This window comes from Schistocerca americana, chromosome 8 (assembly GCF_021461395.2).
Source record: "Schistocerca americana isolate TAMUIC-IGC-003095 chromosome 8, iqSchAmer2.1, whole genome shotgun sequence".
Classification (NCBI taxonomy): Eukaryota; Metazoa; Arthropoda; class Insecta; order Orthoptera; family Acrididae; genus Schistocerca; species Schistocerca americana.
The window spans coordinates 32,873,668-33,017,846 of record NC_060126.1 but is presented as its reverse complement, the minus strand read 5'-3'; positions in this window follow the sequence as shown (position 1 = coordinate 33,017,846).

Here is a 144,179-nt window from a genome sequence, read left to right as displayed (position 1 = left end):
CGAAAATAAGAAACGCAAGGCTGTAACAGGATCGCTCTTGTTCTATTTACACATACAAAAACTGACGTATAGGTTGAACAGCAGTCTGCGTCTGTCTACTGATGACGCAGCATAAAACGGGAAACTATCATCATTCAGTGACGGTAGCAAGACACTCGATGACTTAGTAATTCTATTTGCTGTGATGAATAGAAACTTGTTCTAAATATGTAAAAACGATAGTTAACACCAGGGCCGGGGGCTGGAAAAATTATGTGGCCCCTGCTTGCTTCATGTAATCATAATACATTTCTGTGAAGGTATAATAGGGAAGGTAATAAACGTATTATTATGACTTCAACCGCGACATGCATTAGATGATAGTATACCTAATGGAAATTTCCAATAAAACGCCAACGGCGTCATCGCAAAGGGTAACACAGGTTCCCGTCAGATCACATTAAGTTCAGCAGTGTCGGGCTTGGCTCGCACTTGGATGGGTCACCGTCCAGGTATGCCTAGTGCTGTTTGCAAGCTGGGTGCACTCAGCCCTTAGGAGGCCAGCTGAGGACCTACCTGACTGAGAAGTAGCGACACTAAACGAAAACGGACAACGGCCAGGAGGGCAGTGTGCCGACCACATGTCCCTCCGTATCCGCCTCCAGTGATTGCTACAAGCTGAGAAACTTATCACAAATTTCCAAATTTGGGGCAATTGCCATGAAAGTGTTTATAAAAAAATTATGAGTTCAAATTGCGACAGTTATGAAAATTTCGAAGCAGAGTACTCAAATTTTTCGAGACTGTGATATATTCTCGTAACAAGTGGCTACAAAAGCTCCTGTTTTTCCTTGCTATCGCAGCAATAATTCCCAAAGTTCTGGCTGAGTAAGAGAGAGTCAGCTGGAAGCTGATGAGGTTAGGCTACCATCATGTAACTACATCTCAACATTCTGTGAGTTAGTTTAAATGTTAAGAAAACATCTATTAATGTGTTCAAATCGTAACAAGCACTTATAACATTTCTACTATTGTTCTAGATTAGAGTGGCAGCAGTTGGATGGTGAAACACAACAGCAGCAGCAAACTGAAGAGGTTATGCTACCATCATGTAACTACATCTCCGAATTGTGTGTGGCAGTTTGAACGTTCAGAAAATAGCTCTTGCTGTATTCAAATCGTAACAAGAGTCTATAAAATTTGTGACCCTACTGTTGCAGCATTAGAGTGGCACCTAACTGACATTGAGCGACAGTTGGAGGCTGAAATGGAGCAATAACCTAAGTTCAATTGTAATATATTGCTATTCGACATTGTTTATTGTATATAGTTGTGTGAGTCGTATATTCTTTACTGATATAGACTGCTATGGAGCATGAGGAGGATGAGAATCTAGCAGGAGTATGTGTTTCGACAATGATGAGCAGGAGTCATCACTTCCATCTGGTGAAAACCACCGTGACTGCATCGCCTCCCGAGATCCCTAAGGAGAATGTCCCACTACGTCCTGTATTGAACACCACAAATTTTCCGACGTGTGGTGTAGCCAAGCACCTGGCACAGCCGTTAAAGCCACTCGTGGGTCACTGCCCTCACCTTGTCAACAGCTCGACCGAATTCGTTAAGTTATTCCAAGGGTTACGCCTGGACGAGAAGGATCTACTAGTCAGCTTCGATGTCACGTCTCTTTTCACCCGGGTGCCGCTGGATGATTCCTTAGCTCTACTCGAAGATCACGTCAATGAGGACACACCCAGACTCTTTCGTCACGTACTTCAAATGTGGTGGGAAATTCTATGAACAAACAGATGGTCCTCCCCATGGACCTTGCCGTTGGTGGGGAGTCTTGCGTGCTTCAACGATACAGATGGCTGTACCGTAGGTGCAACCACAACGGAGGGGTATCTGTTGAGAGGCCATACAAAGTGTGGTTCCTGAAGAGGGGCAGCAGCCTTTTCAGTAGTTGCAGGGGCAACAGTCTGGATGACTGACTGATCTGGTCTTGTAACACTATCCAAAACGGCGTTGCTGTTGTGGTACTCCGAACGGCTGAAAGCAAGGGGAAACTACAGCCGTAATTTTTTTCGAGGTCATGCAGCTTTACTGTATGATTAAATGATGATAGCGTCCTCTTGGGTAAAATATTCCGGAGGTAAAATAGTCTCCCATTCGTATCTCCGGGCGGGGACTACCCAAGAGGACGTCATTATCAGGAGAAAGAAAACTGGCGTTCTACGGATCGGAGCGTGGAATGTCAGATCACTTAATCGGGCAGGTAGATTAGAAAATTTAAAAAGGGAAATGGATAGGTTAAAGTTAGATATAGTGGGAATTAGTGAAGTTCGGTGGCAAGAGGAACAAGACTTTTGGTCAGGTGAATACAGGGTTGTAAAATCCAAATTAAATAGGGTAATGCAGGAGTAGGGTTAATAATGAATAAAAAAATAGGAGTGCGGGTAAGCTACTACCAACAGCATAGTGAACGCATTATTGTGATCAAGATAGACACGAAGCCCACCCCTACTACAATAGTACAAGTGTATATGCCAACTAGCTCTGCAGATGATGAAGAAATTGATGAAATGTATGACGAGATAAAAGAAATTATTCAGGTAGTGAAGGGAGATGAAAATTTAATAGTCATGGGTGACTGGAATTCGGTAGTAGGAAAAGGGAGAGAAGGAGACGTAGTGGGTTAATATGGATTGGGGGAGAGAAATGAAAGAGGAAGCCGTCTGGTAGAATTTTGCACAGAACATAACTTAATCATAGCTAACACTTGGTTCAAGAATCATGGAAGAAGGTTGTGTACATGGAAGAATCCTGGAGATACTAGAAGGTTTCAGATAGATTATATAATGGTAAGACAGAGATTTAGGAACCAGGTTTTAAATTGTAAGACATTTCCAGGAGCAGATGTGGACTCTGACCACAATCTATTGGTTATAAACTGTACATTGAAACTGAAGAAACTGCAGAAAGGTGGGAATTTAAGGAGATGGGACCTGGATAAACTGAAAGAACCAGATGTTGTACAGAGTTTCAGGGAGACCATAAGGGACCAATTGACAGGAATGGGGGAAAGAAATACAGTAGAAGAAGAATGGGTAGCTTTGAGGAATGAAATGTAACTCACATGAAGTATTATCATATGCAACAGGAGAAATTTTACTGTTACACGAAATACCCTTCCCCACACACAGTAAATTTGCTTGTGAAGAGTAAAACGATTATTATTCGTTACTGTACACTCTGATGTCCATTTCTTTCAAAAATTTTGACAAGCAAAGGTTAGTGGCTCCAAACGGGATAGTGCTGTTGAGCTGCTAACAACTATCACAAGTTTATAATTCCAGAATATGGTACTGCTTTCAATTACCTAACACAAAATCCACGTCCACGTTGCGCGATTTTTCATTTTCGGAGCCGATTCCCTCAGCGATAATGGATGCGACCGTTGCTACGCGCCGCAGAGGCATTAAAACTTTATAAAACCTGCAACACGGCAATAGCGACGGCAATTCAGCCCCACCGTGCAGGCCAGGAATCGACCAGCAAACTGCTACCTTCTGAATGGGCGACTCGACGCACCGGCTCGATTCATGCTGGACTCGACTTGGTTGATAACTGCGCTTAACACGTAATGGCACTGTGGCACATACTAGATGTAAAATGGAGAGAAACGCTGTCATTTTTTTCTTTAAAGACATTAATATTCTGCTAAGTGAGGTCACCTATTTCACCACAAACAAGCTGCAAAGCGATGACTGTTTAGAGGTCTGCCTTATTCCGGAGCCCACAAGTTTTTATGACATTAACGTCCGGTAATAAAGCGGAAGACACGTTCATAGGATTTGTCGACCTGGAAAAAGCGTTCGACAATATAAAATGGTGCAAGCTGTTCGAGATTCTGAAAAATTAGGGGTAAGCTATAGGGAGAGACGGGTCATATACAATATGTACAACAACCAAGAGGGAATAATAAGCGTGGACGATCAAGAACGAAGTGCTCGTATTAAGAAGGGTGTAAGACAAGGCTGTAGCCTTTCGCCCCTACTCTTCAATCTGTACATCGAGGAAGCAATGATGGAAATAAAAGAAAGGTTCAGGAGTGGAATTAAAATACAAGGTGAAAGGATATCAATCATACGATTCGCTGATGACATTGCTATCCTGAGTGAAAGTGAAGAAGAGTTAAATGATCTGCTGAACGGAATGAACAGTCTAATGAGTACACAGTATGGTTTGACAGTAAATCGGAGAAAGACGAAGGTAATGAGAAGTAGTAGGAATAAGAACAGAGAGAAACTTAACATCAGGATTGATGGTCACGAAGTCAATGAAGTTAAGGAATTCTGCTACCTAGGCAGTAAAATAACCAATGACGGACGGAGCAAGGAGGACATCAAAAGCAGACTCGCTATGGCAAAAAAGGCATTTCTGGCCAAGAGAAGTCTACTAATATCAAATACCGGCCTTAATTTGATGAAGACATTTCTGAGGATGTGCGTCTGGAGTACAGCATTGTATGGTAGTGAAACATGGACTGTGGGAAAACCGGAACAGAAGAGAATCGAAGCATTTGAGATGTGGTGCTATAGACGGATGTTGAAAATTAGGTGGACTGATAAGGTAAGGAATGAGGAGGTTCTACGCAGAATCGGAGAGGAAAGGAATATGTGGAAAACACTGATAAGGAGAAGGGACAGGATGATAGGACATCTGCTAAGACATGAGGGAATGACTTCCATGGTACTAGAGGGAGCTGTAGAGGGCAAAGACTGTAGAGGAAGACAGAGATTGGAATACTTCAAGCAAATAATTGAGGACGTAGGTTGTAAGTGCTACTCTGAGATGAAGAGGTTAGCACAGGAAAGGAATTCGTGGCGGGCCGCACCAAACCAGTCAGTAGACTGATGGGAAAAAAAAGCGCAATAATACTCTGTTGTTGTTATTGTTGTTGTGGTCTTCAGTCCAAAGACTGGTTTGCTGCAGCCCTCCATTGACTGTTATCGTCAGTTTAAAAAAGGATATTTGGACGTGTTGTGACAACTGAAAATTACTACGAGAACGCGAGTCAACACCCAGATTTAGCACAGACCGAGCTCCAGGTTCGGTTCCATGGCAACAATTAAGTTGGCGAAGCCAAAGAATGTCAGTGCGAAATACAGGGTGGCGCACGAAATGTGTTACCATTTTGTTTTTGAATATAAACTTTATTGTCAATACAATCTGAAAGGAACATATACTACAATGAAGAGCCGTCCATGGAGATTTGTTTTAACTCAGCACATGCTCAATATGTCCACCATTTCGTTTCCTACCTTCCTTAAAACGAACACTGAAGTTAGTGATTGCCCTACGGCACATGTCTTCCGTAATTTAACTGCAAGCTTGAAGAATATGTCTTCTGCGCTCCATTAAACCACGTGGACGTTTCGGGAAAATTTTTTTCCTTTAGGTACCCTCAAAGAAAACAATCAGATGGATTGAGGTCTGGACTATTAGGGGGCCAATTTTGTCCGTCATTGAAGCCACCTGGAAACGAGAGTGAAATGATCCGCATGTCGAAATGCTCGTGTAAAAGCTCCAACACAGTGTTTGGAGTATGTGGCCTTGCTCCATCTTGCATGAACCGCTGAGTGTTGAAGGACAAGGCAGTAGCAAGATGCTGTGGAATTTAATGGAGCTCAGAAGACTTATTCTTCAAGCTTGCAGTGAAATTGCGGAAAACATGTGCCATAGGGTAATCACTAACTTCAGTGTTCGTTTGAAGGAAGTTAGGAAACGAAATGGTGGACATATTGAGCATGTGCTGAGTTAGAACAAATCTCCATGGACGGCTCTTCATCGTAGTATATGTTCCTTTCAGATTGTATTGACAATAAAGTTTATATTCAAAAACAAAATGGTAACACATTTCGTGCGCCACCCTGTATGTGGCAGGCAGATCTGCAGCTCAGCAGAGAGCGTTGCTCCGTATGTAATACCCGTTATTATGACAACATCTGAACAGGGGGCTGGACTACCGCAACTCTGACCCTGCAAAACTGAGTCATAGTGGCCGTGTGAGCAATGTCGTCCCCATGCTTCCATTTCTTTACCGCAGCTGAAACTTTATCTTCGATGACAAGCATTGTAACATTTAGGACCCCATTCTCCAGAGCAGCAACAGGTCGTAAAAGTGGCAGATATGCTTCATCTCGGCAAACCCAATGTCGCATTCGTTGCACTGCGCTAGCGACTGTCTGGTGCGCCTGATTCGTGGAAGTGATGCGAGAAACAAATCCCCTTACCAGACGACAAAATCACACAAGAAACTTATTCTCCATCAGGCATTATAAGCTGTACTATCTGAATAAACGAGGTGTGTGTGGGTTGGGGGGGGGGGGGGGGAGAGGAGGACACAGGAATTTTTGTTTTTGGCAAGATCTTTGTTATTCGTCTACGTAGATGTTGTCCGCCTCATGCAGACACGTCAGATCCTCATATCGTGTCGCACCTTCTTTTGCCCGGGCTAGTGCAGCAACACGACGTGGCGTGGACTCAAGAAGTCGTTACATAACTGTGAAAGTGTTGCCGGTGCCAGGATCTTGTGCACGATCTGACCTCTCGATATTTCCTTTGAGTCATCCGTCTTCTAACTGGTTTGATGCGGCCCGCCACAGATTCATCTGCTGTGCCAACCTCTTCGTCTCAGAGTAGCTGGACGTATTCCAATCTGTCTCCCTATGCTGTTTTGAGCCTCTACAGCTCCCTCTAGTACCGTGTAAATTATACAATGATGTCTTAACAGATGTCCCGTCATCCTGTCCCTTCTTCTTGTCAGCGTTTTCTATATAGCGGGTGATCAAAAAGTCAGTATAAATTTGAAAACTTAACAAACGACGGAATAATGTAGATAGAGAGGTAAAAATTGACACACATGCATGGAATGACATGTGGTTTTATCAGAACAAAAAGAAAAAAACACCCCATATTGCTAGACGCGTGAAAGATCTCTTGCGCGCGTCGTTTGGTGATGATCGTATGCTCAGCCGCCACTTTCGTCATGCTTGGCCACCCAGGTCGAAAGACCTCAGTCCGTGCGATTATTGGCTCTGGGGTTACGTGAAGTCGCAAGTGTATCGTGATCGACCGACATCTCTAGGGATGCTGAAAGACAACATCCGACGCCAATGCCTGATCATAACTCCGGACATGCTTTACAGTGCTGTTCACAACATTATTCCTCGACTACAGCTATTGTTGAGGAATGATGGTGGACATATTGAGCACTTCCTGTAAAGAACATAATCTTTGCTTTGTCTTACTATGTAATCCTAATCATTGCTATTCTGATCTAATGAAGCGCCATCTGTCGGACATTTTTTTGAGCGTTTGAATTTTTTTGGTTCTAATAAAACCCCATGTCATTCCAAGCATGTGTGTCAATTTGTACCTCTCTATCTACATTATTCCGTGATTTATTCAGTTTTCAAATTCATACTGACTTTTTGATCACCCGGTATATCTTTCCTCGCAGATTCTGTGGAAAACCATCTGATACCTTACCAGTCCACCTAATTTTCGAGATTTCTCTTGTAAATTATTTATATTATTTTAATTGTTGTTGAACTGAATTGAGATGGATGGAAATATTTAAAAATCTGTGAATATATTTAAACCATGATAAGGTGGCATCGGACATATACTTTGAGAATTTTGTCGCCGTAAGAAGGACGTTCGTGGGCCACGTTATTTCTGAGCTAAAATGAGATAAATACCGAAAATACAGTTTACATATAATGTTGAAATTTTAGGATCATGGATTAAACAAATAATGAAATCACAATAGCGTTGATCATAACTATAATTACTGAAGTGCACTATGCTACTTACATTGGGAATACAATATTAATCACTTGTGATATGTTGATTATCCTCACGCCGGTATCTCGTCCGTGCGCAGCGGAAATTTCCTTACACAATTACTAGTAGCCAGCCGGAGTGGCTGTGCGGTTCTAGGTGCTTCAGTCTGAAACCGCGCGACCGCTACGGTCGCAGGTTCGAATCCTGCCTCGGGCATGGATGTGTGTGATCCCCTTAGGTTGGTTAGGTTTAAGTAGTTCTAAGCTCTAGGGGACTGATGACCCCAGCAGTTAAGTCCCATAGTGCTCAGAGACATTTAGAATTACTAGTATGCGCGAGTATGCGTCCTGCAGTACGCAGTGACTTTTTATAAAATTAAAGAGTTTAATTTAGAGCGGCCAGTCTAACGCACGAGGCTCTCCCTCGACTTCATTCCATAATTAACAAAAGACTAGACATCCTTTCTGTCTCTCACCAGCGATCACATGCGGCCGCGCACAAGATAACTTGCATTGGCTTTCATGCTTTATTAAACAGGGTTCTCTGATAAAAAAAAAAGAAAAATAGATTTACATGCTATGGCTAAAATTGTGCCTTTAAAGTCTGTAGCATCACTGCTCAAACGCTTCGATTCTCTTCTGTTCCGGTTTTCCTACGATCTTCTACCATACAATGCTGTGCTCCAAAAGTATACTGTCAGAAATTTCTTCTTCAAATTAAGACCTATATTTGATACTAATAGATTTCTTTAGGTCACGAATTCCCTTTTTGCCAGTGCTAGTCTGCTTTTTATGTCATCCTTGCTCTGTCCGTCATGGGTTATTTTGCTGCCCAGACTCCAGAATTCCTTAAGTTCATATACTTCGTGATCACCTGATGTAAAGTTTCTCGCTGTTCTCATTTCTGCTACTTCTCATTACTTTCACCTTTCTTCGATTTACTCTAAATCCATTTTCTATATTAATCAGACTCTTCATTCCATTCAGCAGATCACGTAATTCTTCTTCACTTTCGCTCAGGACAGCAATGTCATCAACGAATCTTATCATTGATATCCTTTCCCCTTGAATTTGAATTTCACTCTTGAACCTTTCTTTTATTTGCACCATTGCTTCTTCGACGTACAGATTGTACAGTAGAGGTAAAAGACTACATCCCTATCTTAAACCCTTTCCAACCCGAGTCTTGGTCGTCCACTGTTACTGTTCCCTAATGGCTCTTCTACAATTGTATATTGGCCGTCTTTCCATACAGCTTACTCCTATTTTTCTCGGAATTTAGAATATGCTTGCACCATTCTACATTGTCGATCGCTTTTTCGAAGTCGCCAAATCCTATGAACGTGTCTTGATTTTTCTTTACACCTGCTTCTCTTACCAACCGCAACGTCAGAACTGGCTGCCGGCCGCGGTGGTCTCGCGGTTCTAGGCGCTCAGTCCGGAACCGCGCGACTGCTACGGTCGCAGGTTCGAATCCTGCCTCGGGCATGGATGTGTGTGTTGTCCTTAGGTTAGTTAGGTTTACGTAGTTCTAAGTTCTAGGGGACTGATGACCTAAGATGTTAAGTCCCATAGTGCCCAGAGCCGTCAGAACTGGCTCTCTTGTACCTTTACCTTTCCTAAAGTCAAACTCATCCTGATCTAGCACATCCTCAATTTTCTTTTCCATTTGTCTGTGTATTTTTCTTGTCAGCAACTTGGATGCATCAATTGTTAAGCTGACTGTGCGATAATTCTCGCACTTGTCAGTTCCTACAATCTTCGGAAATTTGTGGATAATGTTTTTCCGAAGGTCCGATGGTATATCATCAGTCTCATACATTCTACGCACCAACGTGAATCGTCGTTTTGTTGCCACTTCCCCCAATGAGTTTAGAAATTCTGATGGAATGTTAGCTATCCGTTTTGCCTTATTCAGTCTTAAGTCTTCCAAAGCTCTTCTAAATTCTGATTCTAATACGGGAACCCCTATCTCTTCTATATCGACTCTTTTATTACGTCGACAAATCTTTCCCTCTTAGAGGCCTTCAGTGGGCTCTGTCCACCTATCAACTCTCTCCTCTGCATTTAACAATGGAATTCCCGTTACACTCTTAGTGTTACCACTCTTGCTTTTAATTTCACCGAAGGTTGTTTTCATTTTTCTATATGGTGAGTCAATCCTTCCGACCATCATTTCTTTTTCCATTTCTTCGCGTTTTTCATCCAGCCATTTCTCCTTACCTTCCACGCACTTCCGATTTATTTCATTCCTAAGTGAATTGTATTTCTGTATTCCTGAATTTCCCTGAACATTATTGAACTACCTTCTTTCTTCGATCAAGTATTTCTTCTACTACATATAATTTCTTCGCAGCTACCTTCTTCGTACCTATGTTTTTCTTTCCAACTTCTCTGACTGCCCTTTTCAGAGATATCCATTTCTCTTCATCTGAGTTGCCTACTGAGCTATTCATTATCGCAGTATCTATAGCCCTAGAGCGCTTCAAGAGAATCTCTTAACTCCTTAGTACTTCCGTAACGCACTTCTTGGCTCACTGATTCTTCCTGAATCGTCTCTTAAATTTCAGCCTACTCTTCATCACTACGAAATTGTAATCTGAGTCTATATCTGCTCCTGTGTATGTCTTGCAATGCAGTATCTGATTTCCGAACCCCTGCCGGACCATAAAGTAATCTAACTGAAATCGTCCCGTATGACCGAGCCTTTTCAAAGTATACCTCCTCCTCTTGTGATTCTTAACAGAGTATTCGCTACTCCTACCTGAAATTTATCGCAGAACTCAATTAGTCTTTCTCCTCTCTGATTCCTCCTACCTCTCGACTGTGACCACAAATGTTCGAAGGGATTCATTTTGGGCAGTCCGGGTGGCCACACCATTCGCTTTAATTGTCTAAAATGGTCTTCGAACCAATCGCGAACAGTTGTGGTCCTGTGACATGGCACACTGTCATCCACGTAAGTTCACACTGGAACATGACATCCATAATGGCTGCAAATGATCTGCAAGTAGCCGAACAAAACCCTTTCCAGTCAATGATTAGTTCAGTTGAACCACAGGACGGAGTCAATTTCATGCAAACCCAGCCCACACCGTTATGGAGCCACCACCGACTCGCACAGTGCCTTGTTGACAACTTGGGTCCTCGCGAAACTCCAACGATACCATCGCCCCCTACCAGCTGAAGTCAGGACTCAGCTGACCAGGCCACGGTTTCCAGTCGTCACCCCAGGACAGGCGCTGTAGACGATGCCGTGCTGTTAACACAGGCTATGGCCCATTAATGCCATATTTCGCCGGACTGTGTTAAGGGACAAGTTTGTTGTACGCCCCTCATTGATATCTGCGGTTATGTCACGCAGTGCTGCTTGACTGTTAGCACAGACAATTCTACATAAATGCCGCTGCTCTCTGCTGTGGTGTGAGAGAATGCCTGCAATTTGGTATTCTCGCCAAACTCTTAACACCGTGGGTCTCAGAATACTCAATTCAGTAACGATTTCCGAAATGGAAAGTCCAGCGCACCTAGCACAAACTGTCATTCCGCATTCTGTTAATTTTCCTCATGCGGCCGTTATCGCGTCGGAAACCTTTTCGCGTGAGTCACCTGACAAGGGAACCTCCCCATCGCACCCCCCTCAGATTCAGTTACAAGTTGGCACAGTGGATAGGCCTTGAAAAACTGAACACAGATCAATCGAGAAAACAGGAAGAAGTTGCGTGGAACTATGAAAAAAATAAGCAAAATATACAAACTGAGTAGTCCATGCGCAAGATAGGCAACATCAAGGAGAGTCTGAGCTCGAGCGCGCCGTAGTCCCGTGGTTAGCGTGAGTAGCTGTGGAACGAGAGGTCCTTGGTTCAAGTCTTCCCTTGTATGAAAAATTTTTCTTTCTTTATTTTCGCAAAGTTATGATCTGTCCGTTCGTTCATTGAAGTCTTTGTTCACTGTAATAAGTTTAGTGTCTGTGTTTTGCGACCGCACCGCAAAACCGTGCGATTAGTAGACGAAAGGACGTGCCTCTTCAATGGGAACCGAAAACATTTGACCGCAGGATCATAGGTCAACCGATTCCTCCACAGGAAAACACGTCTGATATATTCTATACGACACTGGTGACGGCATGACAGGAATATGTTGTCGACCCACCGAACCTACACTTGGCGGATGGGTAAAAAGATTCTTCTACCTTGCCCGATTTAGGTTTTCTTGTGGATGTGATAATCACTCCCATAAAATTGATGAAATCACAAGAATTTGTCACATAAACTGCAACAAATGAATGCAACCGTTTCACAGTCGCACACTTTTACCTGTGCTCTGTCAAAACATATGTTTTTAACGTTTTCAAATTTTTCCGTGCGTAGACCGTCAAATGCTGCATATGTCCAAGCAAATCTGAACATGTACTGGAATTTTGGAGAGCGAAGTTGATTATGTGTGAGTGCCTGATCTTTGATAATTGTTTGAAAATAAATAACTAAAATATTCGCTCGAGGGAAGTCTTCAACCAAGGACCTCTGGTTCCGCAGGTGCCCACACTAACCACAAGACCACGACGCTCTCGATCTCAGATACTCCTTGACGTTGCTTATGCCGCACATGGACTACTCAGTTTGTATATTTTGCTTATTTTTTTCATAGTTCCACACATCTTCTTCCTGTTTTCTCGATTGATCTGTGTTCAGTTTTTCAAGGCCTATCCACTGTGCCAACGTATAACTAAATCTGAGGAGGGTGTGATGGGGAGGTTCCCTTGTGAGTACAAATGACAGCTCCGCCAACGCACTGCCCTTTTGTACCTCGTGTGCGCGATATTACCGCCATCTGTACATGTGTATACCGCCATCCCGTGACTTTCGTCACCTCAGTGCAGTACAGACTCACGCCAGCGCTTTTTCCAATCCTCGAAATTATTCGATCTTCGGGATAGCTTTAAGCTCTCCGTACGATGCATTTTGAATCTCATCTGTGCTCGTAAAATAACGGGTCTTTGAAATTTTGTTTACGTTTGGAAACAGAAAAAAGCTGGACAGGGCCACAACCGCCGAATATGGTGTCTGGGGCATCAAGTCAGTGTTGCTTTTGGCCAAAAATTCACGAACAAGCAACGAAGTATGAGCAGGTGCAACTCATAATTTTCAAAAGGAAAGGGATCACGTGACATATCAAATAGGTAGTGAGTTTCACGAGTAAAACAATGATGTCTTCGATTTGAGCATACCTTTATTCACTCTCGAGTTGTGTCAGATTTTCTACGCAACATGGCAAATCTGGTGGTAACACATCCAAGGAAGGGAGACAGAAAGGTAGATTAGGGTGTAACCTCTTGTTTACGTCGAAGTCGGCAGAGACGGAGGACAACCTCGGACTGTGTGAAGGGTGGAAAAGGAAATCGGGCATGTCCATTCGAAGAAGTCGTTCCGGCATTTGACTGGAGTTTCAAATGGTTCAGATGGCTCTGAGCACTAAGGGACTTAACTTCTGAGGTCATAAGTCCCCTAGAACTGAGAACTACTAAAACCTAACTAACCGAAGGACATCACACACATCCATGCCCAAGGCAGGATTCGAACCTGCGACCGTAGCGGTCGCGCTTGACTGGAGGGATTTAGGAAAATAACTGAGAACGTCAATCTGGATGGGCGGACGCGGATCTGAACCGTCGTCCTCCCGAATGGGACTCGTTTGCTAACCACTGCACCGCCTCGCTGATGTCACTAAAGCCTACAGGCTGCGCTCTGCGTGTTGTCCAGCCCACTGCAAGACAGTTGCTATCCGTTTCACTCATAGCTCATTGATTTTAGCCAAGGCGTGTACCAAAATCATCGTTATTGACAGACGGCTGCTCCCAGTTCCCTATGACGTGCGGCAGGTACATCGCTCTGAAAGCTTACTGAATATCGTCGGAACAGCGGTTGATACTACTCCATCCGTAGCCGTTTTCGCTCGTCCCGTTTCCAGTCTGTCTGCGACGGAGCCAGATTCATGGAATTTCGCGAGAAACTTCACCACCACCGCGTGACCGCTACGGTCGCAGGTTCGAATTCTGCCTCTGGCATGGATGTGTGTGCTGTCCTTAGGTTAGTTAGGTTTAAGTAGTTCTAAGTTCTAGGGGACTGATGACCTTAGAAGTTAAGTCCCTGCTCAGAACCATTTGAACCTAGTATCAGGACAATGTCAGTAAGTTGGGCTTGTGCTGACAGCATCAGGTTTCATGTAACTGACAATCAATAGGCGATGCTCAAATGGAACACACCACTGCTTTTCTCGCGTAATTATCTGTCTGTCTGATAAGGCACATGAGCACTTTCAACTTGAAAATCACAAGTTGTATCTAGTCTGGTGGCTTCCACAATGAGGGGCATGTTAGTAACACAGCGTCACAGTATCTTTCTCTCTACTATCTCATACTACTTGACTTAAAATTTCCGTTTGAGCGCCTGTTTTTTTTCTTTAGAAGGATGGTTCCACACGTATGGGCCACGCTGTATTCCGTCACTGACCGCCTAACTAACACGAGCCCTCCTCCACCCTCCCCCAACCCTACTCACAAATGTTCAAATGTGTGTGAATTCCTAAGGGACCAAACTGCTTAGGTCATGCTGTTCAGGTGTTCTAAAAATTCTCCCAGTTTTTCACGACCATGGAGCCAGATGATAAAAGTGTCATCGACGTAACGATAAAAGCAACTTGGCTTAGCTGGAGCCGTGTCCAAGGCGACGTCTTAAAATTTTTAGAACACCTGAACAGCATTCACGGCCACATCAAGTTTACGACGAAAGTCGAGACAGATAGTGCATTGCCCTTCCTTGAGGTCCTCGTTCGACGGAAAACCAAGGGTACCTCAGCCACAGTATCTACAGGAAACCGACACACACAGATCGGTATCTGCACGCTCTCAGCCACCACCATCCGGCACAAAAACGTGGCGTTCTGAATCCCCTCGTCCATCGTGCTGAAGTCGTCTCAGACGCTGAAAGTCTGCCACTAGAACTGAGCCAGTCTTCCGGGAAAACGGGTACAGCCACGGACAGGTGTCACAGGCTATATCTGGTGTGACACGCAAGAGACACCAACAGAGAAGAGAACACCACCGAAGAAGAAAGCAAGAAACTTGTGTTTTTGCCTTTCTGTGGTGCAGCGTCGGCAAAGATTAGCCGGCTCCTGAAGAGATATAACATTTCATCGGTGTTCAGGCCCCCAGCAAAAATTTGTCAGCTCATGAGACCCGTGAAGGACGATCTAGGGCTTAGAACGCCTGGAGTGTACAAGATACCACGTCAGTGTGGCTGTTAGTATGTCGGCCAAACAGTACGCACGGTGGAGCAACGCCGGACGGAACACGAGAGGTGCTTACGGCTACGCTATCCAGAAAAATCAACCGGGGCAGAACACGCCTTAGAAAATGGACACCGAATTCTATTCGACGAAACATCCGTCGTTATGAAGACGAAGGGATTTTGGGATAGCGTCATGTTGTTTGTTGTTGTTGTGGTCTTCATTCCTGAGACTGGTTTGATGTAGCTCTCCATGTTACTCTATCCTGTGCAAGCTTCTTCCAGTACCTACTGCAACCTACATCCTTCTGTATCTGCTTAGTGTATCTCTTGGTCTCCCTCTACAATTTTTACCCTCCACGGTTCCCTCCAATACTAAATTGGTGATCCCTCGATGTCTCAGAACATTTCCTACCAACCGATCCCTTCATCTAGTCAAGTTGTGCCACAAGCTCCTCTTCTCCCCAATTCTATTCAATACCTCCTCATTAGTTATCTGATCTACCCATCTAATCTTCAGCATTCTTCTGTAGCACCACATTTCGAAAGCTTCTATTCCCTTCTTGTCTAAGCTACTTATCGTCCATGTTTCACTTCCATATATGGCTACACTCGATACAAATACTTTCAGAAACGACATCCTGTCCCTCAAATCTATACTCGATTTTAACAAATTTCTCTTCTTCAGAAACGCTTTCCTTGCCATTGCCAATCTACATTTTATATCCTCTCTACTTCGACCATCATCAGTTATTTTGCTCCCCCAAATAGCAAAACTCATTTACGACTTTAAGCATCTCATTTCCTAATCTACCTCCCTGAGCATCACCTGATTTAACTCGACTACATTCCATTATCCTCGTTTTGCTTTTGTTGATGTTCATCTTATATCCTCCCTCCATTCCGTTCAACTGCTCTTCCAAGTCCTTTGCTGTCTCTGACAGAATTACAATGTCATCGGCGAACCTTAAAGTTTTTATTTCTTCAAATGGTTCAAATGGCTCTGAGCACTACGGGACTTAACATCTATGGTCATCAGTACCCTAGAAGTTAGAACTACTTAAACCTAACTAAGACAACACACACATCCATGCCCTAGGCAGGATTCGAACCTGCGACCGTAGCACTCGCGCGGTTCCGGACTGAGCGCCTAGAACCGCTAGACCACCGCGGCCGGCTTAATTTCTTCTCCATGGATTTTAATACCTACTCAGAATTTTTCTTTTGTTTCCTTTACTGCTTGCTCAATATACAGATTGAATAGTATCGGGGAGAGGTTACAACCCTGTCTCACTCCCTTCCCAAACACTGCTTCCCTTTCATACCCCTTGACTCTTATAATTGCCATCTGCTTTCTGTACAAATTGTAAACAGCCTTTCGCTCCCTGTATTTTACCCCTGCCACCTTCAGAATTTGAAAGAGAGTATTCCAGTCAACATTGTCAAAAGTTTTCTCTAAGTCTACAAATGCTAGAAACGTAGGTTTGCCTTTCCTTAATCTTTCTTCTAAGATAAGTCGTAAGGTCAGTATTGCCTCACGTGTTCCAGTATTTCCACGGAATCCAAACTGATCTTCCCCGAGGTCGGCTTCTACTAGTTTTTCCATTCGTCTGTAAAGAATTCGTGTTAGTATTTTGCAGCTGTGACTTATTAAGCTGATAGTTCGGTAATTTTCACATCTGTCAACACCTGCTTTCTTTGGGATTGGAATTATTATTTTCTTCTTGAAATCTGAGGGAATTTCGCCTGTCTCATACATCTTGCTCACCAGATGGTAGAGTTTTGTCAGGACTGGCTCTACTAAGGCCATCAGTAGTTCTAATGGAATGTTGTCTACTCCGGGGGCCTTGTTTCGACTCAGGTCTTTCAGTGCTCTGTCAAACTCTTCACACAATATCATATTTCCCATTTCATCTTCATCTACATCCGCTTCCATTTCCAGCGTCATAAAAGAAGCTATTGAAATAAAAACCTCTGATAACACCGTCAACAAGGACGGAAGTTTGCAGCTCAGCACGGTCTGGGACCCGGCTATCGCGAGGTTAAAACGGGCGCGACGGACGCGCACTGAAAACATTACCATATATGGCGAGGAACAGAGAACCAGTGACGTCACAGACAGCAGTGTGGCCACGCCGACACAGCAATCAGTCCTACCATTTGACAATGACCGGGGAGAGCTCGGTCGAAAGCTCGTGGGATTTTAACCACCTGACGCGCCTGGAAGCCCGAGAAAATTTTATTAACTTAAACTAACTTACGCTAAGAACAACACACACACCCATGCCCGAGGGAGGACTCGAACGGCCGGCAGGAGGGGCCGCGCAGTCCGTGACATGACGCCTCAAACCCTGCTCACATCTTGACGACGCTCTTGTTCAAAGAGGCCCTGATTTATGGGAAGACGTGAACGCGAGTGGAGAGACAGCGGGATTGCAACAAGACGGACTGAAAAACGCTCTCGACTCGGATGTAGGGCGGCAGCTGCCTTGCGCAAACTGGCGGGCGCTATGCCCGAGCTGCGAGCTCGCTGCCAGAAGCGCAGCACACGTCGCTCGGCACTCCACAAGAACTGCCCGTGGCGCTCCACTGCCGGCCGCCCATTCCCACGGCTCGCGGTGAGGCTTCGCATGCGCGGCGCTAAGCAGTCGGCGGCTTAGCGAGTGCCTTCTAAACGCCCTCGTCTTGCCCTTCCACGCTTTCGCACAAGTCGAGGGCAGCCGGGGATACGGAACTTCGGCACGACCACAGAGCTGCCTGGGCAATCCTCTGGTGCACCAGCACGGACAATATGTCCGTAAACACCATCCTTAGACGACGCAGCACGGTATACGTTCAACAGGCCGGCCGGTGTGTCCGAGCGGTTCTAGGCGCTACAGTCGGAAACCGCGCGACCGCTACGGTCGCAGGTTCGAATCCTGCCTCGGGCATGGATGTGTGTGATGTCCTTAGGTTAGTTAGGTTTAAGTAGTTCTAAGTTGTAGGGGACCGATGACCTTAGAAGTTAAGCCCCATAGTGCTGAGAGCCATTTGAACCATTTTTTAAAGTTCCAGGTACCTAGCGCATATTGCACGGTGCTTCCAACAATCCTCAACGCGCTGTCCCTCCATGCCACTGGCCGACACATTCTCCAGCGGCGGACTTGTCGAACAGGTAGAGCAGTCTACATCATTTCCCGTGCCTGTCGAAGCTTTCGGCTGAAACCACGGCGTCGTTCTGTTTCCAGTCACCTACTGCGCGGCGCCTGTCTCTAGGTCCCCGTGACCTGCTGCGACTTTCAGACACCGTACGACAATGAGTTCTGTTGAACAATCGGGTATTCTGCCATACTGACTACAGGGCACTTATTTTACATATCGAACTTTTATTCACCCTCGATTCTGGTGTTGAAGGCCGTTCAGTATCTAGGAACAATCACAAAGTACACGGAATCGGCACCATCACATATTCTTGCGGAAGCTCTTTTCGATGATATTCCGTGTTTCCGATTTAAAATTGGGTTGTTTTTAAATTCAGCCTCATGCAAACACAATTGAATTATTATTATTTTTTTGATATTTTCCCAGACATGTTTCGATACCTATGTGTCATTTTCTGTGGGTCAAATTTTTACTTCCGTAAAGTACAATATCAAATTTATAATAATTTATCTGTTGTAGGGCTAAGGATTACAATATGTGCATTTTGCTTCGTTTTGTTTAGACGCTCGACTTAAAATTATATCGCTTAATGAACTGCATTATTACACATCGGTTCTTGCGCCCTTTTTTCTTCGTTTTGACAGCGTGTCACCTGCAAAGTAGCCACAAAGAAAATTACTGTGTATTTGTGAAGAACTCTTTCGTGGGTAGAGGTTATGTGCATTTCTGTACTTACATTTTTCGTCGTGTTGCATGTCTCTGGTTGATGTGTCGATCACCTGGTACTCAGTGCACTGTTTCCACACAGTTTTTCAGAAACTTGTAGCTCACTACTCTACCTCACACGTACTTTCACTAGTGCGGTGTGGCTGCTGGGAGAGGGCAGATATATATATCATAGGCCGAACTGTCTAAAGCCGAACAGTTTTACCGTCGCTTTCATTACCTCTGCGGACGCCAACTCGACTGCATCGCACTCTACGCCAGCTGCCCAATGTCCTACGACTGATGTTCTATGTTCCAAATGAGGTCCATTCACTTTTCTAAACTCGTGACTGGCCGATTTCGTAATACGATGCCCACTTAATGGTACTAAATTGTACTTACTATCGATTTACAGCATGTCCATAAAACACGGTCACCGCTTATTACTACTGAATTGTATTTGTTATGTATTTGCAGTGCGTCCATAACTAAAGTTCCCATTTCAAAACTGTGTAGACAGAGAACCACTACTCAGAATGAGGTCAAATTTGAACAGTGTATTATTGACAGAGGGGGAAGCATCGCGGAACAAAAAAATTTAACCAAAAGCTGAGCAATGCACGGCGCTGTAACGTCAGGACACGCACACCAACAGACGCGCGGGTGTTCCTCAGTTCGCGCCCGAGAGCCCGACACCACTGTCTCCACGAAGCACCGCGCGCTGCTGGAAAAGCTGTTTCACAAGAACGGTGACTGTGCGCCAGCAGCCCCGCACAAGTTCCGGGCGTTCGAGAGTATGGAAAAAGACACTGGTCCGATGTGTACTGAGGGTCTGGAGAACATGATTACGAAATTCGAAAACAACAGGTTCTTTTGAAGTGCAACGTGCAGCCGGAGGAAAGCAGTCTGGCCACAGTTCGCAGGAGGGGTCTCAAGCGGTGGTGCGCAAGCATGCAGGGCACCGAAAATTGCCCGAACATTGGGCATGCTTGCGACTACGATGTATAAAATCCTACCAAACGTCTTGCATTGATATCCTCACAAAATCACCCATGTTCAGGAGTTGCTTCCTGCTGACCGGCCAACAAGAACTTCTCGAACTTCTTGCTCGAGCGAAAGCCGGCAATGAATAGCCCTGAAACATTTTGTGGACAGACGAATCCCTTTTCCACCTCGAAGGAGAAGTCAATGTGCGGAATTGCAGAATACAGGCAACATAAAATCCGCACGCACACCAACCGGTCCCACGTCATTCTGCAAAGATGACAGTGTGGTGCGGGTTGGAGGCATCGTTTCTCGTAGGGTCTTACTTTCTCGGTGGGTCCTGCGAGTCTTGTTTGTTACCTACACCGTCACTGGTAAACGCTACGAGAGTCTCTGCGCACCGGCATCATTCCACAGTGGATGTGCGGGTGTGATCAGCTTATGCGGTCCACAGCCAGTGAAGCGACCGCTGCAGAGGCATTTCGAAAGTGATGGAATTATCAGCAATCACTTCCCTTCAGTCTGGCTGTGCAGGTCACCGGATCTTAATCCGTGTAACTTCGGGTCGTGGGGTTATCTCAGAATTGTTCTGTTCAGTGCTCCAATTACGAACGTAGCTGAATTGAAGGAAAGCATTGCGTAATGCGTTCTGAACGTGACCTCGCAAGACACTCCGATATGTTGTGGAATATGCCGTTTCTCGCTTTCAACTTGTGGTAGAAAACGGTGGACAGCAAATGTATGATCATGTTTTGCGCCAGTCTCAGAATTAAAAATTGATGTCATTTTCCTTTTTATGCGGTTTTTGGCTCGAGAACAATTAAAAATCGATATCGCTTTGCCTTTTATGCGCCTTTGCTCTCGGGACAATTAAAAACCGATTTTTCCACTCCGTTGTGGTACCGCCTTGCCCTGGTGCATGAGCGTACTTAACTGACACTGACACAACTGTTGACTGACGAACTTGTGCAGTCAATCACTTTGAACAGGACGGATGGTGAAACGTGCAACTCAAATGTTCAAATATGTGTGAAATCTTATGGAACTTACCTGCTAAGGTCATCAAGTCCCTAACTTTAGACACTACTTAACCTAAATTATCCCAAGGACAAACACAAACGTGCAACTCAAACGGTAGCCGACGTATTGAAACTGATCTATCATTTGCAGCCGATCGCATATACGTTGAGACGCTTTCAGTGTCATCTATTGATAAAATTTTCGTTAATTCTGCCTACTCCCTAGCTCGTCTTCAGCGCAATTTTCGAGTGACTCGGGTCCTTGCATTGCTCGCTACTTGCCTCAGTGCAACAATTTTTAATGAAAAGGCTCGGGAAGGAGCGGGTCTTCTCTGATGGAAATGCCACAGAACATTATGATGTTCTCTCGGATGTCCAATAAGTCAAGAAAACTTACACTTGTTTTCATTAGAGAGGTAATAATGAACTTGTCACACAATATGTACAGGCCTTTATATCACTGATGACTGGTTTTGGAGTTCCAGCTCGCCCTGAAAATTCCCTGCTTCTGTATCTCCGTTTGTATTGTTTTGGTGCTGACAACATTCACTTCTGCAGTGACTTTTGCAGCTGTCGTCCCCTTATTTTTCGTCAAAATCTTCTGTAATGACTGTCTGTCCGATCACTCGATAAAAACGTCGTATGACTAGGGCCTCCCGTCGGGTAGACCGTTCGCCGGGTGCAAGTCTTTCGATTTGACGCGCCACTTCAGCGACTTGCGCGTCGATGGGGATGAAATGACGATGATTAGGACAACACCCAGTCCCTAGGAATCGAACCCAGGCCCACAGGACTGACATTCTGTAGCGCTGACCACTCAGCTACGGGGGCGGACGATCACTCGATACACAAATTCGTCGGCCTAGGCCCACGAGAAAGACAGGCCGCGGCGCCCGGTCGACTGAGCAGACAAACTACGTTTCTACCCCGCTTAACTCGTAACTAGGAGTGTACGTACAAACGATAATTTCATCTTCTACTGCGATCGGTTATTATGGAGTCTTACTGTTACTAGTCCTACAATTATCGGAAGTCGACAGGCCTACTTATAATTTCTTACGGCTGTACTGGGGTACAAAATAATTAAAATCATGCCAAAATGATTATCAGTTGCGTAAGACACCACTTGTGTTTATGCTGAAGAGCCTAAATGCTATAAACAAGTCGTTATACCATTTATATGGATCTTAAATTAAATTTTATTGTAGTACTGTTAATCAGTAAGACTTCATAATAGCAGATTACAGTAGAAGATGGAATTCTCTGTAGTACGTACACGCCCAGCTGCGAGTTAAAGGTTTAGAAACGCTTTTTGTCTGCTTAGCTGAGCGAGAGAGCGAGTTCAGGCCTATCTTCGTGACGTACGCGCCGCGGCCTGTCTTTCTCGTGGGCCTCGTTCGTCGGCGTTGTGACGTAGCGGATGACCTTCCGCTTTCCCTGTACGCGGCATCTTCGATATGGTGACTGTTGAACAGCAGACATTTCGGCCACCATGGTTACCACCACACATAACTAACAATTTGCGCACGTTAGCTCCGACATAAAATTCACACGCAACTGCGGAGAGCACTGTTCTGACCGCCGCTGTCCCTTACAACTTAGTGAGGGCACTCACTGTACAGTCTCTAAGTAGGCTGTTTATGGAAAATCACTGACTGTGCTGTGTGAAGTCCGTGGCTGGTTCGCATTGTTTGAATATTTGCTATTGTAGTGTTGGGCAGTTGGATGTGAACAGCGCGTAGCGTTGCGCATTTGGAGGTGAGCCGCCAGCAGTGCTGGATGTGGGAGAGAGATGGCAGAATTTTGAGAGCCGACGATCTGGTCGTGGGTCCATCGGGAAGAGTAAATTTGTAATACTATCACGAACTGATATATACGTATATATGATGACTTATTAAGGTAAATACATTGTTTGTTCTCTATCAAAATCTTCCATTTGCTAACTATGCCTATCAGTAGTTAGTGCCTTTTACTTAGCTGGCAGTATTGGCGCTCGCTGTATTGCAGTAGTTCGAGTAACGAAGATTTTTGTGAGGTAAGTCATTCATGAAACGTATAGGTTATTGTTAGTCAGGGCCATTCTTTTGTAGGGATTATTGTAAGTCACACTGCGTTGCGCTAAAAATATTGTGTGTCAGTTTAGAGTTGATCAGAATAAGTAAAGAGAGAAATGTCTGAGTACGTTCAGTTCTGCTCAGTTGTTAGAAAATCAAATAACGTTATAGGTTTACCAGTACTGTAATTCATATATTTTTCAAAGGGGATGTTTCATAAGGTGTCGTTCGTGGCAAGATACAACAGCGCGAAGGGCGGACTTCGCTAGCACCTGCGTTTACTGTACGTTCAAGCACGCATTACTGGTGGTGTTTCCATATTTTTGTGCAACTCGTGTATTTTCAGCAATACTGAGAAGACCCATGGGGTTTTGATTGCGGGCTTTCTCGATTAACCGGGCAGTTTCAGACAGGTAATACGATGTCAAGGCCGAAGTGCTACCGTCTCAGACTGAGCGATAGTGTGGAGACGGACAGCGCTGAAGGGTGGGGTACTGGGCTACCTCGGGCAGGCTGGCCGTGTAGGGCGCGCTCCGCCTGGCCACGTGGATTTCCGCGCTGCACACGTGTCGCCGCCGCCGCCCGCCCCCACGCAGCTGTCGCTGTCGCCGCGGCCGCACGCGCTCGTATTTATAGGAGCGACTTCCGGTGTCCGTGTCACCAGGTACCACTTCTAATACGGCGCTTCGGATGACCCGTGCAGTCTGCTGGCTTCATTTCAAATCGGCGCAGGATGTCTTACACGTTATCGCTGTCCACAGAAAGTCCGTCGTGTCCCTGCTCTTCGTTCCCCGATTCACTGTGTTCCAGATCCAAAACCAACTACTATATGTAGATGCGACTCACACGCATAACTCACGGGGTCTCCACTTTATTTTCTACGCTGGTTGTCTCAGTTGTTTCAAGATGAGTAAACTACAACTTATATGTAACGAGTGCTGCCGTTTTAAGTTTTTGAAAAAACGATTTTTTTCTTTCCCAAATCGATGCCCCGTGGAGAATATTACTGATAAGGATCGGGAAGTTTGTTTCTGAGACACACGTATCATACGGGATATCGAGGAATGCAATACATTTGATTTAGCACTAACATTTAGCTGCGAAAAAGATGTGGTACCCAATGCATAACCAACGAACCTGAAAAACAGGGTCGTCTTAATTGGTGTAAGGAAATTCTCACATAAAATCGATAGACTATCCGCAAAATCTATACACTACATGATAATAGGAGGGCGAAACTTTGATGTATTCGTGGGAGCCGGAAACCAAGGATCAAGGATCAATCATCATTCTGGCTGCTCCACGACGAACCGAAAATGGCAAAAGCGGAACAGTTCTAAAAACATCCTCTCTAGTTGTGTCTCCCCCCCCCCCCCCCCCCCTGCTTTTGAGAATCGAAGGAAAACTAATACTCAGTGATATGCTAGAATTTCTTTGCCACTTGTATTCGCTGAAGTCCTGAGAACGAACTAAACGTCATGAAAGTCTTCATCACGACAATGTCAGTTGTCCCCACAACACAGCATCATAAGTTGATTATTTCCGGCGGCGAGGGATTAGCCGAGCGGTCTGGGGCGCTGCAGTCATGGACTGTGCGGCTGGTCCCGGCGGAGGTTCGAGTCCTCCCTCGGGCATGGGTGTGTGTGTTTGTCCTTAGGATAATTTAGGTCAAGTAGTGTGTAAGCTTAGGGACTGATGGCCTTAGCAGTTAAGTCCCATAAGATTTCACACACACTTGAACATTTTTATTATTTCCGGAAGAGAAAGATAGAATTACTGCCTGATTGTGCGGATTCACCTCATCCATTGCCTAACGACTTCTTTACGTTACCTTAAGACAAACAAAAACAAGTGTGAACAGCGATTATCATCACCTAAAAAAGTTGAGAACACTCCGAAAACTGTGTACTTGGGATACCGACAACAAAGTGGAAAAGGAATGTCTCCAATACTGCTTCGAATGCATGTAAACGTATATAAATTTTAAAGTAGAATATTTTGATAAACGGTAAGTCTTAAAAGGAGGTCATCGTTCTTTTATATCAGCGTCACTGTTACTCTGAGTAGCTGTTATGAAGACTGGACTGGTGCAGCTCTCCGCGCTACCCTATCCTGTGCAAGTCCCTTCATCTCCGATTAACAACTGCAGTCGACACCCATTCGAAAACCTGCTTACTGTATTCATCTCTTGGCCTCCCTGTACAAGTTTTCGCCCCTCACATTTACATCGATTACCAAATCGATTATTCATTTAAGCCTCAGGATGAATCCCATCAACCGATACCGCCTTTTAATTAGCTGTGGTTATAAATTACTTTTCTCCCTAAATCTATTCAGTACCCGTTCATCAGTTATCCGACATACCCATTTGATCTTCAACAAGCTTCAATAGCATCACATTTCTAAACTTCTTTTCTTGTCTCATCTGTTTGAAGTCCACGCCTCACCTCGTTACTACGCTACACTCGAAACAAATATTTAAAAAAAATCTCTTAACATTCAATTTATATTCGCTTTGAACAAATTTCTCTTTTCCATATATGCCTTTCTTGTTAATGCAAATCTGCACTTTATGTGCTCTCTGCTTCGGACGCAGTCAGTTATTTTGCTGACGAAACAGCTACTACTATCAACTTCTACTCTCTCATTTCCTAACCTAATTCCTTCGGCATCGCCTGATTTAATTTGACTACATTGCGTTACATTGTTTTGCTGTTGTTGATGTTCACTTTGTATTCTCCTTTCAAGACACTGCACATTCCGTTCAACTGCTTGCTCTTCCAACTCTTTTGGCGTCTCTGATAGAATCACAAAGGTATTGGCGAACGTAAAAGTTTTTATTTTTTCTCCCTGAACTTTAACTCCATTCCCAATTTTCTCCTCGGTACCACTCACACCCTACTCAGTGTGCAAACCTAATAGTATTGGGGATAAGCTAGGTCCGTGTTTCACTGTCTCAACTGCTGCTTCCTTTTAATGTCCTTGTACTCTCAAGTTGTACATTTCCGTTCCTGTGATTTATCCCTGCCACCTTGCGAGTTTCTCAAAGTACACCAAAAGCATTCTTGAATCTATAAATGCTACAAACGTAGGTCTGCGAGCAACTTATCTTCTAAAGTAAGTTGTAATGTCAGTATCTCTTCGCGAATTCCTAAATTTTTGCAGAATCCGAACTGATGCTTGTCGAGGTCGGCTACTGTAAGTTATGCTATTCTTCTGTAAATAATTTGTATGAGTATTTTGCAACTGTGAGTTATGAAACTGATTGTTCAATAGCATTTTCATATGTTAGCACCTACCTTTTTTGGCTAAGAAATTATTACATTTCTCTTGAAGTATGAGGGTATTTCGCGTGTGTCATGTATGTTGCATACGAGGTTGAATACTTTTGTCACGATTGGCGCTGCCATTTTGGCAAAGTCTGTTGTTCCTGAGAGGGGAGGGAAGTTAATTAAGCATTCAAAATTAATGCAACTGAGAACATTACATACCGGGTGTCTCCAAAAAATTTTCGGGAATTGAATGCTTTGTAGCATTTATTACATTCAACTTACAAATATAAACAATACATCAAATGAATGAACAACTGAAATAGTTTCTTATGATAAATACTGAATGTGAGCACCATTCCTCACATGTCTCACACTGAGTCGATAGGCGAGTTCTTCCTAAACATGGATCAGTGGTACCTGGAGTAATTGTTGCAACAACTGCTTTATCCTGTTTCTTACGTCGGGCACATCAGCTGATAGCGGAGGCACAAACGCAAGGGCCTTTAGGAACCCCCAGAGGTAAATATCGCATGGTATCGCATTGGATGAACGTGAAGGCCAAGGGAAACAAGATCGTTCATCCGGTCCTTTGCGGCGAATCCAGTGGTCGGGTACAACGCAGTTTAACCGATCGTGTACTGGGTTATGGCAGTGAGGCGGCGCATCATCTTGCTGCCAGTAAAGTTCTGTCGCTCAGATTCTTCCAGTTGAGGAAAGAGCGAAATCAGTTCAGTGGAGTCTAATTGCATCTGCACCATCTCGTGGGGATTTGATGACCCCCAGAGACGCAAATTATGTGTGAAGATATTTCCACTTTGGTGAAATGTCGCTGCATCACTGAAGACGACACGATCCAGAAAATCTTCATCGTCATGCAGCAACATTTCGGTTGAAGGCTTAAGAGCTCGTAACAGTCTGAAACGTCAAGGACGTCCTCGTAAGCGTCTCCTTGAGAGCCTCTGCACAGGTGTCACTGGAAATGCTGCTTCAGGACTTGCCTTCCGGACTCATTTGCTGTGGCTAAGCGTGAGAGACTTTCCTCACTCGATCGACACGTCCTTCGGTCACTCTCGCTGTCCCGCACTCTTCCCTTCAAACAGACAGCCGATGTCGTCTGCGGCTGATACACCTACACGATACTCTGCAGTTCATACACTGCTGGCCATTAAAATTGCTACACCACGAAGATGACGTGCTACAGACGCGAAATTTAACCGACAAGAAGAAGATGCTGTGATATGCAAATGATTAGCTTTTCAGAGCATTCACACAAGGTTGGCGCCGGTGGCGACACCTACAACGTGCTGACATGAAGAAAGTTTCCAACCGATTTCTCATGCACAAACAGCAGTTGACCGGCGTTGCCTGGTGAAATGTTGTTTTGATGCCTCGTGTAAGGAGGAGAAATGCGTACCATCACGTTTCCGACTTTGATAAAGGTCGGATTGTAGCCTATCGCGATTGCGGTTTATCGTATCGCGACATTGCTGCTCGCGTTGGTCGAGATCCAATGGCTGTTAGCAGAATATGGAATCAGTGCGTTCAGGAGGGTAATACGGAACGCCGTGCAGGATCCCAACGGCCTCGTATCACTAGCAGTCGAGATGACAGGCATCTTATCCGCATGGCTGTAACGGATCGTGCAGCCACGTCTCGATCCCTGAGTCAACAGATGGGGACGTTTGCAGGACAACAACCATCTGCACAAACAGGTCGACGACGTTTGCAGCAGTATGGACTATTAGCTTGGAGACCACGGCTGCGGTTACCCTTGACGCTGTATCACAGACAGGAGCCCGTGCGATAGTGTACTCAACGACGAACCTGGGTGCACGAATGGCGAAAGGTCATTTTTTCGGATGAATCCAGGTTCTGTTTACAGCATCATGATGGTCGCATCCGTGTTTGGCGACTTCGCGGTGAACGCACATTGGAAGCGTGTATTCGTCATCGCCATACTGGCGTATCACCCGGCGTGATGGTTACACGTCTCGGTCACCTCTCGTTCGTATTGACGGCAGTCTGAATAGTGGACGTTACATTTGAGATGTGTTACGACCCGTGGCTCTACCCTTCATTCGGTCCCTGCGAAACCCTACTTTTCAGCAGGATAATGCACGACCGCATGTTGCAGGTCCTGTACGGGCCTTTCTCGATACAGAAAATGTTCGACTGCTACCCTGGCCAGCTCATTCTCCAGATCTCTCACCAATTGAAAACGTCTGGTCAATGGTAGCGGAGCAACTGGCTCGTCACAATACGCCAGTCACTACTCTTGATGAACTGTGGTATCGTGTTGAAGCTGCATGGGCAGCTGTATATGTACACGCCATCCAAGCTCTGTTTGACTCAATGCCCAGGCGTATCAAGGCCGTTATTGCGGCTAGAGGTGATTGTTCTGCGTACTGATTTCTCAGGATCTATGCACCCAAATTGCGAGAAAATGTAATTATACGCCAGTTCTAGTATAATATTTTAATGGCCAGTGGCGTGATTAAGTGCCTGGTAGCGGGTTCATCCAACTACCTTTAAGTTATTTCTCCACCGTTCCACTCTTCAACAGCGCTGCGGGGGAAATGAGCACACCTACATCTTTCCGTGCGAGCTCTGATTTCTCTTATTTTATTACGATGATCACTCCTGGCTAGGTCGGTGGGCGCCAACAAAATATTTTTGTACGCGCAGGGGAAAGCTGGTGATTGAAATTTCGCGAGAATATCACGCGGCGACCTAAAACGTCTTGGTTCTAGCGACTGCCACCCCATCAGATCCGCGGCACTCACACTCTCCCCTGCTCCGCTATAATTCAAAGCTAGCTGCCCTCCTCTGAAATGTTTCGATGTCGTTCGTCAAACCTCTCTGATGCGAATCCGATACCTCACAGCAAATACCCCAGTAGTGTAGGCAGTCTCTTTAGTAGAACTGTTCCATTTTCTAAATGTTCTGCCAATGAATCGCAGTCTTTGGTATGCTTTCCCCACAACATTATCTATGTGTACGTTGAAATTTAGGATCTTACCAATTTTAAACACTATGTATTTAGTTGAATTTACAGGCTTCAGATTTTTGTGATTTTCGTGTAACCTAAATTTAGCGGATTCCTTTTGTCATTCATTATGTACTGTCCAAGTGCCACTTTCCTCGCCATACGGATATATTATCTAAATCGTTTTGCGATTAGTTTTGGTCATGTGATGACTTCACAAATGACAGCATGATCTGCAAACAACTTAAGAGGGCTGCTCGGATTGCCTCTTCCGTCGTTTAAAATGGTTCAAAATGGCTCTGAGCACTATGGGACTTAACATCTGTGGTCATCAGTCCCCTAGAACTTAGAACTACTTAAACCTAACTAACCTAAGGACATCACACACATCCATGCCCGAGGCAGGATTCGAACCTGCGACCGTAGCAGTCCCGCGGTTCCGGACTGAGCGCCTGAACCGCTAGACCACCGCGGCCGGCTCCGTCGTTTATGTAGATCAGATAAAGAAGAGCGCCTTTAATACTTCGTTGGGGAACGCCAGATATTACTTCTGTTTTACTCGTTGGCTTTCCGTCAATTGCTAGGATCTGTGATCTTTCTGACACGTAATGACGAATCCAGTCGCACAACTGATTCTATACGCCATGGAGAAGTGCCGATACCACCTACAGATGTTACCATCACTTGGACGATAACAATGGAACTTAATACGGAACGCACGGTGCACTGTGACAACAGATTTAGTTCTTGCAAACTGTAGAACACCAAAAGCTTTTCATTCACTAGTCGTCATGTTTTCTGCCAGCGCTTTCTAACGGAAGACATACGAACCAGTGCGTCTAGCTGCGCACAGGTATACAAACAAAATTGTCTGACAAGTTTGTTTGTGTGGCCATCCTCCGCAGCAAGCAAAGAAATACTCGTTTTGTAAATAAAAAAGCCTTTTCTTGCTGCAACTTAATTTATTTTTCCCAGACGCGTTTCGCCTTTTTCTTACTCTGAGGCATCTTCAGTGGGATAGTTTGCTGTGATCTGCGTTTCCTCTCATCTGGGCTGGAGGTGGCCCTACCACTTCATTTTCGAAACATAAGCACAATTCTGTATTAAGAACTTTTTCACACTCTTCAACATGTTTCTCTTTCTTTTTTGTGGTGTACTATTGATCTTTTGCCACTAAATACAGCTATTTGTTCGAACACTGTGCTTTTAACAACGAAAAACGATAGCAGAAAAAAGGAGAAACATGGTGGACAGTGTGAAAAAGTTCGTAATACAAAATTGTGCTTATGTTTCGGAAATAAAGAGGTAGCGCGACCTCAAGACCATATGAAAGGAAACCTAAACTATTGCAATGCTGGTGCCTTAGAGCAAGAAAAAGGCGAAACGCGTCTGGGAAAAAATAAATTAAGTTGCAGTAAGAGAAGGCGGTTTTATTTACAAAACAAGTAAAACTGTCTGAGTTGCTGTTTGTTGTGATGTATTATTTATAATTGTGAGTTGAAGGTGATGATGACTCCGAGGCATTAAAACCCCGATATTGAAACATCCGGTATATGCTGCAGTACTGCGATTTCGGAGCACTGAATTAACAGACGATCTAACAGTAGCTGCACCATGTAGGACATTTATCACTAAGAGACGTGATACATGGCGTCCGTCCACTGCTGAAGGCTGCGGCCTTACCTGTGCTGACTCTATCCGCAGAAGCAGGCGTCACGCGTCTCATCCGGCATCCGGCAGCGCACGGCTCGAGAAAGGCCTACCGCCGCACCAGGCCTGTGAACACAAGAAAAAAGCGTGCTGACAGATTCGCGTGGAACACAAGTAATTCTCACTCGCTTAGCGTTCCCTAGCCCGTCTCCGCAGTACGAACGCGAAATGCTGGACTCGCCAGTGACAGCGAAGAAATTACACTGCTGGCTTAGCATCACGTGTGCACACAAGTGTGGGATTATGAGCACGGCTTGGCACATCTCTACTCCTTCCTCTGAAAGTGTACACAGAGAAGTCGCGCCGTAAGCATAGCGAGCACGAGAGAACGGGAATACGAAAGCAGGCGTCGTAAAATGACAGTAACATTCGTATTTAAACACGAGTGCGCCCAATCTCAAAAACCAGTTTTATATTTCCACGCGCTACTAAAAGCACTTCCGACCATTCCGACTGCGCGTTCGGAATTCTTTATGACAGGTTACTGCCGTGAATACGCCTTTCCTCTATCGCAGCACCATCTACTTGATTTTCCATTTTGTTGCTTTTGCGCGCAGCTATTTTCTTATTCGAGCTCCTTAAATCAGAGCAATGTTGTCAGAGAAGCAATTCTGAGGTGCATGTTACGCAGGCGACAATATCGGAACACCTACAGCGAATTGTCCGTCCCTTATTTAAAGGTACACAGACTGAGTTTTCAGTTGCTCTCTACTGTTTCACTTGAATTGTTTGTCGTGGATCATCCAGACGGTAGACAAAAATAAGGAAGCACCAAAGTACAACATGCCTAATACGATTTAGGAAAACTGTCGGCATTCAAAACAGCTTTCAGTCGTCTCGGAATGGATAAATACAGTGCCTGTATGGTTTTCGAGGCAATCGTATACCTCCAAAATAATGACAAGGTCCGGTAACGGTGGTAGAGTGGATAGCTCTCCCCAGCCCGAAGGGTCAGTAACACTGAAATGTGGTTACTGACGGCCAGGGGAGGTGCGAAAATTCATCCTCGTGTTCACAAAACCAATTCTGCACGATGCGAGCTGTGTGAACTTTGCTTCTGCAGTTTTGCGTCACCACTGGAGAGCAAAGACCACTCCATGGGACGCGCCTGATCAGTCAAACAGATCACATAACCGTTCGCAGTTACGTGCACTTGCAGAGTAACCATGGGGCCCATGGAATACCTGGAATGCCTGCTCACATAATCACCGAACCCCCCACCATTTTTTACTATTGGGTACGTATACTCGGCCAGACGATTGAAACACTGTGAAACAAAGGACTCGTCCGAGCAAATGAGTTTCTTCCATTGCTCCAATCTCCAGTTTTTATGACTTAGGTACCATGTTTTCCTCTTATGCGCACAATTGTGCGCCAGCTCCCGTCGAAGGTTCGAGTCCTCCCTCGGACATGGGTGTCCTTAGTAGACTAGGGACCGATGATGGTTCAAATGGCTCTGAGAACTATGGGACATAACATCTTAGGTCATCAGTCCCATAGAACTTAGAACTACTTAAACTTAACTAACCTAAGGACATCATACATATCCATGCCCGAGGCAGGATTCGAACCTGCGACCGTAGCAGTTGCGCGGTTCCGGACTGAAGCGCCTAGAACCGCTCTGCCACCGCGGCCGGCTAGGGACCGATGACTTCAGCAGTTTCGTCCTTTAAGAATTCACGCACATTACAACATTTCTTATGCACATTCGCATCACTGATGCGCGATTAGTGCGATTTTGGAATTACAGCTCGGTCTGCATTTTCCAGGTTTTGGAGCTCCCTTCGTGTTGTTTTTGTGCCGACATGGGTCGCGGGAACGACGTTCTGCAATGACTTCCGCAGGAGTCGTCCTCTGTATCTTTCGTCACAATCCTCTGCAATGAGCCGTCACGATCTCTCAAAACATACTTTCGTCCGTGTTCCGACTTAGCGGATGATGTTTTACCGCTCTCCCTGTAGGCGGTATAGACCTTTGACTTGCACCTGTTAAAGCACCAAACACTTCGGATACGTTGGATACGGAAGTACCAGCGAAGTGCGCACATCCGACTCCACCTAGCTCCGACTCTGCGCAACTCTCTTCTGATGACAACACCTTGAGGGCGTGGCGCAGGTGCCGCTCGTCGTCAAACACAACAGCGCCACCTGCACGCCTGGCTAACGTCTGCATGCACTTGCCGCGGCGTTTCCATATTTTTGTCCAAACCCTGTACTTCTGCTGCCGAGCATAATCAGGGCAGATTTCATTGCTGCAACTCCTCTAGAAGTACAGGGTGATTCAAAAAGAATACCACAACTTTAAAAATGTGTATTTAATGAAAGAAACATAATATAACCTTCTGTTATATATCATTACAAAGAGTATTTAAAAAGGTTTTTTTTTCACTCAAAAACAAGTTCAGAGATGTTCAATATGGCCCCCTCCAGACACACGAGCAATATCAACCCGATACTCCAACTCGTTCCACACTCTCTGTAGCATATCAGGCGTAACAGTTTGGATAGCTGCTGTTATTTCTCGTTTCAAATCATCAATGCTGGCTGGGAGAGGTGGCCGAAACACCATATCCTTAACATACCCCCATAAGAAAAAATCGCAGGGGGAAAGATCAGGGCTTCTTGGAGGCCAGTGATGAAGTGCTCTGTCACGGGCTGCCTGGCGGCCGATCCATCGCCTCGGGTAGTTGACGTTCAGGTAGTTACGGACAGATAAGTGCCAATGTGGTGCCGCTCCATCCTGCTGAAATATGAATTGTTGTGCTTCTTGTTCGAGCTGAGCGAACAGCCAATTCTCTAACATCTCCAGATACTGTAGTCCAGTTACAGTAGCACCTTCGTAGAAAAAGGGACCAAAAACTTTATTGGCTGAAATGGCACAGAAAACGTTCACCTTAGGCGAGTCACGTTCATACTGAGTTGTTTCCCGCGGATTCTCAGTGCCCCATATACAGACATTGTGACGGTTGACTTTCCCGTTAGTGTGGAAAGTTGCTTCATCACTAAGCACAATCTTTGAAACGAAAGATTCATCTGTTTCCATTTGAGCAAGGATAAAATCACAGAAATCGATTCTTTTAATCTTATCAGCTGCAGACAGTGCTTGAACCAATTTCAGACGATAAGGTTTCATAACTAACCTTTTTCGTAGGACTCTCCATACAGTTGATTGTGGAGTTCGCAGCTCTCTGCTAGCTCTGCGAGTCGATTTTCCTGGGCTGCGAACAAATGCTTGCTGGATGCGTGCTACATTTTCATCACTCATTCTCGGCCGTCCAGAACTTTTCCCTTTGCACAAACACCCATTCTCTGTAAACTGTTTATACCAACATTTAGTACACCACCTATCAGGAGGTTTAACACCATACTTCGTTCGAAATGCACGCTGAACAACCGTCGTCGATTCACTTCTGCCGTACTCAATAACACAAAAAGCTTTCTGTTGAGCGGTCGCCATCTTAGCATCAACTGACGCTGACGCCTAGTCAACAGCGCCTCGAGCGAACAAATGTACAACTAAATGAAACTTTATAGCTCCCTTAATTCGCCGACAGATAGTGCTTAGCTCTGCCTTTTGTCGTTGCAGAGTTTTAAATTCCTAAAGTTGTGGTATTCTTTTTGAATCACCCTGTATAATTCATTATTACAGATCTTCGTCGTCATAACAAACAATATTTCAGATATGAAATGTCAGCGACAAAATAATCTGTACCTGTACTCTGTTTGGGTTTACTCTGACTAGGAGAGACATTTCAGGTAATAATCTTATCTCCTGTCCTATCTTCGAAAGCAATAGTGGTATGATCAGACCTGTCGCCTCCATTATTTGGTGGGCCAACTGCACAGCCGTCCGAAACACGCCTCTTTTATTCGAAAACGACATCTCGTCAAAGGCACGGAATGTGAACAGACAAGAGTCCGTCTTCCTCGATTTCCGAAAAGCATTCGACTCAGCACCACACCGCAGAATGTTAACGTAGATACGATCGTAGTGATGTCTTCACACAGATGACACGTGACTCCTACAATTCGTGACTAACAGAACCACACGACATCATATTTACCATCGACTTCACTATTTGTCAAAATTTCCACTATTTCAGTTTCGACTGTTGAGTCATTTTCAAGTGATTAAAATGCTGAGAACACAGGAGTTTGGAAAAAATGTTTTGTCAATGGCGTGAATGATTGATTATTTTGTAAAAATTTTTTGTTTATTTATACATGCAATCACATTGTTATGACTAGTCACAACCGGTTTCGGCCATACAATGACCATCTTCAAATTCTAAAGGCGGCGTATACTAAACACAGGTTCATGCATTGTCAAACTAGATAGTCTGACAACGCATGTTGCGTATGCCGCCTTTAGAATTTGAAGATGGTCATTGTATGGCTGAAACCGGTTATGACTGTGTCATAACAATGTGATTGTGTCTATAAATAAACAAAAAAAATTTTACAACACAGGAGTTATCAGCACTGGTAAAATAAGTAAGACGTTTGTGAGCACACAAGGCGGCTGACAAGAGCCATATACGCTCACATTCGTTCCGCTAACTGCTCTTTGTTTGTCTGGCCATATTGTCCATCATTGCTTTACAATTATTAAAGGTATTTTAAATCCGTTTGTGCAACTACAAGACCGTGCGTACTTTGTCACCAATCGTGTTTCGTTTTATACACGTGAAACATTATCGCCGGCCGGAGTGGCCGTGCGGTTCTAGGCACTGCAGTCTGGAACCGAGCAACCGCTCCGGTCGCAGGTTCGAATCCTGCCTCGGGCACGGATGTGTGCGATGTCCTTAGGTTAGTTAGGTTTCATTAGTTCTAAGTTCTAGGTGACTGATGACCTCAGAAGTTAAGCCGCATAGTGCTCAGAGCCATTTTTTTGAAACATTATCAGTGGTCTGAAATGAAGAATAGATTGATAGATTGGTCTGGAATGAAACGTATTAAACTGCAAGGTCATCAGTCCCTTCATCCAATAAGTGGCAAACCAGGAGTAATCGTCAAAGGAAGGAGGCGAAAGGCAAATTCTTGAAATCCTAAGTGTAACAAACACAATAAAAAAACAGAGATAAGAGCCCAGTAAAAAGACATCATAGACAAGTTGTTAAAAGGTCAGTCAAGACATTAAAACAGAGGAATGAAAAAGAATAAAGAGAACAAAAATGTGGAAGGATGGAGGCTAGGATGGGCCACCAAGCAAGGGCCGCCAAGGGACCTCTTGGCGGGGGGTGGGGTGGGGGTGGGGGTGGGGTGGTCAGGAGAGGTGTGGCCCACCAACCCCTCAGGTGGTGAATGAGGACAAACAGCCATACCTTACAGAGATGAATATAAACCACCTTTGCAGGCAAAACGTTAACAGCAGACCAGCCGCTATGGTGTCATCTGCTAGCACCAGAGGTAGCGTGTCACGAAGATTACAATGCCACCTCAAAGCAGCCACATTAGGGCAATCTATGAGTAGGCGGGCCACCTTCACTTGGCCTCGGCATCAGTCGTGAGGGGTGTCCTCTCGTAGGAAAATGTGGCCGTTGGTCAGTCAAGTGTGACCAATGGAGAATCGACACAGAACAATGGATTACATGCGAAAAGCACGCAGGGAAGACTGCCACATGGTCGTGGTCTCCTAAATTGTCCTCTGTTTATTTCAGGAGATCAGGGAAGACCATTCTGAGTTCCAAACTGCCAGCAAACTATGGTGTATAAACGATCTAAGGTCCAGTTCTGGGACCCCCATTTCCAGAATTGGCATTCTGGTGCCCACACAGGCCAACTCGCTCATTTCCCGAAATCTCAACATGACCAAGGGTCCAAACGAAAACGACTAGCTGTCCTGCTTGATGGAATTCAGAGACAAGATCCTGGTTAGCCATCAATAGTGGGTGGGAAGAGTAGCACTGGTCTCTAGCCCTAAGGCTGCTAAGGGAGTCAATACAGATTAGGATGCAGCTGTCAGTAGGCTAGTTTAATGGCCATCAATTCAGCAGTGAAGACACTGCAGCCATCTGGCAGAGAGTGGAGTTTACTGCACCGTGGATGTGTGTGTGTGTGTGTGTGTGTGTTTGTGTGTGTGTGTGTGCAAAGCCTGTTCATCAGTCGACTGTTCAGCAATTGGTGAATACCACTTCTGAACCTGGATACGTCTCACGGAGAGCCAAGAATAGGTGGCGAAAAATCGTGGGGTCAACGGAATCTTTTGGACAAATCTGAGGTTGGGGCCTATGCTGTGGGCGCAGATGCGATGTCTCCTGGACAGAAGTGACAATGAAGGAAGTTCAGATCCGAACAGAGACACTGTAGGCGTGCAGCAATTGTAAACCCAGTTCTGGGTCACTGTTGTGAGATGTGGAGCACCCTTCCAGGGAAAAGGACATGGTAGTTGGGATGTTCAGGGAAGTTACGAATGCATATAGCGTAACTCACCAGCTGTTGTAGGTACCTCAAAGGTAATGGACTGCAGCCTCAGGTGTGAGGCTGTTCACCGGGCTAGTTCAGAAGCCTCCTGTCGCAAGTTGGAGCCCACAATGATGAATGGGGTCCAGTATCTGCACTGCTGAGGGTGACGCTGAAGCATCTGCAAGACCCCCATAATCAAGATAGGACAGAAATAGGGCTATGTAGAGCGGTCTCCACGCCAGCTAGTGTTACTGACGCAGTGAAATGTGTTGAGTTGTTTCCAACACTTTCGCTTAAGCTGGCGGAGGTGGGGAAGCCATGTCAGCTGGGAAATGAAGACCTGTCCCAAAAAACACTGCATCTCAACTACAAGTAGTTGATCACCTAGGTAAAGCTCTGCATGTGGATGGGCAGTACCATGGCGACAAAAGTGCATGACAACTCTTGGTGACGAAAAACCAAAAACCATGGGTGAGAGACCATAATCTCGCCTTCTGTATGGCGATGCGCAGCGACGCTCATACTAGGAGCAATAATAAAAGCAAAAATCTTCGGCATATAAGGAGGGTGATATCGAAGACTTCAGAACTACTGCTAGCCCACTGATGGCCTCTAGAAAGAGGGGGGCACTCAGTACACACCGCCTTGTGGAACCCCATTGTCTTGCACTGGGTGAAGCACCCTTTTAAACCCAGAATGTACCGTGCAACAAGAAGTTCTTGACAAAAATCGAGAGTGGACCAAGGAGACCCCACTCATATAATGTAGTATGGATGTGGGGATTCTACATCTACATCTACATCCATACTCCGCAAGCCACCTGACGGTGTGTGGCGGAGGGTACCTTGAGTACCTCTATCGGTTGTCCCTTCTATTCCAGTCTCATATTGTTCGTGGAAAGAAGGATTGTCGGTATGCCTCTGTGTGGGCTCTAATCTCTCTGATTTTATCCTCATGGTCTCTTCGCGAGATATACGTAGGACGGAGCAATATACTGCTTGACTCTTCGGTGAAGGTATGTTCTCGAAACTTTGACAAAAGCCCGTACTGAGCTACTGAGCGTCTCTCCTGCAGAGTCTTCCACTGGAGTTTATCTATCATCTCCGTAACGCTTTCGCGATTACTAAATGATCCTGTAACGAAGCGCGCTGCTCTCCGTTGGATCTTCTCTATATCTTCTATCAACCCTATCTGGTACGGATCCCACACTGCTGAGCAGTATTCAAGCAGTGGGCGAACAAGCGTACTGTAACCTACTTCCTTTGTTTTCGGATTGCATTTCCTTAGGATTCTTCCAATGAATCTCAGTCTGGCATCTGCTTTACCGACGATCAACATTATATGATCATTCCATTTTAAATCACTCCTAATGCGTACTCCCAGATAATTTATGGTATTAACTGCTTCCAGTTGCTGACCTGCTATTTTGTAGCTAAATGATAAAGGATCTATCTTTCTGTGTATTCGCAGCACATTACACTTGTCTACATTGAGATTCAATTGCCATTCCCTGCACCATGCGTCAATTCGCTGCAGATCCTCCTGCATTTCAGTACAATTTTCCATTGTTACAACCTCTCGATACACCACAGCTTCATCCGCAAAAAGCCTCAGTGAACTTCCGATGTCATCCACAAGGTCATTTATGTATATTGTGAATAGCAACGGTTCTATGACACTCCCCTGCGGCACACCTGAAATCACTCTTACTTCGGAAGACTTCTCTCCATCGAGAATGACATGCTGCGTCCTGTTATCTAGGAACTTCTCCATCCAATCACACAATTGGTCTGATAGTCCATATGCTCTTACTTTGTTCATTAAACGACTGTGGGGAACTGTATCGAACGCCTTGCGGAAGTCAAGAAACACGGCATCTACCTGTGAACCCGTGTCTATGGCCCTCTGAGTCTCGTGGACGAATAGCGCGAGCTGGGTTTCACATGACCGTCTTTTTCGAAACCCATGCTGATTCCTACAGAGTAGATTTCTTGTCTCCAGAAAAGTCATTATACTCGAACACAATACGCGTTCCAAAATTCTACAACTGATCGACGTTAGAGATATAGGTCTATAGTTCCATGTCATGTCATAAATCTTCTGCACATAGAAAAAGACAGCGATGAGGTGCTGACGATATGCAAATGATGGACTCCAGCTAAACCAAATTATCAGCAGTGGAGCAGCCTTTGCGAAAACTGCCTTGAGATGCAGCAAAAAGGCCCCGGGACTTGAGGAGCCAACACAGCCGCTTCTTTCTCACCATGGGTCCAAGCAACTTAGAGAATGTCGGTAAGACTGATTGGGTGATAACTTTCCATCTCTATGGGGTTCTTATCCAGTTTCAGTACCGGAACTATCGCGCCTTCTCGTCACTGGGATGGGAACTAACCTTTGTTCCAGCTCCAATTAAAGAGGGCAAGGATGTGACACTGACAATCCGTTGAGCGATGTTTCAGCATTTGATTGTCGATGCAGTACGGCCATGGGGCTGTGTCAAGGCAATGGGCAAGGCACTGGAGGCTTCCAATTCTCTGAATGTAACATTATGTGGCTTCAAGCAGCATGTAGTAACAGATAAGCACATTCGCTGCTCCCTCCGTTTTATGAGCCACAAGGCAGGGTGGCAGTTCTCAGACACAGAATTGCGAACTTAATGCTCGGCAAATTGTGTGGCGCCATTGACTGGATCAGCATATCAGCATAAACGGCATCATCGAAGGAAATACTTGGTATACCAGCATGGGACTGGAAGCTGTAGAGGTGTCTGATCTTTGCCCGTACCTGTAATGGACAGGTACGCGATTCAATGGTAGAAATGTACTGTTCCCAGGATTCCTGCTTTCATCGCTTTTTGAGGTATCAGACATGAGTATGGAGCTGTTTAAAGCCAATGAGGTGCTCCAGTGAAGTGTGCTTGTGGTATTGAAGAACCCGCCTACGATCTCTAATCGCCCAAGTGATCTCTAGGTTCCATCAGATGTCTTGGTTCGCTGCCAAACGGATGGCTACCGTTGTATGCTGAACAGCTGCATCGATATTGCCTTGTGATGGGGATCTAAGGATGACAGCAGAAGTGAAACCATCCCAGTCAACATTATGGAGATCCCATCTGGGCAGCCGTCCAGGGGAGCAACATTGAGGGAGGGGCAGGAAGATCAGGAAGTGGTCACCATCACACAGCTCATCGTGGACTCTCCAGCCGATAGATGGCACAAAACCTGGCCTGTAAAAGGAGAGATCAATGGCCGAATAAGTTCTGTGTGCCACACTGAAGTGTGTGGGGGCATCAGAGTTCAAGAGGCAAAGACTGAACTGTGCTAGAAAAGTTTTGATGTCTGGGGCGCCTCTGCCTGGGGAATGGAGTCTGGTGTCCCCAGCAGATGGCGAGTGAATGCTCCTGAAGTGGATGCAATGGAAGCACCAAAAGGGCCACCAATTGCCTGGGGGGGGGGGGGGAGTCCGAGGCCCACTGTAAGAGGCGCAACAGACGAAAGCACCATCGACAGAGAAGGAGACGATATTGTGGCTGTAGTGTAAGATTGGGTCATTTTTGTTCTCACACTTAAGAATGAAGCAAGCTGGTGAGCACACAGAGTGGAGCTCGCTGCAGTTTACACAGACGGGTGTAGGAGCAGAAGGAACAATCGTGTGCAATGGACATCCACAATCCCTGCAGACAGGGGTAGTGGTGCAGTGGGAAGACATTATGTCTGAATTTCATACCTCTGAAGCATCTCATAGGAGGAAGAACATAGGGTTTGATGTCACATCAATCGACCATCACCTCGACCTTCCAAGGCAATGTATCACCCTCAAAAGCCAAGATAAGGGCCCCAGTAGCAAGTAGCAACTCTCCTTGATCCACTACAGACATTACAGATGAACTCCACACCCCATTGCTTTAAGATTGCCTGAAGCCCATTGTCAGATTGCAAAAGAAGATCACAGTGGAAGATTACTCCATGGACCAACTGAGACTCTTGTGGGAAGTGACAGTCATAGGAACGTCACCCACCTTTTCAAAACAGAGTAGCACCTGTGAATGGGCTGGAGATGACTTTTAGATCAAGAGGGAACTGCTCTTCATGTTAGAGATGGCTTCATCTTCCCCATGTTTGTCTTCAATGTGTTCGACGAAAAATAAAGACTTTCTGGCCAGAAAGGGTCCCTGTTGGTCGTGGTACAGACCTAGTCTTGTGGAGGCGGACTTTTCTTCTTGTCATCTCGTCCTGCATTCCTCCCATGGCACGGCCAGGAAATGGAATGCGTTGGGAACATACTTCATTGCATCACACGAGGTCTCCCCATTCGAAGATACTGCTATGGCCATGTGACCACCAGCAGGAAAGTTTAAGTCGCTTCAGATACAAACACATGATGGGCACATATTCCATGGCATACACGGAGAATGTGCAATGCAGGCACCAATAGTGCAATCCCTGTGTGGTCAAGGGCCTACCACCGTACAGGTACTTGATGACCCCCCCCCCCCCCCACAACGGGATGGCTACTGTGCTGGGTTTTGGACATACTACGACAAAAGAAAGGAAGGGTGCCAGGGTACAAGGGCACACAGACGGAGCATACATGACAGTGGGCGACCTTCCCTGCACGATACACACGTCTGTAAAATTTGGAAAAGATAGCAGGCCAAAACCAATAATGAGAATGACATAATCGTTAATGGAAGGGGAAGATAACACCCGGAGTGAAAATGGAAATCAAGACCAAAACCTTGAACCATATTCAGGCAGGGTCTGCACCAAAAGCACCATCCAATGGAAAGTCAGAGGAAGTAAGAGATAGTCGAAGTGTAGTTCTGCAGCACAGAAAAAGGAAGTAGTGTTGCAAAGGCTGGGGCCACATGGCAGCCTAGCACCTACTGACTAAGGGCTGGTGAGCCCCCTGGGGGGAAGCCTAGACTAATGCGCAAAGCCTAAGGATGAAAGTAACTTTCACATGATGTGTCACTGCGAACTAACATGGATCCATCAAACTTGGACCATACATTGAAAGAACTGTTGCAGTATAGTACAGAAGGTAACTGGAAGAACTGCATGATGCGACATATAAAAATTACATTTTAATTGAAAGACAACAACTACACTGAGGTGGCCACGATGTATGATGGTGCCCTGGACACGATTGATAATAGGGTGTGCCACCATGGATGGCAGTGCATGCTGTGCAACGTATTCCAATACTGGCCACATTATTGGTAAGGAGTTCTTGTGGTGGGACGTTCCACTCCATCAGCGCAGTTGACAACAGTGGATGGTCGTTGGTGGATGCGGATGTGCTGCAGCAAGTCCCCCAACGCATCCCACATGTGGTCGATGGGATTTAAGTTGGAGGAAAAGTCAAGCCAGTCCATTTGCTAAATGCTCTCTCATTCCGAGAGCTGCTCTACATGCGCTGTTAGATATGGTCGTCAACTGTTGTCCAAGTCACAGCCGAGTGCGGCCCACAAAAGACTAACATGCGAAGGAGTAAGGCGTCATAATGACGTTGACCAATAAGTGTACCGTGTTCAGCAAAGATTTGGAGATAAGTACACCCATGCAACATGAGATGATTCCGTCGCAAAGAAAAACGCCTTTCTCTTAATGATCTCCAGCCCAAATCCTGTATCATTTCTGTGACACTCTCTCCCATATTTCGCGATAATACAAAACGTGCTGCCTTTCTTTGAACTTTTTCGATGTACTCCGTCAGTCCTATCTGGTAAGGATCCCACACCGCGCAGAAGTATTCTTAAAGAGGACGGACAAGCGTAGTGTAGGCGGTCTCCCTCTTTTAAATAATACCGTTATTCTTGCTGCAACATTTTCATACGTTTTACAATAACACGTACACACCACCAAAAAATGGTTCAAATGGCTCTGAGCACTATGGGACTTAACTTCTGAGGTCATGAGTCCCCTAGAACTTAGAACTACTTATACCTAACTAACCTAAGGGCATCGCACACATCCATGCCCGAGGCAGGATTCCAACCTGCGACCGTATCGGTCGCGCGGTTCCAGCCAGACTGTAGCGCCTAGAACAGCTCGGACATCCCGGCCGAATGTACACAACATCACAACAACTTTAAACAAACAAAACAAAACCCATCACACAATGCGCTACAGTCTGGAGCTGCGGGACCGCTACGGTCGCAGGTTCGAATCCTGCCTCGGGCATGGATGTGTGTGACGTCCTTAGGTTAGCTAGGTTTAAGTAGTTCTAAGTTCTAGGGGATTGATGGCCTCAGAAGTTAAGTCCCATAGTGCTCAGAGCGATTTGAACCCTCACACAATGGATGTAAATATTGATGCTACCCTTCAACTTTTGCCCAGAAAATACACTACTGGCCACTAAAATTGGTACACCAAGAAGAAATGCGGATGATAAACGGGTATTCATTGGACAAATATATTATACTAGAACTGACATGTGATTACATTTTCACGCAATTTGGGTGCATAGATCCTGAGAAATCAGTACCCAGAACAGCCACCTCTGGCCGTAATAACGGCCTTGATACGCCTGGGCATTGAGTCAAACAGAGCTTGAATGGCGTGTACAGGTACAGCTGCCCATGCAGCTTCAACACGATACCACAGTTCATCATGAGTAGTGACTGGCGTATTGTGACGAGCTAGTTGCTCTGCCACCATTGACCAGACGTTTCCAATTGGTGAAAGATCTGGAGAATGTGCTGGCCAGGGTAGCAGTCGAACATTTCCTGTATCCAGAAAGGCCGGTACAGGCCTTGCAACATGCGGTCGTGTATTATCCTGCTGAAATGTACGGTTTCGCAGGGATCGAATGAAGGGTAGAGCCACAGGTCGTAACACATCTGACATGTAACGTCCACTCTTCAAAGTGCCGTCAATGCGAACAAGAGGTGACAGAGACGAGTAACCAATGGCACCCCATACCACCACGCCGGGTGATACGCCAGTATGGCGATGACGAATGCAAGCTTCCAATGTGCGTTCACCGCGATGTCGCCAAACACGGATGCGACAGAACCTGGATTCATTCGAAAAAATTACGTTTTGCCATTCGTGCGCCCAGGTTCGTCGTTGAGTACACCATCGCAGGCGCTCCTGTCTGTGATGCAGCGTCAAAGGTAACCGCAGCCATTTTCTCCGCGCTGATAGTCCATGCTCACGCAAACGTCGTCGAACTGTTCGTGCAGATGGTTGTCTTGCAAACGTCCGCATCTGTTGACTCAGGGATCGAGACGTGGCTGCACGATCCGTTACAGCCATGCGGATAAGATGCCTGTCATCTCTACTGCTACTAATACGAGGCCGTTGGGATCCAGCACGGCGTTGCGTATTACCGTCCTGAACTCACCGATTCCATATTCTGCTAACAGTCATTGGATCTCGACCAACGCGAGCAGCAATGTCGCGATACGATAATCCGCAATGGCGATAGGCTACAATCCGACCTTTATAAAAGTCGGAAACGTGATGGTACGCATATCTCCTCCTTACAGGAGGCGTCACAATAACGTTTCACCAGACAACGCCGGTCAACTGCTGTTTGTGTATGAGAAATCGGTTGGAAACTTTTCTCGTGTCAGCACGTTGTAGGTGTCGCCACCAGCGCCAATCTTGTGTGAATCCTCTGAAAAGGTAATCATTTGCATGTCACAGCATCTTCTACCTGTCGTTTAAATTTCGCGTCTGTAGCACGTCATCTACGTGGTGTAGCAATTTTAATGGCCAGTAGTGTAACTATTTTCACGGGTATAGATATACTCTGGGATATCCACATCGGCGCAAGCCCTTTCCGCAAAGCTGTCGGTACTGCAAATATCTGACGACATATCCGGCGATATCGGTACCGGCGCAGCCCTCCAGTCGTGGTCCTGGCTGTGCGGCTGCCGCTGCTCGCTGCTCGCCTCGCACAGGCGCCTCTCCGCCTCTCCACCTCTCCACCTCTGCTGCCTCGCTGGCCCCACACACCACACCACACCACACCACACCACGCCGCAGCCCAGCCACCAGCAGTTGCTCGCTTTGTCGCCAGCGACGCGGCTATTTGCAAGCGTTGCGTCACGAGCACGTCTTAATTACTCTCAACTTGTGCCTCTCCTCGAGCGCGCTCCCCAGAAACTTGCCATCCACTTTCGGATGTCGCCGAGTGGCGTGGCGCGGCGCGGTGCAAGAACGCGCCGGTTCTTTTCGGCGCAAACTTGCCGGAAGGCGCGCCACGGCGCGGCGCGGAGCTCAAATTTCGCGCAAATAACGCGACGCGTGCGGAGAATGCGGTGGGGGCCGGCTTTGGCGCCTGGGCGCCTCCGGCGGCGGCGGTGGTGGCGAACTACTTTGCGCGGCGGAGGTGTGGGCTGTGCGCGGCGAGGAGCACCCCGCCCACGCTGCGGGGGCGGCCCAGTCACCTCTCACTGCACGTACGAGGGGAGGAAATCATCTACGAGGGTCACTCCAAAAGAAATGCACACTATTTTTGTGAAAATACAGTTTTCGTACTGCATGTGTGAAAGTTTTACAGTGTGTAGATACCGGGTGATCAAAAAGTCAGTATAAATTTGAAAACTGGATAAATCACGGAATAATGTAGATAGAGAGGTACAAATTGACACACATGCTTGGAATGACATGGGGTTTTATTAGAACCAAAAAAATACAAACGTTCAAAAAATGGCCGACAGATGGCGCTTCATCTGATCAGAATAGCAATAATTGGCATAACAAAGTAAGACAAAGCAAAAATGATGTTCTTTACAGGAAATGCTCAATATGTCCACCATCATTCCTCAATAATAGCTGTAATCGAGGAATAATGTTGTGAACAGCACTGTAAAGCATGTCCGGAGTTATGGTGAGGCATTGGCGTCGGATGTTGTCTTTCAGCATCCCTAGATATGTCGGTCGATCACGATACAGTTGCGACTTCAGGTGACCCCAAAGCCAATAATCGCACGGACTGAGGTCTGGGGACCTGGGAGGCCAAGCATCACCAAACGACGCGCGCAAGAGATCTTTCACGCGTCTAGCAATATGGGGTGGTTTTTTTTTTTTTTTTTGCTCAAATAAAACATCATGCCATTCCAAGCAAGCGTGTCAATTTTTACCTCTCTATCTACATTATTCCATGGTTTATTAAGCATTCAAATTTAAATTGCCTTTTTGATCACCCGGTACATCCCTCCCGCTTGTTTTCAAACTTAGTTCAACCTATTCCCGTGAGTGGCGTCGTCACAACATGTCTTCAAGATGGCTGCTACACTTGACGTTCGTCAGAAGCAACGTGCTGCCATAGAATCCCTGTACTGTCAAAACGAGACAGTGGGAAACATCCACAAGAGGTTGAAAAAGGTATATGGAGATGCTGCTGTCGATCGCAGTACAGTTAGTCAGTGGGCATGCAGGTTACCTGATGAAAGCTGGCACGGCAATATTGAGGATTGTCCTCGCAGCGGCTAGCTTCTTACTGCACACACACCAGACAATGTGCAGAGAATTGGTGACTGCTGACAGACGCGTCACATTGAACGAATTGTCACGCTACGTTGGGATAGGGGAAGGTATACTGAAAGTGTTGGCGTTAAAAAAGGTTTGTGCCAGGTGGGTTCCCAGGATGTTGACAGTGGCTCACAAAGAAACAAGGAAAACGGTATGCAGCGAACTTTTGGAACAGTACGAGAATGGTGGAGATGAATTTCTTGGAAGAACTGTGACAGGTGATGAAACATGGCTCCACCATTTTTGACCAGAACGAAGAGGCAATCGATGGAGTGGCATCATGCAAATTCACCGAAGAAAAAAAACTCAAAACCACACCTTCTGCTGGAAAATTTATGGCTACGGTGTTTTTCGATTAGGAACGACTCTTGCTTGTGGACATCATGCCAAGTGGAAACATCATAAATTGTGATGCATATGTGACGACACTGAAGAAACTTCAAGCTCGACTGAGTCGTGTTCGAACACATCGGCAAAAGCAGGATGTTTTGCTGTTGCAAGACAATGCACGGCCACATGTCATACAACAAACCATGGAAGCGGACACAAAACTCGGATGGACAACACCGAAACACCCGCCTTACAGCCCTGACCTGGCTCCATGTGACTATCATCTCTTTAGGAAACTGAAAGACACTCTTCGTGGAACAAGGTTTGAAGATGATGACTCCCTTGTGCACGCTGCCAAACAGTGGCTCCAACAGGTTGGTCCAGAATTTTACCGTGCGGGTATGCAGGCGCTGGATCCAAGATGGCGTAAGGCAGTTGAGAGGGGTGGAAATTATGTGGAGAAACGAAAATATTAATAACAATTTGTCCATTATATTTGGACTGTTGAGCTCCGTGGCCGTGGATAATGATATTTCATTGTAAAAATACAGCAACCAGCCACTTTTTAATGCGTTTTATTTATGCCAATATGCATTTCGGGTTTGCACCCTGCACCCATCCATGTAATTTGACAGCTGAAGATGGGTGCAAACCCGAAATGCATATTGGCATAAATAAAACGCATTAAAAAGTGGCTGGTTGCTGTATTTTTACAATGAAATAAGGAAAATATTGTTCCTAAAGGATGTATCTACACACCGTAAAACTTTCAAACATGTAGAATAAAAGATGGATTTTTTTAAAAAATAGTGTGCATTTCTTTTGGAGTGACCTCGTAAAACTCACAGCGCTTTTATTTCGTGAATAGTTAATGGTACCGAAACGAGGTTTTCGGCAAATGGTAGTAGACGCAGGGGCCCGTAATTCTGCTGCAGGGGTAATACAGTGTGGCGCCTATTTTGTCTACGGATAGCTGCTAGCAATCGGATGACCAGTGGTCATTGAATGCTGCGCATGCGTACACAGCTGAACAGGAGGTAATCTTGTAATTAGTATGCTAAACAGCGGTGGTCTTTATACAGGGTGATTATAAATAAAGTTAAACTTTCAAAACGCTGTAGCAACAAAACCACTGGTCAGAATTACGTCAAACTGCGACGGAATATTATCGGAGAAGGGGAAAACGTACGGCAGAAGAAAAAAATAGTGTGAGATTTGATTAATAGATGGAGCTGTATGTGTCAGAATACGTCAATGAAAACACCTGTCATGCGCACGACCCACTGAAGTTAGCTATTTGCTAAGTCGCGGAGTTCGGACACGGGCATTACTGCAGCTTCGACCTTAACACGGCGCAGTCTCTGTATGTCCATCTTTTTAGCAATGGTTGCGGGACTCAGCCGTCAATTTTCAACCTTATTTTATTGGGCAACCAGTTTCAGCGTTTTACTACGCCATCTTTAGACCCCTGACCGGCGTGTAGGAACAATCTACCTCGCACAAGATTAAAATAGGGGCCAGCGATACTGGTACTAGTAGAGATTTGTTGCAGTGAGTCGACAGATGATGGTTGAAGTGGTCACTGCAACAAGTATCTACTAGTACCAGTATCGCTGGCCCCTATTTTAATCTTGTGCGAGGTAGATTGTTCCTACACGCCGGTCAGGGGTCTAAAGATGGCGTAGTAAAACTGAAACTTGTTGCGCAATAAAATAAGGTCGAAAATTGACGGTTGAAAGACGTTTAAAATGGTTCAAATGGCTCTGAGCACTATGGGACTTAACATCTGTGGTCATCAGTCCCCTAGAACTTAGAACTACTTAAACCTAACTAACCTAAAGACATCACACACATCCATGCCCGAGGCAGGATTCGAACCTGCGACCGTAGCAGTCGCGCGGTTCCGGACTGAGCGCATAGAAACGCTAGACCACCGCGGCCGGCAAGACGTTTAATTTGACACCCTTTAACAGTGCACAGTTCAGTGGGATGCCACTAGGCTTTGGTTCAGCATCATAATCAGACTTAAGTATTTTCTTCTTCCGCGCAGAATGGTCTCACTTTTAAAGGCCAATTGCGTGCAAAATGGCCTCACTTTTCAAGGCGAATTGTGTCAGAAGCGTATACGTTGAATGTAACCTACTGTAACTCATGAGTTATCGTTATGTTGTACGGTGACGGTGAGAGAAGGAACAGGGTGAAATCCGCTGTAAGCACTCGACCTATTCTTCCCAACACCACCGAGGGGGCCGCTGGGATTAGCTCATAAGGCCGACGGGCGGATCACTGTGTCATCAATGAACCGCGCACCCACTTCATGAGAAACTACAGGCAGGTTTGCAGAGTAATGCAGGACATTGGCGCAAAATCTGGTGATCGGGAAATTTACACCACCACGTCTCCTCCACTTGCTGACCCAATACAAGCGGTGAAAATTTCTTCCACGACTGGGATTCGAACAGACTACTTTAGAATCGAGCGCCATCTCAAAAACGTGCGTAGCTGCCTCGCCTACGAAGGCGAGACCCTCAACGAGAAGGCTGGTTTGGAAACAGCAGTGCTTCACTGCGCGTGCTCCTTTACGAGGTGATACCGTATGCCGTCGCTTTGTTGCGCCCTTCGCACTGGCTTATGCGGACAATTGTAGGGGGACGTAAGGTTTAACGTTGACTACGTACCCACGGTGCAACTTGGCAGTCTCCACATTTAGAAGTCACTGTCAGCGGTGAAATAAGCGACAAGTCTCAAGACAATATTACGACGGACGGGGACTGAACCTCGGACTAAGAGATAATATGACGTCCTTTAGCAGCGGACGCGTTTACAATATCAACACAAAAAGAATCCTAGGTCGACAGTCTGAATAGTCGCATAGCGCAAAAGGCACAAAGCACTAGAAAATCTAGGAAGAACTACAGCAAAACACTTCAGACGGAAACAGCGAGTGAGCAACAGACGATAACGGAAACAGTCCGCCTAATGCATTGCGCTCAGTGCTGTTGTGGCACCAAGAAATTCAATCGAAAAGGAACACAGCGGCTGACTTGGCGAAATCCTCACTCTCCTCTCTCTATCAAAACCCCGCTTCATAATCCAGTTTCATTTCATGCATCAATGTTGGTTAAAACGTTTTTTTCTCTTTTTTAAAAGTTGTATGGTAGTGTCGACCACGAGGTCATTAGAGACCAGTCAGAAGCCCGGTTTGGGGAAGGAAACGGATAGTTTCCTTTTGAAAAAGACATTCCGGTATTCCCCACACACGAAAAACCAATGTCTCAACGGTGGCTACTCACACGGGGAATCAGCGTAAACTAATCAAAGGAGCGACTTTTCTTCATCCCTCTGAAGAACAAGCATTTGAACTAGAGAATCGAGAGCAATCGCCGTACAGATATATGGAAACTTCTGCCGCAGGGACGGGTAACACACCCGCCAACTTATGCCTACAATAGAATACACCAACAACGCTTTGTTTGCTGCTATGAAATTCTGCTCCGTCAAGATGAACGCTGAATACTTACATTTCATTTTTCGTCTCTTACGTGCTTGACCTGTGAAATACCCAGTGAATGGTTCTATCGACATCGATTCAGCCTACTGTAAGCAGACTGCAGCGACTGCCATCGGAACTCGGTGGGTAACATCCGTTGTATCAGCAAAGCGATCCGTCTTCTGCTTCTACCCAATCGATACCCGCCTCGCAGCACTAGGGCACAAAGCTGCGGAGGTCGCTGCGCAACGGCCCGGAAGCGCGAAGCAACATGCGTGTTGTGGTTAAGGAGCTCGAACATAAAACAGACTCCTTACAATTAAATACCCAAGATAGCGCGAAGCATATGATGCAGCCTGTTTGAAAATATCTTCTTTCTTCCCCTGGGTTAGCCTTTTGCCTGTTACGTCATTTACTAATATGCCTCTACTGCAACAGTGAACTGCGTTTCTGGTCTCTGTAATTCTTCCTTGACCTACAATCCTTAACATAAGAAGCAGTATTGTCTAGCTTTCCCAGAGAGTGAATTTTGGTGACACTGCTGCAACTGTAAGAACCAAACTATTCTTGATTTTTATATGTGTTCTGCACCTGTTAAAGATATACTTCACTGAACACATTTATGATGCGTCCGTTAAAAAAAGTAAAAAATAAAGAAAAACACACTTGCGGTCCCGGCTGGACCCCCCTGGTATGTTAAGTTACATATTTTGATAAAATTTTTTTCATAATGTGAACGCCATAAATTATCCAAAATGAGTCGCAAGCACATCTCAAGTCATGACATTCTTCAGATGCTCAATGAATGTGATCTCAGTGACCCGGAAGACGCCTTGAGCGAACGTTACGAAACCTTTATTCATAAACAAGATGCGTTAAAAGTGGAAGAAACTTAAGTGAGAGCACATTCTGAGGATGGTTCCGATAAAGTAGAGAGATTACTGCAATGTCAGGACGAAAATAAACAAGTTCCGTGTCCCCTGTTGTGTCCTGCCTACTCGTCGCTATGGCATGCCTAGGAAACCTGCTTTGGGATCGTCAGACAACAATTCGAGCAAATCGTATTAATGAATTTTATTTACAGAAAATAAATGACAATACTTAACTTTGAGAAATTTACACAGATGTGTCGCAAGCTAACGGCGACATGCAACACAAGCAATCTCCCATGTATAATCCGTAATACAAGAGAAGTAATACAGTTCTTAAGTCGCTGCTATACAAGTGCCTATTTTTGATGCCGCTGTCGAAGTCGGTGAACTGCGCCGCGACTGTCTCGTTGTCGTCCTAGATAGGGGTGAGTCGGCGTATTATTGGCTGACGTCTTCTTCACAGCCATCTCTGCTCTAAGGTTCCTGACCGGAGTGCCGGCGCTTGACTTTACGCCGGTGACTGGCTGTCGTCAAAATAGCATTGTCAAAGGATCTGCTGGGCCAATGTGTATAAGTGACCTTGTACCCGTAACACCTGAAGTTTTCAACATGTTCTCCAATGAACAAATGGTAGATACTACATGCACATTCAGCAATGCCGAAGGGTCACACGTTGTTCAGGACTGCACTGCAAATGCTACTGTGGACAGAACGAGAATTTGGACAGATTTAGTTTCTTTCAAATTGAGCTTTTTTTGGCGTGCTACTAATTGCTGGCTCTCGTCGCTTCCTAAAGGCATAAATCTGTGAAATCTGGACAACAGACGAAAATGTTCGTTGTGCGGTTTTCACTGTTGCCATGGCACAGAATCGATTTGTGCCTATTCTTCAGTTTATCAGGTTCGACGATAAAGTGAAATGTCAACAATGCTTGATTAATATAAACGTATTTTCATACATACAAAGAATCTAATCTGAGTAACCTTCTATCTTACTTTAGCCGGCCGCGGTGGCCGTGCGGTTCTAGGCGCTCCAGTCCGGAGCCGCGCTGCTGCTACGGTCGCAGGTTCGAATCCTGCTTCGGGCATGGATGTGTGTGATGTCCTTAGGTTAGTTAGGTTTAAGTAGTTCTAAGTTCTATGGGACTGATGACCACAGCAGTTGAGTCCCATAGTGCTCAGAGCCATTTGAACCATCTATCTTACTTTGTTGAGAAATTAGGAAAAAACATGCGGTCCTCGGAAGACCACAGCTTGGTAAGTAACGTTGACGACTGAGACTCGGTATGTTACGGATTAAGGTCATTTTCCTAATGTTCGACAATACATTACTATTTGCTTCTAATTCTTGTGGCATAGGCTCTGTATTTACTTATCTTATCCTTCACCTCTTCGTTAATACTTTTTAACCACCACTGCAGTCTTCCCCGTATTCTGCCCGACTGTCTGTAGCTGGTTGCTCCTTTTAGCAACTTAATCTTGTCTACTTTCGTTAACGTCCATTCTCGCTATCACGCACGGATACCACATCACAGGAGCCAGTGGTGCGCGCCCGCTGAGCCACGCCTGCAGTGGCGCCCTCCGCTGCCGCAGTACAAGAAGGCCGGCGACCATTCGCGCAGAGCTGTTCGACATGTCGTTGCGAGAGGAGAGTCTTCATGCGAAGGGTGTGGCGGATCATCGTCCGGCCGGGTCGGCTCAGGCGACTGAGCTGATCCCGTCGGCGGCCCCATCCAGCCCCCCACTTACGACGAACCAGCTTCCGACTACTGACTACGACCCGGTCGCTGCAGCTCTTCAGGGAGGTATCTTCGGTACCGCGGTGGTGTAGAAGTATTTGCATTTCTGCATCGCCTTCTGTCTAGTATTGTGTTGGGGTTGTTATACAGGGTGTTACAAAAAGGTACGGCCAAACTTTCACGAAACATTCCTCACACACAAATAAACAAAAGATGTTATGTGGACATGTGTCCGGAAACGCTTAGTTTCCATGTTAGAGCTCATTTTAGTTTCGTCCACCTACTCTCAATGGAGCACGTTATCATTATTTCATACGGGATACTCTACCTGTGCCGCTAGAACATGTGCCTTTAGAAGTACGACACAACATGTGTTTCATGCACGATGGAGCGCCTGCACATTTCAGTCGAAGTCTTCGTACGCTTCTCAACAACAGATTCGGTGACCGATGGATTGGTAGAGGCGGACCAATTCCATGGCCTGCACGCTCTCCTGGCCTCAACCCTCTTGACTTTCATTTATGGGGGCATTTGAAAGCTCTTGTCTACGCAACCCCGGTACCAAATGTAGAGACTCTTCGTGCTCGTATTGTGGACGGCTGTGATACAATACGCCATTCTCCAGGGCTGCATCAGTGCATCAGGGATTCCATGCGACGGAAGGTGGATGCATGTATCCTCGCTAACGGAGGACATTTTAAACATTTCCTGTAACAAAGTCTGTGAAGTCACGCTGGTACGTTCTGTTGCTGTGTGTTTCCATTCCATGATTAATGAGATTTGAAGAGAAGTAATACAATGAGCTCTAACACGGAAAGTAAGCGTTTCCGGACACATGTCCACATAACATATTTTCTTTCTTTGTGTGTGAGGAATGTTTCGTGAAAGTTTGGCCGTACCTTTTTGTAACACCCTGTATACAAGGGAGTTTTGGATTCACAGGATGTCTTGCACTACGACCAGGTTTACTCTTCCACTGATGACTGGCGCTCATGTGACCGAGCGTTCATTATTATGAACAAGCTCGCTCACGGGGGCTCTTATCCCGGTCGAGAAGACGACGAGGCGACCATACTGATCTCCTGCAATATCCGGAAGGCTGCTGCACTACCGAGCTCGGGGCAGCAAGAGTTGGGTGCGCCACCCAGAGCCTCGCCGGCCGCACTGCAAGATTTTGCGGTCCCGGCGACGGCGGCCTCGAAGGGAGTTGCGCCGCTGGACTCGACCACCCGAGAGGTCGATGTTCCCCCGGTTGCCCCACTGGCCCCGAAGACACGAGAAGAACACGTTGCTTCGCTAGTCGACGCGCCGTCCTGCGCTGGGGGCATCCCTGCGGTCTGGACGGGCACAAAGACGGCTCGAGAGGCCACCGAGATGGAGGCCATTGACCTCCAGGACGCGAACATTGCCGCGGCAGAGCGTCGCGACACCGACTCTGACGAAGCCCGAGCGCCCACGAAGCGCCGGGCTGTGACTCGTGACGATTCGGACACTCACTCCTCGACCTCCGACTCCGCGAGGCCGCGGAAGAAGGCGCCCAGAGCCTCCCGCTGGGAGGACTGCGGCGGGCTCTTCCCAGAGAGCTGCCGAGGCGCGACCTTCGAAGAGGCCGCAGCGGCCCACTGCTGTCTCCCGGCAGCCCGATGAGGACGGCTTTGTCGCCCCACCTCGGCGGCACACCGCCAGGGCTGCCGTACTGCGGCCGCCGCAGCCGCTGCCGACAACTAGCACGTTTGCAGGGGCAAACGTCGACGACATGGAGGACGGCGAGGCGCCTCCGGTGCCGCCCCAGAAGAAGTCGCCGCCCCCGCCGCCTATCGTCGTCCAATGGGACGGCGTGTATAAGGACTTCCAACAGAATCTCGACAGGGTCGCCACGTCCACTACTATCAAGAATGCCGGCCGTGACCTCTACAAGGTCACGGTCGCGACACACGAGGAGTACCGGTCAGTGCAAGGACGGCCTCCATTGCTACACCCACCCCTCCGAGCCGCTCAGACTTCTGAAGGTGTTATTCAGCCACCTTCCCCTCAAGTTTGGCGCGGAATACCTCCGTGAGGAACTGGAGGATATGGGCTTCGGCGTCAGGTCCATGGGCTCGAAGAAGTGTCCCCGTACCCACCGCGACATGCGGTCCTCGTCGACAACCCGGAGAATCGGAATATTTTCCAGGTGGAGCGGGTCGGCCGCGTCAAGGTTGAGGTCGAACCACTCCGGGCCAAAGGCGAAAGGGCTCAGTGTTTCTGCTGCCAGCGGCTGGACCACGTCTCCAGATACTGCTCCGTACCTCCCCGCTGCGTCAAGTGCGCGGGGCAGCACGAGCGCAAATCTTGCGGCCTCGCCCACGAGGACAAGCCAACTTGCTGCAACTGCGGCGGACCGCATGTTGCCTGTTATAGAGGCTGTTCGGCTTTCGAGAGGGGCCGGAACCAGCAGCGACGCAAGGGTGCCCCTTCTCGTAAGGTGCACTCTTCCACCAGCTTCGCTGCCGTCACAAAGAGCGGGTTACCTGCCCGCTCCCAGCGCTCTGACCGACCCGTCGGAATGACACAGCAGCCGACTGCGCCGTCCACGACTTCGCCCGAGAGGGCGGCTACCCCCGCGGCCGCGCCTGACGCGCGGGTTGCCCGCCCGCGCAGGCGTCGCCGGCACGCGGGGCGTGCCACCCTCGCCGCTGCGCAACAGACTGCCACCGACAGTATTTTTTTTTAAAATCTCATTTTGTAACTTTTCGTTCGTTGTATCTTCTCTGGGCTGATGTCGCAAGACACCTGTTTCAGTTCGTCGTTGATCCATTAACTCAGTTTTTTTTATTAGAGAGGGCAGCTAACCCTCTGACCGAACACGCTGAGTTACCGTGCCAGCACGCTGCGCCGCGGCAGCGGCAAGCAGCTCGCGCAGCGGCGCAGTTGCGGCCGAAAACTTTCGCTCCACGGCAGTCGACACCTCCAAAGCGGCCCCAGACAGCTGCCCCTGTGGCGGAGGCCGCCCCAGCGGCCCCCGCCGCCTCCACTGCACCAGAAACAGCTGAGCTCCGATCACTTTTGCGGTCGTCGAGCCAGCTGCTCGAGTAACTCCCGGTGCTCGTCACCGCGGTCACGGCGGCCCTCCAGGTCGGCGTCGTTCCTCAAACCCGTCAGGGATAATCACCACATCCGTGGCCTCACCGTCTGCTTGTTCCCACAGCAAGTGGAATTCAGGGAATCGATATTTGCCTCGAGTGCGAGACCTTCCTGAAGCCCGGGATACGTCTCAAGGTGGCCAACTAGGTTGACCCGTGGCGGAGGGACGGCCGTTTACATCGGGGCTTCCCTGAAACACCACGAAGTGCAGCTTCCGCCCCTCGCCGCTCTGGAGGCCACTGGGGTGGCTGTCACCACTACGGCAGGGGTCATCACCTTCGTTGCGGCCTGCAGGCCGCCGAGGGCACTGCTCCAGGAGGCTGACTTCGATGCTGTACTGGCGTTGCGCGGGAAGATTTTCATTGTGGGCGACCTCAACGCCAAACACACGCAATGGAACTCCCGCGTCACCGACGCCAGTGGCCGCCGCCATCTTCGAGCCACGCAACGGCACGGCGCGATAGTGCTGCGGCCTAACGGGCACACTGTCTGTCCCCACCGAGAAGAGCCCGACGCGCTCGACATCGCTGTATTGAAAGGTGTCGGGCACTTCACATCTGCCACCGTCCGGTGCGCCCTGTCGCCTGACCACCTCCCAGTCGTCTTTGACACGGATTTCAGAGGCGCGTCCTCGCCGGCTGCCCGCCGCAACTTCCGCGGCATCGATGAGGCCCGTTTCCGGGCAGAGGTCTCAGACCGCCTCGAGGGAGCGCCTGATTCTGACGTGGAAGGAGCCGACGAGGCGCCGGCCTTTTCCACGCGGCACACAGTCGCAGCCGCAGCGGCGGCCACTCCCAGGCGGCCAGTACGGCCGCGAGAGATGTCGCGCCAACTCCCGCCGCACATCCTAGAGGCGATCACAAACAATAATCAGGAGTGGCAGCTGTAATGGTACTTGAATTACGCAACCATTACGGCCTCTCACCTGAACCTCTCGATACCAGTAACATTTTACTGTGTTTCTGCAAAGTAGTTGACATATTTCTGAGACAACATTCAGATTTGATTTCATTTGTGATACATCGATATGTTTATATTGCAATGACATTATTTTTATGTGTATTCTTTCTTTTGTCACTACGATCTTTGACGTACTTGCAACTCTGATTTTTGGGCTCGTAAGCCATTATTAGTTAGTTGTTAAATTGTTAGAGCGGACCTTGAAAATGGCAAGTCTTGGACGTCATGTTGGAAAGACGCGTATTGTAGTCCGCTTATAAAATGTGAACTTTAACAGTGACTGTGAGGAAGATGTTTTCAAGTATGTTTTGTATTCTGAAGTGATGTTTTGTGTTTACGTGATATTGCAATTAAAAGGAAGTGTAACTTAAATTCAGAGTGCTGATTGCTTTTTTTTACATCACCATTGACCTGCAAAAGTGTAATCTTCAAGAATGATTTGTGAAGCGCATCTGGAAAACTTTTGAATATAGCAGAATAAAACCTAGGCCTCTATGCATCCGAGCTTGGAATCAAAACCACCTAGATTTTACGACGAGACCAGCGTGGGAAAAACAAAAAGATCAGTGCCTAGTTTTTTCATTATTACATGAAATGACTATTAACTGTGCTCTAATGACACCTGCCACATAATATGACTGTTGTTGCCCGATAATGCAGTATTTAGCAGCGTGAGCAACACCACAATCGTTATTAAAATTTTGTCCTTTGTTGTGGTAGGGTTGTTAGACAGGTCAACAGGGCGCGGCGCGAGATTCGGGCGGCCATTGACGAGCACAGAAACCGGGACTGGGCGGGTCTTGCGGCCACCCTCACGACGATGGAGGGCAGCGTGTGGCGGACCGCCGAGCGCTTCCTTCTTCGACACCGGCGCGTTCCGCCTCTCCGAGTGGGTGCAGAAGTTGTCTGCGAGCCCGACGCAAAGGCCAGCGTGCTCGCCGACACGTTTGCAGACAATTTCCAACCCGCCGAGGGCGTGGTTGATGTCGACCACGTCCGCCTCGTGGAGGACGGCCTGCCGGTTTTTACGCTGCGCGGGCCGACGACGACGAGATAGAAGAAATATCGGCGGAGGAAGTCGATTTGCAGCTCCGTCGCCTCAATCCCAAGAAGGCGGGTGGCTCGGACGCAGTCACCAACTGCCTGCCCCGGACATCTTCAATAGCATACTCCGCTCTGGGACCTTCCCTTTCGCGTGGAAACACGCGGAAGTGGTTGGAATTCCCAAGAGCGGGAAGGACCCCCGCCAGGCAGCGAATTACCGGCCGATCAGCTTGCTCCCGTCCCTCTCAAAAGTTTTTGAGAGGCTGTACGTGGGGCGGCTGCTACCCCACGTCACGGACCAACAGCTCATCCCTGAGGAACAGTTCGGGTTCCGCAGCGGCCAGCAACTGTTGCGCCTAGTGGAGCAGGCGATGCGAGCGCTGGAGACGCGGGAGTACCTAGGGGCGGTGCTTCTCGACGTCTCCGAGGACTTCGACTGCGTGTGGCACGACGGCCTCGTGTATAAACTTTTTGTACACGGGGTACCGACGTCACACGCGGTCCTGCTGCGCTCGTATCTCTCAGGACGAACATTCCACGTCCGAGCAGAGGGAGGCATCTCCACCGATCGGGAGATTCGCGCGGGAGTCCAGAAGGGTCGGTTCTCGGCCCCCTGCTGTACTCCCTCTACACAGCCGACGCTCCGCGGGTGGCACGCGTGGAGTTAGCACTTTCTGCTGACGACACGGCGCTGCTCACCCGTAGCGTGAACGCGGCCGAGATGCGCCGTCGCCTCCAGCTCGGATGTGACGCCCTGGGTGCATGGTCCACGAAATGGCGCTTAAAATTTAACGTTGCAAAGAGCCAGGCCATCGTCTTCAGCAGAAAGAGGCTGCCTCCGGACCTACAGCCGGTCACGACCACGGGAGGCCCATCCCACGGTTGCGGACCGGCAGATACCTCGGGGTGGCGCTCGATCGGCACCTGACGTGGCTGCCTCACGTCCGTGACTTCTGGGGGCGAGCAGTGGGGCGCCTTCGTGCGCTGTACCCACTGCTCAACCCTTCCTCCACACTCCCTCCACGCCACGGCCTCACTCTGTACCTGGCCCTGGTTCGGCCGATACTATAGTTCAATTCTTTTATCTTGGCGGTTCGCGCATGCCCGCCCAGACGCGGAAGATTGCTGCGTTGCCAGTTGTACGCGCCAACAGAAGCAGCGCCATAGTATAGTCCGCAAACTTACGTTTAGGGGGGAGCGCGCAGTTTATGAAGTAAAGCCACCACGGCCGCATTAACCCATTCGCTGCTACAGAGACATGCTCCCTGCATTCCGCGCTGTGCGCGATTTTGTCATCACTTCACTGCTCGCCTGTGCAGACACATGGTGTTCCGACTGCTTTGACACACCCATCATTCGATTTCACAAAAACTATTTGGCCCAAAAATTTGATTTTTACACATCTTCTTGACTGATACCCTCCCCCCATAAATGATTTAATTATGTTTCAATGTTCAACGCAGTTATTGTACACCATTAAATGTAGTAAAACACTGTACGAAATTCTGAAGAGTTTGCAGACATAAAAGTCCATAGCGTATACTTTCCGTATGGTTGATTTCAGTTGCCACTAGAAATTTCAAAAAATTACATTCAAACGAATAAAATTCATGAAGTAAGACACTTCGATATTATTTTTAAATAAAGAAAATATCAAGCACTGAACAAGGCTTGAACTCGGAACCTTACGCTTAGCAGCCAAACACTTTTACCATTACGCTAACGCAGCTCGTCACTGAACATAATTCCTGGAGGACTTTAAACTAGGACGCAAAATACCGACAAAAACTGTTGGTATGACTATCAATTACTCACGTTTCGTCGAAGTACAATAGGAAATAAACAATTACCGCTCTTCTTTATTGCGAAAAAGCGGTTAGTGAGAATGATACAAACACCTTTCCTTGCTATCGCCTGCATTAGGAGGCTTATTGCTTGTTTGGTTAATTAATTAATGGAATATGAAGCAATTAGTATAAAGAATGCTTTTTGCAAACTTTCTAGAAAAGAAATTCTGCTATCAAGACATTGCTTTCGTTCAATTACTTTATTTATGACTGAACGTTTCTAAAACTTAGACACTCGTCCGTGATCTGTACTGCAGTCGAGCTCTGGCAACGTCGTTCTCTGTTCATTGGCTGATTGTGTTTTGTGACGTCAGATGCGCAGAACGAACCTAAACGCGGCCGCCGTCATAAATGACGCGCACTTCAGAGTACGCCGCCGTGGTGTGGGGCAACGCTGCCGACACGCACATTGCGACGCTCCAGCGCGTCCAAAACAGGGCGCCGCGCCTTGCCCTCCACAAGCCACCTCGCTGCCCAACGAGGCTGCTTCACGAGGAAGCAGGCGTCCCGCTACTGCGGGACCGCTTCCGGCACGTCGCCAGAGTGTTCTACAACTGGCAGTCGCCTGACTCGTGGGCAGGGCCGCCAGGTCCACCACAGGCCGACAACACGTTGGCCCGATCTCCTGCGGGTGTAACCAAACTCCCGCGGTATCGATGATGCCACTCAGAGCGTCTCCACAGTCAGAGACGCTCGCAAAGATAGGCAACTCAGTTCAACCCTGAGGTCAAAGCAGCTGCTTACACTGCCCCCACACCTGGCAGATGTCGCCAGTGTTTTGCAGCAGCAGACAGCCCATTCGCACTCGGAACCTCTTCGCTAGGTCACGCTACGCAAACGCCGCCTGGTCGCGGGTCCGACATCGTCAGTCGTGCTTAGTTCAGAAAGCCTCCGCCTTGTTGAAAATGACAGCTGGACTCAACTTCTGCGTTATTTGTATTGAAGCTTCGTACACTTGGAGAAATAAACGTTAAGCAGATCTCCTGATTGGCGTGTTCACTTGTTCGTCGCCACTCCGCTCTATAGCCCACCTCTTCTTGCCGTTCGGTACAAAGTCGTACACAACACCCATAGAGCTGACAGTACTGGTACTCTTTTTGTGGTGTCACCGCCAGACACCACACTTGCTAGGTGGTAGCCTTTAAATCGGCCGCGGTCCGTTAGTATACGTCGGACCCGCGTGTCGCCACTATCAGTGATTGCAGACCGAGCGCCGCCACACGGCAGGTCTAGTCTAGAGAGACTCCCTAGCACTCGCCCCCGTTGTACAGCCGACTTTGCTAGCGATAGTTCACTGTCTACATACGCTCTCATTTGCAGAGACGACAGTTTAGCATAGCCTTCAGCTACGTCATTTGCTACGACCTAGCAAGGCGCCATATTCAGTTGCTGAATGTATTCTGAACAGATAATATTGTGAATCATGAACCGTCAAGAGCGACCTTCATCATTAATGGATTAAAGTTAAGTATCAAACTGATTACGTCCGCTTTCTGAATTCTAATTCCTTGTCATGTTCCAGACCTCACGTCAGTATAGTTCTTCCCTCCTCACGCCAGCCTGCGTGAGCTAAAACGCGTGCATTTCGGACTCCTCTAGTAACACGGTGTTGGCTCCTCTGCCAACACAACAGTTTTATACAACTTTTTTCCTCAACTTTTTCTTGGGGAATGTACACTATGTGATCAAAAGTGTCCGGACACTTGGCTGAAGATGACTTACAAGTTCATGGCGCCCTCCATCGGTAATACTGGAATACAGTATGGTCGTGGCCCACCTTTAGCCTTGATGAGAGCTTCCACTCTCGCAGGCATACGTTCAATCAGGTGCTGGTAGGTTTATTGGGGAATGGTAGCCCATTCTTCACGGAGTGCTGCACTGAGTAGAAGTATCGATGTCGGTCGGTGAGCCCTGGCACGAAGTCGACGTTCCAAAACATCCCAGAGGTGTTCTATAGGATTCAGGTCAGGACTCAGTGCAGGTTAGCCCATTACAAGGATCTCACTGTCGTGTAAGCACTCTGCCACATGCCGTGCATTATGAACAGGTGTTCGATCGTGTTGAAAGATGCAATCACCATCCCCGAATTGTTCTTCAATAATGGGAAGCAAGAAGGTGCTTAAAACATCAATGTAGCCTGTGCTGTGATAGTGCCACGCAAAACAAGGGGTGCAAGCAACCTCCATGAAAACCACGACCACACCAGAACACCACCGCCTCCGAATTTTACTGTTGGCACTACATACGCTGGCAAATGACGTTCCCCGGCCATTCGCCATACCCACAGCCTGGCATTGAATAGCCACATAGCATACCGTGATTCGTCACTCCACGCAACGTTTATCCACTGTTCAATCGTCCAATGTTTAAGCTCCTTACACCAAGCGAGGCGTCGTTTGGTATTTACCGGCGTGATGTGTGGCTAATGAGCAGCCGCTCGACCATGAAATCCAAGTTTTCTCACCTCCCGCCAAACTGTCGTAGTACTTGCAGTGGATCCTGATGCAGTTTGGAATTTCTGTGCGATGGTGTGGAAAGATGTCTGCCTATTACACATTACTACCCAGTTCAACTGTCAGTCAACAGACGAGGTCGGCCTGTACGCTTTTGTGCTGTACGTGTCCCTTCACGTTTTCACTTCACTATCACATTGGAAACAGTGGACCTAGGGATGTTTAGGACTGTGGTAATCTCGCGTACAGCCGTATGACAGAAGTGACACCAAATCACCTGACCACGTTCGAAGTCCGTGAGTTCCGCGGAGCGCCCCATTCTGCTCTCTCACTATTTCTAATGACTACTGAGGCCGCTGATATGGAGTACCTGGCAGTAGGCAGCACAATGCACCTAATATGAAAAACGTGTGTTGTTGGGGTGTCCGGAAATCTTTTATCACATAGTGTATTTCTGGTAACCTACTTAACAAAACTGACAATACATTTCTGGTTGTGAATACATACATCAAATCTACACAAATACCCACCACCTTCCTCCACATCCCATATAAAACACACACGCGCGCACACACACACACACACACACACACACACACACACACACACACACGGGTATTGACATATAGTATGAGAATGTAAGCTATCGCGGAAAACAGTCCTTTAAACTACGACAAAGAAAGGAAGACTAGGATTTAAAGTATCGGTTCGGTTCGGTTGTTTGGGGAAGGAGACCAGACAGCGAGGTCATCGGTCTCATCGGATTAGGGAAGGATGGGGAAGGAAGTCGGCCGCGCCCTTTCAAAGGAACCATCCCGGCATTTGCCTGGAGCGATTTAGGGAAATCACGGAAAACCTAAATCAGGATGGCCGGACACGGGATTGAACCGTCGTCCTCCCGAATGCGAGTCCATTTAAAGTATCGTCAACAAGCTTGTCATTAGCGACGAACCACAACCTCGTATCAGGGAAGGGCAGGGAAGGATATCAACCATGTCCTTTCCAAATAAACCAATTCTGCATTTGCTTCAGCTGCTAGGGAATCCATGTAAAACCTAAATCTGGATAGCCGGACGGGGATTCTAACTCTGGGCCTCCTAAATGCGAGTCCAGTGCCACAGCCACTAAAACACTGTATGTAATATAACTCGTTTTTGATGATTCTCCAGCGGTAGAACCCGTTGTTCTGAAACCCAAGTGCATGTTATTGGAGACAGTGTGGCGCGTCTGCCGACATAGACGGGTCTGCTCACATGTCGTCGGCTAAAGTGGTCGAAGAGGTCATGAAAACACGCGTCAGCTCTGACGGCACAGTTCATGGTGGGAGTTGCTGTCTCGGAGAATTATCTATCGACACAACCTCTAGGCACTGTGCACCGAGGAATAACGAATTTCCAACCGGTTTTCCACAAAAGTACTATGAAAATTGAAGGCCAAGTAGGAATACTTCTACGTTGGAAGCAAAATAACACACGATGGACAATGCACGATGCAAAGAGAACATTAGAGGCAGACTACTAAAGGCAGCGATAATATTCCTCCATGAAAAAGACTGTCAGTATCAAACGCGGGACTTAATCAAAGGAAGGAACAATTCAGAATTTGTAGCACAGCATGGTATGGAAGTGAAGCGCGAACTATCGAATAAACAGGAATGAAAAGAAAATGAAAGTTTTGAGATACGAGTTTCCACAAACAAGCTGAAAATTAAGTGAGCCTTGGACAAGTACCTTGCCGAGACAATGAGGAAATTCTGGTCCTTGTAACTTTCCTCCATTATCCCTGTGCGCTTAATTCCTGTGTTACACAATTCCCCTTGCCAAGCAGTCTCTCAAAGTTGGTCTACACTTCTCAGACATAGTTGAAAGACTTTAGTGTGGCGAGTGCTCGGTGGCTTGCAGTTTCACCTGTGAGCTTTAATCTCAAGGAAATTTCCAGTCACGTACTGTCACCTTGCGTGACCGCCCTGTGATACCTCTTACTCCGGAACAATGACTTGAACAAGTACGTTAATTCTCCAGTCTGACCCTTTGTGAAGACAAATCTTTCAAACCTTTACTTTGCAACAGCGCCTATCAGGCATCCTTTTTGCTATTTCATGCAGTTTATTTCCATAGAAGCTGTCGACAAAATTTTCATAAGATCGTTCATTTGTTACCTACTAACAGCTGAAAGGCATAGATATTCACCGCAGAATAGTCAGCGATATAACGTCCTCAGTCCACACTTTTCGTCAACCAGTTTATTCCCAACTGCTTTTACTTAGTAAGCCGTATTCCTTTATATGTAAATACACATTTATATTCTGTATATACGAGGTGTGATCACTATACACCGAATGATATACACTCCTCGAAATTGAAATAAGAACGCCGTGAATTCATTGTCCCAGGAAGGGAAAACTTTATTGACACATTCCTGGGGTCAGATACATCACATGATCACACTGACAGAACCACAGGCAGATAGACACAGGCAACAGAGCATGCACAATGTCGGCACTAGTACAGTGTATATCCACCTTTCGCAGCAATGCAGGCTGCTATTCTCCCATGGAGACGATCGTAGAGATGCTGGATGTAGTCCTGTGGAACGGCTTGCCATGCCATTTCCACCTGGCGCCTCAGTTGGACCAGCGTTCGTGCTGGACGTGCAGACCGCGTGAGACGACGCTTCATCCAGTCCCAAACATGCTCAATGGGGGACAGATCCGGAGATCTTGCTGGCCAGGGTAGTTGACTTACACCTTCTAGAGCACGTTGGGTGGCACGGGATACATGCGGACGTGCATTGTCCTGTTGGAACAGCAAGTTCCCTTGCCGGTCTAGGAATGGTAGAACGATGGGTTCGATGACGGTTTGGATGTACCGTGCACTATTCAGTGTCCCCTCGACGATCACCAGTGGTGTACGGCCAGTGTAGGAGATCGCTCCCCACACCATGATGCCGGGTGTTGGCCCTGTGTGCCTCGGTCGTATGCAGTCCTGATTGTGGCGCTCACCTGCACAGCGCCAAACACGCATACGACCATCATTGGCACCAAGGCAGAAGCGACTCTCATCGCTGAAGACGACACGTCTCCATTCGTCCCTCCATTCACGCCTGTCGCGACACCACTGGAGGCGGGCTGCACGATGTTGGGGCGTGAGCGGAAGACGGCCTAACGGTGTGCGGGACCGTAGCCCAGCTTCATGGAGACGGTTGCGAATGGTCCTCGCCGATACCCCAGGAGCAACAGTGTCCCTAATTTGCTGGGAAGTGGCGGTGCGGTCCCCTACGGCACTGCGTAGGATCCTACGGTCTTGGCGTGCATCCGTGCGTCGCTGCGGTCTGGTCCCAGGTCGACGGGCACGTGCACCTTCCGCCGACCACTGGCGACAACATCGATGTACTGTGGAGACCTCACGCCCCACGTGTTGAGCAATTCGTCGGTACGTCCACCCGGCCTCCCGCATGCCCACTATACGCCCTCGCTCAAAGTCCGTCAACTGCACATACGGTTCACGTCCACGCTGTCGCGGCATGCTACCGGTGTTAAAGACTGCGATGGAGCTCCGTATGCCACGGCAAACTGGCTGACACTGACGGCGGCGGTGCACAAATGCTGCGCAGCTAGCGCCATTCGACGGCCAACACCGCGGTTCCTGGTGTGTCCGCTGTGCCGTGCGTGTGATCAATGCTTGTACAGCCCTCTCGCAGTGTCCGGAGCAAGTATGGTGGGTCTGACACACCGGTGTCAATGTGTTCTTTTTTCCATTTCCAGGAGTGTATTTTTTAGCGGCAACTGCCGAAGCTACAACCATTTGATGTTACATGTACGATAGCCTGACTCATTGACACAGACGAAGTCACGCTGGATCAGGTTCTGATTTGTCAGACAGCTTCATCACACGCTAGAGTGAAGTGGTGTTTACACCGTCTGTCATGTACCATGAATTTCGAACAACGCCTGAACATTAAGTTCTGTTTCAAGTTGCAAAAAGGTGCCAAAGAAATTCATGAAATGTTGAAATCGGTGTATGGTGATAACGCTGTAACTCTGAAGACTGTTTACAAGTGATGTGAGCGATATAAAAGGGGAAATAAATCGGTTGAGAATGAGCAATGTTCGGGGTGCCCATAAGATCAAAAACTGAAGAAAACCTGCAAAAAGTAGCAAAAAGTTTTCGTTCAAACGACCTAATACCTTTCAGCGTCTCATACGGATCCGAGAAAACCATTTTAATGATAATTTGCAAATGAGACGACTGAGTGCAAAATCTGTTCCCGTACTTTTGAATGATGAAGTCCGGTTCTGAATGAAGATGATCCCGCAACTCTGTGCCAACTGACACGCGATTTTCATTCTCTTCATGTCCAAAATTGGTACTGCAGATAAAGCTAGGGTGTGTGAGTATGAACCTGAGACGAAAATTCAGAGTCCCCATTAGGAACCTAGTGAATCTCTTCGCCCTAAAAAGGTACGACGGTCAAAACCAAGTATCAAAGTCACGCTCTTTTTTTCGATATTGAGGGTCTAGTGCGATCAGAGTTCATTACACGAGGAACAACTCCAAACCCGAATTTTACAAGTGTGTACTGCAACGTCTGCGAAACGACGTACGAAGAAAAATGGGCCAGTGGCTTCGTTTTTCATCACGACAACGCGCTGTGCCACACCTCGCTTTTAATGCGTGATCTTTTGGTCGGGAAAAGTGTTCCTATCTATACACATCCGCCTTACTCACCAGATTTAGTCTTTCCAAAAATTAAAACCGTGCTTGAAGGATAGAGCAGCTGAACGCCCTTCCAAAAGAAGCTTTCCAGAAATGGTTCCAGTGATGGATTCAATGCTGGGAAAAATGCGAAGCTAGCTAAGAACAGCATTTTGAAGGGATTCGTGTCTAATAGAATTATTCACCTCCTATTTCTTTTAGCAAATATAAGGCACGATCAGAAAGTTTTCTTTTGAAGGTCACACTAACCCGTTGGTTACGTGTCGGTGTTTATATACCCCCATCGGAGTCACGTTGGGTTGCATATACGCTGCACCAACGCACTCAAAAGCAAACTTTTTGATCAGCCCTGATACAATCAAGTGCGAAAGAAACTAGTACAGGTATGCGTGTTCAAATACAGAGATCAAAAGGGCAGAATTCGGCGCTGCCTATGGCAACGCCTGTACAGGGTGTTACAGAAAGGTAGGGCCAATCTTTCAGGAAACATTCCTCACACACAAATATGAAGAAAAGATGTTACGTGGACATGTGTCCGGAAACGCTTAATTTCCATGTTAGAGCTCACTTTAGTTTCGTCAGTATGTGCTATAATTGCTCGATTCACCGCCATGATTTCATACGGGATACTCTACCTGTGCTGGTAGAACATGTGCCTTTACGACACAACATATGGTTCATGCACGATGGAGCTCCTGCATATTTCAGTCGAAGTGTTCGTACGCTTCTCAACAACAGATTCGGTGACCGATGGACTGGTAGAGGCGGACCAATTCCATGGCCTCCACGCTCTCCTGACCTCAACCCTCTTGACTTTCATTTATGGGGGCATTTAAAAGCTCTTGTCTACGCAACCCCGGTACCAAATGTAGAGACTCTTCGTGCTCGTATTGTGTTCTCGAGGGCTGCATCAGCGCATCAGGGATTCCATGCGACGGAGGCTGGATACATGTATCCTCGCTAACGGAGGACATTTTGAACAATTCCTGTAACAAAGTGTTTGAAGTCACGCTGGTAAGTTCTGTTGCTGTGTGTTTCCATTCCATGATTAATGTGATTTGAAGAGAAGTAACAAAATGAGCTCTAACATGGAAAGTAAGCGTTTCCGGACACTTGTCCACATAACATATTTTCTTTCTTTGTATGTGAGGAATGTGTCCTGAAAGTTTGGCCCTACCTTTCTGTAACACCCTGTATAAGGCGAAAAGTGTCTGGCGTGGTTGTTAGACAGGTTACTGCTGCCACAATGGCAGCTTATCAAGATTTAGGTGAGGTCGAACGTGGTGTTACGATCGGCGCACGAGCGATGGAACACAGCACCTCCAAGACAGCACTGAAGTGAGGATTTTCACGTATGACCAATTCATGAGTGTACCATGAATATCAGGAATCCCCTAAAACATCAAATCTCCGACGTCGGTGCGGCTGGAAAAAGATCTTGCAAGAACGGGACCGACAACGACTAAAGAGAATCGTTCAACATGACAGAAGTGCAACCCTTCAGCAAACTGCTGCAGATTTCAATGCTGGCCTATCAACAATCGTCGGCGTGCGAACCATTCAACGAAAGAAGGTCGATATGGCCTTTCGGAGACGAAGGCCCACTCGAGTACCCTCGATGACTGCACGACACAAAGCTTTATGCCTGGCCTGGGCCCGCCAACACCGACATTGGTGTCCACTGCGAGGTCGGACGAGTCGCGTTTCAAATTGTATCGAGCGGATGGACGTGTGTGGGTGTGGAGACGACCTCATGAATCCATGCACAGCATGTCAGCGGGGGACTCGTCAAGCTGGTGGAGGCTCTGTAATGGTGTGGGGCGCGTGCAGTTAGGGTGATTTGGAACCCATGATACGTCTAGATACGACTGACAGGTGACATGTTCGTAAGCTTTCTGTCCGATCATCTGCATCCATTCACGTCCACTGTGCGTACCGACGGACTTGGGCAATTCCAGCAGGACAAACTCCACTTGTCCAGAATTGCTACAGACTGGCTCTAGGAAGACTCTTTTGAGTTTAAACACTTCCGCTGGCCACCAAACTCCCCAGACATGAACATTGTTGAGCACATCTGGGATGCCTTGCAGCTTGCTGTTCATAAGAGATCTCCCCGGATTTCTGGACAGCCCTGCAGGATTCGTGGTGTCAGTTCCCTCCAACACTATTTCAGAGGTTAGTAGAGTCCATGCCACGTCGTGTTGTGGCACTTCTGCGTGCTCACGGGGGGCCCTACGCGAGGCAGGTGTACCAGAGTCTTTGGCTCTTCAGTGTATAACACAGGTTAAGGTTGAAATATGAGTTGTTATTCTGCTGATGAACTACGAAAAGTCCAAAGACCTTACATATACACCTTCTGACTCATATCAACTCAATGTAGACGTTTATTATCTTCTTCGTAGTACTGGCTGAAAAAGAGTTCCACAGCGAGCCCTTTGAACTCACCACTCATTCTACACAAATCACAAAATAAAAACAAATATACGTTTATCTCTATTCGCCACCGCTACTTTGCCCTCGATCGTTAACTTTATTTGGTCAAAAATCTCTTTCTCTTCAGGCGTTGGTTCCTGTCAAACTAACTTCTCCCATTGGCTTTCAGTCACAAAAATCGTGGAGAATCGATTTCAGTTTGGATAACAATGGACTGAAATCGCTAGGTTCAAATGCCTCTGAGCACTATGGGACTTAAATTCTGAGATCAGCAGTCCCCTAGAACTGAGAACTACTTAAACCTAACTAACCTAAGGACATCACACACATCCATGCCCGAGGCAGGATTCGAACCTGCGACCGTAGCGGTCGCGCGGTTCCAGACTGTAGCGCCTAAAACCGCTCGGCCACTCCGGTCGGCGAAATCGCTAGTTCTGATTGTTCAGCGATTACGTATCTTCAAGAGCTTGCATATTTTCAACACATACACTTCCGCGTTGAGTCTTTCCTTGTCCAGCTAAACATTTAATTCGAGCGGGTATTTTACCCTTCCAGAACAAAAATTTGAATGTTCACCAGATCGGGCCTATATTGCCGTAAATACTAAAAGCCACTAATAGAAGAAATATTATCACTGGTACAGTCTGCACGAATAAATCTGAAAATAGCGACCCTCACCGTTTAGATGTCAGAACCTTTCTTCAGATCTGACCCACTTACAAAATTGCTACACTTTGCCGTTCTGTACCAAACATTCACGTTGCCACTTCTAGAATCTAGAGAGTAAGTAAGAAAACGTCAACCTCATTAAACAAGCAAGGAAGTACACGGTTTGAGCAGCTTGGTAAGAATATCTTTGGCCTCTGCGGATGGCTGTTGACGCTCTTCCTTGCGGCTTTCGTCGATGATAGCCTGACATGGATTTTCCGCCCTGCTGTGACTCTCTTGCGTCCGCATTCGCGTCAGTTCCCTTTCCTCTTACTCGCCTATACATAAAAACCTTATCGCTAAGAAAATATAAATTCATCCTTTCCTGTTGGTCGGTACTGGATATCGGGCGATAACGTTATACTGGTGACTATCATCATCCGTGCCAACAGGAACACTCCACTTTGGTCACAACGTACATTAAATCATTAAGCCGGTCGAAAGTTTCTCCCAATCACTCGTCGATCAGTTAGATAAACAGTCGGCGGGTGATGTTTGACGTGGTCACTGTAGCAAGTATATATCGACCAATACCAGTATTGCAGGCCCCTGCTTCGATCACGAGCGAGGCAGATTATTCCTACACGTCGGTCAGGGGCCTGAAGATGGCGTAATAAAGCGCCGAAACTGATTTCCTAATAAAATAAGGTTGAAAATTGACGGCTGAAAGGTGTAATTCGACATCCTCAATCGGACAGCCGAGTCCGACCAACGCTAAAAAGACGGACATACAGAGTAACTGAAGGGGTTGAACAGAAATAAGGTGCCGTGCTTCAGTTTCGCCACCGCAAATTCTCACGACGGGGCTACAAGCTCCGACTGCGTGAGCGTGAGGAAAGAAATTGCGCCGTCATTGTCAAAGGAACCGTCCCAGCGTTTGCCTTTCGTGATGTTTGCGAAGCACGGAGAGCTTAGATCCGGAATCGAACCCAGGCGGTCCGGAGCGCAAGTCCGGTGCGCAAATTGCGGCGCCTCGTCGCCGCCTTGTGGAATCCAGAGGCGCGTCATCAACGACGAACACCCCACAGAAGGCGTGCAGGAACAAGCGTACAGTACAGTACGGTACAATACAGTAGGGCAGAGCAGAGCAGAGCAGACGGCCAGCCGCGTGTTCCGCGATTTATGTGCGCGCATCAGGGTCACGGTAATGGCGCGTGAAATCTATATTAATGGCAGTCTAGCAAGGCGCGAGTCGGCCCACCGCCCAAACGAGAACCTGAAATACGGCCGGCTCTGCACGCTGCATGGCCTGCATGCGAAATCCTGACACAAAACGGAGGCGTCCGTAGCGCTCTAAAAACAGGTCAGAGACACAGGCCCCGGTCACCATTCCTCTTGAGGTGAGTCATTCTTCTGCGTACGCCGTTAACAGACATTTTACTTTACGCGAGGGTGAGTCAAAAATGGTTCAAATGTCTCTGAGCACTATGGGACTTAACATCTATGGTCATCAGTCCACTAGAAGTTAGAACTACTTAAACCTAACTGACCTAAGGACATCACATACATCCATACCCGAGGCAGGAATCGAACCGGCGACCGTAGCGGTCACGCGGTTCCAGACTGAAGTGCCTAGAACCGCACGGCCACACCGGCCGCCGAGGGTGAGTCAAATGAAAACCTTAAATTTGTAATAACAAATCGAAATTTCGCACCGTTATCCTGTAAGTTGGTAAGCTTGCTACAAACAGCGTGCAGAATGGCCTGTAGGTGACAGCATAGTGCAGATGCACACATACCGTCGCACTATCAGTGTAAAGATGGCCGCCCCACTTGCGACTTGCACCAGGAAGAACAGCGTTCTGCTATTCGGTTTTTGCTTAGTAAAGGTGTGAAACCTATTGAAATTCATCGACGAATGAAGGTTCAGTGCGGTGATGCATGTTTCTCGCAGCAGCAAGTCTACGAATTGAGTAGGAAGTTCGTAAATGCTCTGACTTCAGTGGAAGACGCTCCTCGTCCAGGTCAGGCACAACGACTTGAGAGTCCACAGAACACTGCAGCAGTTGAGGCCAAAGTGAAGGAAAACCGCCGAGTGACACTGAATGACATTGCAGCATGTTTACAGATCAATCATGGGTCAGCACACCACATTGTGCATGATGTACTCCAGTTTCACAAAGTGTCTGCAAGATGGGTGCCACGGCAGCTGACTCCTGAAATGAGAGAACGACGTGTTGATGCTTGTGAAGAACTACTTCGGCGCCTTCAACGAGATGGTGATGGCATCCTTGCAAGAATCGTTACTGGGGGCGAAACCTGGGTGCACTTCCACCAACCGGAAACGAAGAGAGCGAGCAAGGAATGGCGCCTTTTCTCATCGCCAAAACCACAGAAGTTTCGAACAGAACCATCAGCAGTGAACGTTATGTTGACTCTCTTTTGGGACGAAAAAGGCGTCATTTTGGAGCATCACATGCCTAGAGGGACCGCTGTCACCAGTGCATCATACACAGATCTCCTACCGTTGTTCAAAATGGTTCAAATGGCTCTGAGCACTATTGGACTTAACATCTGAGGTCATCAGTCCCCTATAACTTAGAACTACTTACACCTAACTAACCTAAGGACATCACACACATCATGCCCGATGCAGGATTCAAACCTGCGACCGTAGCGGTCGCGCTGTTCCAGACTACCGTTATTCCTACGTCGTATTAGGCGTGGTAATGTGTAGCGTTTCTATACTTTTGTTCAACCTTCCTACATCACAATAAAAACTGTTATGTGCGTGAGATCAGGTATTCTACACGTCTATCTGGAGGAAGCAGCGTGTTATGGTGTCCCTAATAAGAGTCCCGCCGACTCACAATAGAACAGATCTACCTCATACGTCAAGTCCGTACGTAAAATGGAAGAAGAATATCACAATCCTTAGGCGGGTTTTGTCACGGTGCCATCATGCGACGGATTAAAACGCGCTAGTGAAGCGATTAAAATGGAAACCCACATGGCGTCGTTAGCGTCGTATTTCGTAAGATGACCTCACTGCTCGGTAACTTTGGTAGTGTAAAGATAGTTAATCTAAATACTACTTTGGTATGCTTCCTAGAGTCGTAGTGTGCAGCGGCCTGCCTCCAAAGAAACAAATCGTCGCATCACTCGACACAGACCTAAATCCATCCGTCCGGTTACGCCAATGACAGTAGCGTTTGCGTCTTTTTCTTCTTTTGCGTATTTTTTGGATCAATAAGCAGCCCAGTTGAGCGCCTATATCTTAACTGGCGCTTTACTTTGATCTGGCCGAGGCAAAGAAGGAAACAAATGAGAGCGATCTGTACTACCATCTGTTGCAGTATTCACTAAGACGGAGGCAGATTCCACTGCGCAACGATCAAATTAATTTTGTGAATATTCAGTAAGACAGTTCGAAACGTTTAATAAAAGATGAGCTGCGTCATAATTCTGGACACGTCGTATGTTATTTAACATTAAGTTTGCGTGCAGTGTAGCAACACACCCCGCCGGCCGGAGTGGCCGAGCAGTTCTAGGCGCTTCAGTCTGGAACCTCGCGACCGCTACGGTCGCAGGTTCGAATCCTGCCTCGGGCATGGATGTGTGTGATGTCCTTAGGTTAGTTAGGTTTAAGTAGTTTTAAGTTCTAGGGGACTGATGACCTCAGATGTTAAGTCCCATAGTGCTCAGAGCCATTTGAACCATTTGCCAGCAACACCCAATTTATGGTATCTGCCTCTCGAAAATAATAAAAAGGTGCTATTAAATTAAAGGGTAAAAGGAAAAATAAAGTAGAACCAACAAAAAATTGTAAGAAGCATACGTTAAAAAGCACACCATTTTTCAGAGATCGTTTATGCCACTTCTGAGAGACTGTTTACATTGTTTTCGCCGCGCGGGATTAGCCGAGCGGTTTTAAGGCGCTGCAGTCATGGACTGTTCGGCTGGTCCCGGCGGAGGTTCGCGTCCTCCCTGGGGCGTGGGTGTGTGTGTGTTTGTCCTTAGGATAATTTAGATTAAGTAGTGTGTAAGCTTAGGGACTGATGACCTTAGCAGTTGAGTCCAATAAGATCTCACACACATTTGAACTTCGATTTCTTGTCTATCGTTTTTACAAAAATGTAAATAATCACTTCAGCAACTGTAATTCAGTCAATTTTTGTCTTCTCTACATATAAAAGGGAATGTCCTGACTGACTGATGGACTGACTGACTCACTCACCGACTCGTCGACCGTCCAGTCCAAACTATTAACTTCAAATTTGGAGAGCGTGTTGATCTTACACTCTAGGCGTCGTTTAAGAAGAGGTTCCTCGGTATAAAATACGGGATAAAAGGTGTTTTGAAAATACGCCCCACGAGACCAGCCAGTGGTAAAAGTGAAAATCAGCCACGGATCTGTTTTCAACATTATGAAGGCGGCAAAGTGGCCGCCCGCTGGCTCACACATTCAACAGGCCCGCCGAGAGAGACAGCGGCGAGGAAGTCTGGCCAAACTAGGTGAAGTCTTTTATTACCAAATCACCGTGCACGAGTGCTAAGTGTATCGCTATTACTCCTGTAGAAACGACCAAAGTATTCAGATGAAGCATGTGGATTGACCGCCGCCGAAAGAGACGGAGACCCAACCATCATTGGACAAAGTGACGAATGAGCAATTTTTGGGTCTGCCATCATGTGGTGCCAACAGATTATGCTCACGGGAGAGGGGTGCAGGGGGAGCGAAATGTCAGAGGAGCAGACTACCAAAATCCTTTGAGTTTAGAGAAGACTGTGGAGACGAAACATCGCTGGAAGCTACCTGAGGAGGGTGTTTTCCCACGACGACGTCGCCCCACCTCGGTTGGCACAGCTGAGTCGCGCGTGCTGCTGCTCTGGGCTGCCAAATTCTGCCTCACCTCGTACTCTCCTCATATGGACCCAGTGGTCCCTTCCTCTTTCCCCAGGCGAAGAAACCATCGCGTGGTAGGCATTCCTAGAACGGTGGCGAGGTGATTTTCTAGGTGGGACGTCTCTAGGACGGCCCGAACAGATACTTCTACAGCCGCATCACCTGTCGCTGCTTGCAATGGTGCCAAACACAATCGTCGAAAAAATATTAAACATACGGAAATTCATTCAGAAAGACTGCCAGTACCATATCTTCAGATTCATGCTGAATACAAGAATATTCCCAAACATGTCCTTTTCGTGTTGAGCAATAAAACCGTTTCAGGTGTTAAATGGTTCAAATGGCTCTGAGCACTATGGGACTTAACATCTTAGGTCATCAGTCCCCTAGAACTTAGAACTACTTAAACCTAACTAACCTAAGGACATCACACACATCCATGCCCGAGGCAGGATTCGAACCTGCGACCGTAGCAGTCCCGCGGTTCCGGACTGAGCGCCTGAACCGCTAGACCACCGCGGCCGGCTCAGGTGTTAAATACTTTCATTCTTAGGCACTACCGGTTTCAGAGCACTTAGCAGCTGTGTGAGTGCAAAAGGAACCACGTAGACAAATAAATAATTCCATACCTGAGATGAAGCCGTATGTATTGTAGAAAATATATCATGGGAAGAACCCGCATTCACAGCCAGTCCCATGCAATGGATCGTCCGCAGAAAGGGGTATGTTCTACAAGTAAAGAAATATCCCGTACGCTATGCAGAAGAATAAAAACCACTGAAGAGGAATTTTACATCATATCAGAATGCATAACAAGGAGATGTAAGAGGCAGTGACCAAACGTCAACATGTAGTGGTTTGCAGATAACCCATTGCAAAACACTGAATATGAATGCTGGGTCTTTTCGTGACATGTTACGTACGAGTATGTCGTGACTTGATTCCAATGAGTACATTTTTCATTGTGATTTCATCTGAAGTCTTCGATTACCTATTTTTCATTTATATACAGATTTTCACCCGAAGATGCGCGTCTAAGTCCTGCGAAACCGTTAGTGCCTAAGAATAGAACCATCTTACAGCTGAAGCGGTTTCATGTCTGAGAATGATATACCGCACCTGTGGGTATCCAGACTATGAAGTTTTTGCATACTACACTCCTGGAAATGGAAAAAAGAACACATTGACACCGGTGTGTCAGACCCACCATACTTGCTCCGGACACTGCGAGAGGGCTGTACAAGCAATGATCACACGCACGGCACAGCGGACACACCAGGAACCGCGGTGTTGGCCGTCGAATGGCGCTAGCTGCGCAGCATTTGTGCACCGCCGCCGTCAGTGTCAGCCAGTTTGCCGTGGCATACGGAGCTCCATCGCAGTCTATAACACTGGTAGCATGCCGCGACAGCGTGGACGTGAACCGTATGTGCAGTTGACGGACTTTGAGCGAGGGCGTATAGTGGGCATGCGGGAGGCCGGGTGGACGTACCGCCGAATTGCTCAACACGTGGGGCGTGAGGTCTCCACAGTACATCGATGTTGTCGCCAGTGGTCGGCGGAAGGTGCACGTGCCCGTCGACCTGGGACCGGACCGCAGCGACGCACGGATGCACGCCAAGACCGTAGGATCCTACGCAGTGCCGTAGGGGACCGCACCGCCACTTCCCAGCAAATTAGGGACACTGTTGCTCCTGGGGTATCGGCGAGGACCATTCGCAACCGTCTCCATGAAGCTGGGCTACGGTCCCGTACACCGTTAGGCCGTCTTCCGCTCACGCCCCAACATCGTGCAGCCCGCCTCCAGTGGTGTCGCGACAGGCGTGAATGGAGGGACGAATGGAGACGTGTCGTCTTCAGCGATGAGAGTCGCTTCTGCCTTGGTGCCAATGATGGTCGTATGCGTGTTTGGCGCCGTGCAGGTGAGCGCCACAATCAGGACTGCATACGACCGAGGCACACAGGGCCAACACCCGGCATCATGGTGTGGGGAGCGATCTCCTACACTGGCCGTACACCACTGGTGATCGTCGAGGGGACATCCAAACCGTCATCGAACCCATCGTTCTACCATTCCTAGACCGGCAAGGGAACTTGCTGTTCCAACAGGACAATGCACGTCCGCATGTATCCCGTGCCACCCAACGTGCTCTAGAAGGTGTACGTCAACTACCCTGGCCAGCAAGATCTCCGGATCTGTCCCCCATTGAGCATGTTTGGGACTAGATGAAGCGTCGTCTCACGCGGTCTGCACGTCCAGCACGAACGCTGGTCCAACTGAGGCGCCAGGTGGAAATGGCATGGCAAGCCGTTCCACAGGACTACATCCAGCATCTCTACGATCGTCTCCATGGGAGAATAGCAGCCTGCATTGCTACGAAAGGTGGATATACACTGTACTAGTGCCGACATTGTGCATGCTCTGTTGCCTGTGTCTATGTGCCTGTGGTTCTGTCAGTGTGATCATGTGATGTATCTGACCCCAGGAATGTGTCAATAAAGTTTCCCCTTCCTGGGACAATGAATTCACGGTGTTCTTATTTCAATTTCCAGGAGTGTATTTGATTTGCTAAGTGCTACATACAGAGAAGACAATAACGGAGCCTTCTTGTCTATTAATAAGCAGTACAATGCTGCACTGATCAACTAGCCACCAAAAATATACACGTTTTCGGAAACAGTAGCAATGAAAAACTGTAAAATTTAAGCATACTTTCTTTTCTATTCAACACGAAAATGTGTAACAAAAACTGTAATTTCATTGAAAAACATATCTGAAACTGTTCAAAGACGTAGTCCAATGTTAAAGTGCCTATATCTAACGATAACGTAAGATATACGTTACAGTCTCACGACAGTATTAGGCTATAATTAATGCAGGAAAAAAAAGGGAAAAAGTGAATTTCACCATGTGGACGACGTGGTACACTCCTTTGTTAAAAGAAGCATGGCTTAGATTTCATACAAGACATAAAAGCTGTAAACGGAATAACAGAGTTTACTTCAGCGATTACACAACAGAGTGAAATTTATATAGAAATTATCAGTTTGAGACCCCCCCGCCCCCTCTGGTCTCTGGATGTACGAGTACGCACTGGTTCGGTTGGGAACGGTACCAGAAAGTAGTTGTACACTGTCCTGAAATTGGCTGGCCCACAGCTGTTCTGGCGGTCCTTGGTACCGTTGCACTGGCAATGGGACAGAGCCGACGTCCCAGATAGTCCTACATGTTCTACCGGGAACAGATTTTGTTGGTCGCGGGAAGTCCTTAACAGCGCGCACAAAAGTCATAGAGGCACGTGCAGTGTGTGGGCGAGGACGGTCCTGCTGAAAAGTGGCACCACGTCAGTCTCACATGAGAGGTAACACAGGAGGGCGCAGGACGTGCGTTACGTACTGTTGTGCATCCAGAGTTTCTTCAATCGCTTCCAGGTGTAACCTGAAGTCAACCCTGACGGCTCTCACACCATGCCTCTCAAATACACTGGAACAATGGCACTGTTGTGCACTTACTCGTACGCAACGGTGAAGAGAGGTGGGCTATAGAGCGGAGCGGCAATGGTCGCAAAGGAAAGCTGGACTGCAGCACAAATAATTAGCCATCAAGTTAACACGGTAAACAGAAGATATACTTAACTTGTATTTCTCAAAGCGAACAAAGACTCAGTACAAATAATAGCGATCGTGTGAGACCCAACTCGCTTTATTTGTTCATGAGACCCAGAAAATATTAGATACAGGCTCCCAGGTAGATACCATTTTCCTTCACTTCCGGAAGGCGTTCAATACAGTTCCGCACTGTCGCCTGATAAACAAAGTAAGAGCCTACGGAATATCAGACCAGCTGTGTGGCTGGATTGAAGAGTTTTCAGCAAACAGAACACAGCATGTTGTTCTCAACGGAGAGACGTCTACAGACGCTAAAGTAACCTCTGGCATGCAACAGGGGAGTGTTATGGGACCGTTGCTTTTCACAATATATATAAATGACCTAGTAGATAGTGTCGGAAGTTCCATGCTGCTTTTCGCAGATGATGCTGTAGTATACAGAGAAGTTGCAGCATTAGAAAATTGTAGCGAAATGCAGGAAGATCTGCAGCGGATAGGCACTTGGAGCAGGGAGTGGCAACTGACCCTTAACATAGACAAATGTAATGTATTGCGAATATATAGAAAGAAGGATCCCTTACTGTATGATTGTATGATAGCGGAACAAACACTGGTAGCAGTTACTTCTGTAAAATATCTGGGAGTATGCGTAAACAACGATTTGAAGTGGAACGATCATATAAAATTAATTGTTGGTAAGCGGGTGCCAGGTTGAGATTCATTGGGAGAAAATGTAGTCCATCAACAAAGGAGTCCTATACCTGAGTATTGCTCATCAATGTGGGATCCGTACCAGGTCGGGTTCACGGAGGAGATAGAGAAGCTCCAAAGAAGAGCGGCGCGTTTGGTCACAGGGTTATTTGGTAAGCATTAAAGTGTTACGGAGATGTTTAGCAAACTCAAGTGGCAGACTCTGCAAGAGAGGCGCTCTGCATCGTGGTGTAGCTTGCTGTCCAGGTTTCGAGAGGGTGCGTTTCTAGATGAGGTATCGAATATATTACTTCCCCCTACTTATACCTCCCGAGGAGATCACGAATGTACAATTAGAGAGTTTCGAGCGCGCACAGAGGCTTTGCAGCAGTGGTTCTTCCCGCGAACCGTACGCAACTGGAACAGGAAAGGGAGGCAATGACAGTGGCATGTAAAGTGCCCTCCGCGACACACCGGTGGGTAGATACAGAAAGAAGTAGATTTCAGCTCTCAATGTGAACAAGGAAGAGGCTCTCTGAATTAAAACACGAACGACGGTGTGGGAACCGCAACTAGGCGGTGTCTGCACAGGGCGTCACACAGCGAAGAGGCTCCGAGTGCGAATGGGCCGTGCGGCCGCCGCCGGCCGCCCTGTACTGCGGCGGCAGAGGGCGCCACTGCAGGCGTGGCCCAGCGGGCGCGCACCACTGGCTCCGCAGGATCCCGCACGACCGCTGCCGCGTCTCACGCAAACTTGCAACTTCGCTGCCAACGCTGACGCCCGTGGGGCGGTATCGGTACGTGATAGCACTGGGACCTCTCCACAGGTCGCCGTCGTACTCGCCAATGCAGGAACATCCAGTGAGTGCAGGACTCCCACTCATTGCTGAACACAAACGTGACGCCATCCATCAGTAGCCCACGTCTCCTGGCCACGGCACCACTGCAGACACAGCAATTAGTCCGTCGCGGTGTTGTCGGCAGCCTGCTAGTTCGCGACCGATGGTGCGGGATGACACAGAATATAATCCAAAACCTGGTACACTAAAAGAATATATTCTACAGGGTCATTCCTTCAGGGAAGATGGACAACGGTAAATGTATTTATCTGAGGTAGAGGACTGTGTTCCAGAAACAACCGAGTCGAATGTTATGAGAGAAAATCGTTCTGATACCTGACAGTGGAATACATGTTCCGGGACTGTTGCTGCCCAAGTTATAGGATAGGCTCCGGCCGTAGTGGCCGAGCGGTTGAAGGCTCTTCATTCTGGAAGCGTGCGACCGCTACAGTCGCAGGTTCGAATCCTGCCTCGGGCATGGATGTGTGTGATGTCCTTAGGTTAGTTAGGTTTAAGTAGTTCTAAGTTCTAGGGGACTGATGACCTCAGAAGTTAAGTCCCAAAATGCTCAGAGCCATTTGTACGATAGGCAACTTTCAGAGCTAACAGTACGGAAGAAAACAAGGAAAAAAGGTCGAGCAAATATGGGCTCTAAAGTGCATTCTTTAAGAACTATGAGCACCTGTTCATCTTCTGTACTATGAAACATCTCTCTTCTACTGCAATGTCTTTGATTTTCATACTTTTGGAGGAAGCAATATGGACCAGAACAAGAAAAAAACACGTCCAGTAAATATGGGCATTAAAATGAATTCCTTACGAGTTATGAGAGCTCATTCATCTTCGCTGTTGTGAAACACATCTCTTCTTCTGAGGAAGTTGCTCATAGCTCCTAAGGTATGCATTTTAGGGCCCATTTTTACTGGACATGTTTTTCTTGTTGTGGTCCATTCCATCACCCCTGAAAGACGCCTACACGACAGTCTTGGCAGACTGGTTCATTCCACACACACACCCCCCCCCCCAACCCCAATAAGGTGCCTACATTACAGTCTTGGCAACAACAGAACAGTTCATGTTTCCACTGTCCACATGCAAGGTGCAGATGTGAATGGGTTATAATGTGCTTCGTGCAAAATCCGGAGATCCTTTCGTGCGTCGGTCAGAGGTGGTAGACCGGAACCTCGACGACGAGTATCCCTGCTTTTGCGGTCTGAGGCCGTCCAATACTCGGTCAGTGTCAGCCCTAATGCCCGACAGATCCGAATATTACACAATTCGACCAGCTGGTCGAATGGACAGCCACAACTAGGGTGCTGATTATGCTACCTTACAAATGGTTCAAATAGCACTGAGCACTATGGGACTTAACATCTGAGGTCATCAGTGCCCTAGAACTGAGAACTACTTACACCTAACTAATCTAACGACATCACACACATCCATCCCCGAAGCAGGATTCGAACCTGCGACCGTAGCGGTCGCGCGGTTCCAGACTGTAGCGCCTACAACCGCTCGGCCACACCGGCCGGCTGCTATCTTACACGACCACGCACTACGTTCGTGTCTTTCAAGGTAATAACTCGACATCCGACGCTCTTCACGCCACTGATAAGCCCTCCTCACGAACAACAGCAAAGCATTTTAACGGCCGGTCTAGCTGTCACACAGAATTGCAACTCTAATAATTTACCTAGCCGTCGCACGTGTATACCTGGGTGTTTCACTTTTTTCCTCAGATAGCGTGTGTTATCTGAAGCCAAACCGACCGCAGACTAGCGATCGGTACGTTACATTCGCGTCAACACGACATGACAGGGCAGGCATATGTGCATTTTCAGTTATTTAGCTGTGGAGAAATTCCGCCAACTTTGCGATCTCACCCCCGAATGGAATCAGCCACTGAAAAAGGGAGAGAGAGAGAGAGAGAGAGAGAGAGAGAGAGAGAGAGAGAGAGAGAGAGAGCGAAAATGAAGGCAGACACGCGCATCAAAGTTTCCGCTTCACAAAACAGCCGCAACGCAAACGGATAGGTATTTTTGTTTTATGATACGGAAATGAAACGAATTTCACACCATGTACCTGTAATAGTTAATAATGAATAAAAAAATAGGAGTGCGGGTTAGCTACTACAAACAGCATAGTGAACGCATTATTGTGGCCAAGATAGACACAAAGCCCATGCCTACTACAGTAGTACAAGTTTATATGCCAACTAGCTCTGCAGATGATGAAGAAATTGATGAAATGTCTGACGGGATAAAAGAAATTATTCAGGTAGTGAAGGGAGACGAAAATTTAATAGTCATGGGTGACTGGAATTCGTCAATAGGAAAAGTGAGAGAAGGAAACAGAGTAGGTGAATATGGATTGGGGGGAAGAAATGAAAGAGGAACCCGCCTTGTAGAATTTTGCACAGAGCATAACTTAATCATAGCTAACACTTCGTTCAAGAATCATGAAAGAAGGTTGTATACCTGGAAGAATCCTGGAGATACTAAATGGTATCAGGTAGATTACATAATGGTAAGACAGAGATTTAGGAACCAGGTTTTAAATTGTAAGACATTTCCAGGGGCAGATGTGGATTCTGACCACAATCTATTGGTTATGAACTGCAGATTGAAACTGAAGAAACTGCAAAAAGGCGGGAATTTAAGGAGATGGGACTTGGATAAACTGAAAGAACCAGAGGTTGTAGAGAGTTTCAGGGAGAGCATAAGGGAACAATTGACAGGAATGGGGGAAAGAAATACAGTAGAAGAAGAATGGGTAGCTCTGAGGGATGAAGTAGTGAAGGCAGCAGAGGATCAAGTAGGTAAAAAGACGAGGGCTAATAGAAATCCTAGGGTAACAGAAGAAATATTGAATTTAACTGATGAAAGGAGAAAATATAAAAATGCAGTAAATGAAGCAGGCAAAAAGAAATACAAACGTCTCAAAAATGAGATTGACAGGAAGTGCAAAATGGCTAAGCAGGGATGGCTAGAGTACAAATGTAAGGATGTAGAGGCTTGTCTCACTAGGGGTAAGATAGATACTGCCTACAGGAAAATTAAAGAGATCTTTGGAGAGAAGAGAACCACTTGTATGAATATCAAGAGCTCAGATGGCAACCCAGTTCTAAGCAAAGAAAGGAAGGCAGAAAGGTGGAAGCAGTATATAGAGGGTTTATACAAGGGCGATGTACTTGAGGACAATATTATGGAAATGGAAGAGGATGTAGATAAAGATGAAATGGGAGATAAGATACTGCGTGAAGAGTTTGACAGAGCACTGAAAGACCTGAGTCGAAACAAGGCCCCGGGAGTAGACAAAATTCCATTAGAACTACTGATGGCCTTGGGAGAGCCAGTCATGACAAAACTCTACCATCTGGTGAGCAAGATGTATGAGACAGGCGAAATACCCTCAGACGTCAAGAAGAATATAATAATTCCAATCCCAAAGAAAGCAGGTATTGACAGATGTGAAAATTACCGAACAATCAGTTTAATAAGCCACAGCTGCAAAATACTAACACGAATTCTTTATAGACGAATGGAAAAACTAGTAGAAGCCGACCTCGGGGAAGATCAGTTTGGATTCCGTAGAAATACTGGATCACATGAGGCAATACTGACCGTACGACTTATCTTAGAAGAAAGATTAAGGAAAGGCAAACCTACGTTTCTAGCATTTGTAGACTTAGAGAAAGCTTTTGACAATGTTGACTGGAATACTCTCTTTCAAATTCTGAAGGTGGCAGGGGTAAAATACAGGGAGCGAAAGGCTACTTACAATTTGTACAGAAACCAGATGGCAGTTATAAAGAGTCGAGGGGCATGAAAGGGAGGCAGTGGTTGGGAAGGGAGTGAGACAGCGTTGTAGCCTCTCCCCGATGTTATTCGATCTGTATATTGAGCAAGCAGTAAAGGAAACAAAAGAAAAATTCGGAGTAGGTATTAAAATTCATGGAGAAGAAGTAAAAACTTTGAGGTTTGCCGATGACATTGTAATTCTGTCAGAGACAGCAAAGGACTTGGAAGAGCAGTTGAATGGAATGGACAGTGTCTTGAAAGGAGGATATAAGATGAACATCAACAAAAGCAAAACGAGGATAATGGAATGTAGTCAAATTAAATCGGGTGATGCTGAGGGGATTAGATTAGGAAATGAGACACTTAAAGTAGTAAAGGAGTTTTGCTATTTAGGGAGTAAAATAACTGTTGATGGTCGAAGTAGAGAGGATATAAAATGTAGACTGGCAATGGCAAGGAAATCGTTTGTGAAGAACAGAAATTTGTTAACATCGAGTATAGATTTAAGTGTCAGGAAGTCGTTTCTGAAAGTATTTGTATGGAGTATAGCCATGTATGGAAGTGAAACATGGACGATAACCAGTTTGGACAAGAAGAGAATAGAAGCTTTCGAAATGTGGTGCTACAGAAGAATGCTGAAGATAAGGTGGGTAGATCACGTAACTAATGAGGAAGTATTGAATAGGATTGGGGAGAAGAGAAGTTTGTGGCACAACTTGACTAGAAGAAGGGATCGGTTGGTAGGACATGTTTCGAGGCATCAAGGGATCACAAATTTAGCATTGGAGGGCAGCGTGGAGGGTAAAAATCGTAGAGGGAGACCAAGAGATCAAAGAAGATTCAGAAGGATGTAGGTTGCAGTAGGTACTGGGAGATGAAGAAGCTTTCACGGGATAGAGTAGCATGGAGAGCTGCATCAAACCAGTCTCAGGACTGAAGACCACAACAACAACAACAACCTGTAATAGTTGACTTGGAAACCACTTTCATATAATATACGGCGAAAGGGCAGTTCTAGGAATTTGGGGGAAAATTTATCCTCCCTCTTGTATGCAGTAAGAAAACTGGTGATTTACTTTCGAAAACCAACGATGAAAGAGACATCTGGCTTTATCAAGTTGCGTGGATTAAACCATCTCTTGAGAAAGCTCAACGCACTACTACACTACTCGGTTTTCGATAGACTTTTGCGGAAATTAAACGATACAAGTGCCCAATCGTATTTTCGTGAGCGAATAAAAAGCTTTCCTTTGACGTGCGCCCACATCTACAGAAAGGACTGGAAATATTTAACACAGTACGGCGCACATTATTTACAAAGTATTCGTGTAGTGAACAGATAACGTGGGAAAACGTAGATCTTTAGTGTTACTCTACATGTTAACTGTGGTGTCACCGCCAGACACCACACTTGCTAGGTGGTAGCTTTAAATCGGCCGTGGTCCATTAGTGCATGTCGGACCCGCGTGTCGCCACTGTGTGATCGCAGACCGAGCGCCCCCACAAGGCAGGTCTCGAGATACGGACTAGCACTCGCCCCAGTTGTACGGACGACGTAGCTAGCGATGCACACTGACGAAGCCTCGCTCATTTGCAGATCAGATAGTTAGAATAGGCTTCAGCTAAGTCCATGGCTACGACCTAGCAAGGCGCCATTAGTAACATTGCATGTATCTAAAGAGTCTCACTTGTATCGCCACAAGCTCCAGATGTACCAAAAGGATGGATTAAAGTTAAGTATTCCAGAAGCTACGTACTTTTCTTTATAGCATTCATTACGTATCCTGTTTCAGACCTCACGCCCATTTGCGTGAGCGTAGCGCGTGCCTTTCGGCTTCCTCTCATTGTGTCTAGGCTGTCTTGTCTAGACACAACATTTTTTGGCGACGAGTCCTAAAAGGGTCTTGTTCTTTCTAATTGCCTACATTTACTTGTGTCATGGCTTCGCCAGATGTACTGTCCGAATTTTATCGCTTGCAGAATCAGCAGACGCAGGCGTTATTGGATGCCCTTGGACAGCTCGTCCAGGGTCAACGTGCACTGCAAAACGATGCGGCCGCCGCCGCTTCACCTCTACCGCAGCCACAACATGCAGTTGCACCACCATTCCATAATTTTCAACCCGACGTGGAAACATGGACGGAGTGGTCACGCCAGTTTGGATTTCATCTCGCCGCCTACAGAATTCAAGGTAACGAGCGGCAGACTCATTTATTGTCGTGTGTAGGGGTGCAAACGTACCGTGTGATAGTGGAATTGTTTCCCCGACGCGACGTAGCAACTCTGTCCTACGACGAAATTTTGTCGGCGTTAGATGCCTATTTCAAAGAAACAGTCAATGTAGTTGCAAAGAGGTATACTTTCTTTCGTACAAAACGTACGGCCGGTCAAACTAATAGGGAGTGGGTTGCAACATTGCAAGGCCTTACACGGGATTGTGCTTTTGAGTGTGAATGTGGACTCCCTTATTCAGATACTATGGTACGTGATGCAATAGCACAGAACGTTTCTGATGTTCGCATACGGGAACAGATTTTGAAACTCGTCAATCCCTCCCTTCAACAAGTGATAGACATATTAGATAGGCAAGACACACTTGACTTTGCACAGGAATCATTTGAAACTTCGCCAGCCGTGTGTCACATTAACCGGCCCGCCGGGCGCGCTGCACGGACCGATAAACAGCCCTCGCGCTCGTCCGCGCAGCTGCCGCCTAGCTCTCCACGTGTGCCGCGTAAGCGAGCAAAGGCAGTGAAATCATGCCCGCGGTGTGCTACTAGACATTCGCGTGAGAATTGCCCGTCACGCCAAGCTATTTGCTTTTTCTGTAATAAAAAAGGACATGTTCAAAGTGTTTGCCAGAAAAAGCTCAGATCAGACAATCACGACCATTCCAGGCCCTTTGCTTCGCGCCGGAATCGAACCAAGAATACTCAGGCTCGTGAACCTTCGCCCATGGACATTCATGTAGTTAATTCCACTTCGTCCAGTGCTACTGTCTCTAACAGTGACTGTGTTCGTCCCCCACAAAGTGTGCGTCGACGTCGCCGGAAATCACGTCAATTAGCAAGTGATGCTGTACCTGTATCAGTTCAAATTGCACAAGACAGTCGCTCTTGTCGTCAGCAGAACAATAAACTTTTAGTAGACTTGGACTTTGAAGGCAAAGTGATCCCATTCCAGCTCGATACCGGAGCTGCAGTTTCATTGATCAATCACGACACGTACAAACAACTGGGCAAACCTCCGTTGCATGCCGCAAATGTTAAGTTAAATAGTTATTCAGGTCAGAATATCCCTGTGTTAGGACAGTGCACTCTTCTTGCAACATACAAGGGACAAACAAAACTTGTCATTTTACGTTCTTCGTTCTTCTACTGCAGTGAACTTGTTTGGTTTAGATTTATTTCAATTGTTTAACTTGTCTATTGTAAATCAGGTCCTATCAGTGAATCCGACTGTGCCTTCCGCCAGTGTTTCTCGGCTATGTGAAGAATTTGCAGACGTTTTTGCACCAGGCTTAGGTTGCGCTCAGAACTATGAAGCACATTTGGAACTGAAAGTCAACGCGCAACCGAAATTTTTCAGAGCGCGCAATGTTCCTCACGCATTGCGTGATGAGGTCGCAAGAACATTACACGATTTAGAATCACAAGGTGTGATTGAATGTGCGCAATGCCTCCTCTCTTTCAGCTCCGCTTCATCGCTTACGCCGTACAGGTGTTCCGTTCGTCTGGACGACGGAATGCGAACGCGCCTTTCGCCAGTTGAAATCGGCGTTGCTTTCAAATACTTGCCTTACGCCATTCGATCCCCAGAAACCCCTTTTGTTGATGGTAGATGCATCGGATTTCGGGATCGGTGCTGTGCTTGCGCACAGAGATGGGTCGCATAATCGCCCTATTGCCTTTGCGTCCAAATTGCTCTCGACCTCGCAAAGAACTTATTCACAGATAGAGAAAGAAGCTTTGGCTCTCGTGTTTGGTGTTACTAAGTTCCATGATTTCTTGTATGGTCGTCACTTTACCATCATAACAGACCACAAACCTTTGACGTCGCTTTTTCATCCGAACAAGCCTGTACCTCCGCGTACAGCGCAGAAATTCATTCGCTGGTCTATTTTCCTCTCGCAGTACCACTACGATATCTTGTCTCGGTCCACTGCTAAGCACGGAAACGCCGATGCGTTGTCGTGTTTGCCTGTTGCTGAGGATAGAGCATTGGATTCTTCCGAACTTGCTTGCATGTTCCTTGATTCGGAAACCGATGAAGTGGTCGAATCGTTTCCGATTGATTTTCGTCGTGTAGCTACAGCCACAGCTGCTGACCCTGTCCTTGCTACCGTTTTGCGTTTTGTTGCTACGCAATGGCCTTTGTCAAAGTCTCGGATCGAGGATCCGTTGGTTCGCCGATTTTTTGCTCACAAGGAGAGATTGTTCGACGTGGTGTTTTGTTGTTGCGTTCTGATAATGATCAGTCCAGAGTCGTGGTTCCACGTTCGTTACAGTCCTCTGTTTTACGGCTTCTTCACCAAGGACATTGGGGTATAGTGCGAACGAAACAACTTGCTCGTCAGCACTGTACTTGGTTCGGAATCGATGCTGTGATTACGATTATGTGTTCTTCTTGCATGGCGTGTGCCGAACAACAAGCCGCACCGCCGCGGAAAGTCTTTGCATGGCCAAAAGCCACTTCCCATTGGCAACGCTTGCACCTCGATTTTGCTGGTCCATTCTGGAATGCTCGATGGTTGGTTCTGGTAGATGCCTTCAGTAATTTTCCTTTTGTTGTCCGGATGTCTTCCACGTCATCTGCCACCATCCAAGCGTTGTCTGCTATCTTTTGCATTGAAGGTCTTCCACAGACTATTGTTTCCGACAATGGCCTACAATTCATGTCCGCAGAATTTCAGTCATTCTGCCAGGCCAATGGTATTCAACATCTGACATCCGCGCCGTTTTCGCCTCAGTCAAACGGTGCCGCTGAACGATTGGTCCGGACTTTCAAGTCACAGATGTTGAAGTTGAAAGAGTCGCATTCTCGGGAGGACGCGTTGTTGCTCTTTTTGTCTTCGTATCGCTCTCAGCCCCGAGATGGTCGCTCGCCGGCTGAGTTGCTCCACGGTCGTCCTCATCGAACCTTGATGTCTTTGCTGCATCCGCCGCATCAGGTTCCTGTGCAGCGGCAGTCTTCTGCTTTTGCTCCAGGCGACGTTGTATTCTATCGCAACCATCGAGGTTCACGGCGTTGGCTCGCAGGGCGCATTCTTCGCTGCCTCGGCCGCGCGATGTATTTGGTTTTGGGGGCCTCTGGTGAGGTGCGTCGGCATCTCAATCAGCTGCGCCTCTGTCGTCGCACGGGTTCTGCCGCTCCCCGTCTGCTTTCAGCGACGGTGCCGTCCGGTCAGCGCCCTGGGGACCCATCTACTGGCTCGCCTCATCCCCAGGTGTTACCGACGATGCCTTCCATTTTGCCCCATGGCGACGCGCCGACGCCGCCTCCGCCGCCTGTCCTCCAGCCGGCGCCGCCCGCAGTGGACGCCTCGCTAAGGCCGCCAAGCGCCTCCCTGGGTCACGCGCCGCCGATCGCTTCCCGTGACCAGCTGTCCTCCGCCATGGAACTCTTGCCCGCTCCGGACCACATGGCGTCTTCGCGCGTCGGGTACCCCGACGTAATGGAGGTCGGCCCTTCGGCCCCTCCTGTCTCTTTACGGGCGCATACACCGCATGTTGACGTGCACCCTGGACTAGGTTTTCAGGTGTTTCCTAGCTCCCCTCGGACCGAATGGCCGGGTGCGGGTGGCACAGCCTTGCCTGTTGTTAGGCTCCCCACCTCATCGCATACGTCAACATGGGGTCCTCCCCATGGCGGGCGGAAGCCTTATCACACGACCGTTCGCCGATTTGCGGGGGAGGAATGTGGTGTCACCGCCAGACACCACACTTGCTAGGTGGTAGCTTTAAATCGGCCGCGGTCCATTAGTACATGTCGGACCCGCGTGTCGCCACTGTGTGATCGCAGACCGAGCGCCACCACAAGGCAGGTATCGAGATACGGACTAGCACTCGCCCAAGTTGTACGGACGACTTTGCTAGCGACTACATGGACGAAGCATTGCTCATTAGCCGAGCCAATAGTTAGAATAGCCTTCAGCTAAGTCAATGGCTACGACCTAGCAAGGCGCCATTAGTAACATTGCATGTATCTAAAGAGTCTCACTTGTATCGCCACAAGCTCCAGATGTACCAAAAGGATGGATTAAAGTTAAGTATTCCAGAAGCTACGTACTTTTCTTTATAGCATTCATTACGTATCCTGTTTCAGACCTCACGCCCATCTGCGTGAGCGTAGCGCGTGCCTTTCGGCTTCCTCTCATTGTGTCTAGGCTGTCTTGTCTAGACACAACATTAACATCGGGCAATAACATTTACTACCCTATAGTCTGCTGTCCGCAAGTGCTGTTCTACGTCATCATCTACTACAGGATGACTGTAACCAAACTTTCGTTACTTGGGAGGACCCCCACGAAAAAGGAGTGTTGGTAGGACAATGAAATCTAGTGCAAACACCCGTAAGGAGATTTGGAAGAGAAATAACGAACAAACCATTCAAAGGAACACATTTTAGTTCCCCCATGAAAAGATAGCATTTGTAACTCAAGAACCACGTTTACATTCCATATTACAAACATTGTTTAATATGTCGTCCATCTGCCTCCACGATAGCCGAGAACCACACTAGAGATACCTTTCCAAAACTGTTGGAAGCACATTTCTAACGGCGGATCATGGTATGCTCAGCTCACGTGCGGCACTGTTTGAAGATCGCACATTGCGTCCAGCATTCTCAGCCACGGCAACAGAAACTTCTTCAACGATTTGTGGAGCAGTTGGCGGTCGGCCTCTCACAGCAGTAATTCCCACCTCGGTGCGGAAAGACGACCTCTTCACGTTCCTTTAATGCATCGACACCCGCGATGAGCAACAGCGTAATGCCCTGGTCACCTTCTCCAGACGCATATTCACTGTCTGCAGCTGTAATGAATGACCATTGATGCTTGTGTTTGAACCCCACATCGCCGTACGAGTACCTTCACTAACAGCGCAAATCCTGCAGCGTATAACCTATAAAGTTTGTGTTGTGTCTAGACAAGACAGCCTAGACACAATGAGAGGAAGCCGAAAGGCACGCGCTAAGCTAAAGCTGGATGGCGAGAGGTCTGAAACAGGATACGTAATGAATGCTATAAAGAAAAGTACGTATCTTCTGGAATACTTAACTTTAATCCATCCTTTTGGTACATCTGGAGATTGTGGCGATACAAGTGAGACTCTTTAGATACATGCAATGTTACTAATGGCGCCTTGCTAGGTCGTACCCATTGACTTAGCTGAAGGCTATTCTAACTATCTGCTCTGCAAATGAGCGAGGCTTCGTCAGTGTGCATCGCTAGCTACGTCGTCCGTACAACTGGGGCGAGTGCTAGTCCGTATCTCGAGACCTGCCTTGTGGTGGCGCTCGGTCTGCGATCACACAGTGGCGACACGCGGGTCCGACATGTACTAATGGACCGCGGCCGATTTAAAACTACCACCTAGCAAGTGTGGTGTCTGGCGGTGACACCACAGTTTGGTAAATAGTTTTCCGTAACGTAAGTTTAATTATTATCACCTTGTACTTTGCAAGCAATCACAAAGTATGTGGCATAAGTTAAATACTATACCAGAATTGTATGTGATTTTCAGAAGGCTGTCTGGAATACGTTCTCTGAAATTCTGAATGCATTAGCGTAAAGTAAAGGGGTCCAAAAGTTATCTAGAGCTCGTACAGACATTAACCTACCGTTCTAGGAGTCGAAGGAATTAAAAGGGCAGCGGCGGTTCAAAATGAAGCGAGACAAGTTTGAAAAGCAAGGACAGATATGGAATGGGAATTAAATGCGGGGAAGAAAAAATACAAAAATATGGTGATTTAACGGATGATGTGTATGGACATTGCGATCATTCGCTTTATGGTGGTGTTATACTTTTTTGCTTTTCCAACAGCCATGTGTCGAATCACTTGAGGCTCATCACCAGAAAGTGGGTAGTTACAAGAATTCTGTATTGTACACCACGCACAATTGGTCAATGGCGTTCTCGCGACGTCATATAATCCAAAACCTGGTATGCCTGGTACAGTAAAAGGACACATTCAGCAGGGTGATTCCTTCAGGGAAGATGGAAAAAGGTGAATGTATTTATTTGAGGTAAAGGACCGAGGTCCGGAAACAACCGAGTCGTATGTTATAAGCGAAGATCGTTCTGATACCTGACAATGGAATACGTCTAGTTGCCAAAATTGTAGGACAGGCAACTTTCAGAGCTAACAGTACGGAAGAAAACAAGGAAAAAAGGTCAACTAAATATGGGCTCTAAAGTGCAGACCTTGAGAACAATCAGCACTTGCTAATCCTCTGTACTATGAAACAGATCTACTGCAAACTATTTGGTTTCCACACTTTTGGAGAAGGCAACATGGACTAGAACAACAAAAAAACGTCCAGTAAACATGCGCGTTAAAGCGAGCTATGAGAGCTTATTCATCTTCGCTGCCCTGAAAGACACCTCTTCTTCTGAAGAACTTGCTCATACCTCTTAAGGTATGCATTTTAGGGGCCATGTTTACAGGACATGTTTTTCTTGTTGTGGTCCATTCCATCACCCCTGAAAGACGTCTACACTACAGGTTTGGCAACAACAGTACAACGCATGCATTCCACTGTCAGACGTATCTGATCGGTTTTCGCTTGACACTTCCGACAAGGTCGTTTCCGGACGAGCGTTTGCTATCCCAAATTGATGCAAACTTTCAGGGGCGATGAAGAAGGGTAAATGTGACATCGTCACGGAAGCATCCTGTATAACAGCCTGGAAAACTCAGCATTTAGATACTTATGGTTTAGGATGCAGCGTACAAACGTTCAACTTAATACTATGCTGCAAAACAGAATAATGCCGACTGACTTTGCGGCTGATGTGAGAGACACGAATCGTTTATGATGTATACGAACGATAGTTGCGCTCACGATTTTAACTGCTTATCCACAGTATTAATTTCTAGTCACTTCTGGAGGTGATCGAAGTACCCTGCTTTGATACCTACCATCCATTACAGATATACACTGAATCGCCTAAAAATTGGTACAGGCATGCGTATTCAAATACAGAGATATTTAAACAGGCAGAATACGGCGCTGCGGTCTGGAAATCCTATACAAGACAACAAGTGTCTGGTGCTGTTGTAAGATCCGTTACTGCTGTTACAATCGCAGGTTATCAAGATTTAAGTGAGTTTGAAAGTGGTGTCATAGTCGGCGCACGAGCGATGGAACACAGCATCTCCGAGGTAGCGATGAAGTGGGGAAGAACGGGACCAACGACGACTGAAGAGAATCATTCAACGTGACAAAAGTGCGACCCTTCCGCGAACTGCCGCAGATTTTAATGCTGGTCCTTCAACAAGTATGCGAACCATTCAACGAAACATCATCGATATGGGTTTTCGGAGCCAATTCGTGTACCCATGATCATTGCAGAACACAAAGCTTTACACCTGGCCTAGGACGTCAACACCGACAATGGATTGTTGACGACTGGAAACACGTGGCCTATTCGGACGAGTCTCGTTTCAAATTGTATCGAGCGGATGGAAGAGTACGGGTATGAAGACAACGTCATGAATCGTGGACCCTGCATGTCAGCTGGGGGACTGTTCAAGCTCGTGGAGGCTCTGTAATGGTATTGGGACTTGTGCAGCTGGGGTGATATGGGAGCCCTGATACGACTCTGACAGGTGACACGTACTTAAGCATGCTATCTGATCACCTGCATCCATGTCCACTGTACATTCCGACGGACTTGGGAAATTCCAGCAAGACAATGTGACATCCCACACGTCCAGAATTGATACAGAGTGGCTGCAGGAACACTGTTCTGAGTTTAAATACTTCCTCTGCCCACCAAACTCCCCAGACATGAACATTATTGAGCATATCTGGGATGCCTTGCAACGTGCTGTTCAGAAGAGATCTCCACCCCCTCGTACTCTTACGGATTTATGGACAGCATGGTGTCAGTTCCTTCCGGCACTACTTCAGACATTAGTCGAGTCCATGCCTCGTCGTGTTGCGGCACTTCTGCGTGCTCGCGGGGGCCCTGCACGATATTAGGCACGTTTATCAGCTTCTTTGGTTCATCAGGATACCAAAGTATTGCAGGACACGTACTCTTAGAGGAAAGAATTGACAATGCAATTAACGTATTTATAATCAGTCGAGGAAGACACATGAAAAATAATTTTTGCTCTTATTGGAATGCCGAGACGTAGCGTCCTAGACTTTATTTTTTCACTCAACCTGTGTAGACGTATTGCAATTCCTTATCATTAGCCTTCACAATCAAACATGCTGCCGCTTATCTGGGCTGTCTAGTTTTGTCTCGTATTGAGTAGTAAATATGTAGAGAACGGCTAACAGCAGCAGCAAGTTTCACGGTCGCATCTCAGTGGTTTCGAGGTGAAAACTAAACCATTATGGCTACTACCCGTAAAGCGCCACAAACGGCGCAGCAGTGCCAACATTCTCTTGGAGGAGTACAATGAACAGAGTTGCTTAGTGACAACGTGGTGAACGCGCGCCGCTGTGCTAGAGGTACAGGCCGGCACCTTGCAGGCACCCCGCCGCTCTCCACAGCCGGCCACACAGGCACGCGGTGTTGGCGAAGCACAGTGCCGGCTCTGTCCGCATCCCGCACAGCCGGCCGTTGCTTTACCGCTCCGTCCGCTCACCAGGGGCGCCACCACTGCACCACACTGTCTCGTAAGACACGTCACACGACAGTTGGTGTGGGGCGCAGTTAGACAAGAACACCACGAGAAGTGCACGTTTGAACACAAATGCGGATGCTAGCGAAACCCGCAGGCTGAGCTGTTGTATTTGACAGCGACCGTCACAAGTACAATGTCCTCAACATGGTTCAAATGGCTCTGAGCACTATGGGACTTAACATCTTAGGTCATCAGTCCCCTAGAACTTAGAACTACTTAAACCTAACTAACCTAAGGACATCACACACATCCATGCCCGAGGCAGGATTCGAAACTGCGACCGTAGCGGTCGCGCGGTTACAGACTGTAGCGCCTAGAACCGCTCGGCCACACCGGCCGGCAACACGCTGCAGTCGTTAGTTGTGGTCCATCAGTGTTGTGTGGGGTTTGTGGGAGCGTCGGAGCCAAGGAATTTGAAAGTGGGCAAACTGCTGCTGCTCGTGCGGTTGGTGCTTCTGGAACAAAGGTAGGCGTAGTGCTTGGTATCTCGAGAGGTTCCGTATCTAGGATTAATACCCCCACAGGGAAACCGGGAAAACATCATCCGCTAAGATACTAAGCGGACGAAAATGTGATTTTACACACGGTCACTGAACAGGACTGTGAGACGAAAAATAAGAGGACCACTGCTGCACTGTATGCAGAAATGAATGACGCACTCGTGAACACTGTCAGCGAGAAAACAACACGAAGGCAGCTCCAGAAGTAGGGGACTGCAGAGAGTGCTGGAATTCCAGAAGCACTCATCAGTGATGCAAATGCCAGTAATAAGAAAACTACTGAGACTTGCCATAACATCCGGACTACGGGGCAATGGAAGAAAATCATTTGGTCGGATAAGTCTTGTTTCACCCTGTTTCCAACATTTGTTCGCGTTTACGTCCGAACAACGAAACACGATGGGGGTTCGGCGGTGATTTGGGCTGCCACGCTGTGGTCTTCCGTGGGCCTCGTGCTTACTCTGCAAGGTCGGGCTACTGACAAAGATTATGTGACCATTTTGGCTGATCGGGTCCGTCTCACGGGACAATGTTTGTTCCCGAATGGTGATGCTGCGTTTCAAGACAATACGGCCTCTGTTCCCACAGCTCGCATCCATATTACCCGTTTTCTGAGTGCCAGAGTGAAGTGTCGCATCGCCCCTGCCCACCAGTCACCACACACTACTGTTGAGCATTTGTGGTTTACTTTGGAGAGAACGACGCGTGATCGGCTATCCATTCCCATCACCGTTACCCGAACTTGCCACCAACTTCTCTGAAGAATGTAATAAGATTTCACTGAAAACAATACAGGAGCCATATTATTTATCCATACCGAGACGCCTGTAAGCAATTTTGAGTGCGAAGGGGTTTCGTACACCGCATTAGGCGTGCTAATCTGTTGTGTTTCTGCGCTTTCCATATTTTAGTCCACACCCTGTACAACGTCCAGCGCAGTCTCCTGGTCGTATCTGTCTACGCGGTATATCCGCAGTAATTACTAGTTTGCTGGTAAAACTGTGAAGGTAGCGGGGATAGAGCACAAGAAGCGAAGAGTCATCTAAAATTGGCTCTGAGCACTATGGGACTCAACTGCTGAGGTCATTAGTCCCCTAGAACTTAGAACCAGTTAAACCTAACTAACCTAAGGACATCACAAACATCCATGCCCGAGGCAGGATTCGAACCTGCGACCGTAGCGGTCTTGCGGTTCCAGACTGCAGCGCCTTTAACCCCACGGCCACTTCGGCCGGCATCTAGAATTCGTACAAAAAGAAGAGTGCAGTTATGATAGTCGAAAGATATGAAAATGAAGCAGCAGTTGAGAAGCTACCGAGTCTGGGTTGCACCCTCTCTCCAGAGCAAGAAGTAAAGAAAACCAAAAACAAATATGAAAAGGGAACTAAAATTCGTAGCAATAAACAAAAAGTTTGTGTCTACCGACTACATCGCAAACGGCAAATGACATGAAAAATTAGCTGAACTGAATTGGTTGAGTCTTCGAAAGAGGTTATACCATGCATAATTAGTATGAATATTAACGAAAGTAAAAAGTCCATGAAGTGAGGACGAATTATATCAGGCTATGCTGAGGATACGGCTATTAGATTAGGAAATCAAACACTAAAACTCGGTTCTAGACGCTTCAGTCTGGAACCGCGCGACCGCTAGGGTCGCAGGTTCGAATCCTGCCTCGGGCATGGATGTGTGTGATGTCCTTAGGTTAATTAGGTTTAAGTAGTTCTAGGTTTAGGGGACTGATGACCACAGATGTTAAGTCCCAGAGTGCTCAGACCCATTTGAACCGAAGAATACAAATATGCTGCAAACTTATATAAAGTTTGTCTCGAGTGTACCCTTAAATAGAGGCGGAGATCGTTCCACTAAACATTATATGTAAGAAAAAGAGTAGGAGTTTTTAAAATGTTACGCTATAGAAAAATGCTGAAGAAAATGTTGTTAGATACGATAACTAACGAAGAGGTGGTGAATGGAATTGGCGACAGAAGAAATTTACAGCTCAAATTAACTAAACTAAGAGATCTGTCGACAGGCCACACTGTAACGCATTAACGTATGTACACTCCTGGAAATTGAAATAAGAACACCGTGAATTCATTGTCCCAGGAAGGGGAAACTTTATTGACACATTCCTGGGGTCAGATACATCACATGATCACACTGACAGAACCACAGGCACATAGACACAGGCAACAGAGCATGCACAATGTCGGCACTAGTACAGTGTATATCCACCTTTCGCAGCAATGCAGGCTGCTATTCTCCCATGGAGACGATCGTAGAGATGCTGGATGTAGTCCTGTGGAACGGCTTGCCATGCCATTTCCACCTGGCGCCTCAGTTGGAACAGCGTTCGTGCTGGACGTGCAGACCGCGTGAGACGACGCTTCATCCAGTCCCAAACATGCTCAATGGGGGACAGATCCGGAGATCTTGCTGGCCAGGGTAGTTGACTTACACCTTCTAGAGCACGTTGGGTGGCACGGGACACATGCGGACGTGCATTGTCCTGTTGGAACAGCAAGTTCCCTTGCCGGTCTAGGAATGGTAGAACGATGGGTTCGATGACGGTTTGGATGTACCGTGCACTATTCAGTGTCCCCTCGACGATCACCAGTGGTGTACGGCCAGTGTAGGAGATCGCTCCCCACACCATGATGCCGGGTGTTGGCCCCGTGTGCCTCGGTCGTATGCAGTCCTGATTGTGGCGCTCACCTGCACGGCGCCAAACACGCATACGACCATCATTGGCACCAAGGCAGAAGCGACTCTCATCGCTGAAGACGACACGTCTCCATTCGTCCCTCCATTCACGCCTGTCGCGACACCACTGGAGGCGGGCTGCACGATGTTGGGGGCGTGAGCGGAAGACGGCCTAACGGTGTGCGGGACCGTAGCCCAGCTTCATGGAGACGGTTGTGAATGGTCCTCGCCGATACCCCAGGAGCAACAGTGTCCCTAATTTGCTGGGAAGTGGCGGTGCGGTCCCCTACGGCACTGCGTAGGATCCTACGCTCTTGGCGTGCATCCGTGCGTCGCTGCGGTCCGGTCCCAGGTCGACGGGCACGTGCACCTTCCGCCGACCACTGGCGACAACATCGATGTACTGTGGAGACCTCACGCCCCACGTGTTGAGCAATTCGGCGGTACGTCCACCCGGCCTCCCGCATGCCCACTATACGCCCTCGCTCAAAGTCCGTCAACTGCACATACGGTTCACGTCCACGCTGTCGCGGCATGCTACCAGTGTTAAAGACTGCGATGGAGCTCCGTATGCCACGGCAAACTGGCTGACACTGACGGCGGCGGTGCACAAATGCTGCGCAGCTAGCGCCATTCGACGGCCAACACCGCGGTTCCTGGTGTGTCCGCTGTGCCGTGCGTGTGATCATTGCTTGTACAGCCCTCTCGCAGTGTCCGGAGCAAGTATGGTGGGTCTGACACACCGGTGTCAATGTGTTCTTTTTTCCATTTCCAGGAGTGTATAAGTCAATTTGGAAATGGAAGGAAGAGTGGGCGGGTAAAATGATGGAGGAAGACTAGAGCATCACTGCAGTAAACGGCTTGAGATGGCTACAGTTGTCAATAGTTACGCAGAGATAAAGAAGCTTGCACAGAATAGATTAGCGAGGAGAGGTTCACCACGCCAGTTTTCGGTCTGAAGATCACAACAGTAATACAAAAGATAGCCGACAATCTGAAAAATTATAGAACGATTTTAGTCTATGATTATGCCCGCATCTCGTGGTCGTGCGGTAGCGTTCTCGCTTCCCACGCCCGGGTTCCCGGCTTCGATTACCGGCGGGGTCAGGGATTTTCTCTGCTTCGTGATGGCTGAGTGTTGTGTGCTGTCCTTAGGTTAGTTAGGTTTAAGTAGTTCTAAGTTCTAGGGGACTGATGACCATAGATGTTAAGTCCCATAGTGCTCAGAGCCATTTTTTAGTCTATGATTCCATGTGTTCGGTGAACGCGATTGCTTAACTAAGGCAACGGTCCGCCATTTAGAACGTTCTTTTCAACACCACAGTGCTAGGGTGGGAATAGCCCTGCTGAAGGTGCAGTTCTCTTGCTTTCCTCCGAACTATGAAGTAACGTGGACTCCGACCTACGGTGAAATTTGTGGTAGGGTGGGATGGGGTTGGAGGGCTGGTGACGAGATGGGCATCCGACCACCCTGTGCCACTGAAACTGCCAAGTCCAGAATGAAATGCCGACCGACCTCGTGAAGGTACGGGATAAAGACCAGAGAAAGGTTGGAAAGTAGCGGAATGTTCGAATTACAGCTCTGAGCTGTACGCCAATTCAGCCGACAAATTCCCGTGCTGATAAGCCTTCTTGCCGTAAAGTGACAATGCGCACAAGGTCTATACCTGAAGTGGTCCTACAAGGCACTATACAGGGTGTTACAAAAAGGTACGGCCAAACATTCAGGAAACATTCCTCACACACAAAGAAAGAAAATATGTTATGTGGACATGTGTCCGCAAACGCTTAATTTTCATGTTAGAGCTCATTCTAGTTTCGTCAGTATGTACTGTACTTCCTCGATTCACCGCCAGTTGGCCCAATTGAAGGAAGGTAATGTTGACTTCGGTGCTTGTGTTGACATGCGACTCATTGCTCTACAGCACATCAGTACGTAGCATCAACAGGTTAGTGTTCATCACGAACGTGGTTTTGCAGTCAGTGCAATATTTACAAATGCGGAGTTGGCAGATGCCCATTTGATGTATGGATTAACACGGGGCAATAGCCGTGGCGCGGTACGTTTGTATCGAGACAGATTTCCAGAACGAAGGTGTCCCGACAGGAATACGTTCGAAGCAATTGATCGGCGTCTTAGGGAGCACGGAACATTCCAGCCTATTACTCGCGACGGGGGAAGGTCTAGAACGACGAGGACACCTGCAATGGACGAGGCAATTCTTCGTGCAGTTGACGATAACCCTAATGTCAGCGTCAGAGAAGTTGCTGCTGTACGAGGTAACGTTGACCACGTCACTGTATGGAGAGTGCTACGGGAGAACCAGTTGTTTCCCTACCATGTACAGCGTGGGCAGGCACTATCAGCAGCTGATTGGCCTCCACGGGTACACTTCTGCGAATGGTTCATCCAACAATGTGTCAATCCTCATTTCAGTGCAAATGTTCTCATTACGGATGAGGTTTCATTCCAACGTGATCGAATTGTAAATTTTCACAATCGACATGTGTGGGCTGAAGAGAATCCGGACGCAATTGTACAATCACGTCATCAACACAGATTTTCTGTGAACGTTTGGGCAGGCATTGTTGGTGATGTCTCGATTGGGCCCCATGTTCTTCCACCTACGCTCAATGGAGCACGTTATGATTTCATACGGGATACTCTACCTGTGCTGCTAGAACATGTGCCTTTACAAGTACGTCACAACATGTAGTTCATGCAAGATGGAGCTCCTGCACATTTCAGTCGAAGTGTTCGTACGCTTCTTAACAACAGATTCGGTGACCGATGGATAGGTAGAGGCGGACCAATTCCATGGCCTTCACGCTCTCCTGGCCTCAACCCTCTTGACTTTCATTTATGGGGGCATTTGAAAGCTCTTGTCTACGCAACCCCGGTACCAAATGTAGAGACTCTTCGTGCTCGTATTGTGGACGGCTGTGATACAATACGCCATTCTCCAGGGCTGCATCAGCGCATCAGGGATTCTATGCGACGGAAGGTGGATGCATGTATCCTCGCTAACGGAGGACATTTTAAACATTTCCTGTAACAAAGTCTGTGAAGTCATGCTGGTACGTTCTGTTGTTGTGTGTTTCCATTCCATGATTAATGAGATTTGAAGAGAAGTAATAAAATGAGCTCTAACATGGAAAGTAAGCGTTTCCGGACACATGTCCACATAACATATTTTCTTTCTTTGTGTGTGAGGAATGTTTCGTGAAAGTTTGGCCGTACCTTTTTGTAACACCCTGTAGACAGGCTTCACAGTGTACAGTAGCCGCACTGTCCCGACACAGTGCGCTGCTCACAGTGTAGGGTGTACTCTGACCTCCACTACTCAGGTGGCTGTAGCTAGCCGTATCCTGTGATTAAACGAGTATTCAGAATCAGGTTTCCGATAATAACAAAACAATAAATCTATACATGTTATGAAAATGAATATATATTTGTGTGTGTGTGTGTGTTCCACATTTTCTCCTAAACCACCGGAATGATGTCAACCATACTTCGTACACATATGGCTTACGGATCATAGCTCAAGAGATATGACGTCATAAACACTGAGGTGCATGGAAAATTGCCGCATCGTGCACGAAGAATATATATTCTTTACTACTAAGACACCCCTAAAGTCGAGTCATGGAAATCCCTGACACCTGTTAGTACTATGAAGAGGCGTTACCACAGAGATGTTTACAAAATAACATTGTAGAAACGCGAAGCAGCTGCGTCCGGCGTACGGAAACTGCCCGAGATAGTGGTTTCGTAATCTGGATAGTGTACTTATATAGTTGTACACTACGTACATTTCATAATTTCAAGAGTGTTTTCAAGGACACATGGAAATGAACTTTTTTCGATACTTCAGTATTTCGTTTCTAACAGAAAATTGTCAAAATGAATACCCGGGCAATGCTGCGTTTGTCAGCTAGTAAATAAATAAAATACAAAAAAAAATCTGCAAGTTAAGAATATGCTCATGCACCCTTATTGTGCAGTTTTGGTACTGTGCAGATCGTTTATCAAATGTGCGTGAAACGGTCGACGCCAAAGCCAAATCTGAGGAAAGAATACGGGAAATCTCACACGATTACCTCAGGCACAATTTTGAGCAAATCCAGTGTGTTTTGAATGCTGACCTACGGCAAACCGTCGTCGTCGTCGTCGCCCGCAATCCCACCATGAAGTACGTCGCCAGGCGTACTCCGTCCCACTGTCGGACATTCCCTCTCCTCTGCCACTCGCGAATGACGTCAGGCATATACGTCTGTCCACGGCCTCCCGTACGAGTCTTGACTTCTCTTATCTTGCCCTTACGGTCATTACCCGGAGTGTACGTTGGCGGCAGTACAGTCGTTCTGCAGTCAACTTCAAGTACTGGTTCTCTCAATTTTCACAAAAGTGTTTCGCGAAAAGAACGTCATCTTCCCTCTACGGATTCCTATATGAGTTCACGGAGCATCTCTGTAACCCTCCTGCGTTGATCGACCTCACCGAAAAAAAAAAAAAAAAAAACCTTGTGGCTCACCTCTGAACTGCTTCGATGTCTTCCTCTAACCCGACGTGATAGGAATTCCAAACAGTCGAACAGTACTCAAGAACGAGTCAAGTTCTACATGCGCTGTCTTACACTTTCCTAGAACTCTTCCACCAACAATCCAGAGACGACCATTCGTCTTCCCTACCGCCGGCCTTACGCGCCCGTCGCACTCGATATCGCTTTGCGTCGTTACGCCCAGATATTTAATCTATGTGACTCTCAAGCAGCACTCTTCAAACGCTACAGTCCAAATGCTGCGGTCTAATATTACGGGATTGTTTTTCTTGCTCATCCGCATAAACTTACATTTTTCTACAATTAGAGCAAGCTGCCATCCACCACACCAACTAGTAATTCTCTTGCATCCCACTGTAGTCACCCAACGACACCTTGCCGTACATCACAGCATCATCAGCTAGCAGCCGGAAATTGCTGCTCACACTGTCTGTCAGATCATTTATGTATTAGGTCAACAACTCTGCTTCCTCCGTTTTGCAACAGATGGCAGTAGCAGCAAGTGGTAGGTATTAAGTTTAGGCATTTGTAAACCTAACGCCATCAAGACATTAGTGCATTTGAGATTGCATTACGAATTTATTCTCGATTGAATATGTCTACTTACGTCCCCAATTCTCGTCATACGCGAGAATTTTTAATTTTCTTCTTTAACGCGATGAAATATGCGACGGAGGTTCATACAGTGTTGGTTAGGACCTGTGGTCAGGCACCTATTAGTGAAAGAACGTGCAGAGATGGTTTCAATGCTTCAAGAACGGTGATTCAGACGTCGAAGACCGAGATGGTGGTGGAATAGAGAAGGTTATCGGAGGTACTGAAACCGACGGAAACAATCACTGGAGGTCTTTACCGAAAGCAGTTGTGCGTTTGAGCCGAGCACTGAAAAACAAACGGCCACAATACAACGATAGACATGAAAAAGTTATTTTTCAGCACGACAGTGCTCGACCCCATGTCGCAAAACACGTGAAAGCGTACTTGAAAATTCTGAAATGGGAAGCCGTATCCCACCCGCGGTATTCTCCAGATACTGCTCCCTCTGACTGCCACATCTTTTGATTAGTAGGACACGTTCTGGCTGACCAGCACTTCCGATCTCATGAACACGCGTAAAATTGGATTGATTCACGAATCTTCTCAAAAAACGTCCAGTTCTTAGGCTGCGGGATTCGTACGCTACCTGAAAGATGGGAGAAAATAGTGGCCAGCGATGGCCAATACTTTGAATTGTAAATTTTTTGTACGTTTTTCACAATAAAGCCACGTACTCCGAGAAGAAACGGCGGAAGCAAAGTTGTATACAGAGAATAGCAGCTGTGCTGTCACACTTCCCTGGGGACTCTTTGGCGATACCGTTGCCTCCAATAAACACTCCGCGTCGAGGACATCGTACTGGGTTGTGTTACGTAAGAAGTCTTCCAGCCACTTCCTTACCTGGGAGCGTATTCCGTATGCTCGTACCTTTGTTAACAGCCTGCAGTGTGGCACTATGTCAAACAGCTTTCGGAACTGTAGGAATACGTAGTCCGCCTGTTGCTCAGTTCGCAGGATGTACCGCGAGAAAGGGGCAAGCTGAATTTGGCACGGGCGGTGCTTTTTTTAATCCGTGTGTATTTCTGAATGGAAGCTTGTCTCTCAAGGAAACATACTCGAACGCAGGATACGCTCCAGAACTGTGCGACAAGCCTACTTTTCTTGGTCTCCCTACGAGCCGAGTCCCTACACCTTCTGCGTCCAGATTTACTGCACCCGTGCCCACACCACCTGTAACTTGCTGCAGTAGTGCTCCCATATGCCAGCCATCTAATTATTTGTTTCTTAATTTGCCCAGTTTTGTTTTCTGTATCTTGTACCCCAAAAACTTCATATCGGACGTCTGCAGTCGCGATGAGTCACTATTTGTGAGGATGCAAATTTCTACACTACATGTATCACTTGTACATCACTGTTGCTCCTCCTGGTGCAATGAGATCTCATAAAAACTGGTTTTAAATCTCGGCAGAAGTCAGAGTTCCTCTGAACTTTATTTGCAGCCTCTCATGGTTAAAGTGCTGTGTCGCCAGAACAAGACACAGCCAGGGCAAAAGCACCACAGGCGCACAGATGCGACGTGGTGAATAGAGACTGGCCACTTGCGCGAGTTCCAACAGCGCGACGGACGGCGCTGAAGATGAAGATATCGACTTCGCCTGGGCCAATTGTCGGCTGAGTACAGCCCGCCAATGATCAGACAACGGAGAAGCCTACTCGGAAGATGGAAGAGCAGCTCTCGCCCACTTGGTTATAGGTCATCGTCCAGGTCTGATTTAGACAGGGTACGTCGTTTAGTGAACTCTTAGAATTGAACAAACAGTTGTAATTTCATTTGGTAGGTATTGTGAAGTTTACCTACGACTATTTGCACTTAGCCACTGAGGGTCTTTTTTGCGTTATATTACAAGCAGTGTTTACAAGCAGTGTGGGAGACTTCAATACTCAGCTGGTTGGTTGGTTGATTGGTTGGTTGTTTTGGGGAAGGAGACCAGACAGCGAGCTAATCGGTCTCATCGGATGAGGGAGGAACGGGGAAGGAAGTCGGCCGTGCCCTTTGAAAGGAACCATCCCGGAATGTGCATGGAGTGATTTAGGGAAATCACGGAAAACCTAAATCAGGATGGCCGGACGCGGGATTGAACCGTCGTCCTCCCGAATGCGAATCCAGTGTCTAACCATTGCGCCACCTCGCTCGGTACTCAACTGGTCACAAAGATAAGTCAAACTTTTAACTCATTTGTGTGACTTTGTTACTAATTTGTTGGAGTTCTGTAGAACCTTCATTTAACCTATCATGATACCCGATGCTGGGGCATAGTTGTGTAATAGTGGCAAGGAGAAATTGTCTTAGCTGTGTACTCACAAACTCGGCCTCCTCAGGAGTAGCGACGAAGCTTTAGAAAACTGGAGACAAGGGTTTACAAAATAAATAGAACTTACACATCCGAGTTCCCAGAAAGGTAAAACTTTCCGAGGGGTGGAGTGGTGGTGGGGGGGAGGGGGGGGGGGGAGGGTATATGTTTGATGTTTGCTGGTCGGCCTTCCCTACTCAATGGCCATTACAACTGTCTTGGTTTCATTTATTTTGAGACTGTTTTTGTGGAATTCAACCACTTGTTTAGACAGAATTGTGCTTTTAGTTCTGTTTCTCTAGATATCATACCATCATCAGCAAAAGCTAAGGCATAAAGCTATACATGGAATTTCTCGATGTTCTTCAGTTAGTTATCCAAGAGCAGTCTCTCTCTCTCTCTCTCTCTCTCTCTCTCTCTCTCTCTCTCTCTCTCTCCCTTCCGTTTTCGTTGGGCGAATTCATACTATTCGTACTGCGCTCATAAGCACCAAGTTCGCGTTCTCTGCTCGCCGTCGAAGGAACCAGATTAAAATGGGCACTTTTGGACTAAAACCAGAATCGTAGACGTCCAGTACAGTTCTCATACAGCATTGGCATATACGAAAAGGAATATGTCTACAATATCTGACTCTTTAAAAAAATATTCGACTTGCTTTGTCGGCGGATATGCTGTCTAACTGAGACGGGAGTCTAAACCTCTGGCCAGGAACAGGAACATTTCAAAGCAGTAGGTCGAAGCCGTCGGTCTAGCACGAATAGAAGCGACTCACTGTTACTGTCGGGAAACGCTACGTCCTGTGCTCTGTGGGATGCAGAAAGCAGTGACCCTGCTGACTGGCTCGCCAACAGTCGGGGACAAGTACGCCAGCTAGAACGCCCTCACGGGGCTGTTCGCGAGGCAGCGGCTGCTACACGCCGCCACTGCGCTCCACTCTCTCCTCTCCCTCTCCCTCGCCCTTATTTGCATATTCATTCCAACAAGTCGCCGGGCCTCATTAACGTCATCCGCACAACCCACTGACATATACGACACGCCATACACAAGGCTCGGGGAAGACAATAGCAAGGCCGCGCCGCGAGGGGTTCGCAATGTGGGCGTTCCCAAGTCTCCGCAGGACCCATCCCCTGTGTAAATGGGCTGTGCTTCCACAACACACACCACTGCACTTACGGGGCGTATCATAATGAACAGAGAAACCTGAAACGGTTAAAAGCGTTCGACACTCCTCAAATGAATTAGGTGAAAATGAAATGTCGTGTGACGCGGGCCTCCCGTCGGGTAGACCGCCCACCTGGTGCAAGTCTTTCGATTTGACGCCACTTCGGCGACTTGCGCGTCGATCGGGATGAAATGATGATTACGACAACACAACACCCAGTCCATGAGCGGAGAAAATCTCCGACCCAGCCGGGAATCGAACCCGGGCCCTTAGGATTGACAGTCTGTCGCGCTGACCACTCAGCTACCGGGGGCGGACATGAATTAGGTGAACACGTGTATCGACGTCCACTATGTTAAATCTATTTTGATGCAGTCGGTTCCCGTGGTCTTATTGCAGAGCCAGAGATGTTAGCTTTCAATGTGTGCAACAACTAAAGTCATTCGTCACATATTGGCTGTCTTATGCGTTACGGAAAGAAGTGAGCACAGGTTTCCCAGTGTTCTCTACTGGCAAGGGAACCTGCCCATCGCACCCCCCTCAGATTTAGTTATAAGTTGGCACAGTGGACAGGCCTTGAAAAACTGAACACAGATCAATCGAGAAAACGGAAGAAGTTGTGTGGAACTATGAAAAAAATAAGCAAAATATACAAACTGAGTAGTCCATACGCAAGATAGGCAACATCAAGGATAATGTGAGATCAGGAGCGCCGTGGTCCCGTGGTTAGCGTGAGCAGCTGCGGAACGGGAGGTCCTTGGTTCAAGTCTTCCCTCGAGTGTAAAGTTTAATTTTTTTATTTTCAGACCATTGTTATCTGTCCATCCGTCCGTCCGATGCGATCACGTTTTTGGGAGTGATTATCACATCCACAAGAATACCTAAATCGAGCAAGGTAGAAGAATCTTTTTACCCATTCGCCAAGTGTAGAAAATAGCTCGGTCGACAACATATTCCTGTCATGTGACGCACATGCCGTCACCAGTGTCGTATAGAATATATCAGACGTGTTTCCTGTGGAGGAATCGGTTGACCTATGACCTTGCGATCAAATGTTTTCGGTTCCCATTGGAGAGGCACGTCCCTTCGTCTACTAATTGCACGGTTTTGCGGTGCGGTCGCAAAACACATGCACTAAACTTATTACAGCGAACAGAGACGTCAATGAAAGAACGGACAGATCATAACTTTGTGAAAATAAAGAAAGTAAACTTTTCACTCGAGGGAGTATTTGAACTAAGGACCTCTCGTTCCGCAGCTGTTCATACTAACCACAGGACCACGGCGCTCCTGAGCTCACATTATCCTTGATGTTGCCTATCTTGTGCATGGACTACTCAGTTTGTAAATTTTGCTTATTTTTTTCATAGTTCCACAGAACTTCTTCCCGTTTTCTCGATTGATCTGTGTTCAGTTTTTCAAGATCTATCCACGGTGCCAACTTATAACTAAATCTGAGGGGGGCGCGATGGGGAGGTTCCCTTGTGAGGTAAATGGGTCGCAGTTGTCATTTCTGGACGTTGTATTCAACCACGGACATGCAATGCAACAGCTTAATGTAGTGCAAGTCACAAGGACAGCCTGTGCGGTCCGACAAGGATGGACCTATCGTCGTGCTGCTGCAGATGCCAATACTTCTCTATGTGTCAGGCATAGGTTGTGTACACCTTACAGGGAGAGAAGTCAGTACACATGGCGAGTTGGACAAGGTCGCCGACATATTACAACCCCACCTGAAAACTGGTGTCTGGCCATCTCTGCGTTTCGTCGTCGTGCGGCTACCACCAGAGCACTTCAAGACGATGTCAGAAGGACAACAGGAGCTGCTGTATCCGACCAGACTATAAGAGACACATAAGAGAAACGATTTTACGACCCAGACGTCCTGTTCGAGTACGCGCTTGACACATCATCTCGCTACTCGCCTTCTGTTCTGCGGTTCCCACGTTAGTTGGCAACTTCGTCACTGGTGAAACGTTATTCATAGACGAATTTAGATTTCCTCTTAAGCAAGGTGATGGCCTTGTTCGTGTGTGGAGACGCCGTGGTGAGTGGTATCTGTGAAATATTGTCCAAGAAATTGACAGATTCAGCCAACACTCTGTGATAGTGTGGGGAGGAATCAGTGTTGACAGCCGTACGGATCTTGTTGTCCATGGTCGCCTTACCGGCAGGCAGTACATCGAACAGATCCTGTAAGACCAATGGTGCCTGCCGCATACGGCGGTGGCCCTGAATTCCTTCTCATGTGCGACAGTGCCAGGGCTCATGTGGCGGGGTGTCACCAGGAACGTCTTGCGAACCCTGTACACTGAAGTAATCGAATGGCCAGCAATGAATCCGAACCTAAATCCCATCGAGCATAAGTGGGACATCCTCGACAGGCATGTTTCTAGCCGTCCTGTTCCACCACAGACTTTCCAAAAACTCTTCAGGTCTCTCACTGAAGAGTGGAAACGGACACCACCAGGTGACCTCCGTAGACTTACACGGGGCGGGCCACGTAGGCCTACGTGTCAGGCGGTGAGGAACGAACACGGAAGACATACTCTTTACTGAAATTCTCACATGAAAAGCACCGGGGATGAAGGGATGATGTTTTGGACACTCGTTGTTATGTAAATGAACGAGGGCGTAATGATATTTTGTTACGCACTTAATTTGCGAAAGATGAAGGTATAGTTTGGTAAAATAATCCTCAATTATTGCTCAATGGCATACGACAGATGCCCAAAGTCAGGTTCTCCTAATTCTTTTTAGCAGTGTATAGCACACTACTAGCGATTAAAACTGCCCCACCATGAAGACAGCATGCAAGGAGCATCCAACTAGCATACACATGATACGGATTTCGGCGTACCCGCTCAAAGTACACTACTGGCCATTAAAATTGCTACACCAAGAAGAAATGCAGATGATAAACGGGTATTCATTGGACAAATATATTATACTAGAACTGACATGTGATTACATTTTCACACAATTTGGGTGCATAGATCCTGAAAAATCAGTACCCAGAACAACCACCTCTGGCCGTAGTATGGCGATGACGAATACACGCTTCCAATGTGCGTTCACCGCGATGTCGCCAAACACGGATGCGACCGTCATGATGCTGTAAACAGAACCTGGATTCATCCGAAAACATGACGTTTTGCCATTCGTGCACACAGGTTCGTCGTTAAGTATACCATCGCAGGCCCTCCTGTCTGTGATGCAGCGTCAAGGGTAACCGCAGCCATGGTCTCGGAGCTGATAGTCCATGCTGCTGCAAACGTCGTCGAACTGTTCGTGCAGATGGTTCTTGTCTTGCAAACGTCCACATCTGTTGAGTCAGGGATCGAGACGTGGCTGCACGATCCGTTACAGCCATACGGGTAAGATGCCTGTCATCTCGACTGCTAGTGATATGAGGCCGTTGGGATCCAGCACGGCGTTCCGTATTACCCTCCTGAACCGACCGATTCCATATTCTGCTAACAGTTATTGGATCTCGACTAACGCGATAGGCTATAATTCGACCTTTATCAAAGTCGGAAAAGTGATGGTACGCATTTCTCCTCCCTACACGAGGCATCACAACAACGTTTCACCTGGCAACGCCGGTCAACTGCTGTTTGTGTATGAAAAATCGGTTGGAAACTTTCCTGATGTCAGCACGTTGTAGGTGACGCCACCGGCGCCAACCTTGTGTGAGTGCTCTGAAAAGCTAATTAAAAAAAATGGGTCTGAGCACTATGCGACTTAACTGCTGAGGTCATCAGTCGCCTAGAACTTAGAACTAATTAAACCCAACTAACCTAAGGAATCACACACATCCATGCCCGAGGCAGGATTCGAACCTGCGACCGTAGCGGTCGCTCGGCTCCAGACTGTAGCGCCTAGAACCGCACGGGCAACTCCGGCCGGCAAAAGATAATCATTTGCATATCACAGCATCTTCTTCCTGGCGGTTAAATTTCGCGTCTATAGCACGTCATCTTCGTGGTGTAGCAATTTTAATGGCCAGTCGTGTACATTAAGAATGTAACGAAGGATTAAGCAACAAATTTATGATTCTCATTCACATATTGTTTTTGAATGTTCGTTGTTTGTGAGAAAATAATGTTATTCCCCTTTTACGCTGGAGAAGCACCTACCAGAACGTGTCGTAATTCCGACAGGGGCACGCAGACAACGGCCCAACCAAGAGCGCGGTTTTTTTCGTTCCGCGACATCGCTGCTCTTTTAAGTGTTTACTCCCCTAGGTAGGCTGGCCCCCCTACGGCTACGAGTCCTCCCTATCCATTACTTGTAACAGGAGACGACGCAAAAATGGACACGGGAAGGACAGGCTTAGGTGAGGAGAAAGGGAGCAGTAGGCCGTTGTGGGACACACTTAGTCTGGCTCCTCCTCTTAGGCCTCTCTGGCTTGGGTGCCCCTTCTGGCAGCTAAGCTACCGCTGGCATAGCCCTCCGGATCACGCGAAACTCCTCACGCGCATGGACTGTGCTCGTTGAAATCCTGTATGGCGATGAGTGCGGCCCGCCTGAGCACAGTGCTTCCACATTCACACGACAGTCTGTGATCCCGACCAACCGTAGCAGCGATGTCATCATCATCATCTTCACTTCAAGCCTTGGGCCACTTTTTGTTTTGCCTGTTAAGGTAACCATCGATTCCTCGGTCTTCCTTGATTACTTCTCTTAACTAGATTAAATATTCTTATGTTAAGAGGTAATCTGTAAGGCGGTGTCCCCTTATTTAACAGCTTCCATAAACGACAAGAAAATAGAATAAACATCTTGAAAGAATGAATGGAGACAGATTACCTCTTAACATAAGAATATTTAATCTAGTTAAGAGAAGTAATCAAGGAAGACCGAGGAATCGATGGTTACCTTAACAGGCAAAACAAAAAGTGGCCCAAGGCTTGAAGTGAAGATGATGATGATGACATCGCTGCTACGGTTGGTCGGGATCACAGACTGTCGTGTGAATGTGGAAGCACTGTGCTCAGGCGGGCCGCACTCATCGCCATACAGGATTTCAACGAGCCCACGTGACTAGCGCCCGAGAGGACAGACATGCCGTTCGCTGTTCGATCTTACAGCCATGACGCATACCTGGAAGCAGCAGATGAGTCTGTATGCAGCACGACAAGTACCCACACAGGCTGGGCGTCGACGTCTGGAGCTACGTCGTCTATTCACTTTTACAACAAAATGTCGCTTTCAACAAGAGTGCTGTCTCTCAATCTCGATGCATAGCGTTTTTTGCAGTTACGCGTTAATCTGTTCTCTAAAAGCCACGTACTGATGTTTGGCGATTACTTATTAGCTAGAGCATGTACATTACTGTCCACGACTTTGGCAATAACACTATGTGCCATCTGCAGAGAGGAAAAAAAGTGAGTTTCATATCATGTTCTGTGACAGATTACTGACATACACTCCGCAACTCAATTAAAGGATCACTTTTTCGATCCGCGTAACTATTTCTCACTGCGACGTATAGGGTTGAAATTTGGCTCAAAGGTGCCTACCACCTTCCATTGTAATGATGCAAAACCATGGCGCCTTGTAATACAACTTTAGAAGCAGAGCACGATCCTGCATTGAGACAGTCATGGCGAACGTTGCAGACGCGAAAGGAGGAAAAGCTGTATACTCGGCGTGTTTATACCAACTTCAATGGGTTGTGCGCACGACAGGTGTTTTCATTTACGTATTCTGACACATAGAGCACCATCTATTGATCAATTTTCACACTATTTTTTTCTTTTGCCATACGTTTTCCCCGTTCTCCGATAATGTTCCGTTGCATATGACGTCATTTTGACCAGCGGTTTTATTTCTACAGCGTTTTGAAAGTTTAACTTCAGGTATAATTACTCTGTATTACAGAATCGCATCTTCCCTAGCGTGGCAGATAAACACCTGCTGGAAGAAACGACTTTAAAGCAGGATGTCGCTCCACTCCATATTTCTACACGTGTGAAAGATCTCTTGCGGACACCATCTGGTGAGGATCGCGTGCTGAGCCGCCACTTCCGCCATTCTTGGCCTCCCACTTCCTCAGATCTCAATCCTTGTAATCACTGGTTGTGGGGTTACCTGAAGTCGCAAGTCTACCGCGATCGTCCGACCTCATTAGGAATGCTATAAGAAAACATCCGACAGCTGTTTCTCACCATACCAACAGGTATGCTGTATAGTGCCGTTCACAACATTGTCCCTCGACTACAGGTATTTTTAATGATTAATATTTGTTATAAAGAACACCGTCTGTGCTAAAAATGAATTGTTATACTAATTATTGCTTTTAGCATATATATCGCCATGTGTCGGTCATTTTGCGGCCTTTTTTTTGGTTTCAATAAAATACCATGTCATTCCAAGCACGTAGGTTAATTTTTACCTCTCTGCCTTCTTTATTCCGTGAAGTATTGAATTTTCAAATGTTAATGCCTTTTTGAGACAACCCGTACTTCCTCACATTTCCTTAAGCGACTCCACAAGTGACTGTTTCCAAAGCAGATTCTCACATTAATTTGCAATGAAATGACTGTACATTTCTTTGAGTCAACGAAAAATTTAACTACGCTTAGGATTTCTTCAAGAATTATCTGACTTTCCAGTAAATACAATTTCCTTGAGAATTTTCGATTTTCTAGACAAGTCGCCACCCTGAACTATAGAACTCCTGGCTACTCAGCAAACGAATGTACTTTACAAAATATGAGCGGAACGTCGCAGCCTGCAGTGTGATTCTTTTTGGGTTATGCAGCTGTTCTGCGTATCTGTAATGTTCTGCCAGTATAAAAGGCAGCCACATACACCAGCATTCCGTTTCGTTTGCAAACTCTACTGCCACTGCGATGCTAACCCTAACATAACAACGCCCACGTCGAAACGATGCAATTCTGTTTGCTAGGGGAGAACCTGTTACGCGCTTGAGTACAAAAAATATCATCACGGTTGTCTGGTACAGCAGAATAAACAGCGCCGTGACGCGGCTACAGCTGTAAAGGTCTCGTATACGCGTGAACAGGGGCGTGGTCCCAAAGGACCGAAGCTGTTGCACTGCGGCGGGTAGCGGTAACACGAGGATAGATGCTCTGTTCTGTTTACCGAGTTCACACTAGACTCTAACGGTATAGAACACAACATAGCTTCCCTTAAGCGTGCGTCCACTAGCAAGCAACTTCTGCAAACACTTACTGAGGGTTTTATGTTAGAAACAAACTTACGCAAGTTAACATCTTGCAGTGGCTTGGGCAAATTAGGAGAATTGCCTAGAAAGTAATGCACAGCATTTTTTTCCTCTCAGCCGAAAACAATGCTACAAATGCGAAACGTTACGTTTGTCTTATTTGAAGTGCTCTGAGTGAGCGCGCCAAGTTTCCGTCACTTCCGACAGATAGCGTAGCTGCAGGACAGTTTCAAAATGGCGTCAGTAGGTGATGTACGTTACAAGCAACGGGCCGTCATTGAATTTCTCACTGTAGAGAAAGAAACTGTGGGGACTACTCACAAACGCTTCTGCAAAATCTACGGATCATCTGCTGTCGACAGAAGTACTGTCAGTCGCTGGACACAGAGGGTGAGGTCACCAGAAGCAGCTCCACGATTTACAGCGGTCGGTGAGACCATCGACGGCTGTCACACCTGACATGTTGCAGTGAGCTGATGTCATTCGCGAGGACAGATGCATTCGTGGAAGACATTTTGAGAACGACGAGGTGTTTCACACAGTGAAGCACTGGCTCCGCCTACAGGTCGGGGATTGGTACCGACAGGGTATACAACACGCTCTTGTTTCGCGCTGGAGAAAGGCCACAGAACGGGACGGAGATTACGTGGAATAAGGAAATGTTGAACAAAAAAAATGCGGTGCATTACTTTCTGTGCAACCCTCGCAATTTTAGGACTTGTTGCAAGTAATCGCAGAAGTGTTTCGTCTAGTCGCATCGTGAGATAGACATGTACAAGTTTACAGTGTCGTTGTTAAATAACACACCAGTCACCACTTTTGTTGCATTATTATTATTATTATTGTTAATAATATTATTATCGAACACAAATAGTGACGAAAGACAAAAAATTAGTAAAAAAAATCTTTTGGGTAAAGAAATGGATATAGAGGTACACGCGTCTAAGTTATAAAAAACTGAGAACGTCGTACACACGTTTGGATCTCTTGTCAACTGGGGTATTCTACAATGAAATATGCGAAAAGAAGATACGAAAATGCGGCAAGCTATATCCGAAAGACATCGCATTTTAATTACTCTTCGATGTTCGCAAACAGTATTTATAATTTTTTACTACAAAGTTAATGCATTTATTCGAATATTACAAAAAATCAGCTGAAATTTAATGACGATTGCACTGAGGTTCTACTTCCATTTCGGTTTAAGCAATTGATTCGGTAAATTCATTTTCCACTTCCTTTTGCGATTGTGGTCATTTATGATAAAATCTTCTCGGGTTGACAGCCGGGTCAATATGTCGTGCTCCGGCAACGTTTCAGCATGTTTCTTACTTGCCATCTTCAGGCAAGGGGTTCCCGTATGGTTCGGATGTTTATAGCCACTGGACTACGGGCTTCTCTGCATCCTCGGCGCCGGTTGTGCCAATCAGGCGCGAGCGGAATCGGCGCGGCGGCGCTGCTGAATATTTCGTGTATTGTGATCAGGAAATGGACTTAATTTTCACGTGTCTCGGATGAACATTCTCATAACGCTCTCAACGCACCTTCACTACATTGGATAAGGCTATTTTCTATCTATATTTTAATTGGATGGATATCACAGAACCAGTTTCCGTTTTGTTGAGATATACTTTTATGAATAAACGTTATTTAACACAATTTTCTGCCATCTACTTCAATTACTGGTGTTGGAGTAGAACATTTATTATTAAATTATTTACTTTTATTTTAATAACTTAGCACCTGCTGCTGCGCTTGCGTAGGCTTTATAGGCTGCACAATTTCTTTTTTGTTTTTCTTTACTCGAATTTTTAGGTAGTCCACATACTGCAAAATCTTCTAAACTTTTCACGCTAAGTAAGGCCACAGATGCATGGCTTTTGCGAATGTACTTCTGAGCAAAAATCTATTCTGTAAGCTGGAGTCCAAGGTTTTTGTTAATCATGAGCCTTGCGTTCTTGTGGTGGTATTTCAATAGAGACTTTCATCCCGTAACACATATTTCTTTATATCGAAACGAGAAGTGAAATGCCAGTTTTCATAGATTTATCTTTAGAAATTTGGTAATATAACCAAATATTTTCGTAAAACTTTCATCCACCTACTTCATCCCTTATTTCCAAAAGTTAAACACGCATTTTCTTAAATTTTCAACTGATAAGCCAAATACAAATTTTTATAGATTTAGCATTGAAAATGCTTTCATAATGCAATAAATTCATAAAGCTTTTCATTCCCTATTTCACTCCTTTAGGGAGCTTGAATTTCTAAAAACACCGGAACACGTATTTTTTAAAACTTCTAATCGAGAAATCAAACAGTAGTTTTCATATATGTAGCTTTAAAAATGATTTAGCAGTTCCTCAGCAATGATCTACTTACAAAATCCACCCACTACCTTACTCCCTTGGTGCCTGAATTTCCATAAAGCTGAAACACGTATTTTTATTTTTCTGACTAAGAAACCAGATACCAATTTTGGTAGTTCAGGCTTCAAAATTGGCTTAATATCGACATATTTACATCCCTATTTCACCTCCTTAAGAGTGTGACTTCAAATAATATCTTCTTAAACGATGCCTACAGTACAAGATCCACTTCCTCTCCAAATTTCAAGTTTCTATCCTTCGTGGTTTGGGCTGGGCGATGACAAGTCGTTAGGTTAGGACATTGCCTTAATAGATATATATTTTATATTTCTGCGTATTTATTAATCCTAAATTCTAGCCAATGCATAGACCGTTTGGGTGCAGGATCACGGTTAACGATTATTGTTTGTAGCGAGTTAGCTGCTGGAGATAAAAGCCGAGCTATTCCTTTTAAAGAGAGCCGTGTATACTCAATTACCTAATGTGTGAGCAACACTCAGGTAAAGTCGCAACTGGTTTGCTCGTGTGGGATGCTGTTAGAGAGATGCTAGTCAGCAGAAAACCGTCGTGGAAGTTTTTCTCAAACTTCCTGCATCTGGCAATTTCAGCAGGATGGAAGAAACTGTTTCCACTAACTTGCGGAAGCAACTCCTGGAAGCAGACGAAACTTGCGGAAATTCTTGCTAGGGATGTTTCCAAGTCAATAAACTTGCAGAACGGCCATTCCATGGTGAGGTACTTAATATCTGTACAATTTATGCTCAAGTACTAAAATGAAAATAAAAGAAAAACAGGTTGACCAGAATTTGAAACTACAGTCAGCGAAGGTTTGATGATGCCAGTTGTGTTGATTTACCACAAAAAAAGGAATGAAGTGTCAGAGGCGCCATAAAGCCTTCAATTTTCAGGGACTTGCGGATGTTTACCAGCTAGTGGATACACGCCTTTCAAAATGGTTCAAATGGCTCTCAGGTTCGAATGGCTCTGAGCACTATGGGACTTAACATCTATGGTCATCAGTCCCCTAGAACTTAGAACTACTTAAACCTAACTAACCTAAGGACAGCACACAACACCCAGCCATCACGAGGCAGAGAAAATCCCTGACCCCGCCGGGAATCGAACCCGGGAACCCGGGCGTGGGAAGCGAGAACGCTACCGCACGACCACGAGATGTGGGCTGGCTCTCAGCACTATGGGACTTAACTTCTGAGGTCATCAGTTCCCTAGAACTTAGAACAAACCTAACTAATCTAAGGACATCAGACATATCCATGCCCGAGGCACGATTCGAGCGTGCGACGGTAGCGGTCGCGCGGTTCCAGACTGTAGCGCCTAGAACCGCTCGACCACACAGGCCGGCGATACACGCCCTTAGCCCAGTATCGAGCTGTGGAAATGATGACGTGATGCCCGTGATACAGAAGGTCGGAAATATGTAAGGATTACGGGAACAGCTATGATACTGTTTTCTTAATGCCAAAGCAAGCTGCATAACGGATGTTCTTGACAGAGTTTGTACGGTAACCTACTGGAAAGTGAAACAACTGCAAAACGTGCCGTCCAAACAATTCGAAACGTCCACACTTACTTGTACCGAAAAAATATATATAGAGTGAGATGAAACAATGTTTATAGGGCAATACATAGAGCCTGTTTACTTATCTATTGCGTTGTTTTTTTTCTTTCCAAGTATCAAATAACGTCAAAAACAGCTTCTTGAATAGAACTGAGTTTTTGACAGTTATGACAATTACTTAATGAGGACTGCTCCATCAGTTTATGTTTTTATTTACACAGAGTAGCCTTTTCCTATTTATATACATAGTAGCCTTTTACTTTGTCCAGGTATAGTAAAACGAAAGTAATTTTCTGCTTTTAGATATCTCTCTTGTAGAACAACTATCAATGGAAAAAAAAATGGTCGAGAATAAGAACACGTAAAAGCATGAAATTTAGTGCTATAACATGCGTGGACGTTACGAAATTAAGTTAACTTTCGAGGCTAGAAGACGACGATGCCATCCTCCTCTCCCCTGCAACGTCAACGTCATACCTTTCTTCCCCTAGTTTTAGTTCCTTCCTCTCATGTTCCGTTGACGGTCTGCGTGACTGCATGTGAAATATATTACGGAATGTTTTGACGTTCTGTTCCGTCAGATGTGAATCGACACTAACCCGACGACGGTCAACGGCTGAAGTTCTTCAGCGGGTGAACAGGAACGTACGCTGCTACGTCGCTTACTCGCCCACACAACCACCTGTCGAACGCCTCATCATAATAGACTCAAAATATCGCGTTCAGTATGAATACTACAAGCATTTTCCCCCCCCCCCCCCCCTAAACACCATATCCCGTCGTTTCCTGCACGCTGATCACTGGTGTTGACACTTTTTACTGGCCACAAAGCATGTGCGAGACTTACGTTTGTCAGCAAAGGGATGCACACCACACGTTGTGCACTTGGTCTGTATGGAGCACGTCTGCTGGGGCCTGGCGGACACTCGCTGGCCACTGGCCACTGGCCGCGCCACTGCAGCGCTGGCGGTTTGAGTTTTGCGAGGTGGGCAGGCGAAGGCGTCTGCTGGTGGACAGCGCCAGACACCGGGACGCGTCGCCTCTCGAGTGTCCACAAAGGCGGCTGCCGGACATTTGCCACACTTGCCCTTTCGCCAGGTAACTTGAGTAGCGATCCCTCAGGTAAGGGACGCCCTTCCTCGTACTTCTTCTGTCCGCTTTCAAACCGCCGTCTCCACATCTTACTCTATACAACCGGTACGCAAGGGACCTTCTTCTTCGACATCTTGGCCAAATACAGAGTTTCTTTTACGAATTCAAAATATTTATATCTTTTGGGAAACGAAAGCAATACCGACCATTATATCAGTATGTAATTAGTTATGCCACGTATAAATATAGATCCCTCTGTCTGTACGGTAGTTTCCTTTCACGCTTACCGATTGCGATAGAAACAGTCAATCGCCATGGGAGCAATCTACATCTTCATCTACATCCATACTCCGCAAGCCACCCGACGGTATGTAGCGGAGGGTACCTTGAGTACCTCTATCGGTTCTCCCTTCTATTCCAGACTCGTATTGTTCGTGGAAAGAAGGATTGTCGGTATGCTTCTGTGTGGGCTCTAATCTCCCTGATTTTATCCTCATGGTCTCTTCGCGAGATATTCGTAGGAGGGAGCAATAGACTGCTTGACTCCACGCTGAAGGTATGTTCTCGAAACTTTAACAAAAGCCCGTAACGAGCTACTGAGCGTCTCTCCTATAGAGTCTTCCACTGGAGTTTATCATCTTCGTAACGCTTTCGCGATTATTAAATGATCCTGTAACGAAGCGCGCTGCTCTCCGTTGGATCTTCTCTATCTCTTCTATCAACCCTATCTGGTACGGACCCCACACTGCTGAGCAGTATTCAAGCAGTGGGCGAACAAGCGTACTGTAACCTACTTCCTTTGTTTCCGGATTGCACTTCCTTAGGATTCTTCCAATGAATCTCAGTCTGGCATCTGCTTTACCGACGATCAGCTTTATATGATCATTCCATTTTAAATCACTCCTAATGCGTACTCCCACATAATTTATGGAATTAACTGCTTCCAGTTGTTGACCTGCTATTTTGTAGCTAAATGATAAGGGAACTATCTTTCTATGTATTCGCAGCACATTACACTTGTCTACATTGAGATTCAAATGCCATTCCCTGCACCATGCGTCAATTCGCTGCAGATCCTCCTGCATTTCAGTACAATTTTCCATTGTTACAACCTCTCGATACACCACAGCATCATCTGCAAAAAGCCTCAGTGAACTTCCGATGTCATCCACAAGGTCATTTATGTATATTGCGAATAGCAACGGTCCTATGACACTCCCCTGCGGCACACCTGAAATCACTCTTACTTCGGAAGACTTCTCTCCATTGAGAATGACATGCTGCGTTCTGTTATCTAGGAACTCTTCAATCCAATCACACAATTGGTCTGATAGTCCATATGCTCTTACTTTGTTCATTAAACGACTGTGGGGAACTGTATCGAACGCCTTGCGGAAGTCAAGAAACACGGCATCTACGTGTGAACCCGTGTCTATGGCTCTCTGAGTCTCGTGGACGAATAGCGTGAGCTGGGTTTCACACGACCGTCTTTTTCGAAACCCATGCTGATTCCTACAGAGTAGATTTCTGTTCTCCAGAAAGGTCATTATACTCGAACATAATAAGAAAGGTACGTTGTAAACAGAATGCGAATGTACGCTAATCATTTCTTTTTGATCGCTGCAATTGTTTCTACTTTAATTACTACAACTGCATGCCCAAAAGACAGTAAGGAAAGAGGAAATAGGAATGTGAATGTTTGAAAAGAAGAACCACATACTCCATATTAATTTACTCTCTAAAATCTGATATCCCTTTCGGCGAAACATTAGTTAGTAAAGTGCAGCGGGACAATGTTCAAAACATGACTGAAAGTACGTTCATAAACAGAGATAAGAACGTCTATGATTGACATGTCATCTAAAGTCCACGTACAATTGTAAAATGTTAGAAATAAGGAAATGAAGTAATAAATACAGAACCGTACGTTGTTTTTCTACATTGTTTAGCTCTGGTGTTTACAGGGTCACAGAGAAAGCATCCTAGGTTTCGGAGGGAAAAGCCGTAATTGTAATGATCTCCACTACAACAGAAACAAGAAGCACGACTTAAGGAAAAATAATGTAATGTGTGTTCCAGCTCACAAGCGATATTGAAGTAGGTAGTTCCTGTGACTTAGTGTGGACAGACAACCGGAATAAATTAATAAATGGCTCCTTTTACCAAACACCGGTCTCAGATGAAACAGTTGCTGAACATTTCAAAGAAAACTCGTGTCTCATCGCAAATAGGTACCCCACTCACACAATTATAGTTGGCAGTGACTTCACTCTACCTTCCGTATGTTGACAAAAATATATTTTCAGACCCTACTGTAGATACAAAACAACTTACATAATTGTTCTAAATGCTTTTTATAAAATGATTTTGAACAATTAGTTCACGAGGCCATTCAAATTGTAAATGGTTACGAAAACACACTTGGCCTCCTAGCCACAAACAATCCTGAGCATCACGACGGATACAGGGATTAGTGAACACACAGTCGTAGCGAGGCTCAATTCCGTAACAAAGAAATTCACCAAAACTAAACGCGAAATATATCTACACTCCTGGAAATTGAAATAAGAACACCGTGAATTCATTGTCCCAGGAAGGGGAAACTTTATTGACACACTCCTGGGGTCAGATACATCACATGATCACACTGACAGAACCACAGGCACATAGACACAGGCAACAGAGCATGCACAATGTCGGCACTAGTACAGTGTATATCCACTTTTCGCAGCAATGCAGGCTGCTATTCTCCCATGGAGACAATCGTAGAGATGCTGGATGTAGTCCTGTGGAACGGCTTGCCATGCCATTTCCACCTGGCGCCTCAGTTGGACCAGCGTTCGTGCTGGACGTGCAGACCGCGTGAGACGACGCTTCATCCAGTCCCAAACATGCTCAATGGGGGACAGATCCGGAGATCTTGCTGGCCAGGGTAGTTGACTTACACCTTCTAGAGCACGTTGGGTGGCACGGGATACATGCGGACGTGCATTGTCCTGTTGGAACAGCAAGTTACCTTGCCGGTCTAGGAATGGTAGAACGATGGGTTCGATGACGGTTTGGATGTACCGTGCACTATTCAGTGTCCCCTCGACGATCACCAGTGGTGTACGGCCAGTGTAGGAGATCGCTCCCCACACCATGATGCCGGGTGTTGGCCCTGTGTGCCTCGGTCGTATGCAGTCCTGATTGTGGCGCTCACCTGCGCGGCGCCAAACACGCATACGAACATCATTGGCACCAAGGCAGAAGCGACTCTCATCGCTGAAGACGACACGTCTCCATTCGTCCCTCCATTCACGCCTGTCGCGACACCACTGGAGGCGGGCTGCACGATGTTGGGGCGTGAGCGGAAGACGGCCTAACGGTGTGCGGTACCGTAGCCCAGCTTCATGGAGACGGTTGCGAATGGTCCTCGCCGATACCCCAGGAGCAACAGTGTCCCTAATTTGCTGGGAAGTGGCGGTGCGGTCCCCTACGGCACTGCGTAGGATCCTACGGTCTTGGCGTGCATCCGTGCGTCGCTGCGGTCCGGTCCCAGGTCGACGGGCACGTGCACCTTCCGCCGACCACTGGCGACCACATCGATGTACTGTGGAGACCTCACGCCCCACGTGTTGAGCAATTCGGCGGTACGTCCACCCGGCCTCCCGCATGCCCACTATACGCCCTCGCTCAAAGTCCAACTGCACATACGGTTCACGTCCACGCTATCGCGGCATGCTACCAGTGTTAAAGACTGCGTTGGAGCTCCGTATGCCACGGCAAACTGGCTGACACTGACGGCGGCGGTGCACAAATGCTGCGCAGCTAGCGCCATTCGACGGCCAACACCGCGGTTCCTGGTGTGTCCGCTGTGCCGTGCGTGTGATCATTGCTTGTACAGCCCTCTCGCAGTGTCCGGAGCAAGTATGGTGGGTCTGACACACCGGTGTCAATGTGTTCTTTTTTCCATTTCCAGGAGTGTATTTATGAAAGCAACTAGAAATTCGGTTGACGTCTTTCTAAGAGAAAGTCTCCGACCCTTCCAAAGTATATAAGTGAAGACCATATGTGGCTTAAGTTCAAAGAAATAGTATCAACAGCACTCGAGAGATTCATACCAAATAAATCAATATCAGACGGAACTGATCCTGCAAGGTACACAAAACACGACAGAAAGCTGCTGCAGGAGCACCGAAAAAGGCACGTATAATTTAGACGAGCTCAAAATCTCCTAGATTGGCGAAGTTTTACTGTGGCTCGAAATTTGGTGAGGATTTCAATGTGAGATGCATTTAATAGTTTCCACAAGCGAAACTCTGTCTAGCGATGTGGCGAAAAATCCATAGAGATTCTGGTCCTATGTTAAGAAAAGCAGCGGAAAGGCTCAGTAAGTACCTTTACTGCGGGTCGGGCGGAGAGTGTGGAGGAGGAGGTGGAGGGGGAGACGAGGGACACAGCCCTTCGGAGCAGGTAAAATCGTGGCAAATGTCTGCACAGCACACAGGCAGCTGGCTTCGACTTACGTAAGCACTGGTGTGCTAGACACAGGAAAGGGGACAATGTTTTGTTCCCCGTGGCGATTCTGACCTACAAGTCGTTAGCGCAGAAGGCCAGGTTAAGACGCCTTCCTCCGCACCCAATGGGTCCCTTATTAGCAGAGCGTAAAAGATAAGTCTTATCGCCCCTGATGGTTGTAGGTGACTGCCTTTTGATTTGTGTTGTCTGACGACGACAGAAGAGAGAGGGGGAAACCCGGTGCTCGCAAACGGCCCTCTCCTCTCGAATACAACCGAGTTGGGCCGTCGAATTCAGCGTCTTCTCTGGACGAAACGATCACCATGGACAGCTTCACATGGCCCCACTTCATGAGACACAGCAGACAGGTATGGAATGCTAACGGCGTATTTTGGCCTTTGACTACGGCATCCGTGATTCTACAGTCATAAAATAACTTTTTTTCTTTTATACAAAATGAGAATTGATTTGATCGACATCCTGCTCTGAAAAAACACACTGTACGACAAAAAAACCACGAAGGAATCATCCGAATAGGACGTAAATCGGTAAATGTGATATACATGTACAGACAAATAATTACAGAGTCTTTAACACAGAGAGCTCGTCACACTGACCACGTCAACACTGCATTGCTCCACACCTGGCCGCTATGTAAGCAGCTATTCGCATCGGCATTAACCTGATAACAGTTGTTGGATGTCCTCCTAAGGGATATCAACTGGCGCGTTGCATAGTCAAAATCCTCAGTTGGTTCGAGGGCGGTGCCCGTAATACTCCAAACGGTCTCACTTGGGGAGAGATCAGACGACCTTGCTGGCCAAGGTAGGGTTCGTAAAGCACGAATACAAGCAGTGGAAACTCCCACCGTGTGCGGCCGGGCATTGTCGTGCTGAATGTAAGCCCAGGGTGTCTAGCTATATGGGACACGTAATAACGTCCACGTACCACTGTGGTGCAAGGACGCCCCGCATGACAACCAAAGGGCCCAACTGTGAAACGAAATGGCATCCCACCTTATGGCGGGCAACAAGCAGCTTGAAATCACATGGCGTCTTCTCCAGACACGTCTTCGCTGATGATCGGGGTTCAGTTCGAAGCGAGACTCGTCACTGAAGGCTGTTCTACGTCAGTCGATGAGATTCCAGGCCGAACACGTGTCTGGAGATGCCCCGGATAGCGGTGGGATACCAACCTGACTGTTGCCCCCCATAAGGCCCAACAATAAGGAATGATAGTCTAGGATGCCACCCTTTTATTCTATATCCCGCTTTGTTCTCCTTTCTGCCAACCCGTCATGGGCTTACATTTTAGCAAGATAATGCCCGTCCGCAATCGGCGAGAATTTCTACTGCTTGCCTTCGTGTTTGTCAAACCCTAGGCAGCAGGATCTCTCCCAGTTGAGAACTTTTAGAACATTATAGGCAGGGGCCTCCGAAGATTACGGTTTCTTACGATCCAACGCGCCAATTGGACAGAATTGGGAACAAAATCCAACAACTCTGTCAATTAATGTCAAGCCTAAGGGCCACACGTGGATGAATGCGCTAGTGACTTGTTCAATCTGTGAACCTCTCACTCTTGAATAAGTAACCCAAATTTTCTGAAACTCTAATCATCTGTTTGTCTGTACATGTAGATCACATCTCCAGATCTCCGTCTTGATTCGGATAGTTCCCTGGTGGTGCGCCTTTTTTTTGTCTTGCAGTGTATAAAACGGCAACTGATTTGATCAACATCCTGCCGTGAAGAAATATAGAGTTGTCAGTAATTGAGCATCTGTGTTTTTTTTCGGTTCACACTTGCAACTTAAAGATTTTAAAAAATTTGTCGAACTTTTTTCTCCATTGAGTACGGTCTTAGGAGATTTTTATACACGGGAATGGGCAATCGGTCCTGTAGGCGTAGCATAATTGGTAGCTCTCTGCTCGCGAAGACAAGAACCCAGGTTTGGTACAGATTTAAATCGTCATGCAGTCAACATACGCAAGGCTGCAAACTGCGTCTGTTGAGGGCCAACAGCCGTAAGCAAGCAGGGTCGTAACCATATCGCCTTGTCACCGCCCATGGCTGCCACATTTCTGAAAATACACGGACGTTCAGTTTTTATTGAGAGTTGGTAATACCTGCAACCGACAGCAGGTGCAATGGTTGGAAAAAAAAAAGGAAACACAGCGAGGGATCCGTGCTTCAACATAAATGCAGATTCTAGTAAAGCATGCTGGTTGCGCTGGTGTGTTTGATCACGAATGGCACCTGTGCTATGTCCTTAGTACGTTGCAAAGTGTCAGTCGTGGAAAGATCAGTGTTCAAAAGTGGTTCAAATGGCTCTAAGCACTATGGGGCTTAACATCTGAGGTCATCAATCCCCTAGGCTCAGAACTACTTAAACTTAACTAACCTAAGGACAACACACACATCCATGCCCGAGGCAGGATTCGAACCTGCGACCGTAGCAGCAGCGCGGTTCCGGACTGAAGCGCCTAGCGCCTAGAACCGCTTGGTCACAGCGGCCGGCTAGATCAGTGTTCCATGTTGTTGTGACTGCATTATGTCCGAAGTAAGTGAATTCCAACGTGGACAAATTGCTGGCGCTCGAACGGTGGGTGCTTTCGTGACCAAGGAAGCCGAAGTGTCTGATGTTCCAGGAGGTACCGTACAGAAGGTTTACACCGCATGAGATATCTGTTAACATCGAGTATTGATTTAAGTGTCAGGAAATCGTTTCTGAAAGAATTTGTATGGAGTGTAGCCATGTATGGAAGTCAAACGTGGACGATAAATAGTTTAGACAAGAAGGGAATAGAAGCTTTCGAAATGTGATGCTACAGAAGAATGCTGAAGGTAAGATGGGTAGATGACATAACTAATGAAGAGGTATTGAATAGAATTGGAGAAGATAAATTTGTAGCACAACTGGACTAGAAGAAGGGATCGGTTGGTAGGACATGTTCTGAGGCATCAAGGGATCACCAATTTAGTATTGGAGGGCAGCGCGGAGGGTAAAAATCGTAGAGGGATACCAAGAGATGAGTACACTGAACAGTTTCAGAAGGATGTAGGTTGCAGTACGTACTGGGAGATGAAGAAGCTTGCACAGGATAGGGCAGCATGGAGAGTTGCATCAAACCAGTCTCTGGACTGAAGACCACAACAACTACAACAACAACACGTAATGTGGAAAAACATCGGCCCTGAGTCACAGCGCGGATGAAAGTGTGTGTTGAGTGATCGTGACAAAAATTCATTGATGAGGACTGTGATGAAGCATAAGAAAACAAAAGGTACAAAAGTCACAGCAGAAGTGGATGTCGCATTCGCGATTCCTGTCAGCAGCAGGAAATCACGAACGGAGCTCCATAAACTGGGAATTGCGCAAATGCCCGTAAAAGGAAAACGTGATACTGAAGCCGTAAAACGTGGACTTTGGAGCATATGGAAGAAATCCAGTTGGTGAGTCTTGTTCCACTATCTTTGCAACTTCTGACCGACTTAACGTCACAAGAGATGGCGGGGGTTTGGTGATGATTCGGGTTGCCATATTGTGCTTTTCACTGGCCCTACAGGCACCCTACAAGCTCGCCTTACTGTCATGGACTGCTGATCGTGACCATCCCATGGCACAACGTTTGTTCCCCAATGGCGACGCTGTGTTCCAAGACGACGAGGCCTCCCTCTAAAATCGTCCAGGACTGGTTTTGTGAGCACGGGGATGAGTTTTCGCATCTCCTCTGACCACAACAGTAACCGGATCTCAATATTATTGAGCCTTTGTGTTCTACTCTGAAGGAAAGGTTGCGTGATCGCTGTACACCTGCATAATCGTTACCTGAAGCTGTCACCTTTTCGCAGAAAAATTGGTGTAAGACTCTCTTGAAAAGCATACAGAACCCGTATTTATCCATTACGATACGACTTGAATGCCGACGGTTTTCCCACGCCCATATTATGCATGTAATGCGTTGTGTTTTCCCATATTTTGTCCACCATCTGTTGATCTCATTGTCAGACAAATTGCATTCATGTCGATTAAGTCAAACGAAGAAGAAATGGAAAAGGCCGTTACGCCCCCAAGTAATAATCACAGCGCCGCGCGGAGTAGCCGCGTGGTTTGAGGCGCTATGTCACGGACAGCGCGGCCGTGCCGCCGGCGGTTCGAGTTCTCCCTCAGGCATGGGTTTGTGTGTGTGTCTGTTTTGTTCTTACCATAAGTTAAAGTAGTGTGTAGGGCTAGGGGCCGATGACCTCAGCAATTTGGTCCCTCAGGAATTCACACAAATTTGAACATTTTTTAATGACCACAGCGGTAAGGAAAATAGAATGCATTCGTCACAGACAACAGTTGCCACGATCGAATCGACATTAGCGTCACTTGAAACTTCTCAACTGCAATAACTCTGCTTCTTTTCAAGTACATTGATGTCTACCTTTAAGTCACACGAAATTTGAATTTTCTTTTCCGCAACACAACAAGCTACTTATCCATGATCAATTCCACGAACTTCCCAAACACAGGACGGTGAAAACTGAAATACTGTACATTATTTATAGGAACAGCGGCTACTGGCTCTGCGCTGAGAGCATCTGTCACTGCTCTTTAAAATATTACTATAGGAATTACAGATGCGCATCGGAACAGGCCCACAGTTTCGTCTGTTATGTCTTTATAGGTTCGGTCCTCGTGTAATCGACACATTTTTGATACTTGACAGCAATTAGGCAACACAATCCAAAGTAACGGTCCAGTGTTTGTATGCTAGAAAACACTCGAAGAAACCATCCACCCAACCCAGACGGTGCGTTGGTGAACGACTTTGGAACGGTATCTTGAACTAGGAGCTGCGCCTGCTTACAGAAGAACCAAGTGACATGCTCATCAATAACGGCGATGTGAAGTTGCCACACAGCGGCGCAACTTCAAACGGGAGACGTAGGTTGTCTGATAGGGTATTCCGGGAAGTGTTTGCCCCGAACGTACTCTGCGCGAGTTTCTCGCTTACGTCGACATCAGCGAAAGACACTTGTTGCTCAACAAGGATAATTAGGCTACCAAACACAGCTCTAAGAAAAATACGAGGATCTCGCAGCTGTCGCTTATCAGCGGAATTCAGACGATCATGCACATCGTGTGTTAAAACATCTATATGCCGTTTCTGTCGCTGAGACTAGTTTTCTTTTTCATTTCGCATTTGTCGCTCCAAGACTTGTTAGTAACAGAACGCAATAACTTCTCCTCGACGGCGAGTGTTCATCAGAGACAAGCGTATCGTCAGGAGTGCCGCAGGGAAGTGTGACAGAACCGCAGTTATTTTCTATACACATAAGTGATAGGTCGGACGGGCTGCTTGCTGCTGATGCTGTGCTGTGCTGTACGGCAAGGTGCCATCGTTGAGTCACTGTAGGAGGATACAAGATGACTCAGACAAAATTTCTGGTTGGCATGATGAATGCCAGCTATCTCTAAATGTAGAAAAAGCTAAGTGACTGCAGATGTGTAGGAAGAACAATCACGTAATGTTCGAATACAGCTCAGCAGTGTGCTGTTTCACAGGGTCACGTCGTTTAAATATCTAGGAGTAACCCTGCAGGCCGGCCGAGATGGACGAGCGGTTCTAGGCGCTACAGTCCGGAACCGCGCGACCGCTACGGTCGCAGGTTCGAATCCTGCCTCGGGCATGGATGTGTGTGTTGTCCTTAGGTTAGTTAGGTTCAAGTACTTCTAGGGGACTGATGACCTCAGAAGTTAAGTCCCATATACTTAGAGCCATTTGAACCAGTAACCCTGCAAAGCGATATGAAAGGGAACGAGCGCGCAGTAAGGAAGACGAATGGTCCACTTCGGAATATTGGAAGAATTTTAGCAAAGTGTGGTTCATTTATAATGGAGATCGCTTATAAGACGCTAGGGTGGCCCATTCTTGACTGCTGCTCCAGTGTCTGGGATTAAAGGGAGACATCAACGCAGTTCAGAGGTGGCCTTCTAGATTTGTTACCCACAGGTTCGATGAACAGGCAAGTACTGCGGACGTGTTTCGGGAACTTAAATGAGAATTCCTGGAGGAAACACGACGTTCTTTTCGAGAAACACTATTGAGAAAATTTATGGAATAGGCATTTGAAGCTAACTACAAAACGACTCTAGTACCGCCAACGTGCATTCTGCGTAAGGACCATTTAGCGTAAGAACCACGAGAATAAGACAAGAGAAATTAAGGCTCGTACGGAAGCATTATCGACGGTCGGTATTCCCTCGCTCTATTTGCGAGTGGAACATGACAGGGAAAGTCTAACGATGGTACAGGGTAGCCTCCGCCATGCCCCGCACAGTGGCTTGCGGAGTATTTAAGTAGATGTAGAAACTTCCTGGCAGGTTAAAACTGTGTGCCGGACCGAGACTCGAACTCGGGACCAATGCCTTTCGCGGGCAAGTGCTCTAACATCTGAGCTACCCACGCACGACTCACGCCCCGTCCTCACAGCTTTACTTCTGCCAGTACCTCGTCTCCTACCTTCCAAACTTTACAGAAGCTCTCCTGCGAACCTATCAGAACTAGCACTCCTGAAAGAATCAGAGAACTATAACTCCGCTGCAGAGTGAAAATCTCATTCTGGCACATGTAGAAAGATTCTCGCAAAGGATCTTTCGCATATTATTTTTTTGCCAAATATCTATTAGGTGTCCACGGCAATTTCAAATTAAGTTTCGGTCAGTTTCGGACATCACCTAATACGACGATATGTCACATGTAACATAAATTACAGCGTGGAAATGCTTTGTGATTACAGTATGTCAAAGCTGTGAATGTGCTTTCAGGGACACTTCGCGGCATTCTGGCCTCTGGTTTGAGTCACTGAAGTGCTCATGTCGAAAGCGATCTTTCAGTTTCTGGTGCTCTTACTAATAAGAAAACGCGTCTGAAAAGGAAAAGCAGATACGCAAGATATTCTGTTGCTAAGCAAAGGCGAACACAACCTCGTGAGCTTCAGAACATGCGAGATGATGTTCTGTTGATCATCCTTCTTTAACTCATGCTTTAGTGTTTCTTAACAATCAGGTTCTGCTTTCGCTTATATGCCGATTTATTTAAATGAATGTGCTCGTTTTCTTAGGTCTTAATCTCGCATGTGTATCAAGTCTGTATCTTTATTGTTCTTTCTTGGAATTCGAGGGATGAGTTAGACAAGGTTTAAGCCATGTGTCAGTAATTACCTTCGAGACCATGCTTGGACTTCTCTTTCTTTATCTGCTGTGTCGCTTTATACTTACAGAATTACGTATTGTCACCTAATCATTTCCTTTTTAACAATCTAAACTTAAACTTTAATCGTTATTTTAATTTATTGCATTTCATCGCTGTCGTAACTTTACACCTGGTAAGCTCCCTATAGACTTTACCTATTGTATTCTTTCTATTGCGTTTTTTTAAATTTTACGACTGATGAGTACGTGTACGTTTACAGGAGCGACATCTAACGAGCTTACGACACAAACATTTTGTGGTCACTGTACTGCAGTTTGTTATGAATAGTAGCGCAGTTAGTCTGCCGACACAGCGACGTGGTATATACCACATTTTAAATATGTGCTTCGGTGCTAAGCTGATTTTGTGTGTATGTTTTGACGATGCCAATATGGCTTCATTATACTTGTTTTAAAACAGATATGTCTCGTCATATTTTAAGCGCATCTTTTACATACGTATGTCAGTAATACTTTTCATTCTCGTCTATTTAATTGTTTTAACATGTAGACTGTCCACTATTGTATTTGTGTTTTTTCCTGCGTTCCGTTGCAGATCTGAAGACGGTCATCACTGATCGAAACTGGTAGTGTAAGGTCCTAACAATTTTGTGATCGAAGACGGAAGGGAAAGACTTTATTCAGCATTCTATATTTGCTTAGTCCGTTTCGTGACGCGTTGGTAGCTTACCTGGATACGTATCATGAGAAGGGAAAAAACGGAGATTAGTTAGAGAGAGAGAGAACGGCGTCCTCGACTTGCCGATCTATCGTTCATCTCGTGCCTCACATAACTGGCAATGTTTTACAAACAGTACTTGTTCACCTGGTTTAGGAGACATGTGATTACCTTTCATCGAGATATGCTGTAACACAGTTTTCCTATTACAATGCACCTGCTGTCATAACTTAATTTTACCTCTGTATAATTTCACGTTGTATGAATGTTTTCACAGATCTGAATATGATACCCGTGCTCACCGAAACCTATTATTTACAAGCGAACTTGGGTAAGAATTTAACCTCAAATAAATATTACAGATAACTCCTTACCATTCAAGATGAGTAAACTAATGGTTACTTTGTTTACTTTCCTGATGTTCTACATCCGTAGTATTGAGAAACGCTAGTCTCCAAATACTAAAGTTACAGCGTCTGACGTCAACGATCGCTGGAGTACGATAACTGCCTACCGCCTGCTGGTACTATGCGCAGCTGAGGCGGCAAGGAAAGTGCTCGTACGCAGACAGCGATGTTAGTGATGACAGTGCCACTAGGTCGGCGCCACTAGTCGCGGTTTCCGGAAACTTTCGCAACAGGGGACCAAGTGAATGTTCCACACTACGTATCACGAACACCTGCCAACGTGAGTAACTGATTGTATACCAGTGAGGCTCCTCTCACAGTATGCTGATACCACAGCTGCACATACTTAGTAATCACTTACAACTGTTCGCTCGTCGAAGAATCCCAAGTTGCGCGGGTGACACTATTACCCAAGGAAGGAAACAGGAGCAATCCCTTGAATTACGCACCCATACCACTAACGTCGATTTGCAATACGATTTTGGAACGTACATTGTGTTCGAACATAACGGATTATCTCGAAGCAAATGATTTATTAACAAATAGCCGCCAAGGATTCAGAAAATATCGTTCTTTTGAAAAACAACTAGCTTTTTACTCTCTCGAAGTTATGAGTCCTATCGACAGGTGATGTCAAATCGATTCCACACATTTAGATTTTCAAAACGCTTATGACACCGTTTCTCACAAGCGACTTCTAATCAAATTGCGTGCCTACGGAGTATCGTCTCAGTTGTGCGACTAGATTCGTAATTTCCTGTCATGAACGCCACAGCTCGTACTATCTGACGGAAAGTCATACTGCCCTACGGAAGTAATATCTGGCGCTCCGCAAGGAAGTGTTACAGGTCCTCCACTGTTCCTAATCCACACAAATGATTTAGGAGACAATCTCAGAAGCTCTCTTAGATTTTTTGCAGATGATGCTGTCATTTCCTGTCTTGTAAAGTCATTAGATAATCAAAAGCAATAGCAAAATAATCTAGACCAAGTATCTGTATAGTGTGAAAAGTGCCAGTTGCCTACATAATGAAACGTGTAAAGTCATGCACATGAGTATGAAAGGGAATCCGCTAAATTCCGGTTTCACGATAGATCACACAAATCCAGTAGCTGTGAATTCAACTGAATACTTAGGGAGTACAGTTACGAATGACTTAAATTTGAACGATCACCTAGATAATGCCGTGCGGAAAGCGAATCAAAGACTGCGATTTATTGGGGGAACACTTAGAAAACGCACAACAGGGGTACTAAAGATACTGCTAACAGCACGCTTATCCACCCTCCTCTGGAGTATTGCTGCGCGCTATGGCATCCGCATCAGATAGGTTTGACGGAGGACGTCAGTAAAGTTCAAGGAAGGGCTGCTCGTTTTCTATTATAACGAAATAGGGGAGAGAGAGAGCCGCAGCATGAATTGGGGTGGCAATCATTACAACAAAGGCTTTTTTTTTTGCGGCAGGATCTTCTCATGAAATTTCAGTCAGCAACTTTCTGCTCCGAGAGCGAAAATACTTGGCTGACGCCCACGTACATTCGGAGAAATGACTCATAAAATAAGCAAAATCAGAGCTACACGAAAAGATTTAAGTGTTGAACTTGAATATGGTCCGTTGAACCGTTGCTAGGCATTTAATTGTGAATTACTGAGTAATCACGTAGATGCAAATGTTGTGGCCCGTCGACTAGGAACGGCGAAGATGGTCGGCTGCCTCCGTGTTGCTGCCGTGAGCTTTTAAGTAAAGTGGATGGAGGGCGGTGAAACCACGAGTAGGCGACACCATTATGGAACGTCGAGGTCGTAAGCTCGCGCGCTCTGTAACGACGGACGATGCGGGGCAGCAGAGGCGGCAGAGTGCAGTGCTGGCTGGCTGCTTGCTGGCCGGTGCGCGCACAAGTGTTCAGCTGCACAGTGTTCAGCGCACATTGCTGGACACGGGGCTTGCAGCAGACGCCACTACGCGCTTCTATGTTGACCCTACGACGTCCTCAGTTACGACTGCAGTGGGCGTGGGATAATCAAGATCGGACCGTGGAGTAGTGGAAATGTATCGTCTGGCCGGATTAACTACGTTTCTTATTGCATCATGTCGGAGATCGTGTGCGGATATGGGCCATTGGCAGTAACTGATGGCTCCGAAGACACCTGTGGACTGCGTCAACATTACTGTGGACCACATGCATCCCTTCATGCTTGATGGCTTCCCGGACGGCGACGGCATCTCCCAGCAGCGTAACAGTTAGTGTCACAAGGCCAGAACTGTGCTGCCGTGCTTTGAGTAGCATGACAGTGAACAGACGTCTTTACTATCAACTTCGCGTGATCTGAACCTGATGAAGTACATCTGCTCAGTTCGGCGCTCTACACAGGGGCCGTTATTCCCTCCAAAACACCCCTCCTGTCGCTCTCTGTGAAACCGCCGTGGCGGGTGGTGATGTGGGGTGGTAGTAGTTACTGGATTAAACCTTTAACGTAAGACTATGACAGCGTTTTGAATTTTTAACTTATATTGTATATTTTAACTTACATAGTGAAAATCAACTTTTTGTTGCCCCTGGAAACTTTTAGCAACTGGGACCGCGTGACCGTTCCGTAATACAGACTGGAGAAAACATTTCGAGCAGCAAACATATCAGAAAATCCTTTACAGAATCGTTTGTATGGAGTGCAGTGCGCTACGGAAGTGAAAGCTGGACATTGGGAAAATTGGAGAGGAATCGAAGCTGAATATGGTGGAAAAACGACGGAAACTAACGGAAGGGAAAATTAAAACCAACGAGGAAATCTCGAGGGAAGTCAACGAAGAGAGAAAATTGTTAACGGCAATGGAAAATAGAAAATTAAAATTTATTGCACATGTCATCATACACGACGCGTTTATGTCACATCCCTGCCAGCATGTATTACTTTTTTTTGTGCTTTTCAATGCACAGTACAGGAAGATTTTGATAGGAGAGACTAGCGAGTAGGTAGGATTACAAAGGCAGCATTGAACGACGCGCCAGATGGTCATATAGCGTGAGAATGGCCGGTGAGCAAGAGCTGTATCGTACTGGAGCAGATAAAGGCGAAAGAGCACGGCCGACTTCCCTCCCCATCCTTTCCTAATCCGATGGGACCGATGACCTCCCTGTTTGGTCTCCTCAAGCAGAGAGAGAGAGAGAGAGAGAGAGAGACAGAGAGAGAGAGAGAGAGAGCGGATATCACAGAAGTGAATCTTTTATTATTTACACTCACTGTTTACACATACAGCTCCAATCATGCTGATGACGTTCCTTGCAGTGGGAACTTGTTAACAGTAATTTCAACATCACTCCAATTCATCGGGAAGTAATAAATCTAAATTTTAGTTACTGTCGGGACTTCCTGTTGGATGGGATGACCCAATCACAAGAACGCTCTGAAAGGGCAGGTGCCAAACTCTTAAAGAGTGCTTTCCGAGGTGGTAACACTCGAACTAGCGTGCGAAGTTTCGTTAAATGTGCCCCGGAAAACGTATTTGCCCGAGCTTATGTTGATTCTCAGATAGTGTGAAGTAATGTCTGACATTTGCGGTGCTTGGAAACTAATGATTAATGGCCGGGAATGGTGTTATGAATATTGAGGAGAGACTAGCTCTAGAAATCGTTTTATTTATTTTGCGCTTGGTCAAATAAAACAAAATTACAGAATCAGATTTTCACTCTGCAGCAGAGTGTGCGCTGATATGAAACTTCCTGGCAGATTAAAACTGTGTGAGTCGTGCTTGGGAAGCTCAGATGGTAGAGCACTTGCCCGCAAAAGGCAAAGGTCCCGAGTTCGAGTTTCGGTCCGGCACACAGTTTTAATCTGCCAGGAAGTTTCAAAACAACATTATTTGGAATTGTATCATTTTGCGATTCTTCATATGCTTAGCATTTCAACCTACCCACTTGTCACATTATTATGCACTGTTTATAACACATGCGTTAGAGCTCGCGACCTACGGAGAAGAAACCAATTAGGGCAACGAGACGCAAGGTAAGCAAGTTGGCTACAATTCAGTTACGGGAAGAAGGGGAGGCGGACGTACTAGACTTTCATCTGTAAATGACACGTAGCATCACTGTGCGCCCCCGTTATATATTATGCCAGACGATAGTTGGAAGATTCATTCCCCTGTCTGCTATGATAGCGTTACAACATCGTTAATAATCTCGAAGGGAAAGTGCTGCGAAAGAAGGGGAGTGAACGGCCTAGGCTGAATTATTCGCAAGGCACCGAGAAGAGGATTGGATGTGACAGTTACTCGGAACTGCCGCGGACAGCCAATGACAGTGAGCCTTAGTTGTGTCCGGCTCTTCGAAAAGCGCGCCAGGCGGTGTGCTTTCGTTCCGCGTCTAGTGTTTGCGGTGGTGCTTTCGGTTTGGCGCGCTGTTTGGATCGCTACCGCCCTCTGGCGGGAGATGGAGCAAGTGTAGGGTAGCGTGACGATCGAGGAGTACATAGTGGGCGGTGACCGAGAGAGGTGGTGGCGCGGGCGGGGTCGTGTTGTTTGGGGTCGTCAACTGCTCGCCACGTGCTTTGGCCGACCTCTTGGCTGTCAGGGGCTGAGTTTGCCTTACCCGCTTGTACGTGGCTTATGAAACTTAGAAGCCGTGGTGCAGGAGATCAGCGCGTGGGACCGTATGTCTTCTTATCGGCCGTTGAAACCACTGGCAGCGGTTGACTCTGACGAGCATTTGGAAGTGCAACGTGTTCCCGGCGCTGTGGTGGAGTGTGAGAAGTTGAGTACTGTTTTTATGTAACAGGCGGTTTTTCAAGTTCTAGTGAAGTGTATGAGTTTCTTCATCAGTGGTTTGTTGCGGTCTTCCCACCACTTTTCGTTTGCCTGTCCGCGGGAACGTGTTAATTGCTTCTTGGTCGGGCCGTTTCATTCACACTTCGATTGGGTGATTTAGGGTCGGTGCCGCGTGTCTCTGTGGTTCCGAGTCTGTGCAGGCACCGCCCTTGCTACATCTTCTGGTTTTGGGTAACTCGGGGAGGTGTTGGCTTGTAATGGAAGTCTTGGGGCTGATCTGCTGTGGCCCTGTGGACCACCAGTAACTATTCCTCCTATTGTGATTTGGACCCCTTTAGACTCGTCACTCCCTAAGGAAAATTTCTTTGGGAACTGCCTTTAATGTGAAGGTTTGTGTGCTGGCTTATTCACATTTATCTTGTGACAACTGACAGGTGTAATATGAGTTATTTAACTGGCGAGAGACAACTATTTTAGTTTTAGTACAAACTAGCTATTTAAAGGTGTTTTTTTAAAGGAATTGTTGTCTTATATATATAACAAGTTTAAAATCTTACTATTGGGAAGTTGTTAACGTCATACCTTGCAATCTCCTATTGATAAAGAAAAAAGTCAGCTATTCGAAATTGTTTTTGAATTTTTTTTTCTTTTTTTTTTTGCAATGCCAGACTTTTAAAATAAAAAGATAACTTTAGCAGTGTGTGTTATTTCACCAGCAGCTCCTGGCCCCTACTTCCACGATAACGTTTTTGGAATAACGTGTGTACTTGAGTTGTTGTTTGTGAACCGCCTTAATTGACGGTTCAGGCAGCAGAGTGTGGTCGCATCGACAAGGCATTAGCCTTTGGAATACGAACGAGTAATACAGATGGGCTCGAAATCTGCAACGACATCTATGGATTATTAATTATTCGGCATCTCCTTTGTTAGAGGCCTCACGTGAACACACAGAGAGACACGTAGAGTGTCCGGAAAGGGAACTTTGGTAAATGACAGCACGCTGTGCTACACTGCTAGAAGGGAAAAAATAATGCCCAGTCCCCCCGTCCGCCACTTGCGACGCTCTTCGGGAAAGGCCACATCCCCGACCACGAGCGCCGCTCGCTCTTCAGATTATAGACAGGCTGTACACGGCGCACACGTGGCCGATACTCTGGAGGACCAGTCGCGTGGTTGACAGCTGTCAGCGGCAGGGCGGCGCGGGCTGGTACAGTGGCAGCAGGCGGCCGGTTCTTCCTGGGGCCGAGTGGCGGCGCCGTCAGCGGCACGCCCCCTCGTGCGGCTCTCGACCGTCCTTCAGCCGCCGAGGCTGCGCTGCTCTCGGGGGTGCGATTCCAGGTACGGCGAACGTCTGCCTGACGTAAACACGTCTGCCCCCAGGGCACCCGCGGTAAACGGCCAGCATAACCTCCTTATTCAAAACGCCACACGAAAATCCACTTCAGCCCCTTCAATACTTTGTAAATCACCGACAGTTCCATGACGGAGTGTAGTTCACTCTAAGGAAGAAGGCATTATCAGAATGGAGCAGAAATCAGCAAATGTATATTTACAGAAAAATAAAAGATAACATTTCCAGACAAACTGGATGACTAATTCAAGAGAAACTGCTTCTAGAACTCAGCAAGTCAATAAAGCACTGGTCACCACTGCCCATTATGCAAGCAGTTGTTCGGTTTTGCGCAGATTGACAGAGTTGCTGGATGTCCTCCTCAGGGGTATCGTCCCAAATTCTGCCCAACTGGGACCCCAGATCGCCAACATCCTGAGCTGGTTCGAAAGCCCTTCCCATAATGCCCCAGACGCCCTCTATTTGGGAGAGATCTGGCGACCTTGCTGGCCAACGCACCAAGACGTGCCGAAATGTGAGACTAGGACGGCTTGCCATGAAGAGCAACAAAACGGGTCGTGGAATAGCTGCACTGCAGGTTTGCCGCGCAGGGCAACCAAAGGAATCCTGTTACGAATCTCCAGACGAGTGCGTATTACTGGTTAATCATAACCAGACGTACGCAGACATCACAGTACCCACATCCTGCGAGACCTCACTTACTGAAAACTAACCAATATAATCATAACCAGACGTACACAGACATCGCAGTACCCACATCCTGCGAGAACTCACTTACTGAAAACTAACCAGTATAATCATAACCAGACGTACGCAGACATCGCAGTACCCACATCCTGCGAGAACTCACTTACTGAAAACTAACCAGTATAATCATAACCAGATGTACGCAGACATCGCAGTACCCACATCCTGCGAGACCTCACTTACTGAAAACTAACCAGTATAATCATAACCAGACGTACGCAGACATCGCAGTACCCACATCCTGCGAGACCTCACTTACTGAAAACTAACCAATATAATCATAACCAGACGTACGCAGACATCGCAGTACCCACATCCTGCGCGAACTGACTTACTGAAAACTAACCAGTATAATCATAACCAGACGTACGCAGACATCGCAGTACCCACATCCTGCGAGACCTCACTTACTGAAAACTAACCAATATAATCATAACCAGACGTACACAGACATCGCAGTACCCACATCCTGCGAGAACTCACTTACTGAAAACTAACCAATATAATCATAACCAGACGTACACAGACATCGCAGTACCCACATCCTGCGAGAACTCACTTACTGAAAACTAACCAGTATAATCATAACCAGACTTACGCAGACATCGCAGTACCCACATCCTGCGAGACCTCACTTACTGAAAACTAACCAGTATAATCATAACCAGACGTACGCAGACATCGCAGTACCCACATCCTGCGAGAACTCACTTACTGAAAACTAACCAGTATAATCATAACCAGACGTACGCAGACATCGCAATACCCACATCCTGCGAGAACTCACTTACTGAAAACTAACCAATATAATCATAACCAGACTTACGCAGGCATCGCAGTACCCACATCCTGCGAGACCTCACTTACTGAAAACTAACCAATATAATCATAACCAGACTTACGCAGACATCGCAGTACCCACATCCTGCGAGAACTCACTTACTGAAAACTAACCAATATAATCATAACCAGACATACACAGACATCGCAGTACCCACATCCTGCGAGAACTCACTTACTGAAAACTAACCAGTATAATCATAACCAGACGTACGCAGACATCGCAGTACCCACATCCTGCGAGACCTCACTTACTGAAAACTAACCAGTATAATCATAACCAGACATACGCAGACATCGCAGTACCCACATCCTGCGAGACCTCACTTACTGAAAACTAACCAATATAATCATAATCAGACTTACGCAGACATCGCAGTACCCACATCCTGCGAGAACTCACTTACTGAAAACTAACCAATATAATCATAACCAGACGTACGCAGACTTCGCAGTACCCACATCCTGCGAGAACTCACTTACTGAAAACTAACCAATATAACCATAACCAGACTTACGCAGACATCGCAGTACCCACATCCTGCGAGAACTCACTTACTGAAAACCAACCAATATAATCATAACCAGACGTACACAGACATCGCAGTACCCACATCCTGCGAGAACTCACTTACTGAAAACTAACCAATATAATCATAACCAGACGTACACAGACATCGCAGTACACACATCCTGCGAGACCTCACTTACTGAAAACTAACCAATATAACCATAACCAGACTTACGCAGACATCGCAGTACCCACATCGTGCGAGAACTCACTTACTGAAAACTAACCAATATAATCATAACCAGACGTACACAGACATCGCAGTACCCACATCCTGCGAGAACTCACTTACTGAAAACTAACCAGTATAATCATAACCAGACGTACGCAGACATCGCAGTACCCACATCGTGCGAGACCTCACTTACTGAAAACTAACCAGTATAATCATAACCAGACATACGCAGACATCGCAGTACCCACATCCTGCGAGACCTCACTTACTGAAAACTAACCAATATAATCATAACCAGACTTACGCAGACATCGCAGTACCCACATCCTGCGAGAACTCACTTACTGAAAACTAACCAATATAATCATAACCAGACGTAAGCAGACTTCGCAGTACCCACATCCTGTGAGAACTCACTTACTGAAAACTAACCAATATAATCATAACCAGACGTACACAGACATCGCAGTACCCACATCCTGCGAGAACTCACTTACTGAAAACTAACCAGTATAATCATAACCAGACGTACGCAGACATCGCAGTACCCACATCCTGCGAGACCTCACTTACTGAAAACTAACCAGTATAATCATAAGCAGACGTACGCAGACACCGCAGTACCCACATCCTGCGAGACCTCACTTACTGAAAACTAACCAATATAATCATAACCAGACTTATGCAGACATCGCAGTACCCACATCCTGCGAGAACTCACTTACTGAAAACTAACCAATATAATCATAACCAGACGTACACAGACATCGCAGTACCCACATCCTGCGAGAACTCACTTACTGAAAACTAACCAATATAATCATAACCAGACTTACGCAGACATCGCAGTACCCACATCCTGCGAGAACTCACTTACTGAAAACTAACCAATATAATCATAACCAGACGTACACAGACATCGCAGTACCCACATCCTGCGAGAACTCACTTACTGAAAACTAACCAATATAATCATAACCAGACATCGCAGTACCCACATCCTGCGAGAACTCACTTGGTGGTAACTAACCAGTATAATCATAACCAGACGTACGCAGACATCGCAGTACCCACATCCTGTGAGACCTCACTTACTGAAAACTAACCAATATAATCATAACCAGACTTACGCAGACATCGCAGTACCCACATCCTGCGAGAACTCACTTACTGAAAACTAACCAATATAATCATAACCAGACGTACGCAGACATCGCAGTACCCACATCCTGCGAGAACTCACTTAGTGGTAACTAACCAGTATACAGAGATGGCAGTAGATATTTTGTGTTGGCCATCATCCCGGTGTGGGCGTGGAGGCTCAGCTGCCTTGAGCGGCCGATTCCGCAGCGGACGTTGACAGACGACACCAGCCGCGAGTCAAGAAGCTACCTGTAATTTTATGGAAATAAATACCTACTTCTCAATCTTCTTTCACTGCGCCTATCTGTCGCCACAGGTCACTACCATACTTGCGAGGAAAACTGGCCAGGAATGAACTGGGAGAGTGCCTCCTGATGCAGAACCAACTCTCCTTACGCCCTACCAATAGTCGCCTCTTGCAATACGTTAGCTTGGCGTAAGCAAGCCTCAGTAACTGTACGAAGAAGACCATTCCTTCGCTTCCAGTCTTAATTTTTGTGCGCAGTATTGACTTTTGATACTTTATTTGTGATCTTATAGTATATAGCTTTGTATTTCAAGTGAGATGACAAGCAAGAAAGTGCACTCGGCCAGATAAGGTGGGAAAACATCGTGTCCAACGTGGAGTCGTGGCAGTATGTCATCAAACCGTCCAAAGGTATGAGGCTGAGAGCAGTTCGGAATGAGTTAATGCCTCTGTTAAGAAATTTAAAGATAGTAAGCAGGATTTTGACGTGAATTACGGATTGAGCCATATATACGGTTACTAACTGTCTTGCCGTTTCCGCTGTTGTTTCTCACCGCGTGAGGCGTAAAACGTGTAATGCACTCATAACGTTGCAGCAACTAAGTCCTCCAAGCTCACGCTTCACAATAATCATTCCTTGTCAAAACTGCGCAGAAGTTGTTACATCAAGTAGCAAGTTTATACGGAACTCATAAGAAATCAACTGTCGAATCGCATTAGCGATGCACCTGCTTGGAGTAGGGGGCTACGTGCAACAGTAAAATTTTGAGCGTGCATGAAATTACCACAACCGATATTTCAACCCTTCTATCGTAAACTAGTGTATATGATTTCTACCGCAACAGCAACAGTACGACACACCAGTTCTGGGACAGCAAATTAATGGTAACAGTTTCCTAAAAGTAGATTTTTTCACTTGTTCATGTCTACAACACATTTCAAAATTTCAAACCGCGTCTTTTCTCGGAATATGATTTTTAAAAAAGACATGCAGCATAGCTCCAACAATTTTCAATCTTTTTATTTGAAAATTTACCCACAATTTTGAAATAACATTTCAACCACATAGGGGATTTTCGATGAATTAATATGTACAGCATTAAAAAATAATTGTCCTTTTTTGGTGAAAATTGAATGACTTTATTCAAACACTCGCCGATTACACAAAAACCAATGTTTCTAAAACCCCTTAGTGGTTCACTAGCTACACTCATGTTGATTACACAGACTTTTTTTCTTTTTTGCAGATTCAAATTGGCACCAGTTGTGGCGCGTGCCGCAGATCACCTCAAATTGAACATGCCTCGCGAGAATTGCTGCACAGTCGCCATTTTGCGATATATTCCGACAAATTTTTTTGTAAAATATTCAAATATATGCTCAGTAACTACCCCAAGTATTATTTCTCTATCACCTTTCCTTCCGACCCCCAAAAAATTGTCGCTAGACCGTTACAGTGGTGTTACCTCTTAACCTTTAATCCCCACCGAGCGTACGGCAGGGACTTTACTTATTCAAAGTTTGGCATACGCCCACTAAGGTCACGTGGTCTCCCTTTCCCAAAACCACAACTACCTACGTTATCAACTCCAGAACATTCCACGTGAATCTGAACTTGAACCTTCTTGTTAGTCAGTTTCGCCTTCATCCACTTAATCACTACTTGCCTTGAATGAGATTTTCACTTTGCAGTGGAGTGTGCGCTGATATGAAACTTCCTGGCAGATTTAAACTGTGTGCCGGACCGAGACTCGAACTCGGGACCTCTTGCCTTTTGCGGGCAAGTGCTCTACCAACTGAGTTACACAAGCACGACTCACGCCCCGTCCTAACAGCTTTACTTCTGCCAGTACCTCGTCTGGCACACAGTTTTAATCTGCCAGGAAGTTTCATATCAGCGCACACTCCGCTGCATTGTGGTAATCTCATTCTGGAAACATACCCCAGGCTGTGGCTAAGCCATGTCTCCGCAATATCCTTTCTTTCAGGCGTGCTAGTTCTGCAAGGTTTGCAGGAGAGCTTCTGTAAAGTTTGGAAGGTAGGAGACGAGGTACTGGCAGGAGTAAAGCTGTGAGGACGGGGCGTGAGTCGTGCTTGGGTAGCTCAGTTGGTAGAGCACTTGCCTGCGAAAGGCAGAGGTCCCGAGTTCGAGTCTCGGTCCAGCACACAGTTTTAATCTGCCAGGAAGTTTCATTATTTGCCTTTCTTGTTGAGAGTCGAACTAC